Source organism: Lagenorhynchus albirostris, chromosome 1 (assembly GCF_949774975.1).
Source record: "Lagenorhynchus albirostris chromosome 1, mLagAlb1.1, whole genome shotgun sequence".
Classification (NCBI taxonomy): Eukaryota; Metazoa; Chordata; class Mammalia; order Artiodactyla; family Delphinidae; genus Lagenorhynchus; species Lagenorhynchus albirostris.
The window spans coordinates 47,463,971-47,608,149 of NC_083095.1; the positions used below are offsets into that span (position 1 = coordinate 47,463,971).

General features: G+C 38.3%; 1 protein-coding gene and 1 long non-coding RNA gene across 7 annotated transcripts; both read left to right on the top strand.

Annotated features, from left to right (window-relative positions):
* Positions 1-23,337: 23,337 nt before the first annotated feature.
* Positions 23,338-112,061, top strand: DDHD1 (DDHD domain containing 1). 6 transcript variants are annotated; one of them, XM_060142464.1, is made up of 15 exons: positions 23,338-24,352; positions 62,357-62,530; positions 63,169-63,189; positions 70,066-70,167; positions 72,037-72,165; positions 73,239-73,386; positions 81,830-81,936; positions 87,652-87,758; positions 94,702-94,964; positions 96,741-96,816; positions 100,016-100,165; positions 102,547-102,799; positions 103,814-104,005; positions 106,611-106,694; positions 111,811-112,061. In XM_060142464.1, exons 1-15 carry the CDS (start codon positions 23,500-23,502, stop codon positions 111,990-111,992), a joined length of 2,841 nt encoding a protein of 946 aa, XP_059998447.1. In that variant the 5' UTR covers positions 23,338-23,499; the 3' UTR covers positions 111,993-112,061. The 6 variants fall into 6 exon arrangements, with proteins under 6 accessions (XP_059998447.1, XP_059998456.1, XP_059998450.1 ...); XM_060142473.1 differs by lacking the exon at positions 106,611-106,694; XM_060142467.1 differs by lacking the exon at positions 63,169-63,189.
* A 16,645-nt stretch (positions 112,062-128,706) lies between these two features.
* Positions 128,707-134,168, top strand: LOC132516091 (uncharacterized). The gene is made up of 2 exons (XR_009539256.1): positions 128,707-129,878; positions 131,323-134,168. It is a non-coding gene; the product is annotated as an uncharacterized LOC132516091 (long non-coding RNA).
* The last annotated feature ends 10,011 nt before the right edge of the window (positions 134,169-144,179 follow it).

Consider the following 144,179-nt stretch of genomic DNA (forward strand, 5'->3'; position numbering starts at 1 on the left):
CCACTTAATATGTATTTAGTTCAGTTAGATACAAGTTTCTGATCATACTTAAATCTGAGAAGGAGGGAAAAGTATCTTAAACTTTTTAATTAAGATATAATTGATATATTTAAAGATTAAATATCTTTAATTAAGATATAATTATATGTTTAAGATAATTAAAATTGTATTAGTTTCAGGTGTTCAACATAATGATTCAAAATAGGTATATATTGCAAAATGATCACCGCTGTAAGTCTAGCTAATACACATTACCACACAGAGTTATAACCTTTTTTTGTGTTGAGAACGGTTAGAACTTACTGTCTTAGCAACTTTCAAATATACAACACAGGATTATTAACTGTAGTCACCGTGCTGTACATTGCATCCTCAGGACTTATTGATTTTATAACTGGAAGTTTGTACCTTTGACCCCTTTACCCATTTTGCCCCTCCAGAAACCGTCAGTCTGTCCTCTGTACCTATGAGTTTGTTTGTTGTTGTTTTTTCAGATTCTACGTATAAGTAAGATCATATGGAATTTGTCTTTCTTTTTCTGACTTATTCCACTAAAAGTATCTTAGATTTTATTAGCAGCAGGTGGGGGGAAAAGGTACTTATACCAAATTATTATATGAAAAGGAAAATTTTAAATGTGCTCTTAATACACAATGCTATGTTTTTTTTAAATTTTATTTAACTACTCTATGTATATTTCATTTCAAAAGTCAGAGTAGAGCAAAAGAGACTGTACTGTGATAAATAGTTCTGTTTTTTAAACCAAGTGAATGATCTTTCAGTTTCCTTTTAATTCCACATCCTGAGAGACTGCACCAGTGTACCCCAGTCTTTAATTTAAGTGATTTTTTGAGGCATTTATGATCTTACCTCCTAACTGCTGCTTCTGATTAGGCATACTGGTCCACTCAGCGCTAAGCTTCCCTCTTATACAACATCCAAGAAAAAATACTTTAAAATTATTTATAGAGCTGTGTCAATGGAATTGAGGCTATGGTAACCTTAGCTGAAATATGGAAATCTATGTGATATAATAGAAGGCACAATACTAAGTTCTGTCACTAACGAGCTATGAGACTTTGAACGGCTCACTTCAAATCTCTGGGTCTTAGTCTCTTCATCTATAAAATAGAGTGACTGGACTTCATATGTGTTCTGAACTAGAATCATCTGGAGAGTTTCTTAAAAGTATCCATGCCCAGTCTCCCATGCCTAGCTCCTGTACTCCAGATCACCCCATCCAAGACCAGGAGGTATGTTCTGAAAAAGCTCTCAAGGTCATTCTGCATGGTCTCCTGGATCCTCCCTCCTCCCTTTTCTAAGATTCTCCAAGGTTATGAAATATATCTTTATTTTTTCTAATTTTATCTCAAAGTGGAGCCAAGTGAGAGAAACACTTAAAGCACTTCAATAAAAACTTGGATATTTATTTTTAAAAGATGCCTTCCTGTCTTATTTGGATTGAAACCTTAGAATTTCAAGCTCCCAGAGGCCATTATAAATGTAGGCTACCCCCAGAGCTTTAGAAATGAGACATAATTCTATATTGTTTTAAACCTGTCCAAACTTTATTGGCCTCAACACTTGGCTTATTTTCATACTGGAATGTCCTCTCTTTTTTTTCTTAACTTTGTTAAGAAAAAGAAAGAGTATCCTTTCTAGCTTGGATTTAACCATAATCAAAACAACATTTGTTAAATACCCTTTTGTGTCTGACACAATGCTAGAGGATACATAAAGCAAGTGAAAAAGAAATCATTGCTGTTCTCTGAAAACACATTCCAAAATCCGTAGCATAAATAGCAAACCTTGAAGGTTTGTGATTTCATGATTCAGGTATAGAATTTTGTCTTGACCCATCATGGATTCCTTATTTTCCAAAACACTTGAATGTTTATAATCTTTTTTTCCACACAGATCAATAAATAAACTAAAATTTATTAGTTTATTTGATAAATAAACTAAAAAACAGGTCCTAGTTTTGTCTTGCAGGCTCTTCAGTTGTGGTATGTGAACTCTTAGTTGCAGCACACATGTGGCATCTAGTTCCCTGACAGGGATTGAACGCCGGCCCCCGCATTGGGAGCACAGAGTCTTATCCACTGTGCCACCAGGGAAGTCCCTGGATCCCTTGTCTTCTGTGAGCAACTTGAGTTCAGGAAATGTGGAGGATCATTGTAGCCTCGATGCCTAGCGCACTGCCAGGCACAAAGTAGGTGCTCGATAAATGTTTGAATACATGATGTGTTGCCTCCTTCCCCCGGCCAATTCTCCAAGGCAAAAGTAGGGGAAGCAATTGAAGCAACAGGTTGCCTTGACTGCTCTGAATCTTCACACAGGGCACCGGGAGAGTGATCAGCCTGAGTTCCTAATTTCTGGGGTTTCCTTCCAAGTGGTGATGCTTTGAAAAAAACAGGTGAGATACTATGGATAGGCAACCACATGATTGATTATTTTCATTGACTTCAAGGATTCTTTTCATTGCTGTCTGATCTCTGGGGCTGCTCAACCTTGCTTGCTTTTGTAGCAACTGCAGCAGTGACAGCTTTGCAATAGTTCACAGCTGCTAACTGTTGTTCATGCTTACTCAGCTTTGTACACCTGGCATCTCACAGAGCACCTGTATTTAGGATCAGTAGGGTTTAATAGATGTTTGCTAAATTCAGTTGCAGAGGCTGCTGTGTCTGAAAAATACAGATGCTTGGTTCCCAATTAAATCAGGTTCTGGTTTAATTGGGCTTGAGTGCCGCCTTGCATCAGAATGTTTAAAAGGTTTTCAGGTGATCAGAAGACCAAGGCTAAGAACTATTGAACAGACTTCTCACATGCTGCCCCTTATTAAGAGGGAGATGAGCTGTTCATCAAAAGCCACAGGGTGGGGACTTCCCTGGTGGTCCAGTGGTTAAGACTCCGAGCTTCCACTGCAGGGGACACGGGTTCAATCTCTGGTAGGGAACTAAGGTCCTGCATGCTGCGTGGCGTGGGAAAAAAAAAAAAAAAAAAAAGGTGTTGAAGAGAGATTAGCACCTAATAGGAATTTTCTCTTTGATGGAGTCAGAATTCAAAGCTTAGAAATAGGGGTTGGTACAGAGAGAAATGGTCGCCATTGTCACACCCTTTAAGTACACCTCTCAAGGGCATCATGTTGATCCTAAGACCCCAAATCCTTAGTGTGGCTTGCAGATCTCCTACCAGGACCCCAACCTGGCTTTCCCACCTCATCTGGTGCTCCCTCCTCCCTCACCTTCCCTGTAGCAGCCTTTCAGCTCTTGACTACCACACCTCTTCTCACTTCAGACCCTCCCAGCTCTTGTACCCTCTTCCTGGAATAGTGCCCTCCCCTCCTCCTGACTCCCAGCCCACCCAACCACTCACCCCTTTGCCTCACTAACTCCTACGCAGTGTCAAGGCTCACAATTGAACTCACTTTGTCAGGCAAGAATGTTTTCCTTGACCCTCAGACTAGAGGTTATGTGTTCTCAGCACTGGGCATGACACTCCTCACAGCTGTTATCAATTATTTATTTGGTTAATTGTTCCATATCTGTCTTCTCTCTGCAGAGCTGGGAAGGAATCTATCTGGCTCACCCTTCAATAGGGCTCTGTGACCAAATCATTCTGTAATTTTTGGCATATTATTTAACCTCTCCAAGCTTCAAGTTTCTAATTAGTAAAGTGACAGTGTCAATAGTACCCATCTCATACAATAGGAATTAAATGAGGTCATTAGTGCAGAGGCTTGTGATCTGGTGCCAGTCACATAGTAAGTGCTAAGAAAAATGCTAAGGATGATTATTTTGTAGAAGTCTTTAGCTTAGATGTGGTTCCAGATGACCTCTTAAGGTTCCTTCTAAGTTCCCTCTTACAATTGTATGATATCACGCAGTGTTGGAGTTTAGGGACTAAATAAATAAGAGCTCCCTTCTTCCTTTCCAAAATCTGCAACCAAATAAGAAATAAAACCCGAGACAGAAACATAAATATCTGTTAACTTTATAACAGATAAAGCTGACTGGATAAAGTGAGTTTAGATATGAAGCCAAAGGGGTTTATAAGACCCTCCCCAAAGTGAATTTACCCCAACTCTGAAACAGCAGACCTCAGGTGCAGAGATGCCTCAGTGAGTGAACCACAGAGAAGAGCAGAAGAGGTGGGCATCCCAGGGACAGAATGGCTCTGAAAGATAAACCCAAAAGGCACAGAGCCAAGCTAAGCCCCCAGTGGGGCAAGTTATCCCATCTCCCTGGGGGAGGAGTTGGTGGTGGGGAGCAAAAGATAAAAGGAGTCCTGACATGCCTATTCCTCCTGGCAAGGCAATGGATCATCCATCCCTGTGTGGAAATATGAGGAGTGGGAAATAAGTACTGTCTCCCTCACAATAGAGTTTCAATGTCAGAATGGTGCTTTTCACAAAATAATTTGCACACTTGACTTGGAAAAAAGTCAACTCCAAGTGCACTACAGGTGGTATGTAAAAAGAAGTTTGGTGAATGACTGCTTTCGTCTTTTAAACAAGTTAGTGTCTCTTTGTGTCTACAGGTATAGCAATATTTGAAGATAGCATCAAAAGTCTAAAGTTGAGGCCCCTCATAGAGCTCAGGCCAAAGCCTACACTGGCCCCCTACTCTCACCACCCACCTCTTGCCCCTTCCTTGAGAGATAACCTGATTTTCAGGCGAGAGCAGATCTGTGACCAGGTTTTCATCTGTTAATATCAAAATTAGAAAAATAAGTTATGTAACCTTTTTTTTTTAGTAAAATTAAATCTTTGTGAGGGCTTACCAAGACTTATCACATAGTTTTTAAAACCATGGACTCTGCAGAAATGAATCCAAAGTCTCCCCTTACTATCTTACTTTAGACACATTACCTCTTTGTACCTCAATGTCCTCATCTGTAAAATAGGAATAATAATAGTATCCATTTCACAAGGTTGTATGAATAAAATAGTACATTCAAATGGCTTAGAACAGTACCTTGCACGTAATAAGTGTTTAATAATTGTTGTTCACTGTTATTCACTTTGAAAGACCATTCCTTATTCTGAAATGATATCCACCCTTTTATTTTGGTATTCAGATGTCTTTCTTCATGAAATGATAACAATAGTTTATAGTCAATCTCATTTTTAATTTCCTCACTTGACAAATCTGCAAAAGAGTTCATATCCTTATATTAGTCCCTCCAATTCTTGTTTTTAAATTTAACTGATTCTTGAAAAAAAAAATCTAGAAATCACTAAACTATAGTACCCTATCTCCCACTTTCCATTTTTGAAGACCTTTAAGGTAAAAGGATAGAGAACTATATTTTTTAATTAAATAACTTAGAATATTACCAACTCTCCTGCCCCTTTATCTACATAATTTATCTTTGTTGCAAATTAACAAAGACCCATTTGGGTATTTACACTAGGGTCTGGAGGGCTCTGTGAAATTATCTGTCTGTTAAGCAGGCTTGACTCATGGGCAATTATTTTGCCTATCTGTCTTGCTTTGGCATCGTGCAGTGGTGAATTTATGATAAATACTACTCAGTGGTGATGATATCTGTGGTGACAGTGATTCTGATATTTTCTGTCACTCGACTTGAGGCAGTGGAGGCACTGAATGAACAAACTATTCATACATGACTGACTGAAAGACAGTGGACGACATCGAGTGAACACAAACCTCATTTCTGTCTCCAGGCCTGACTTTATGAAATCGCTGTCACCTTGATGGTCACTAGTAGGAGGTAAACTCTTATGTTGAAATAAGTTGGTAATTAAACAAGGAGATGAGAACCCATGTAGTACGGAAGTGAGAATTCGTGTCAGCAATAACACCCAGAAGTTCTACACATTCTCTTAAGATAAATTTGAAAAGTCCAGGACACTTTCCCAGGACCCCCTTTTTGCTTACACCGCAGCACTGCAGATTAGAATTGTGATTAATGGACTTCCCTGGTGGTGCGGTAGTTAAGAATCCGCCTGTCAATGCAGGGAACCCTGGTTCCAACCCTAGTCCGGGAAGATCCCACATGCTGCAGAGCAACTAGGCCCCTGTGCCGCAGCTACTGAGCCTGTACTCTACAGCACGTGAGCCACAACTACTGAGCCTGCGTGCCGCAACTACTGAAGCACGCATGCCTAGAGCCTGTGCTTTGCAACAAGAGAAGCCACCGCAATGCGAAGCCTGCACACCACAACGAAGAGTAGCCCCTGCTCACCGCAACTAGAGAAAGCCCGCATGCAGCAACGAGGACCCAACACAGACAGAAATAAATAAATAAGTAAATTTTAAAAAGAAAACAAAACTGTGATTAACTCTGGCCATAACCACACTTAAGGGGTAATATTTATCATACAAACATATCAGCCTTTCCTTAAAACTAATGTGTGGAAGTATCCACTACTGCGAAACTATCTGGGCTCCTCCAGCTAGCTCTGAACGCCTGGCCCGTCTCCACAAGTAAGCAAAGGAGTGATGCCAAAGCAGCAGGCACGTTCATTCAGTGTCTCCCTTGTTTGAACTCTTGATCTGCCTTCCCTGACAGCCTCCTTGGAGAGGAACAGAGAGATAAGGGAGATGCGTGGCTTCTGGGAATGTGACAAGTGACAGTTTCTATCAGCATTTATCGCTACTTGGCAAAAATAAGGGAAGTCTAAAAACAGGCTTCTGTGGAACATGCTGGCAATCACAAACCACTCTGAGCTGTGCCTTCGAATCCAGGAACGTATGCATTTCATCTGTCATAACCAGATAACAAGCTTTATGGGCTACTGCAATTTGACCTTCCTTCACTGAGATAAAAGCTGTCTTTTATCGACCAACAGATTTATATGCATTATCATTAATCACTCAGATGAGTATTACTATCCCTGTTTTCTGGCTGAAGAAAACCAAAGCTGAAGAAGATTTGCTCATCTCACACAAGAGCACACAGCTGGTAAACTGGAGGGCTCAAAACTTCAACTCAGGCCTGTCTGGCTCCCAAGCTCAGACTCTGTCTGCTGTGCTAATGGACCTCTTGCTGTCAGAGTAAGCCTCTGGGTAATGTAAGACTGCTCTCGGCAAGAATTGACTGTGTTTGTGAAACTTTCTAATTAACCTCTGTCCTGAAATGTTTCTCAGAAAGGACCACACCATCAGAGACTCTTGTTTGTTTGTTTGTTTTGTTTTTTTGGCCGTGTCGCATGGCATGTGGGATCTTAGTTCCCTGACCAGGGATCGAACCCACGTCCCCTGAAATGGAAGCATGGAGTCCTAACCACTGGACCGCCAGGGAAGTCCTGCCATCAGGGATTCTTTTTTTATTTTTTTTAATTTAATTTATTTATTTTGGGCTATGTTGGGTCTTTGTGGCTGCACGTGGGCTTTCTCTAATTGGGTGAGCGGGGGGCTACTCTTCGTTGTGGTGCGTGGACTTCTCATTGTGGTGGCTTCTCTTGCAGTGGAGCACAGACTCTAGGCACACAGGCTTCAGTAGTTGTGGCACGTGGGCTCAGTAGTTGTGGCTCGCGGGCTCTAGAGCACAAGCTCAGTAGTTGTGGCGCACGGGCTTAGTTGCTCTGTGGCATGTGGGATCTTCCCGGACCAGGGTTCGAACCTGTGTCCCTTGCATTGGCAGGGGGATTCTTAACTACTGTGGCACCAGGGAAGCCCCATCAGAGTTTCTTAAGTATTTGGCTTGCTTGTTAGCTCCTGTCATTTTGCAAAATCTACAGCTAGGAATAGTGTGTGTATTTAACTCAGTGTATCCATTTCCTCCTTGGTCTGAAGTTGATTCATCTTAATTCTCACCTCACCTCAGCAGAGTTTCCCAAGCAAGGTTCGTCAGCCTTCAGTCAATAATCCCTTTTGCTAATAATTCTTAAGAAGCACTTGACTCTAGGGACTTCCCTAGTGGCGCAGTTGTTAAGAATCTGCCTGCCAACGCAGGGGACATGGTTTTTTTTTTTTTTTTCCTGCGGTACGCGGGCCTCCCACTGTTGTGGCCTCTCCCATTGCGGAGCACAGGCTCCGGACGCGCAGGCCCAGCGGCCACGGCTCACGGGCCCAGCCGCTCCGCGGCACGTGGGATCCTCCCGGACCGGGGCACGAACCCGTGTCCCCTGCATCGGCAGGCGGACTCTCAACCACTGCGCCACCAGGGAAGCCCGGGGACATGGTTTTGAGCCCTGGTCGGGGAAGATCCCACATGCCGCGGAGCAACTAAGCCCATGGGCCACAACTACTGAGCCCACATGCCACAACTACTGAAGCCCGTGTGCCTAGAGCCCGTGCTCCACAACAAAAAGAAGCCACCGCAATGAAAAGTGCTCGCACTGCATCAAAGAGTAGCCCCCACTCGCCGCGACTAGAGAAAGCCCGTGCACAGCAACAAAGACCCCATGCAGCTTAAAATAAATAAATAAATATTTTTTTTAAAAAAAGAAGAACTGATTCTAAAGGTGTATTCTGCTGGCTTGTCACCCAGAAAAATGGAAGCAAAAAAAATTATTTGTTTTATTTTAGTTAACTAACTATCAGTGATGATAGGACTACAAATAAATTATTGAAAAGAAGTTTTGTAGGATTACAGTTAGCATCCCAAGTATAGTATCTTTTTCAATAACTGAAGACAAGTAGGGGAAATTCAATTATAGCTTAAATGTATTTATTTGGGTTCTACTCCCAATCCCACCCTCCGTCATACTAATAAATTTAATCAAGGTCCTCATGTCTGGACAACAATATACCAAAGGGTGGCCCTAGGCCTTGGCACATGCATCCAGATCTGGCCAAGAGTGAAGAGCTGCAGTCAGGAAAGCAGGAGATTGGTGCCAGAGTCCAGAATCATAAGCAGCCAATCAGCTGAGGGTTGACTAAACAGATACAGATGCATTGGGACAAGCTAAGTTTTGTAAGGAGACACTGAACCAGGTGTGGGCAGGTCAGGCCAGACTGTGGGAGCCTGACAATATTCTAGGTGATTCCTTGTGTACTGACCCTGGTCCACTTTGCTGGGCCAAAGTTGAAATGAAAGGATCCAGCTACACTGGAAGATCTTAGAAGTAAGACTCTGTTATGGACTGATTGTTTGTGTCCCCCTAAAATTCATATGTTGAGATCCCAACCCACAATGTGACATATTAGGAGATGAGGCCTTTTGTAGGTGATTAGATCATGAAGGTGGAGTCCTCACGAATGGGATTAGTGCCTTTATAAAAGAGGCCCAAGAGAGCTCTCTCACCCCTTCTACCATGTGAGGACACAGCTAGAAGATGGATGTTTACGAACCTGGAAGCAGACCCTCACCAGACACTGAATCTTCCAGGGCCTTGATCTTGGACTTCTTGGACTCCAGAACTGTTAGAAATAAATTTTCATCATTTAAAAGCTACCCAGTCTGGTTATTTTGTAATGGCAGCCCCAAAGACAATGACAGACATTTTTTTTACAACTTTTGCAGAGAATATAGGTAATAAGATACATCTGAAAGCCATTATATTAAGAACTTTGCTTGGTACTTATGGAATATGCCAAATACCAGCTCTTGAAAATAAGTCCTGACTGTATTACAAAACACAGGAAACAGAACATTTGCACGGTAGGGACTTTCCAAGAACACTAAAGAGAGTCTACTTCCCTCATCTTTTCGTCATGATCACTAACCAGTCTGGCTCTGTATCTTTAAGCCCACAGCAAACGCCAAGCACCACATAAAGCAAACGTCTTTTCTCATTCTGAGTTTCAGACCTCACCTGGGAAGCCCTCAGCCCCCACCGGTACTTCTCAACCCATCCTGATGTTCCAGTGTACCAGCCAGGTTCCATGCCTGCCTGTCTCTGATTGGCTCCTTCTGACAGCAGCCTTGCAATTCTGCCCCGTACAGCCTTGCAGATACTCCCTCACATCAGCTCATTCTGCCTCCGGGGCTGCTCTTTTATCTGAGTTTTCCTCCCTTACCTGATTTGCCCTGCCTTTCAGAGAGGGAGGAGAGAGTACCCATTCCTTTCCCCTGAACCATAGAATGGTCACTCCTGTAGTGAAAAAGAGGTAAAAATCTCTCCCCTATGATTATCTTAAATTCCACTTATGGTGATACATTCCTTTGTGTTAAACATTGACCTATCTCTACTACCCTTTTAAAAATTTTAAATACTCCTATGGACAGAGACTTTCAGCATGAATGAAATATCTCATTTTTCCCCTGGAACAGAAGAAATCAGATAGCAGAAGCAACTCAGAAGAGGAAGCACTGAAAGACAGAAAAAGAGAGAAGAAAAGGAAAACAGAAGCACCAGGCAGCATCAACCCTTTGTAAAATCACTGTTACTATGGACAGCATTGGACTTTTGAATACAATATCCTACCTTAGCTACATCTTTAGAATGAAAAAGTCAAAATAGTTTATAGGTTTATTATTGTTGTGCCCCAAATCAAGGATTAAATACAGACTCATTAATATTGATGTAGTGGGATAATATTTTGCGATATTAACCTAGAGTTCTCCCCCTTACTCTCACCCCTCTACCCCTCCCCCACCCCTCCACTCAGTAGTGCCTGGCATTCCTAGGCCCTTCCCTGGGCCCCGCAGTAGGTCCTTCTACATTCGCTGTCTCCGGAGGGACCTAGGAAGCCTGCTAGGTCCTTCACCTTTGCCCACTTGGCCTAGCGTGGGAGAGTAGAAATGGCTGCACAAGGTCTCCCCTTGCCCAGAGTGCCTGAGACAGCTTCACAGAGTTTTCCATGTAACATTGTGGCCTTCAGGTTGAACAATGCCCAACATACAACTGAGAGAGGACCAGCAGGCCTGAAGATGCCTTGAGATTGGGACAAGAGAGACACAAGAGTGACCCACTGGCCAACCATCAAAGATCAGAGAGGAAAGTTGACGATCTTGGCAGATGCCAGGATGGTTAAATGATGACAACATAAAACACATGTCCCGGCTCCCCACCTCCAGTCTGGTGCCTGGCAGAGGTGAGCACCCCAGAACTCAGACCCTGAGATGAATTTTGACCACCTGGCAGAATAGAGAAAAAAGAGGGAATGTCCCTTGCATAACTGCATATGTAGCCCGAAATGGGTACACTCTACGTTGGTTAATAGAAGTTGCAATTTAAACAGAGAGAAAAGTGTTTTTAAAAAACAAGGAGGGGCTTCCCTGGTGGCGCAGTGGTTGAGAGTCCGCCTGCCGATGCAGGGGACACGGGTTCGTGCCCCGGTCCGGGAAGATCCCACATGCCGCGGAGCGGCTGGGCCCGTGAGCCATGGCCGCTGAGCCTGCGCGTCCGGAGCCTGTGCTCCGCGACGGGAGAGGCCACAAGAGTGAGAGGCCCGCGTACCGCAAACAAACAAACAAACAAAAAAACAAGGAGATAGGGCACAAGGTTAACATGGACAGAAGCAAATCGAGAGCCTCTACCTCATGCCGTGGGAGTCACATGGCACTTGTACTTGGATGACAAGTATAAGGATCCTCTCCCAGGACCCCAGTGTAGGGGCAGCGCCACCCACACTCACACTCCAGAGGCTTTGCCCAGTGTGAACTGATGCATGAAGTTGGCCAGGATTATATTTCGTTTAGCAAGAGTTACAATATGACATTTTTTTCAGACCCTGAATTCTGAAAATTCCTTTGCAAGAGCACTGAAACCTGAATACTGTAAAGGAAAGAAAAGGGTCAGAGTTGGGAGAGGAATATAAAACACCGTAAAACACAAGAATAAGGTAAGAAAAGAATGAAAAAATGAGAGAAGCATAGAGAAGAGAGAGAATACATAAGATCATGTAAGCAGTTACTAAGCCACATCCAATGTCCCCCCAACCCGCGGGACATTCCCACGATTTCAATAGCTTTAGTTCCCTCTGGGTGAACATAACATATCAGTGTAATTGCTTACATCTTGGTAGGTGCTAATAATGGCATGCCTGATGCCCCCATTTGGCAAAAGAGCCAAAAATCTTATGTAGTCATAGACACCAAATTTGGGGGTAAGAAAAATAATCATAGAGGATCATAGCTAGAAACAACCTTAGCTCTATTTCCTCCTATTGCATATGAGAAAAGTCAGACCCTGTGAGACTAAAAGGGTTGCCAGAGGTCACATGTCTAGCTGGTGGCAGACCTAAGTCTAGAATCCTGGTTTCCTAATTTCCTGTCCCATGCTTGTTCCAATCCTTCATTCTCATATGCTGCTCTTCACTCTATATCTTGAAACACAGATGCTTTCCCTGATCTCTGTTAATAGTACCAAATTTTTTCTTTCCATTTCTATGAAGGACCCTGCTAAGGACTTCCAGGATCCACAAGGCCAACTGCACCCACCTACAGAAAGAAAGAGAAAGTTACTAGAGCCCAAATATTATTTTTCCAAACCCAGAGCTCTTCCTGGAAAAGTTCTGAAAAATACTTCCATGCAATAGTTATTAAAACAAAACAAAACAAAACAAAAACAGTTAACTGGTTCTCTAGTCACTTGAGTACAGCTGATGGACCAGATGACAGCAAGCCTCCATTGGGCAAAGGGTAAGCCATCATTGCATCATCATGTCCTTGGTGAGCTGTGGGGAACATAGTTAAAACATAGGAAGTAAACAGAAGAAATCTAGACAGGAAAATGGGGCTTTGCTTAATGTTATTGCCAATCGAACAGAATTGCTGTTCTGTTACTTCTTTGAAAGAAGGAAGCAATATTTATGTTCATTTGGGGAAGGGCATCTTCTAAGAAGGTTGCAGTATTTGTTAAAATATGTATCTGAAAACTCTTTGTTCTTGAAGTGAAGCCAAACTTAAGGAAGCCTAATTAAGGTAGGCTATCTTTGCAATGAAGTAGGAAGATTAAAAATGGATGGCATAGCCATTTTAAGGAGGCCTAGAGGGCTTCCCTGGTGGCGTAGTGGTTGGGGGGTCTGCCTGCCGATGCAGGGGACACGGGTTCGTGCCCCGGTCCGGGAAGATCCCACATGTGGAGCGGCTGGGCCCGTGAGCCATGGCCGTTGAGCCTGCGCGTCCGGAGCCTGTGCTCCGCAACGGGAGAGGCCACAACAGTAAGAGGCCCACATACCGCAAAAAAAAAAAAAAAAAAAAAAAAAAAAAGGAGGCCTAGAAAACTGTTCCTCGTGGGTCATGGACACTGAGAAGGAAAAAAAAAGAAAATGGCTTTCTGAAAATGGAAATCCCCTAATTCTTGATGCTGATGCCTCCTAATTTTTGTGGAAGGACAAAATTTCTTTAAAAGGACACCTCTGTTCAATTTGAAAAAAATGAGTTCTGGGCTGTTCTTGTGTGATATCCACTTATACAGAGCCTCATGATACATTAGCATCACTTATCAAGCAGCAAGTTCTACTGAGAGACAGTATAATGGATGGAAGAAGTCAGTGCATAATTCAGTCCTTTCTCATGGGTTTTGCCAAAGCTAGATTTCCAACAACATGCCTGTGCAGATCATTTCTAGAACTGTTCCCTCATCTTTACAATTATGATAGGCAATCTCATTTTCTTTAATCCATCTTATACCCCATTGACTAATTAATCTTCCTTTCAAAAAGAGGTAAGGGGCTGAGATGATGTTACTCTTCTACTAAAAAAACAGTCTGTGTGTTCCTAGTATTACAGAATAAATTCTAGCCTCACGAGCATGGTACTGGCTCAGGGGCCTCTGTGATCTAGCAAAAACAAACTTTGCTTGGCACAAAATAGAATGCAAGTATTGTTTCACTTTATATTTGGTTTTGTTAATGTGCCAAATAAACCTTTTATCCAATTCTTTTAACCATTTTTAAGTTTTCTTTCCCTCTTCAGCTAATTTTCTTTTCATAATTTCTGCCCAGTTTTTTGACAGGGGTTTATTAGTTTTTCCAATCTATGAATAGGAACTCTTTATCTATTAAGATTTATAATCTTATGTCAGTCATCTTTATGACAACTTTTTCAGTTTGTTGATGATACTAACTTATGGGTGAATTTAGAAAGTCAAAACATTTATCACTTAATTGATAGGACCAGAGTTTTTCTTCCACACAACTCATGTCTAGAATCTCTTTCTGGAAGTTTTTCCTCTTACCCTCTGTCTTTCCTGTTTTCTACCAGATTCATATGGAACTATCCAGTGTTTTCTGGCTCCAACTCTTTCATACACTGACATTGATTGGTCTTAAGAGTTTTAACACTTTGTGCCTTTACCAATCTGATAAACTATTGTGATTTTATTGGGTTAATGGAAAAAAGCTATCTTTTTCCTTCTGGATGGCAGAACTTCCATTGTACCCAGGATGCCCTAGCTGGGCCTGGGCCTTAAGATTTTTCAAACCTGGGTGAGTGGGAGACAATAGAAAATACATATTGGTCCCTGCTGCCAGCTCCTGGCACAGAGCTCCTGTAACCCTTGTAATTTCCTAGGTGATAGGAGTGTCTTTTGTTCTAATGAAGTGACTCTGATTCAGCTCCTGGATGGCTTCTGGATGAGGGCTGGGCTGCTTACCCTAAAGACCAAGCCTTGATTGGAAGCTTAGAATTTTCAGCCCTGCCCTCTCCCCCCACCCCATTCTCTTGAGAAGGGAGAAGGAATGAAAATGGAATTAGTGATTGACCACGTCTGCATGATGACGTCTCCATAAAATTTCAAAAGTATGCGGTTCGGAGAGCTTCCCAGTTGGTGAACACATGAAGGTGCCGGGAGAGTGTGGGCTCAGAGAGGGCATGGAAGCTCTAGACCCTTTCCCTCATCCCTTGCCCTATGTATCTCTTCATCTGGCTGTTCATCTGTAGCCTTTATCATATCCTTTAATAAACTGGTAAAAGTAAGTAAGTGTTTCCCTGAGTTCTGTGAGCCACTCTAGCAAATTAAAACTAGGAGAGATTGTGGAAATCTGCATTTGCAGCCAAGTTAGACAGAAGTGGTGGGTAACCTGGGAACCTACTACTTTCAGTTGGCATCTGAAGTGTGGTGGGAGGGGCAGCTTGTGGGACTGAGCCCCTAACCTGGAGGATCTGACACTATCTCCAGGTAGATAGTGTCAGAATTGAGTTAAATTGTAGGACACCCAGCTGGTGTCATGGAGAATTTCTTGGTGTGGGAAAAACCTCCACGTATTTGGTGACCAGAAGTGTCAGAAGTGAAGCATTCTGTTTGAAGGTAAAGGAGACACACAGGAGAAAAAGGCAGTAAGGAAGAACTGGGTTTTCCCCTAACAGGAGGAAGGGGGAAAGTTGAGGGTTTTCCTATACAGCGAGTATAAGTGAGAACGTTGTCATATAAGAGTTGTAGTTTCTTTTGTACCCAGAAGCAGAGACTTCTTTCTTTGCCTTTGGCGGAGACTATTCCTTTGCTCTTGGGAGAAGCTATTAAGGTGCTTGACCTTTTTCGTGTATTAACTTGACCACAGATGCTACATGTTCCAATCTGAGCACATACTGTTCTGTGCTAGTTGACCCCAGGCTTTATCTTCATCTTTTATGTTGGGAAGGGGAAAGACAGGAAGAAGAAGGGAACTGAGAGTTGGCCCTAGGGACTGGAAATTGAAGGGAGAGGTTGAAGGGGAAGCTTTGTGACTCTAGGCAGAGTCTCTAAGTTTCAGGTGAAAGGTGTTTCTCAGAGCCCAGAAGAGGGCTGATCTCTTCTCCTCCCAGCTCAGCCTGGCACTACTCTGGCCCTGGTGGGACCATATGAGAAAGATGATAATATCAGTACAGTAATTTTTTAATTATACAAGTAACATACAAATGTATGCTTATATAAAGTTCAATGAATATAGAACGTAAGGTCAACTTCATTTTCTTTCCGGAAGTAACTATGTGGGTAATTTGCAGCTTATCCTTTCAAACTTTTACCAATTATTTACACAGATGTAGGTGAATATATACAAACATGTGTCTATATACACATATAGAGTGTGGGTTTGTGCTTTTAATGTAAAAATGCAATCAAACCACAGATAATTCTTCTGTAACTTGTTGTTTTCACTTAGTAATACAACTTGGAGACCTTTCTGTGCCAATACATTCTTTTTAATTGCTCTTTGACTAATGTTCCATAGCTTCACAGATGTACAATAGATTATTTAACCATTCTGCTATTTTTATTCCGATGCCAAGATACTTCCTACTCTGGGTTACTTTTTTGTTTTGTTTGTTCTTATTGTGTTGTTTTCAAAACAGAGATAATACAGTTTGAATTGTATTTTCTAGTACTATGTCTCTGTAAGTGTTTAGGAAAGATACTCTCTCCCATTGCCCAACCCGCAAAACGTTCTGTAGAAAACCCATGACTTCTCTGAGAAATTTCGGAAAAGAATATCCATAGTAAAGTACTACAATAATATATTTATCATCTAAAATTCTAAAGATGAAAATAAGTAATTCCCTTTGCTAAATAATGTTTATTTCCTTGTTTGTATATAAAGAAAGATATCAATAACTGTTTCATTTTATCAAGACCATGGATCATATAACTAATGTACTGGAAAGCTCAGAGCCAAACTGTGGTCCATCTCTACTTCACAAATACATGAGAATTTATCCTGTATGTTTTATTTGCTGACTTCTTATTTTTCTAAACTCACTTTTCCCCTTTATCCAATTTTTTCACTTATATTCATTGCTTTGAATGCACTTCTAGAAATCACCTTAAATTCTTTTTGAGTAGGTGAGAAGATGAACAGATAATTGGATGGGCAGAGAATGGAAATGGCCGAATGAGTCAAAAGCCACTTCTTCTGGAGCAACCTCTGCAAATATCATTTTTGTTTTGTAATGAATAACTGCCCTTACTGTAGTAAACATTTTGCAAAATCTTCTTTGTACCATATGCTTTTCAGTATTTGGAATGTTGAAACTCCTGCGTCTGTATTTATGATTTTACACTTACTTTTTTTTTTTTTTTTTTTTTTGCGGTACGTGGGCCTCTCACTGTTGTGGCCTTTCCCGTTGCGGAGCACAGGCTCTGGATGCGCAGTCTCAGCGGCCATGGCTCACGGGCCCAGCCGCTCCGCATGTGGGATCTTCCCGGACCGGGGCACGAACCCGTGTCCCCTGCATCGACAGGCCGACTCTCAACCACTGCACCACCAGGGAAGCCCTACACCTACCATTTTAATTTACATATACAAGAGTTCTCCAAATAAAAATTAATCTAATCATTGTTTTTATATATGTTCAACAAAGTTGTTTAAACACTTGTGTTTGCATATTCTAAAATTCTTGTCCACCTGGAACATTAAAATGTGACCCTTTTTGGAGATAGAGTCTTTGCAGATGTAATTACTTAAGATGAGGTCATACTGGATTAGAGTGGGACCTAACTCCAAAGGCTAGTGTCCTTATAAGGATAGGACACACAGCGACACAAACACACAAGGAAGAAGTGTGTCTTTGTGATGACAAAGGGAGAGATTGGAGTGATGCAGCTATAAAACAAGGATTGCCAGCAACCATCAGAAGCTAGGAGAGAGGCATGGAACAGTTTCTCCCTCAGAGTCTCCAGAAGGAACCTACCCTGACTTTGGACTTCTAGCATTCAAAACTATGAGAGAATAAGTTTTTATTGTGTTAAGCCACTCGGTTTGTGGAAACTCGTTATGGCAGCCCTAGGGAACTGATACACTGTCCCTCTATGCCTTTATTAAAATTATCTCAAGAGCACCTGTGGATTATAGTTTCTAACCTGGAAGTACAGTTATATGAGTGATCAAGGTTTATCCTTTCTAACTTGAGAAGCATGGTAATATGAATACTTAGATGAGGGACTATTTGTATGCTCTCACTGATGACTAAGTATTAGTTTGAATCAAACTAATCAAACATAAGGAGTGAAGAAATAATGAGTGTAAAGGCAAGTCCGTTGTTACTCATTTCTTGTATTCAAAATGCAAGTTGTTAAATCTTGAAGAAGATTGTATTCCTGAAGAACTTTGCTTTCCTACCATCCCATTTTAATTCATCAATGACCTTACCCTAACAGCTGTTTAGTGTGGGTCAAAAAGCCAGTCGGAAAGTTGTGAAAGAGGTTTTATCTGTGGGCTTGTGAGTCTAGAATTATATATTATTCAAACCTAAACCTTATATTTGAAATGCTGACTTTATGGTGTAAGGATAAACACTCTTAAGCAGCAGTTGCAAAAACAGTGAATCGATTCTGCCACTCAGTCCTTGAAACACTCTGCAAATTACCCAGAGTTGCTCTAATGGAAATCCCTACTGAAACATGACTTCTTTCTTCTCTCCTTTTTCTCTTGTTATATGAAAACCAGAATAAACTATACACATACATGATGCTGCTTTTAAGCCTTTCTCAGCCTAATATTATGCTTATCAATTACTTTGTGTTGAAGGCCCATATGAGTTATATACTATATAACTGCTGTATTTCCAGTTTATATACTAAATTTTCAGTTTAGCCCCAGGGTGAGATAGGAAAGAACCCTGAAGCACAAACGTCATCAAATGCATCTATAATGCATGCATAATGCAGACCTCACAGCAGCCTATGGTTATGGTCCAATTCACTTTTCTATAATGAAAGTTCAGGGAAATAGCAAAATCTGCTCTTTCTGATACAAACAAGCTGAGGATTTTGCGGCTGCCTCCATTGAGCATCAATATCGTATTGATTTACATTTTCTTTCATTTGAATATAAACCTTCAATACCATTGACCTTTATTTCCAGAAGGAATATAAAAAAAAATTTTATGATGTTTTGATAAGTACAGTTTTGTGGGCAGACTTCTTGCAAATCTTTAAGTAAATGCACTTAATAATTCTACCTCTTAAGTGTGACTTCAGTTAAACATAAAAACAACAAACCATCAGCAAAATAGCACTAGACAATAAATATTTGTTGAAAGAATAAACAAAAGGATGAACGACTTTATTCATTATGTATTCCTACGTTATTTCTGCTTGCCTAGCTACCTTTTGATTGTAACTTGGCTTCCTCTTTTGATTTGCCTTTAGGGAAAGAATGACTCCTGTGGTCATTCTGGCGTTACAGTTATCAATATTTTCCTCACAGGAACTAAAAAGTTGGCATTCTGGGTTTATTTAAAGATACCTCTAGATAGTTGAATGCTTCACTGCAGGACCTAGGATAATGCCTGAAACTCTGTAGACATCTTATACAGGTTCAATGAATGTTTCCTGCTTCAGGCTAGGTTATCATTCCATTTAGTCTGTGACCAAAGACACTCTCTGCTATGGTCTGAATGTTTGTGTCTCTCCAAAATTCATATGTTGAAATCCTAATCCCCAAGGTGATGGCATTAGGTGGGTAGATCTTCATCTGTGAAGATCTTTGGAGGGTGATTATGTCATGAAGGCCCTTATAAAGAAGCCTCACAGAGCTCCTCAGCCCCTTCCAATAAGTGAAGACCCAATGAAAAGACAACATCTATGAACCAGGAAGCTCTCACCAGACACGGTATCTGCCAGCACCATGACCTTGAACTTACTAGCCTCCTGAACTATAAGAAAGAAATGTTGTTTATAAGCCACCCAGTTTGTTATATTTTGTTATAGCAGCCTGAGACTAAGACACTCACATTTTAAGAAACTAAATAAATAGTAATCCTAAAATAAAAAATTTAAATGTAGCAGATGGCTTATCAAATAGGATATACAGCAGACGGAGGGTATTGTTATATGACTTTCTTCACTCTAAATATTCTGCCATATACTTTGGACAAAGCCATTTCAGGTGCAGGTGTGGGTTATTGGCTCATAATAAATTACATGGCATAAGGCTAACCCTAATATTTTTACACAGGTGAAAATGGATTAAAATGGACAACAGGGACAACCTTTAAGAGAGAAGAAAAGGGGGCTTCCCTGGTGGCGCAGTGGTTGAGAGTCCGCCTGCCAATGCAGGGGACACGGGTTTGTGCCGGGTCCGGGAGGATCCCACATGCCGTGGAGCGGCTGGGCCCGTGAGCCATGGCCGCTGAGACTGCGCGTCCGGAGCCTGTGCTCCGCAACGGGAGAGGCCACAACAGTGAGAGGCCCACGTACCGCAAAAAAAAAAAAAAAAAGAGAGAGAGAAGAAAAGGGAAGGGTAGCACAAAATTGCACCATGTAACTTTTGAGAGGCGGCAAGGGGAAGATGGCTGCTAGTGCTAGATAGCCCCTGCCATGTGCCAAATAGTAAATGGAGCACGGCAAGATGTGCCGATGAGATGCTTCAGTCTCTTATACTACAAACCAGCTGGGTTTGCCTCTTTTTCTCTCCCAACCAATGAGAACTTTCCAGGCTTGGCTCCACATCCATCTGGTTATTGCAGCAGCATGGGTCCACAAATGCCAAAAGTCTGAATCGATCATACTTATTTGGCTTATGTGAAGAAGGCTTGGTCTTGGGTAATTATTTAAAAAAAATAGAATGCTTTGCATACAACCATGGAAGTTCAGATACTGCTGTGTGAATCGCATACACTAATAATGTAGAGTGGTGAGGACCCACCTGACACCTGTTCCAACAGGTTGGGACTGGAATAGAGGAACCCTTCCCCCTCTTGTCAGGATCATGTGATCTGAAAAGATGCTCTAGAAAGTAAAGGTAGGATAGTGGTAGCAGGAAGAATCAGATAAAAGATGACTTCTTAAAGCAGAAGACGTTGAATAGAGCAGCTTTGTGGCTTTTGCCTTGATATGGCTAAGGAATAACAATGAAATAAACACATACAGTTATGTGAAATTAGGTATTATACTTTCAAATATCTTTTATTCACTGTCAGCCTGAGGTTGGCTACATGGCTCTGTCCTTCTGGTCCCAGCTCATTTCCAAGAGACAGAGGCAATCTCAACTAACTCCCACAAATACTGATTGATATCTGCCCTCACCGAGGTCTAAATCAAGATAGTGAGGTCAGGAGAGAACCTGAGGTTCCCTGCTCCTGCCAAATGAATAGTGATTTTGTTCATCATCTCTGAGGATCAACATTTTCTTCAAGAAAGATCATGCTACCTAAAAAATTGTGGCCTTAGGCAATGGTCCCCAAGAGAATAATCTTCTCAGCATAACCTAATAAGCACAACATTTAAACAACAGGAACATTCATTCAGTACAGGGAAGGGAATAATTTTTTTCTTTCTTTTTTTTTTTTTACAGAGGAAAATACTCTGACCAGGTAGCTGTACAGGTAGTCCATCAAGAAACCTAAAGGGATAGAGATATTTTAAAAGTTGTGATATCCCGTATATTAAATAACCTTTATAGTACTTTGCACACTGTACTATAATGTATCTGTTTACTTGTATGTATCCCCCACTAGGCAATAATGTCCTTGAAGAAGGAACTGAGTCTCTCCCATTCTCTTTTGTATTGGAACCTAGCACAGAGATACCTGGCACATAGGTGACCATCAAAACACTGTAGAATGAATGCTGTTATGGGTAGCAAATAGATCAAAGCTCAGAGCTAATTTCAAATTCTGAAAGTTGTCCACAGAAAGACTGGAGAAGAAATTGACATGCAGGTACTCAGAAAGCAATATAAACAGAAACAAGGGCTCTGATCTTATGTGCTTTGAGTCAGGCCTGCAGTGTCCAGTTGGGCGGGTTGTTCACTGTGTAAGATTATCCAGCCAAGGGCACAAATTGGAGCAGAAATCCAGCCTACGCTCTACTTACCAAGCCATGACTGCCAACAGTGTTTTGTATCTGCCCATGGGAAGCAATGCCTTTTTTCAAACACATACAAGCTAGAGATTGTCCTTTTTTTGTTGTTTTGTTTTTTATTTTTGGCTGCGTTGGGTCTTCGTTGCTGCACGTGGGCTTACTCTAGTTGCGCCAAACGGGGACAACTCTTCGTTGCTGTGCGCAGGCTTCTCACTGCTGTGGCTTCTCTTTGTTGCGGAGCACCGGCTCTAGGCACATGGACTTCAGTAGTTGCAGCACACAGGCTCAGTAGTTGTGGCTCGGGGGTCCTAGAGTGCGAGGGCTTCAGTAGTTGTGGCATGTGGGCTTAGTTACTCTGCGGCATGTGGGATCTTCCCAGACCAGGGATCAAACCCGTGTCCCCTGCATTGACAGGCAGATTCTTAACCACTGCACCACCAGGGAAGTCCCAGACTGTCCTGTTTTAAATAATGGCAATCTCTGACAGGTTAGATCCCAGCAGCAAGAAAAAAATGCTCTATCAATCTGATTCCATCACAAATGGAGGAAAAAGAAACTGAATATTGTCTGATCTTGAATTGAGAATACTGACACTGGAGATTGTTTTTCTCTGGATTTTTAACATAGGGTGATTGGCTTATAAAACTTTTTTTGTAATATAAAAGAACCGCATAGGGGAGCCTCAGCATTCAACCTGATCCCAGGAAATAAGCTACAGAATCAGAGATGCATGGAGAACAGGTTCCAGTTCTGCAGGGGGCCAGGGTTCTATCCTTGGTTGGGGAACTAGATCCCGCATGCCGCAACTGAAAAGGTCCCATGTGCTGCAACTAAGACCTGGCACAGCCAAATAAATAACTAAATATTAATTTTTTACAAAAAGGTTACAGAATTCCATTGCTATGAGACTTTAAGAGAGCATCTAGTCCAATAATCATTTAATTTTACAGATGAGGAAACCAAACAGATGGAGATTAAGTGACCAGCCTGTGGTTAGTTATCAAAACTAAGTCTAGAACCTGGTTTTCTGGTTTTCAATCCAGTAATCTATCACAACTGGCTGTGCTTGACACCATTATAATCAACATTGACGGTGCATCCACTGTGTGGGAGAGATTGAGACATATAGACTTGGTCTCCAACAGGGGCATTACAATGAGGTTGAGAAAACAGGAAATAAGTATTGCAAGACTAGCAGTAATATGAGATGGCATATGAAGGGAGATTTAGACTTGCGTTTGAGTGGGAGTGGTGGCACAACGTAAGCAATCAGTTGGCAAGTGGTGGAGTGCCCTCGCGTAGGCCGACAATTCTGGAGGGACCAGAACCAGGTGATTGATAAGGTCCAGCTGGGGCTGCAGGCAGGCCTAAGGTCACAAATCCAGTGTCAGGAGAATCCAATTTCCCAGGGCCCTCTCGACGGGTAGCTTAAGCCTTTGGGCTCGAGACCCGCATTGCAAGGATGAGTCGGCTAAAGCTTCTCCACACCTGGACTCTGACCCTCAGAAGGGCGGGGTCCGAAGCAGCAGCACGGCAGGGAGAAGGGAGAGGAGGTGAAGGGAATTAAGGAATCATGAGCTGACCCCTCTCCCGCGGCGGGAAGGGCAAGAGGCGCGGATCCCGCACTGCTTGGGCTGAGTAGGGACTTCCGGGACTGCACACGCTGCCGGCGGGGCGGGGCTCCGGGCCAAGCGCCACCTACGTCGAGCTGCGTGACAATGGGGCGGGCGGCGGAACACGACTGCGGCGGCCGGGGGCCTCGGTGGGGGCGGAGCCGCCGCCGCTGCCGCCGCAGCCCCGGTCAGGATTTGAAAGATTAAAAACTCCTGGTGGAGAGGGCGGCGGCGTTGAATGTGTGGCGGAAGCGCTGTGGGCCACGGCTCGGCGCCGGGCCGGGCAGCCGGCTGCATCTCCACAGCATGAATTACCCGGGCCACGGGCCTCCCCGAAACCCCGAGCATAACGGCCGGGGCGGCGGCGGCGGTGCCACTGCTTGGGAGCTGGGCGCGGATGCGCAGCCGGCGTTCGGCGGCAGCGTCTGCTGCTTCGACCACCTGCCCGCCGGGGACCCGGGCGACGACGAGGTGCCCCTGGCCCTGCTGCGCGGGGAGCCCGGACTGCATTTGGCGTCGGGAGCGGAGGACCACAACCACCACCTGACGCTGGACCCCTGCCTCAGTGACGAGAACTATGACTTCAGCTCGGCCGAGTCGGGCTCCTCGCTGCGCTACTACAGCGAGGGCGAGAGTGGTGGCGGCGGCAGCTCCTCGTCGTTGCACCCGCCGCAGCAGTCGCCGCTGGTCCCGACGAACTCGGGGGGCGGCGGGACGGCCGGAGGGGGGCCCGGGGAGAGGAAGCGTACCCGGCTTGGCGGCGCGGCCGCCCGGCACCGCTACGAGGTCGTGACGGAGCTGGGCCCGGAGGAGGTGCGCTGGTTCTACAAGGAGGACAAGAAGACCTGGAAGCCCTTCATCGGCTACGACTCGTTCCGCATCGAGCTCGCCTTCCGAACCCTGCCGCAGGCCACCGGGGCCCGGGCCCGGGCGCAGGACCCGGACGGCGACCATGTGGGCGGCCCGGCCTCCCCCGCGGGGCCGGCGTCCAGCTCCGCGGAGGACGACGCCGAGGACCGCGTCTGCGGCTTCTGTCCGCGCATTGCCGGGCACGGGCGCGAGATGGAGGAGCTGGTGAACATCGAGCGGGTGTGTGTGCGGGGCGGCCTCTACGAGGTGGATGTGACCCAAGGAGAATGCTACCCGGTGTATTGGAACCGTGAGTAGCCGGCCGGGGGAGGGAGCGGGACGGGCTGCCTCTACGGGGGCCGACACGCACCCGGGTGGCTTTGGAACTTGACCGCGGGGAGAGCGAGGCGCGTGAGGCCTGGCGTTTGGTTCGAGTAGGGTGGAGACCGTGCAGGCAGCACCGGCAGGTGAAGGGTAAAGCGAGCAGATGGCAAAACCCCAGCCGCCTGGGGGATACTGCCGGGGTAGCGCCCCCTGGGTCAGCCGGGTGCTGCTGCCATCCCCTGGAGGTGATCCAGGAACGGATGGCCAGCGCCAAAGCTTTAATTTCGTGATCCTACCTGAGCTTCGTCCACCCCGGGATCTGATTCGGTCTCATTTACCCTGAACTGCCTATGATTTAAATACCAGTCTGCCCTCTGGGTTGGGAACGTTTGAGAGAATCTGAATCAGTTATGGACTTGGGAAAAGAAAATTAATCCCTGGCGGGAAGGGAAGGGAGATAGGTTGTTCCCAGTGGTGCGTTTGGGAGAGGTGGAAAGCACTGGTCGAAGCATTTGTGGCAGGTGGAGTCCGCTCACTCTCTCTATGTGGAATATTCGTTTTTCTCTCTCAGGTCCTTGTTTACATCTTTTCATTTTTGCCTCTTAACCTTGAAAAGGTACAAGGTTTATGCCTTGGTTTTCTCTTCTGTAAAATAGGGATTACTGTATCTACTTCGTAGGGTTGTTGTGGAGATTAAATGAGGCAATATACCTAAGGGCCTTGGAACTGTGCTTGGTACGCACGTGTGATGTAGGTGTTAACAGTAAGTCCTTATTCATTACACAACAACACAGTTAGGTTTGTAATTAGGTTAAGGAGGAAGGCCGTCAGAAATATCCACCATTGCATGTAGCAAATGCTTTATATATATACATGTATATAATATTCTATAATAGCAGAAGCTATTGGCCCCCAGTAATTTGTGATATATAGCTATAATTTTTATGGTCCCAGTGGCCTAGCTCATATGTCTTCCGTACATCTTACAACATTCTGCCTTGTATTAATTATATGTATTGATGACTTAGCTTCCTTTCTGTATGTTTAGCATCTTCTGGGCAAAGTCCATCACCTTTGTCTTCATATTCTCATAGGGCCTAGTGCAGAAAATATTTTTTAAAATAGGTATTGAATTGCATAAGCGATTCTATAATGTTAAAACATTCACGTTAAGCATGAGTCACTAAGATAGCAATTACAAGATGTATCAAATCACCAAACAAAATAAGCATAGCAGGAAATTCAGTTTCTTACTACACTTTAAGATGACATTGAAGGCATTTGTTACCACTTTCACAAGGCCAGATTCATATGGGACTTGTCACATCATTCACTCCTTTTGATTATAAGCTCACTAAGGACAGGATATGCTTGTATTCACTCACTCATTCATCTTTTTCCTTTTTAGCAGTATTTGTACATCACACAGTACTCTTGTGAAGGCAATAGGAAAGGTGAAAAAAAAAAGGACAATCCTTACCCTTGAGGAGCTTCCCACTAAGTCTTTTCTTCAGATGACCTAGACATCATGATAGATTTTTTTTTCCTTTGAAGATAGAAGCACAAGGACTTAATTGGAGTCATAAAGTTGGATAAAATGCAGGGCATCCTTGGAGAGGCCTGGAAACCAAGAGATGAATCTTACCTTTAGATCAACTGAAGTATATTCACCTAGAATACTGTGTGTTCTTTTGGTTTATGATAAGATTGTTAATGCTTACACCGTGCTTGACTGTCTACAAAGTGATTTTTTCACATTCATTATTTCATAGTGATAGCAGCAAATGAATGCTAATGTTCTTTATATGAAGAAGCGGACTCAGTGAAATTAATGAACTTGTCCAAGGTCACTCACCTAGAAAGTGGTAAAACAGTTCATAGTCTAGTGGGGGAATACAGCCCAGTGTCCAAAGAGCATCTGACCCACCTAGGGATGAGGATGTCAGAAAAGCTTCTCAGATTATGTGAGACTGAGTCTTCAGGGATGAATTTAATCAGACAGAAGAACCAGGGAGATGGAGAGAAAGGCATACCAGCCAGATGGAGTAACATATGCAAGGATACAGAAGCATTAAACCTCATAGCACTTTGAGGAAATTAGGGCTATACCTGCAGCGGTCAAACCACACAGCTTAGGTTTGAGATTTGACCACCACAGAGACAGACGTGTTTGATTAGGGACATGAGGTGATTGTGAAGGAAGCATCTGCCTGTGAATGGTGCATTTGGGAGAGTAGCTAGAAAAGGAAGAGGGTAGCATGCAGTGCTAAGGAGTTTGGACTTTACCCTGTATCAGGGAACCAAACACTTGAAGGTTCTCTATTACTTAGATGATTAGTGACAACACAAAGGTTGAATTGGACAGTTGGAGAATATCATTAGAATGCTAGTGTCATAAATCGAGGAACAGTTAGGGCCTACAAAAATTAACTGGAAAGGAAAAGCTTAGTCTTCTCAAATCTTCTTTCCTAAATCAGATCACCAATAGACCAACTATAGCTTATAAATTAATTTTTGTTTACTGGCATAACAGCAACACCTATTTTTGACTCCATTTTAGCATTTTCTAGATAGTTTTCTGCAAGATACAATCCTGTGGGTGTCCCAGGCCTCCATATGAGTTGAAAGGAAAATAGTGCTTTTTGTCCATAATTTACTACTTCTCAAAAAATCCCATGTAACTTTGTTCTAGTTGGCTCTTCAGGTCTTTGTGTATTATGTAAGTTTTCACACCGCCTCAGGAGGGTTCAGTCCCGGTATGGACTCTTCAGCCTTTCTTCAAATGGAAGGACTCTTATGAACTTTGCAGCTTTTCACCTTCCTCCTTTTTACTTTTCTTTTTAAACCTTTCTGGAAATTTTCCAAATAGTGGTAATGAAAGGTTAAAAAAGAGTCCAGTATGTTCCTACATATAATGGTGGTAGGATTCTAGTGACTTTTGTGACCTAAGTACACTTTATCTGGGTATTGAAGCCAATACGTTAGCTATCTATGCCTAGTCTAAAAGAAAGGTGTTAATTTAATTTATATTTACTTTTCCTTTTGAATTCTTACTGACAGATAAAATTTGAACCAATTTGGGGTACATTAATTGGAAGGGGAACAAAAGTTTTGTCTACCATAGCTAGGAAGCCAATATTATTACATGTGAAAACTTTAATTATAGGAAACTTATTTTTGTTTATTGACTGTTCAGATATTTTTCTCAATGCATGTGGACATTTTAGATAAAAACTGATCATTGCTGATAATGGCTATGTGAACTCCCTTGCTCCCTGTGTTTTAACGAAGCTGCTTGTAGCCACCTTATAGGCTTGTTTTGAGAATTATTATTATAACATGCTTAGAACAATAGTAGACACAAAGTACTAGGTGTTAACTATATCTGTGTGGATCTCAGAAAACTTTATACCTTACTTGTAGAAACTCACATGAAGTTTAATAAGACTGGGTATTCAAACTGTTGAGTACCCAGGGTTTGTTGTCACTGGCCTTTACCTCATCACAGGTGAAATGTTTGTCAAGAATAATAACAAGAAATGGCCGAAGCATTTAGTAGTAGGCTATGGGAAGGCATTTGGAACATTATAGAGATATTTGATGAGTTAAGAATAGTTTTAGGACTTCCCTGGTGGTGCAGTGGTTAAGAATCCGCCTGCCAATGCAGGGGACACGGGTTCGAACCCTGGTCCGGGAAGATCCCACATGCCATGGAGCACGAAGACCCAATGAAGCCAAAAATTAAAAAAAAAACAAAAACAAACAAAACAAAAAAAGAATCATTTTAAAGCAATTCTGATAGCAGTGATGTGTGCAGTGTGCACTAGGCAATATGTAATATCCATTCGTTGACTAAATTAGTTATTTTTTTAACTTTATTTTATTTTTATTTTGGCTGTGATGGGTCTTCATTGCTGCATGCAAGCTTTCCCTAGTTGCGGTGAGTGGGGACTGCTCTTCATTGCGGTGCGCAGGCTTCTCATTGCAGTGGCTTCTCTTGTTGCAGAGCACGGGCTGTAGTCACACGGGCTTCAGTAGCCATGGCACGTGGCATCAGTAGTTGTGGCGCACGGGCTTAGTTGCTTTGCGGCATGTGGGATCTTCCCAGACCAGGGATCGAAGCCATGTCCCCTGCCTTGGCAGGCAGATTCTTAACCACTGCGCCACCAGGGAAGTCCTAAATTAGTTATTTAATTGACCAAATATTTATATGAATGTGTAGTTTCCAGAAGCAGTCATTAACTATAATCCACAGCTTCCCTCACCCCTGCCCTTCCCCCATTTTGTGTACTATCAGGCCTATGTACATTATTATAATTCTAAGCCATTTGCAGTTTCAAACACTTCAGAAATTAATCAGTCTTCATGATATGTTGAAGAGAAAATATTATTATCCCAATAAAATATTGGAAAGTGTTATCCCAATAAAAAGGCAGAAAAATTAGGGCTTTTTCTGCAAGTACCCAAATTATATGATTTTTATTAACTTGGTGTAGCTGTAACCATCTCTTAGGTCTTTTTCATTCAAGGGTTAATAACCTTAATAAGTAATAATCCTTTATGAAGCACAAGGCATCAGGGGAAAGTAATAGAGTCCAAGCTGGTAGAAGGTACTCTTTCTTGATCAGTTTCTGCCTTCAGTAAAGCAGAGCTATAGGGACTAGAGATGCCTGACTCTAAAAAATTTGGGAGACTTTTATCTTTTACTCTTTTTAACTGCATTATCTCCCACTAGCTCAGCCTGGAAAGCAGCCTTGGGCTGCACTGGAATTCTGACTGTTCAGGTTTTAGAACCCTGGCGGAAATCTTCTGAGAGCTCCGTTCCAGATCAAGCCTGCTTTAGACTTTGTTTCAGAGACCTACTGAAATAGCACAAAGATATGAATGACTAGTGGGTGACTTGTATGGAGGGTAGGACTTGGCACTACCTGACCAAAGCATTCAGGACTTTTCTTTCCCTTTGCATTGTACCATTAGTTTAAAAACTGATTTAATATCAATTATTGATCCACCTTGTTTGTGTATGGCTCAAATGTGATAATGCATGTTGTGCAAGTTACTTTATATAAATGTTCAGACTAATTAGTATGCTTTTCTTTCCTCCATCTGTCATCACCCTCTTGTTTCCTCCTTTACTATTTTGCCGTAAAAAAAGACTTTTTCTACTCTTCCCTCTTCCAAATTTTATTTCCTGGGTCTTTTATCTTCACATTACACCCTGTAATTTCTGCTTTGCTAAGATCTTTGATGTCTGAAATCCTACGGCTGATTCTTTTCTGTAGAGAGCAAGGAAAAGCTGACTATGCTGTGCTGGTCATGGAATCCTCTGAGAATTATCCTCACTGGGTGAGGAGAGAAGGGGGATAAAAAGGAGAGAGGGAAGTATGGCATGTGTTCACAGGAAGCCTAAGATGAAGATTCCTGGCAGAAGAGATGGGGAGGTAGGCAGTCCTAGAATCCCTGATTGTTGGGCAGTCTGATTCAAGACCTTTATCTTTTCATGAGTGTGATGAAATTTAAACTGTGCACTTTATCAAGAAGAACTTCAACACTGATGAAGGTTATAGATATAGTCTCTTCTTTTTTTTTTGCCACAGTACATTCCTAGAAGCTCAGTTAAAAAGTAGAACAAGGAAAAACATTTTTATAGCCACTATATTTAACCTACAATTCTACTGTTTTTTTTTTTTTTTTTTTTTTAATTCTACTGTTTTGAGCTTGCCTTGGTGAAGGGAAATTGTGCCTATAAAAGATGTTGAGGGCTTCCCTGGTGGCGCAGTGGTTGAGAGCCCGCCTGCTCATGCAGGGGACACGGGTTCGTGCCCCGGTCCGGGAAGATCCCACATGCCGCAGAGTGGCTGGGCCCGTGAGCCATGGCCGCTGAGCCTGCGCGTCCGAAGTGCTTTGCAACGGGAGAGGCCACAATAGTGAGAGACTCGCGTACCGCCAAAAAAAAAAAAAAAAGAGAGAGATGTTGAACCACTGACACAAGAGTGGATTAATGGGATGAAAAGCGTAATACAGATACTTTTTTGATATCCCTGGATTAGGGGACACGTGGAATTCAAAGTGGTGAAAAATAGAAATCGCCTGTGCTAGAGAACTAAGGGAAAATGGTAGAAATATTGATATGATCATATAAAAGTAATTATATGTTATTCTAATTTTGCCAGACTACCATACAATAAGAATAAACTATACAATCATTAATATTTGTTCTAATATCTTGTTACATTTAACTATATCTACATAATCTTTATAATCATTACACTTGTGTGTTCAAATAAACTCTCTTCACTGACTGTTGGGGGCAAGGCCAGTCTTTGGAATTACAATGTTACTAATATTTCTGTACCCAAGGACCTCAGATATCTGGAATCTTTGAGAAATATAAATTCCATCTGAATGGATGGCTTTTCCAAATAGTTGAGAGTTAAGCTTTTATTTGCTATTGTAGAATTTTAACCATATGAATGGAAAACTCTCTAATATTACTATTCTCCCTTTGGCTACTTCTCAGTGAACCATCATTCTGAACATCGATGCAGATAGTTCTTGGGACACATGATATAGGACAAAGAACTGGATGAACTATGCTAAAACATAAGACTCTAAATCACATGCTGTGGAAGGAGCTGCAAAAATAACTTTAGGTGAAGCACAAGGAGCAGAGTTGGAATTACTTCTGAGCCTTGATATACGTAGTTAAATGCAATCCCACCTTGTATTTTACTACTTACTACAGATAATCAACTTTCAGTTAATATTTTATCGACTGAATACATTATTTGCTTCTCATTCTATAGAATCGCTTATAAGTAGGCCCAGGGTATCCCGTTTCTACCTGATTCACCCACGTAGATCTTCAGGAAAACTTGTATTTTAACAGCTGATATAAATGTTAATGTTAAGTACCCCCCACGTTTGTTTATGGTTTGGAAAATGAAATCTTTGCTGTGAATCCAAAGATATTGCAAGGAGAGTCTACTTCAAAGAGACTGTCGAGGACCACTCAGCCTGAGGAAAGCACAGTACACTGCTCAAGCACTTTCAATGGCATTCCCTCTTCCATGCTGGCTCTCCACTACTGAAATGAACCTGTATATATGTCTGGCACTAAATGAGACAGGTGTATGTGTCTGTAATGTTTATGAATAGATTCTTGCCTTTGCTCGACATTTTCATTGTGTAGCCACTGTGCTTACTCTTCTTGTTTAAGACTAGCACCACTACCCATGGTTCTGCTCTTTGCCTTTCACTAGAAAAAAATTGGGACCTTTATATTTTAGAATATCTTTGAATATAGTTGCAGTTTATTCTTTAACCTGCTTACTATTTAGCCTCATATTATTTTGTGTAAACTACATTATCTGTTACACTTTTTTGGTGGGGGAGAAGGGTGTAACTGTTTCTCATACATAGTGAATGTCCCTAATCCTAGAATACTGTATTGAATTTTTTAGAATTATGCTAGCCTGCCAGGATTCTGTCTTTTATGGACAGACCTAGAACCCATCAAAGTGTATGGTAGATCACAACATAAAGGGTGGACTTGATTCACAACATTTGTTTTCAGATCAACTCTTATCCTACCTCAGCTCATCAATTTCATCTCTGCCACCTCTGTTTCAGTTCATACCAGTTTTTCTAGAGAGGCAGTGTTGTATAGTGATTATGAATGTAAATAACCACTGGAGGCAAACTAGGTCCAAATCGCAGCTTTTCTATGTACTGTCTGTGTCACTTTGGGCAACTTAAATGCTCTATGTTTCTTCTTCTGTAAAATGTGGATAAGAGTACCTACCTTTTTTGGGCTTCCATGGTGGCGCAGTGGTTGAGAGTCCGCCTGCCGATGCAGGGGACATGGGTTTGTGCCCCGGTCCGGGAAGATCCCACATGCCGCGGAGCGGCTAGGCCCATGAGCCATGGCCGCTGAGCCTGCGCGTCCGGAGCCTGTGCTCCGCAACGGGAGAGGCCACAACAGTGAGAGGCCCGCGTACTGCAAAAAAAAAAGTACCTACCTTTCAGAATTGTTGTAATAAGTTAAAATATTTGAAGATCTTGAAACATCCGTGACAAATAGTAAGTTGTATATAACAGCTGTTTTTATTTCTTCATTTTCCTGCCTCTTCTGTCCTTTCAAATTTACAACTCACTTGACATTCTTGGCTTTCAACTCTCCTGTTCCAGTTTGTAGTCTCTTTCCTGACGTAGCAATTTCTTGACCTGCTATCTTGATAATCAACTCTGAGGTACAGCCCCAGAACTTCTATAACTGTTGCCTTCTCTTGTGAGAAACTGTGACTGATTTTTGCCTAGTCTTTCAAACCCCTGAAAGAGCTGTACTATCTTAAGTCTTCCTGGCTTGGACCCCAGAGAAGTGCACCAGTCATTATCTTAGAAAGCTACTGACTGTGGAAAAGGAAGAATTCTTTCCCATAAAAGCATTCTAAATTCTTAAGCATCTAGTAGTTTTTAGTATGCAGATCTTATCACCAGATGTAGGGAGTGCTGAGTCCACCCCAAAAGCTCATTTAAAGCATCTACCAGCTCCCAGGATTTTTGATACACTAGAGAACTTTACAGCTTTCTTAAAGACGGCTCAGTTTTCAGTCAAGGCAGAGCTAGTAGTGTTCTGGATTTTCTGCCACATTGACATAAAAGAAGTGGCCCATAATTCCTTACAGTGCAGACCTCAGCTTGAAAACTTTGAGGAATTTCTCTTAATTGACCTGCAGTTGAACCAGCAGTGGTAGGGATGGCAGCTAGATTCTGGCACCTAGTACGAGGTCTAGCTTCAAATATGAATCTGCCCTTACTCCAGGGGTCTGAAGTGGCCATTCCTTATCCAGCATTAACAGTAAAAGCCAAGTGGGCTCAGAGAAAAGATCTTGGTTGTCAAATTCCCTTAGTATGAATCTTTGATTTACCATAACTGTATGACTTTGGGCAAGTTATAATTGCTGTGTGGCCCAGCTTCTTTGTAAATGGGGATAATAATTCCTGCTTCACAGGGATATTTGAAGATTCTGTTGAAATACACATGTAGAGCGCCTAGCACAGAACCTGGTTCTAATACGTGTTAACTGTTGTATTTAAGTCAGGCTGGTATACTGGCTCTTGAACTAGAAGCCAAGCCTAGCTTCTGGAAATTAAAAAGTGTGTGGTTGACCTGTTGTATTTTTGAAAAACAAGAGTAGGAGGCTATGGTTCTACCAAAATTACTTTAGCCTAAATTCGATGACCGTATACGCACATGACACGTACATACACACATATTCCTCCCCCTCCCACTCCCCCCAGCCCCCCACCCCCCTCTATGTATACATCTATGTGCTCATCTTAAACCAGCTTTATCACCCCTGAGAGTTCAGGGAATCATAATGAAGTATCACACTGCAGAAACCTTAATTCCTTCTGTAGACTCTGAGGTTGAACAATATGAATACCTTTCCAGGTGATCTAAGGACAGAAGAATACTCTTCAGCCTCTGAATCACCTCTGCTGGATTCCCTTGCCGGTGGAATGGCATCCTGTCTTAGACTAGTAGTTTGCAGATTTCATTGAGCCTAACAGTCACTGGGAGAATTGTTAAAAATGTAGATTCTCAGATCTCATCCTTGGAAATTAGAGTTGTCTTCACATACACTCAGAAAATTACCAGTTCAGCCAATCCAAAGTTGCATTTGAAAGGGTTCTAGAGGAAGTAGCCTTCAACCCACATTTTATTTTTATTTCATCTCTGTTTTTCTTTTACCTACTTATTTTTGCTGTCCTTCCAATTTAAAACTTCTGTGTCCTCACTGATTTTTCTATCTACTCATTTTATAAATTATTGAGACAGAGGATGAAGTCCCTACCTGTAATTGTCGATTTATTTATTCATTTTAGTTATATTGGTTTTTGTTTCATGTCTTCTGTGGGTTTAAAAAAATTTATTTTTATTGAGATGTAGTTGATTTACAATATTATGTTAGTTTCAGGTGTACAACATAGTGATTCAACATTTCTCTAGATTATACTCCATTTAAAGGTACTATAAAATAATGGCTATATTCCTTGCACTGTACAATATATCCCTGTACCTTATTTATTTTATAAGTAGTAGTTTGTACATCTTAATCCCCTACCCCTATCTTGCCCCTTCCCACTGCCCTCTCCCCACTGGTAACCACTAGTTTGCTCTCTATATCTGGGAATCTGTTTCTGTTTCGTTATATATGTTTGATTTTTAGATTCCACATGTAAGTGATAACAGTATTTACCTTTCTCTGTCTGACTTCAATAAACATAATACTCTCAAGGTCCATCGATGTTGTTGCAAATGGCAGCACTTCATTGTTTTTTATGGCTGAGTAGTATTCCATCATGTATATGTGTGTGCATGTTATTACTACATCTTCTTTATCCATTCATCTGTTGATGGACATTTAGGTTGCTTCTGTGTATGTCTTGGCTACTGTAAATAATGCTGCTGTGAACATTGGGGTGCATGTACTTTTCAAATTAGTGTTTTTATTTCCTTTGGCTATATACCCAGGAGGGGAGTTGCTGGATCATATGGTAGTTCTCTTTTTAGTTTTTTAGGAACCTCCATACTGTTTTCCACAATGGCTGCAACAATTTACATTCCCACAAAATGGCTTCCTTTTCTCACATTTGCAGTAAAGTTTGTTATTTATGATCTTTTTGTTTTGTTTTGTTTTTTGCGGTACGCGGGCCTCTCACTGTTGTGGCCTCTCCCGTTGAGGAGCACAGGCTCCAGATGCGCAGGCTCAGCGGCCATGGCTCATGGCCCCAGCTGCTCCGCGGCATGTGGGATCTTCCTGGACCGGGGCATGAACCCGTGTCCCCTGCATCGGCAGGCGGACTCTCAACCACTGCGCCACCAGGGAAGCCCCTATTTATGATCTTTTTGATGATTGCCACTCTGACAGGCATGAGGTGCTATCTCATTGGTTTTGATTTGCATTTCCCTGTTGATTAGCAGTGTTGAGCATCTTTTCATGTGCCTGTTGGCCATCTCTGTGTCTTGTGCAGAAAAATGCCTGTTGAGGTCTTATGCCCATTTTTTAATTGGGTCTTTTTTTTTTTTGACATTGAGTTGTATGAGCTGTTTATATATTTTGGATATTAACCCTTTATTGAGCATATCGTTTACAAATATTTTCTCCTTTTCAGTAGGCCATTTTTCATTTGTTGATGGCTTTCTTTCCTGTGCAAAAGCGTTTAAATTTGATTAGCTCTCATTTGTTTATTTTTGTCTTAGGAGACAGAGCTAAAAAAATATTGCTACAGTTTATGTCAGAGTGTTCTCCCTATGTTCTCTTCTAGGAGTTTTATGGTTTCAGGTCTTACGCTTAGGTCTTTAATCCATTTTGAGTTTATTTGTACATGATGTGAGAAAACATCCTGATTTCATTCTTTTACACGTAGCTTTCCATTTTTCCCAGCACCACTTATTGGAGAGACTCTCTTTTCCCCATTGGATAGTCTTGCCTCCTTTGTTGTAGATTAATTGACCATGTGTGCATGGGCTTACATCTGGGCATTCTTTTCTGTTCCATTGATATATGTGTTGGTTTTTGTGCCAGTAACATACTGTTTTGATGACCATAGCTTTGTACTATAGCCTGAAGTCAGGGAGCATGATTCCTCCAGCTCTGTTCTTCTTTCAGCTATTTGGGGTCTGTTGTGTTTCCATACAAATTTTTTTTTTTTTTTTTGCAGTACGCGGGCCTCTCACTGTTGTGGCCTCTCCCGTTGCGGAGCATAGGCTCCAGATGTGCAGGCTCAATGGCCATGGCTCACGGGCCCAGCCACTCCACGACATGTGGGATCTTCCCGGACCAGGGCACGAACCTGTGTCCCCTGCATCGGCAGGTGGACTCTCAACCACTGCGCCACCAGGGAAGCCCGCATACACATTTTTAAATTATTTGTTCTAGTTCTGTGAAAAATGCCTTTGGTATTTGGATAGGTGATTGCATTGAATCTGTAGATTGCCTTGGATAGTATAGTCATTTTGACATTATTGACTCTTCCAATCTAAGAACATGGTATATCTTTCCATCTGTTTGTGTCATCATCTTTTTCTTTCATCACCGTCTTATGGTTTTTGGAGTACAGGTCTTTTACCTCCTTAGATAGGTTTATTCCTAGGTATTTTTTTCTTGTTGATACAATGGTAAATGGAATTGTCTCTTTAACTTCTCTTCTGATCTTTCATTGTTAGTATATAGAAATGCAGCAGATTTCTGTGTATTAATTTTGTATCTTGCAACTTTACCAAATTCATTGATGAGCTCTAGTAGTTTTCTGATGGCATCTCTAGGATTTTCTGTGTGTAGTATGTCATATGCAAACAGTGACAGTTTTACTTCTTCCTTTCCAATGTGGATTCCTTTTATTTCTTTTTCTTGTCTAATTGCTGTGGCTAGGATTTCCAATACTATGTTGAATAAAAGTGATGAGAGTGGACATTTTGTCTTCTTCCTGATCTTAGAGGAAATGCTTTCAGTTTTTCACCATTGAGTATGACATTAGCTAGGGACTTGTCATATATGGCCTTTACTATGTTTAGGTATGTTACCTCTGTACCCACTTTCTGGAGCATTTTTATCGTAAATAAGTGTTGAATTTTGTCAGAAACGTTTTCTGCATCTATTGAGATGATCATATGGTTTTTATTCTTCAGTTTGTTAATGTGGTGTATCATATTGATTGCCAGTGTTGAACCATCCTTGCATTCCTGGGGAAATTCCACTTAGTCATGTATTGTTCAATTCAGTTTGTTAATATTTTGTTAAGAATTTTTCTATGTTCATCAGTGATGCTGGCCTGTTATTTTCTTTTCTTGTGTGATATCTTTGTCTGGTTTTGGTATCAGAGTGATGGTGACCTAATGGAAGGCATTTGGAAGTGTCCGTTGCTCTGCAATTTTTTGTTTGTTTCTGTTTTATGGAGACCTTTATAAGTCTCAATTCACCTGATCTAATTTTCAAGGCTTTTTTTTGGTGATTATTTTTTAAATTTTTATTTTATATTAGAGTATAGTTTCTTGGTTTTCTTTCTTTCTTTTTTCTTTTTTTTTTTTTTGTCTATTTGTTTGGCTGCACTGTGTGGCATGTGGGATCTTAGTTCCCTGACCAGGGGTCGAACCCGTTCCCTCTGCAGTGAAAGTGTGGAGTCTTAACCACGGACCACCAGGGCAGTCCCTGTATTGGAGTATAGGTGATTTACAATGTTGTGTGTTAGTTTCAGGTGTACAGCAAAGTGATTTAGTTATACATATATCTATTTTTCAGATTCCTTTCCCATATAGGTTATTACAGAGCATTGAGTAGAGTTGCCTATGCTATACAGCAGGTCCTTGCTAATTATCTGTTTTATGTATAGTAGTGTGTATATGTTAATTCCAACTTCCTAATTTATCCCTCCCCCTCAACCTTTCCCCACTGGTAACCATAAGTTTGTTTTCTAAGTCTGTTTCTGTTTTGTAAATATGTTCATTTGTACCATTTTTTTAGATTCCACATATAAAGTGATACCATATGATATTTGTCTTTCTCCGTGACTTCACTCAGTATGACACTCTCTAGGTCCATCCATTTCAATGCAAATGGCATTATTTTGTTCTTTTTTATGGCTGAGTAATATTCTGTTGTATGTATGTACCACATCTTCTTTATCCATTCTTCCATTGATGGACATTTAGGTTACCTCCATGTCCTGGCTAGTGTAAATAGTGCTGCAATAAACATTGGGGTGCGTGTATCCTTTCAAATTATGGTTTTCCATAGGCAGAACACTCTATGACATAAATCACAGCAAGATCCTTTTTGACCCACCTCCTAGAGTAATGGAAATAAAAACAAAAATAAATGAATGGGACCTAATGAAATTTAAAAGTTTTTGCACAGCAAAGGAAACCAAAAACAAGATGAAAAGACAGCCCTCAGAATGGGAGAAAATATTTGCAAACAAAGCATCGGACAAAGGATTAATCTCCAAACTATACAAGCAGCTCATGCAACTCAATATCAAAAAAACAACCCAATCCAAAAATGGGCAGACGACCTAAACAGACATTTCTCCAAAGAAGATATACAGATTGCCAACAAACATGTGAAAAGATGTTCAACATCACTAATCATTTGAGAAATGCAAATCAAAACTACAATGAGGTATCACCTTACCCTGGTCAGAATGGCCATCATCAAAAAATCTACAAACAATAAATGCTGAAGAGGGTGTGGAGAAAAGGGAACCCTCTTGCACTGTTGGTAGGAATGTAAATTGATACAACCACTATGGAGAACAGTATGGAGGTTCCTTAAAAAACTAAAAATAGAACTAACAAATGACCCAGCAATCCCACTACTAGGCATATACACTAAGAAAACCATAATTCAAAAAGAGTCATATATCACAATGTTCATTACAGCACCACTTACAATAGCCAGGACATGGAAGCAACCTAAGTGTCCATCGACAGATGAATGGATAAAGAAGATGTGGCACATATATACAATGGAATATTACTCAGCCATAAAAAGAAACGAAATTGAGTTTTTTGTAGTGAGGTGGATAGACCTAGAGTCTGTCACACTGAGTGAAGTAAGTCAGAAAGAAAAAAACCAATACCGTATGCGAACACATATATATGGAATCTAAAAAAAAAAAAGAAAAATGGTTCTGGCGAACCTAGGGACAGGACAGAAATAAAGACACAGGTGTAGAGAATGGACTTGAGGACACAGGGAGGGGGAAGGGTAAGCTGGGACGAAGTGAGAGAGTAGCACTGACATACATACACTGCCAAATGTAAAATAGATAGCTAGTGGGAAACAGCTGCATAGCACAGGGAGATCAGCTGGGTGCTTTGTGACCACCTAGAGGGGTGGGATAGGGAGACGCAAGAGGGAGGGGATATGGGGTTATATGTATCCATATAGCTGATTCACTTTGTTATACATCAGAAACTAACACAACATTGTAAAGCAATTATACTGTAATAAAGATGTTAAAAAAATATTATGGTTCTCTCCAGATATATGCCCAGGAGTGGAATTGCTGGATCATATGGTAGCTCTTTTTTTTTTTTTTTTAGGTAATCTCCATAATGTTCTCCATAGTGGCTGTACCAATTTATATTCTCACCAACAGTGTAGGAGGGTTCCCTCTAATCCACACCGTCTCCAGCATTTATTGTTTGAAGATTGTTTTGATGATGGCCATTCTGACCAGTGTGAGGTGATACCTCATTGTAGTTTTGTTTGCATTTCTCTAATCATTAGTGATGTTGAGCATCTGTTCATGTGCCTCTTGGTTATCTGTATGTCTTCTTTTGAAAAATGTCTATTTGGATCTTCTGCCCATTTTTTGATTGGATTTTTTGTTTTTTTGATACAGAGCTGCATGAGCTGTTTGTATATTTTGGAGATTGTTTGTCAGTCGCTTCATTTGCAAACATTTTCTCCCATTCTGTGTGTTGTCTTTTTGTTTATTGTTTCCTTTGCTGTGCAGAAACTTTAATTAGGTTCCATTTGTTTATTTTTGTTTTTATTTTCATTACTCTAGCAGGTGGATCAAAGAAGATATTGCTGCCATTTATGTCAGAGAGTGTTCTGCCTATGTTTTCCTCTAAGCGCTTTAGAGGAATCCAGTCTTACATTTAGGTCTTTAATCCATTTTGAGTTTATTTTTGTGTATGGTGTTAGAGAATGTTCTAATTTAATCTTTTACATGTAGCTGTCCAGTTTTCCCAGCACCACTTATTGAAGAGACTATCTTTTCTGCATTGTATATTCTTGCCGCCTTTGTCATAGATTGGGAGACCGTGGGTGCGTGGGTTTATCTCTGGGCTTTCTATCCTGTTCCGTTGATCTGTATTTCTGTTTTTGTGCCAGTACCATACTGTTTTGATTGGATGCATATATATATTTACAATTGCTAAATCTTCTTGTTGACTTGATCCTTTGACCATTATGTAATGTCCTTTGTCTCTTGTAAAAGTCTTTGTTTTAAAGTCTATTTTTTCTGGTGTAAGTATTGCTGTCCCAGCTTTCTTTTGATTTCTATTTGCATAGAATACCTTTTTTCATCCCCTCACTTTCAGTCTGTGTGTGTCTTTAGATCTGAAGCAAGTCACTTATAGGTAACATATATATGGAATCCATTCAGCCACTTTATGTCTTTTGTTTGGAACATTTAGTTCATTTAGATTTAAAATAATTATTAAAGGTGTGTACTTACTGCTGTTTTGTTAATTGTTTTGGGGCTGTTTTTGTAGTTCTTTTTTTTTTGTTGTTCCTTCTTTTGTTCTCTTGTGATTCAATGACTATCTTTATCGTTATGTTTGTATTTCTTTCCCTTTTTTGTATGTGTATGTATTATAGATTTTTGGTTTGTGATTACCATGAGGTTTATATATAGCTATATATATATAGAGAGAGAGAGAGTGTGTGTGTGTGTGTGTGTGTGTGTGTGTGTGTGATTATTTTAAGTTGCTGATCTCTCGATTTCAAATGCATTTTAACAACCCTCCATTTTTACTCCCCTCCCCTCACAGTTACTGTTTTTGACATATTTTCATCTATTTGTTTTGTGTACCCCTTAACTGCTAATTGTGAGTATAGGTGTTTTACTACCTTTGTCTTGTAATCTTCCTGCTAACTTTGAATTTGATTGGTTTACTAACTTTATATTTGCCTTTATAGATGAGCTTTTTCCATTCATAATTTTCATGTTTCTATTTGTGGCCTTTCCTTTTTCAGCTAGAGAAGTCCCTTTAACATTTTTTGCAAAGCTGGTTTGGTCGTGTTGAACTCTTTTAGCTTTTGCTTGTATTTTTGATATCTCCAAATTTGAATGAAAGTCTTCCTGGGTAGAGTATTCTTTGTTGTAGGCTTTTGCTTTTCATAACTCTATGTACTCCCTTATAGCCTGCAGAATTTCTTCTGGGAAATCAGTTGATGGCCTTATGAGAGTTCCCTTGTACATAACTTATTGCTTTTCTCTTGCTGCTTTTAATATTCTCTCTTTATCTTTAATTTTTGGCATTTTAATTACAACGTATTTTGGTGTGGTCATCTTTGGCTTGATCCTGTTTGGGACTTTCTGTGTCTCCTAGTCTTGGATCTGTTTGCTTTCCAGGTTAGGAAGGTTTTCAACTATTACGTCTTCAAATATGTTCTCTGCCCCTTTCTCTGTCTCTTCTCCTTCTGGGACTTCTATAGTGCAAATGTCAGTACACTTGATGTTGTCCCACTGTCTCTTAAACTGTGTTTATTTCTTCTTATTTTTTCTGCTTAGCATCAGTGATTTCCACTACTCTGTCCTCCAGCTCGCTAATCCTTTCCCCTGTATCATTTAATCTACTGCTGATTCCGTCTGGTGTATTTTTCTTTTCAGTTATTGTATTTTTCATCTCTGTTTGGCTCTTCTTTGTATTTTCTAAATCTTTGTTAAAAATTTTTAACTTCTTCCTCTGTTCATCCATTCTTCTTCTGAGTTCTTTGATCATTTTTACAATCATTACATACATCCCAGTTACATACAATCCCATTACATACATCCCAGTTTTGGAAACTACTTTGTTTCATGTATTTTGAAGCTCTGTTATTAGGTGCATACACATTTAGGATTGTTACATCCTTTTGATGGAATAATGCCTTTATCATTTTGAAGCATGTCCTTTTATCTCTGGTTTATTTTTTGTAGTGTAGTCTACTTTGATACTTACTTTGTCTCTCCTAACTTTCTTTTGATTAGTATTTGCATGTTATATCTATTCCTGTTCTTTTACTTTTAAATTTGCAAGTGTCTTAATATACCTATTGGATGTTGCTTTTTAAAATCCATTCTGACAATCCCTGCCTTTTATTTGGTGTTTTAGGCCTTTTGTATTGAATGTGATTAATGCCACGTTTGAGTGTAAATTTACCATCTTCCTAGTTTTCTGTTTGTCCCATTTCTCTTTGTTCCTTTTTCTCCTCTTTTGCTGCCTTCTTTTGGATTGAGTTATGATTCTTTTTTATCTTCATTATTAACTTCTGGGGATACCTTTTTCATAGTTATCCTGGTTTGTGTTTTCTGAGCTATTTGTGTCCTAATTCCACATATATTAGATCTTATGATACTGCTCCCCAGCTCCTGGATGCTCTATCCTGTTTTTTAATTTTTCCACCACTCTGTGTGTGTGTGTGTGTGTGTGTGTGTGTGTGTGTGTGTGTGTGTGTGTGTGTGTGTGTTTCAGTTTGGGTAACTTCTTTTGATTTACTTTAAGTTAACTGATTCTTTCCTGTGCTGTGTTGAGTCTACTGATGAACCCATCAAAAGTATTCTTTATCTCTCACTGTGTTTTTTAATTTCTAACAGTTTTTATTTTTGTAGTTTCCATCTCTGCTGAAATTATCCATTTGATCAGGCATGTTGCCCACCTTTTCCACTAGAGCCTTTAGCATATTAATCATAGTTATTTTAAATTCTCTAATATTTCCAACATCTGGGACATCTCTGGTCTAGTTCTGTTGTTTGTTTTGTCTGTTGATGGTCTGCTTTTTTTCTTTTTTCTTCCTCTTCTTTGTATGTCTCAATTATTTGCTGAAAGCTGGACATTTCATGTTGGACAGTAGAGTATTTATGCCTAGAATTAGGCACACCTGGTCTTTTGTTAGGCCTTTAGCTGGGGAGGTTGATCAATCTAATTGGGGATTGAACTGGGTTTGGATTTTATTACTACAATAGTTAAAATCAATGCACTACAGGCATAAAATTGCCTTCTTTACCTTGTGTTTAGATTGGTGGCTGGTTTACCAAAGGGTTTTTTTCCATGCGCTTACCCTTCCCCAGGAGTAGATTGAATGTTTGCTGTATTGGTGATAATGGTGGGAGTGGAGAAAGGGCCATTCTCTGTTGTTCTGATGCATTTTCATTCTTAGGGGCAATATGTTTGAGTCTTCAGAGTGAGGTCTTCTCAGTGGTTTTACCCCTGCCCCAGCTGTAGGATCTAGACCCAGGACAGCATCCTGCTCCTACACCAGGGGTAGTTTGTTTTTTGTTTTGTTTTTGTTTTGTTTGTTCGTTTCTTTTGCCTTTTCCCAACTGATATGAGTCTTCATCTGTACCCTAAACACAACAGAATTTGCTGCCCTTCTAGCAGCAGCTTAACATTTTTGCTCTATAGGTGAGAGAGGAAGGCTCCAGGCAAGGCTTCATATCTTTCCCACAGCTACTGGTATCCCTCTCCCCTAGGCTTGCACCATGAAAGGATACTTTTTCAGGTTTCTCACCCCTCCCCCAGTCTTTCTTAATGAGCTCCTCATGAAATTTTTGGAGAAGGGGGTGGGTGCAAAGGGTGCAGTTTCCCTTTGTGTCCCTTCAGATACAGTTTCCTTTTGTGTCTTCCATGGGTTCTGTTTTCCTGATGTAACCCACACTTGAACTTTTGCAATTTGTTAACAATTTTAGCTGAAATTTTTTTACTGGCTTGTGTGGCATCTGGTGTAAGTAAGTAAGTGCTTACATTTTGTTTCTCCCTATTTTTCCTTGCATATTGTATTAGTTAGTTGCCCTGTGTCCTTAGGTCTCTGAAGGGTGTAAGAAGACATAATTTTACAAATTAAATGTGGTTTTTTTTTGTTTTCAGGGTAGGAGCAACAGTCTTTCAGCTTTCTACATCCTAAACAAAGGCTGAAATTCAGTTGTACTTCTTTGTATATGTGGTTGCTCTAGGATTTACACTGAACATCTTTAATTTGTCACAGTCTAACTTCAAAAGTTATATTTCATTTCATGTAGAGTACGAGAAAAACCATATTATTGTTCTTCCATTTATTCCCTCATAGCCTTTTTGCTATTGTTTTATACATTTTACTATTACATATGTTATAAAATATTTTTGCTTTAAGCAATTTTTAAAAGAGATTTCTTTAAACGAAAGGAAAAGTCTTATATTTACCAAAATTATCATTTCTATTATTTTTCATGCCTTTATGTAGCTTCAAATTTTCATCTAGTTCTTCTGCTTAAAGAACTTTTTTTTGGGTTTCTCATACTGTGAATCTGCTGGTGATAAATTCTTTTAGCTTTTATCTAAAAAGTCTTTATTTCTCCCTCATTTTTGAAAGATAATTTTGCTGGATATAGAATCCTAGGTTGACAATTTTCCTTCAGAACTTTAAACATGTCACTGCACTACCTTTCACTTGTGTGGTATTTGAGAAGTATGCTGCTACTTTTATCTTTCTTCTAGATGTCATTTTCTTTTTCTGACAGCTTCCCCCACTCCACCTTTTCCCACTTTATTGACGATTTTCTGCAGTTTGATTATGATGTGTCTTGGTGTGGTTTTTTTTTTTTTTTCCTGCATTGGGTCTTTGTTGCTGCGCATAGGCTTTCTCTAGGTGCGGCAAGCAGGGGCTACTCTTCATTGTGGTGCACGGGCTTCTCATTGTGGTGGCTTCTCTTGTGGAGCATGGGCTCTAGGCGCATGGGCTTCAGTAGTTGTGGCATGCAGCCTCAGTAGTTGTGGCTTGCAGGCTCTAGAGCGCAGGCTCAGTTATTGTGGTGCACAGGCTTAGTTGCTCTGCGGCATGTGGGATCTTCCTGGATCACGGCTCAAACCTGTGTCCCCTGCATTGGCAGGTGGATTCTTAACCACTGCACAGGAAGTCTGGTATATTTTTCATTTCTGATGTATTTTCCATGTCTAGAAGTTCAGTTTTAGGTATTTTTTTGTCTTCCACTTTATTCCTCATTAGGTTTGTTTTCCTCTGCCTCCTGGAATCTAGGGAGTGTGTGACTGTTTTAACATCTTCGTCTGATAACTTTACCATCTGTGCTGTTTCTGAATCTGTTGCTGTTGATTGACTTTTCTCCCTGCCTAAGGGTTGAATTTTCCTGCTGCTTTGAATACCTGTTCTTTCTTTCCTTCTCCTCCCCTCCCCTCCCCTCTCCTCCCCCCTCCTCTCCTCCCCTCCCCCCTCCTCTCCCCTTCGCTCCCCTTCTCTTCTCTTCTCTTCCCTTCCCACCTCTTCCCTTCCCTTCTCTTTTCTTTCTTCCTTCCTTTCTTTCTTTCTCTCTCTCTCTTTCTTTCTTTCATGCCAGATGTTATAAATTTTATATTGTGTGCTGGATTTTGTAGGATTCCTTTAACATTGTTGGACTTTGTTTTAGTACACATTTGTCACTTCAGATTAGTTTGATCCTATCGAGACTTTCTTTTGAGCTTTATTAGGGTGGTGAGAGCAGCCTTTAGTTTGGGAATAGTTTATTCCTGCTACTGAAGCAGTACCTTTCTGAGAACGTTACTCATTTCCCCATGGAATAGGTCTTTTTTGCTCTGATTGATTAGAACTTGAACTGTTCCTAGCTCTATCTGAGCTCTGGAGATTGTTCCACCTACCCTTTCCAGTGGTCCTTTTCCCTGACCTCAGGTAGTTTCCTCCCATGCGTGCATAGGGGAGTATTTGACCAAAGACTCAAGGGAACTCCTCTAGAGAATTCCAGCACTTTCTTTCTGGAAAGCCCTCCACTTTCCAATATTTTGCCTCACACATTCTAGCTATCTTGACCTCCCTGAACTGTGAGCCATTTCACTACTGAGCAAGACCACTGGACTCTGTGTGGGTTACCTCTTCCTGTGCTCTAGCCTGGAAACTCCAGGCACAAAGCTTGGGCAGTTGTAGGAGTTCTCTCATGATCACTGTCCTCCCCTGCCTATTGTGTAATATCTGAAAGCTCATTGTTCCGTGTGTTCTGTCTGATTTTCTAGTTAAGGTAGGATAGTAAATCCAGTATGTGTTGCTGGAAGTAGTAGTCTACTTTTGGCTAGAAGTAGAAGTCTGTCCTTCCAGTTTAGCAAACTGATTTAGTCTCTCACTTCTTGATCTTTCTTTATTTCTCCCTTTATTAGGCACAACCTACTACTCTCATATCCTGCATGCTTTCCTTCCCAGGAACGTTGGAATAGACAAAGATAATACCTTTAGTAAGCTAATATGGATCAAGTGGCTGTTTGCCACACAGACTAGAATTGAGACGACTTCTGCAGCTGTTTTTATATAGGGCTGTAGAATAGAAGTGATTTGTACATCAGAACTCTTTGCTGTTGCCTCTTTTTGCTGGCATACCACCTGTAGCCTAACAGACCAGTTGCTGCATTTAATTTCTCATGCTTCCTAGTCTCCACCTTTCTTTTACCATCTTATTTCTTCTAACTCAATGTAAAAACAGACTCTTGAGGATCTGTTTTCACATTCAAAGGACGCACCTTTTATTGATATCACCAGGAAGTAAATTGGAGCACTGGATTAAGCTGCCAGTCACGTGTGTCTGTGATCCCATCTGCAAGTCTTAGCTTATACTTAGTTTTTGGTTTTCTTTTTTATGTATATATATATATGTGTATATATATATATATATAAAAATTTATTTATTTTTTGGCTGTGTTGGGTCTTCATTGCTGCGGGCTTTCTCTAGTTGTGGCGAGCAGGGGCTACTCTTCGTTGCAGTATGCGGGTTTCTCACTGCGGTGGCTTCTCTTGTTGTGGAGCATGGCTCTAGGCGCACGGGCTTCAGTAGTTGTGGCACGCAGGCTCAGTAGTTGTGGCCCACGGGCTTAGTTGCTCTGCGGCATGTGAGATCTTCCCAGACCAGGGCTCGAACCCGTGTCCCCTGCATTGGCAGGCAGATTCTTAACCACTGTGCCACCAGGGAAGTCCCTAGTTTTTGGTTTTCTGAGCCTGCTTTTCTGGTTGTCATAGTGTGAGGTTTTTATTTTGGAAGAGATGATGGGGGAAAAGGAGGCTAGGTAAATCAAATGCCTGAGGATTCTAGAAAGCTAGTCTTGATATAGTCAGATTTAACTGCTGCATGTGGTTTTAGATATAGTGTGTAGACAATAATGTCATAAATTGGAATGGGATTTTATAGTTTACAGAATGCTTTCATATAAGTTATTTTATTAATCACTATTATAACTCTGCAGTGACATAGAATATCCTCATGTTACAGATAATAAACTGAGGCTCAGAGAAGTTAAGGATGGAACTGGAATTAGAGCCCAGGCCTTCTGAGTCCTTAACCAGTTCCTTTCTGCTGTATCACAGCATCCATGATGTCACAGCTTATGCCATGTGAAGTCAGATGTGAAGATTATATACCAATAATACCTAATATCCTGGAGTATTTTGTAACCTATGTAAGAGTAACTTGCCCATTTTTACTGCTACTTATTCCTTCTATTTGATGATTTTCTGAATATGTTCCTCATATAAGTTCCTTGTGACTTTAGTCTTAGGAACTTCTCAAATGTTTTCCTCAGCTTTAGTTTTTCTTTTGATTTTGACCCAACATAGAGCTTAAATTCTGATGATCACATTTCACTTATGGCTAGTTAACCTGCCTGAAGAGAAACTGTTTTGACAGTCTGACATTTGTTTGCCAGCTTCCTAAATTTTGTGCTATTCTTTTATAATATGAATTGTTTTCTTTCAGTACTTTTTTTTTTAAATCAGCAGGTCACATTTTATTTCATTCCACAATACTCATCTAATGTCTACTAGATAAAAGAAGGGAGTGATCACCTCTACCTCAAGTTTATAAAAAGCTTTCCAGAGAAATGTATGCTTGATTTGGATCTTAAAGAAGGGGGTTATTGGCAGAGGAAATAGCATGTTTAAAGGCCTGGAGTTATGAAGGAAGATAATGCATGCAGAGGACACAGGCTCTCTTTGGCAGGAGCATTGGAAATAAGGTAGAAAAGAGTGGAAGAGGGAAACTGGGTAGATAGATAGAGACTAGATCAGGACAGGCCATTTCATACTGAAACTTTTATCCTATGAAAATGAAACATTGGAAGGTATAAAATGGAGTAATTACTTGACCAGTTTTGCATTTTAAAATTCTGACAGCCATGTGGAAGATAAGTGGAGAGCCAGGTGGGGGGAAGGGATAAATTAGGAATTTGGGAGTAACATAGACACACTACTACATATAAAAGAGATAAACAAGGACCTACTGAGTATAGCACAGGGAACTATACTCAATATTATGTAATAACCTATATGGTAAAAGAATCTGAAAATGAATATATGTATGTGTAAATCACTTTGCTGTACGCCTGAAACTAACACATTTTAAGTCAACTATACTTCAATAAAAGATAATTAGTTTAAAAATGTAAAACAAAAAAAAAATAAGTGGAGAGCCAGAAAAGTGATATATCATAATCAGGGAGACTAGTTAAGGAGTTACTGCAGTACTGCAAGTGAGAAACCGTGAGGGTCTAGGGCAACCATCCCCAACCTTTTTGGCACCAGGGACCGATTTCGTGGAAGGGTGGGGAGGGAATGGTTCAGGTGGTAATGAGATCAGTGGTTCAGATGGTAATGTGAGCGATGCAGGGGGGATGGTTCCAGGCGGTAAGGTGAGTGATGGGGAGCGGCAGATGAAGCTGCGCTCACTTGCCTGCCACTCACCTCCTGCTGTGTGGCCTGGTTCCTAACAGACTGGTCCTCCTCCCAGGGGTTGGGGACCCCTGGTCTTAGGGCATCACTCTTTGAATGGTTATTGAAGGAGTAGAGGAAAATATTAAGAAAGTAGAATGTACGCTATCAGTGCAATATGAGTAAAAGGAAGGGTGGTCCAGGTTATCGCTGATGTTTTTAACTTGGGTGGGTTGTGGAAGAACAGGTTTCCCACCCAGGTCCATCTTGGGGTGGCAGAGGGAAGTTAAATAACAGTTTATTTTGACATTGCATTTAAGGTGCCTATTGTACACCCAGGTAGAAACATTCACTAGGCATTTGGATAAATAGGCCTGGAGCTCAGAAGAAAACAGTGCTGCAATTAAAAATGCAAAAATCCTCATAATTTAAACTGGTGGTTTCTAAAATGGGGTATGCAAACTCTATATTGTGTGTTAGAACAGAAATGTTTGAATACATATTTACTTTCTGTTTCATCTTTTCAAGTTTTCTCTTTTTGTATGTTTTGTAATGTATAAAACATTTTAGAACGGTAAGGCATATGCATGATTTATAAATAAGTACATATGTATGAGAATATGCTTAAAATATTTTGGGAGATACTAATTTAAACTGGTTGGAACTAGTGATCAGTCTGAACATTTTGCTTTACAATAATAACCTTGAGGACTTTTTAAAAAATACATATTTCTAGACCTTATCTCCAGAGACTGATTTATTAAGTGTGTAGCAGGAAATATGAAAACTTCATCTTTTAATTTAATTCCACAGGTAATTCTGATAATTGGCCAAGTTTAAGAATCACACATTAAAACTGGAAAATATGTAGAGTATAGAAAGAGAAGATAAGGAAAAGATAGGTTTAAATGACACTTTGCTGATTCTAAAAGCTCCAACTATGTTAATTCTTATTCTTTTGATTTTAATAATCTGATAGAATGACCATAGTCAGTATTGAATTGATTATCTCCAATAAGCTAAAATTAACATTAAAAATTCAAAAGTCTGTTTTAATGTTATATATTCCATTTTTGGCACAGGTTTCTCTCCCGTATCTATGCAAATTATATCAAACATTCAAGTACCTAGAGAGAATATGTACCTTAAGCATGTAAAATTCTGCATTACTTAAATCTTCGATCCTTCAGAATATTAACCTTGGAAGGCTAAGGGCAAAAAGGTATATGAGTTAAAGCCTATTCTCCGTTTTGAAATGGAGAGATTGCTAACAACATCTAAAAACTGCCTTCTGTGAATGAAAGTATGAGAAAAGGATGAAAATGTAATGTGAATTCCTGGAAGGATCATGTAGTAAAAACTTTTGAGGACTGTTATGGGCTGAATTGTGTCCCCCCACAAACTTACATGTTAAAGTCCTCACTGCCATCACCGCAGAATGTGATCGTATTTCTAGGTAGGACCTTTAAAGAGATGATTAAGTTAAATGCCATTAGGGTTGGCCCCAGTCTAATCTGACTGCTGTCCACATAAGAGGAGGAAATTTGGACACACAAAAAGACAACAGGGATACACATGCACAGAGTAAAGACCATGTGAGGCCATAGTAAGAAGGTGGCCATCTGCAAGCCAAGGAGAGAGGCCTCAGAAGAAACAAAACCTGCTGACATTTTGATCTTGGACTTCTACCCTCCAGAACTGCAAGAAAATAAGTTTCTTTTATTTTAACTACCAAGAATGTGGCATTTTGTGGGACTTCCCTGGTGGCGCAGTGGTTAAGAATCCACCTGCCAATGCAGGGGGCACAGGTTCTATCACTGGTCCGGGAAGATCCCACATGCTGTGGAGCAACTAAGCCCGTGCACCACAACTACTGAGCCTGCGCTCTAGGGAGATGCTGAGCCCACGTGCCACAACTACTGAAGCCTGCATGCCTAGAGCCCTGCTCTGCAGCAAGAGAAGCCACCACAATGAGAAGCCCGTGTACCACAATGAAGTGTAGCTCCCACTCACTGCAACTAGAGAAAGCCCACATGCAGCAATAAAGACCCAGTGTGGCCAAAAATAAATAAATAAACAAACAAATAAATAAAATAACATTTTTAAAAAGCCAATGTATTTCCCAAAGGCAGTAATAAGTACTATCTTTAAAAAAAATAATAATAATGTGATATTTTGTTATGGTAGCTCTAGCAGACTAATACAAGGACAGTAAACCACTTATTCAGCTTTACAGTTACACTAATGAAGAAATAAATATATGCAGGTTTTAAAACTCTTATGGTCTTGTTTCTTGAGTCAAAAGAAACAAAAAGTATTTAAGGTATAATTATATTACCCAGAGTTTCTTACCCCTATGAAATTGATTTAAATTGGTGAGTCATAAATATTAACAGTAGCTCTTGCCTAAACATAATTTAGTATTTTTAGTGTAATTGCTACTTTCAGATGGGATCCCTGGTATGTTTTGAGGTATAGGTATTTCTTTTGTAAGATAGAATTTTTTATGATTGCTAGGAACTAATGAAATTTTGCAATTATAACATTTGTAGCTAAGCTAAATGATGATTAGGATAATGACTGTTTAGTTACCTTTGTCCTACAGTATTCCTCCAGATTATAGTTCCTGTCTAGTGAATGAGCAAGTCGCCAGGTATTAGAATGGAAGGTAGCATTTTGTTATCTAGTTCCTAATTTACTACCTTTCATTCCATTTACCAATTAAACATTATTATTTTCATGCATAATGTTTTTCTTATCACCCACATTTTGAGAAAGTCAGTTTGTTACTTTTAATATTGATTTTTATTATGAATTATCTCAAGTATATACAAAAGTCTAGATTATATAACCACCAGGCAGTACTCCGCCTTGTTTAGCTTTTTAAGCATTACAGATATAATCAAAATCTCCTCTGCAACTTCTCCCGTTCCCTTTTCTTCAGTCCAAAAGTAATCACTCTCTTAGATTTGCTGTTTATTCCCATATATTTTTTAGATTATTAGATTAGTAGTCACATCGACGTTTTTTGGTCTGTTTTAATAACTTTATAGTGCCATTCTGTTGCCATTCTGTGCCTTCTGCAGTTTGCTTTCTGGTTCAGCTTAGGATTTTGAGCTTTATCCATGCTGACACATTAACTCCAGCTACTTGTTTTCTCTGTATATAATAATATTCCACTGCATGAATTTACCACAGTTTGTTTTCCTCTTTGGACACTTCGGATGTTTGCAGTTTTTTGCTATTATAAACAGTGCTGTAATAAAAGATTTTCTATACATCTCCTTGTACAAATGTGCCAGAATTTCTGTAGAGTATATACCTAGGAACGGAACTGTTTCTCTGATTACCAGTGAATCTGAGCATATTTCATATTATAGTTTTATTGACTGTTCGGATTTCCTGTTCTGAGAAAATCTTGTTATATCAGAGTCCCGTCGGGAGACAGAAACCACACAGTAATTTCAACAGAGAAAGTGTAACATGAAGAATTACTAACAGAGGAATGAAGTCACAGGACAAGGAGAACTCTATGAAACATATAGAAATAGCAGACAGATGCAGGTAGCAGCCACCATCCCTAGGACTGAGATAGAGCACTCAAGGAAGAGGCTATTTCCTCTCAGTGTTGAGATTCTGACCCAGAGAGTGTGACAGTAGTCACTGAGGTGCTGTCCCTCTGGGACTGCTGGAAATCTGCCCTCTGGAGTGCTGAGGGGAATACTTCCACAGGAACTCACCACAGGCTGCCTGAGCGGGTGTGGAAAAAGTATTTCAAGGGGAGGTGCCTAGCAGATGACATTCCACAGTGAAACTGCCTGCAGGGCTGTGGTCCTGGGCAAAGCTGCCCATGGGAGGGTGCCACTGCTGTTAGCACCTGGGCACTAAAAAATAAAATTCACTCCCTGTAAGAATTCAATAAGGTGAGCACACTGGAACCAGAGAGAGAAACCCCTTCCTCATCCATTATAAAGGACAATTTGGTAGAAGTAATTCAGCAAAATGTTAGCCACATAATGGTTTAAGTGGGCCTCTGTGGGGCTGCTCTAGAACCCTAGCCACCATTTATAGCGTTAATCCTATGAGAAGTATGTTCAGAGTACTAGACAGTAAATACTAGTTATTAAGTATTTTTCTTAATCTTCCACCTGTTTTCTATCCTCCTTGTCTCTCATATCTCCTTCCCCTTATGTCTTCTAATTTTCTTATATCTCATCCTTTCTTATTTCTTCTTCCTCTGAATAGCAATACTCCACCATTCCTATTTTCCGTTACTCTGTGACTTCCTTCATCTTTAAGTCCTCTGTGGTCAGATGTGCTCTGTAAGTTTCTAGAGCAGCGAATTATAGGCATGCTTTGTACCCGGGTGTGTAAAGCTGTAAGGGCATAGTGAAGCTGGAGGGAAAGTGTCAAGACTTTCTCTCTATACATATCATACATTGCAAAGTACAATATGGGTTAAAATAGTTCTTGGAAACAGTCCTTTAGAAATCTTATAATTATTCCCTCTGCCTTCTGGTATAAGTCTAGCTTTTTAATACCTAAAATTCTTTCTTTTTTTTTTTTTACAATGTATGTATGTATTTATTTATTTTTGGCTGTGCCAAGTCTTAGTTGCAGCATGCGGGATCTTTGTTGCGGCATGCGGGATCTGTTTTAGTTGTGGCATGCGAGATCTTTAGTGTGGCATGCGAACCCTTAGTTGCAGCATGTGGGATCTGGTTCCCCAACCAGGGATCGAACCTGGGCCCCCAGCATTGGGAGCGTGGAGTCTTAGCCACTGGACCACCAGGAAAGTCCCAATACATAAAATCCTTTTTCCTAGAATTCCCCTACCCACACATAAGAGATCCACTCAGGCTTTTGCTTAAATGAAGGAAGTGTTCATAGTGGAAAATGGACCTTGTAATTGTTTTCTAGTCAAGGAGAACCCACATTTTTCTTTTGATTCCAGTAAAGGCCCATCTTTTATTATGATTTGCCTAAGAGTTATAATTAGGATAATAACTTGGTTATTTTCTTCCAGGCAGGTGGTAATGATAAGTACTAGTCTTTATTAAGTTTAAATTGACTTTCAGTGAGTGTTTTATAAATGAAACGTAATTCTTTGTTAATCTAGTTCCAGCATATTAATTTAATCCATTAGCCCTTTGAAAAATTTGTCTCTGGTCCCTGTCTACATACTCTGTTGTATAACAGATGTATCCAGATCTTTCCATTCCATAACTACAAAGTGAGGTGACATTTTAAATATATATCTGTGTAAGCCCCTATCAGCATGAGATTCTGTTGCATATGATTTTTTAAAGCCAGAATAACAGTGGCTTTAAACACAAAAGGCTCTATTTCTCTGTATTTAGAGGAAATATGGATGTCTAGAGTTCAGGGCTATGTGACAGCTCCACTGTAATCAGGGACAGAGGCTCCTTCTGTTATTCAGCTTTCCATTCTTTGTAAGTGACTTGATCTAAGAGAGTTTCAGGAGCTCAAGACATAGGTAGCAGAAAAGAAAGAGGAGAAGGTCAAAGAGCTGTACCACCAGTAATTTCTGCTGTATCCTATTACCCAGATTCAATCACATGACCAAACCTAGCTGCCCAAGGAGACCAGAAATAGTCTTTTTACTGAACTTATTACTGCCCTGAATAAATTGGTATTCTTCTATAAGGAATAGGAGGAGGATAGATACAGGACGGGCATCTAGCAGTTTCTTCCAAAATATGTGATCTTTATTTTTGCTGAATGTATTAGGATTCTCCTGAGAATAACAGAGATTATAAGGAATTGGCTTGTGCAGGTTTGGAGGTTGGCGAGTCTGAAATTTACAGAGATGTCCCAGTTCAAATCCAGAGGCCAGCTGGCTACTGTTAGAGCCAGGAAGCGCCAGTGTTCCTGTTCAAATCACCAAGCAAGAAGAGCTTAATATTCCAGTTTGAAGGCTGTTGACAGAATTCCTTCTTATTTGAGGGAGGGTTAGCCTTTTCTTCTCTTCAGGCCTTCAACTGATTGGATGAGGCCCACCCACATTATGGAGGGCAGTCTCCTTTCCTCAGTCTATGGATTTAAATGTTAATCTCATCCAAAAACACCTACACATTGACATGTACACACTGCTATATTTAAAATAAATAACAAGGACCTACTGTATAGCACAGGGAACTGTGCTGAATATTCTATAATAACCTAAATGGGAAAAGAATTTGAAAGAATAGATACATGTATATGTATAACTGAATCACTTTGCTCTACACCTGAATCTAACACAACACTGCTAATCAAATGTACTCCAATATAAAATAAAAATAAACAAATAAAAACAGAAAAACAAAAACACCCTCACAGGAACACCCAGAATGTTTGACCAAATATCTTGGTACCCTGTGGCTCAGTCAAGTTGATACATAAGATTAACCACTCTGCATATAAAACTACAACATGTATATTACCGACATGCCAAACATTATAGATATTTATAATATGGAAACAGAAAGATCCTTATAGTCCCACGTCCCCAAGATGTCTGTTAATAATAGTGTATTTTTCTCCACTTATTTTCAGTACATATGTATACTTTTATAAAACAGGATTATACTATTTATACATATATATGCACATGCACAAATATATATACATGTAGTATTATGATTTAATTTTTTCCTTTCTATTTTAGACATTATTCCATATCTTCTGAGCATTATCTCACTATGGGTTATTATCCATTCATTCATATTTTGATTTATTTAATGAATATTTTTAACACCTGCTGTGTGCCAAGCATCGTTTACATAGTCAATCATCTATTGGTAGAAATATAGGTCATTTCATTTGTTTGTTTTTATTTGTTTTCTGTTGTAAAATGAGATAAACATCTTTGTACTGTATCTTTAGGCATTTTTGCAAGAGTTCTTATAAAGTGTATTTCTAGAATTGATCTGTAAAAGATAGAAGTGTTTTTAGGTTTTAAAAGGTACTGCTAGGCCAGAGTTTCTCAGCCTCCGCACAGTTGACATTTTGGGCCAGACAATTCATTGTTGCTGGGAGGGGTGATGTGGGGTGCGGGGAGCTGTCTTGTGCACTGTAGGATGTTTAGCAACATCCCTGGCCTAGATGCCAGCACCACCACCACCCCAAACCTTGATGAGTGAGGGATGAATCTGAGGGTGACTTAGGCGATAAAATGTATAGTCCTCAGTGTGTGTCCAGCTGTAGTTGTAAGACACATGTAAGGAGACATCTTGGATGACTTCCAGATTTCTGTCTTGGGTGACCAGCTAAATACTGTCAGCACACCACTTGCCATGATAGGGAATACAGGTGGAGTAACAGGTTTGTGTTCTGTTTTGTTTCTTCCAGGAAACTAATGTGTTCCATGGCTATTTGTGATTCTGGTAACTATTGATCTTTCTACTAGGAGATGTTCAGTTGGCAGTTGAATGTTTGGATGTAGAATTCAAGACAGAGGCCTAAACCAAAATGATGTAGTACTTGACCGCATACTGCTGGAATTCAAAGCTTAGGTGTAAAGCTCCCAAGACATCTATCCAGAGGATACATGCTTAGATTTATTTGGTTGGCCAAAAAGTGCCTTCGGTTTTTAAGTTAAAATAAAAGACACATTTTTAATTTTCACCAAGAAATTTATTGAAGAACATACTCACCCTTTTCTTCCACTGCCTTCTGCCATTTTTCAGGCAACTACATAAATCCATCTTCCCAAAATTATCTTTTTGAGAAAAAAACGATTCCAGGGTGCCTTTTATAGTCTTCCAGGGAATTGAAATTTTTCCATTAAGAGAATTTTTTCTTTTTGTTTTTTTGTTTGTTTGTTTGTTTTTTGCGATACGCGGGCCTCTCACTGTTGTGACCTCTCCCGTTGCGGAGCACAGGCTCTGGACGCGCAGGCTCAGCGGCCATGGCTCACGGGCCCAGCCACTCTGCGGCACGTGGGATCTTCCCGGACCGGGGCACGAACCCGTGTCCCCTGCATCGGCAGGCGGACTCTCAACCACTGCGCCACCAGGGAAGCCCGAGAATTTTTTCTTTTTAATTTATTTATTTTTGGTTGCATTGGGTCTTCCTTGCTGTGCCCGGGCTCCCTCTAGTTGCGGCAAGCAGGGGGCCACTCTTTGTTGCGGTGCACGGGGCTCTCACTGCGGTGGCCTCTCCCGTTGCAGAGCACGGGCTCCAGGCGCACAGGCTTCAGCAGTTGTGGCGCACGGGCTGAGCCGCTCCACAGCATGTGGGATCCTCCCAGACCAGGTCTCGAACCCGTTTCTCCCGCATTGGCAGGCGGATTCGTAACTACTGCACCACTAAGGAAGCCCAAGAGAATTTTGTAAAGACCTAAATAAATGGAAATCCGGAGGTGCAATATCTGGTGAATATAGCAGATGAATCGGAACTTCCCAATCAAGCTGTAACAGTTTTTGCCTGGTCATCAAAGAAACATGCGGTCTTGCATTATCTTGATGGAAGATTATGCATTTTCTTTTGACTAATTCTGGATGCTTTTCGTCAAGTGCTTTCAGTTGGTCTAATTGGGACAGTACTTGTTGGAATTAATCGTTTGGTTTTCCAGAAGGAGCTCATAATAGAGGACTCCCTTGCAATCCCACCATATACACAACATCACCTTCTTTGGATGCAGACTGGCCTTTGGTGTGGTGGGTGGTGGTTCATTTCGCTTGCCCCATGGTCTCTTCCATGCCACATTATTGTATAGTATCCACTTTTCATCGCCTGTCACAATTTGTTTATAAAATGGAACGTTTTCATTATGTTTACATAGAGAATTGCATGCAGAAATATAGTCAAGAAGGTTTTTTTTTTTTTTTTTGCTTAACTTACGTGGAGCCCAAACATCAAAGTGATGAACATAACCAAGCTGGTGCAAATGATTTTCAGCGCTTGATTTGGATATTTTGAGTATGTTGGCTGTCTCCCGCGTGCTATAATGTTGATTGTTCTCAATTAATGTCTCGATTTGATCACTATGAACTTAAACTGAGCTACCTGACCGTGAAGCATCGTCCTTAGAGAAATCTCCAGCACAAAACTTCTCAAACCACTTTTGACACGTTCGATCAGTCACAGCACCTTCTCCATAGGTTGCACAAATCTTTTTTGCATTTCAGTTGCGTTTTTACCTTTCTTGAAATAATAAAGCATAATATGCTGAAAATGTTGCTTTCTTCGGTCTTCAATATTAAAATAGCTACACAAAAATTCACCAGTTTTGATAAGTTTTTTTAAATGCACGCTGATATGACAGCTGTCACATACAATCTAACAAAATTGTTTTGAATGAAGTGAAAGACTAAGTGCTACTAGAGCCATCTTATGAAAAAAACCGAATGAACTTTTTGGCCAACCCAATATTAGGCTCAAGAGAGGAAAGGATTTGAGAGTGTAGATGTGTGCTAAAACTTGTTTTACTCTTTTTAACTCTACTTTTTACTTCCATGGTTTTTATGGGGAGGCATACTTGCCTCTGGTTTGTAAGTCTCATAATAGCCGGGCAATGTAAAATTTCCCAAATTATTTATTTAAAAATTACGAATACAACTAACTAGCCTGTATTTCTTGGGGAGAGAGATAAAAAGGGACCTTTTCCTGTTTGAGAATGTAGGTTGCATTGTGTGGTAGAAAGAGTTTGAGTGAACTTTGGAGTCAACATTGGTTAGAAACTTGGTTCTCATAATACTTGTTTGCCTCTAGGCAAATTATTTAGGTTCACTAAGAGTCATTTTACTCATTTGTAAAACTGGGGAAGTCATAGCTATCTTTAAGGTTACTGTTAAGATTAAATGAGATGAGCTTTTGGATGTGGAGGATAATGGCACCTGTCCAAATCTAAATCTCTCCACACATTCTCTCCAAAAGCCACATACACATAAACCATACATAGCTGACACCTTTAGCATTACTATGAGAGAGACAATACCACAAATTTTAAATTACTTGTAAGTAAAGAAACAGCAAATTACAGTAGTTCTTGTTACTGCTATAAACCTCTGAATCTGGAGACTGGGGCAGGGAGAGGCTTAAGAGACAGTGAAAATAGAGAGGAGATTAGAGGTTAAAATGAAGCACAAAGGCACCCTCAGAAAGAAAATGTCCTCCACACAACTGGCAAAATACGAACACAGGCTTGGGACTTGGTAATTCATAGCACTAACTGTAGGGAGGGTGTGTGAAAGTGAGAGGGACCAGAAGTAGTAACATCAGAGAAACATTGCTGGTGGGAGAGGAGAAAGAGAAAAGATACTGCCCCTTGGAGCCATGGCAATAAGAGGAAAGAAGAAGTAAGGAGTAAGTGAAGGGTCCTGGAGAAATGAAAGAAGAACAAGGCACACCAATCCAGTCTTCACTCACCACTACCACCACTGCCACCACCATAACATCCATCCATTAAAGGAGCTGCTCTTAATAATCTGCAGCAGCAGACACTCTGGAACTAAGAAGTCCATCCATAAAATGCTCATGAACAGAAATAAATCAAATGCCATACAAAGCTACTCTAAGAGGAATACAGAAAATGTGAGATCAGTACATTTCCACTGATTATAGTTCTTCCCCCAAAAGCAAACACAAAACAGAGAGAAACTGTATTGTAACACTCCAACCAAATATTCTCAAACAAACTTAGGGACATACTAATAGGGGCACTGATGAAAGGAATGTTGATGTAAGGGGCACTGATGAAAGGAAGGAAAACAACCAAAAGAATGAAAATGAGATGCAGAAAGAAGTAAAAAGCTTCAGAGAGGAAGTGGTTGAAATGCAATACAGGCAAAGGAAGACCCAACATACTTAAAATTGGAGTCTCTGAAGAAGAAATCAGTGGAACAGAACTAATCCAAGGAAACTTTTCAGAAATAAGAGGAAAACTGAAATCTACAAATTAAAAGGACCCACCTTGGCAAGTTGATTCAGAGCAATGACTCTGAGTCATAAACTGTTAGAATTTAAAGACTAGTAAAACTGTTAGTAATTTTAAAGGCAAATTTTTTTCTGGGCCTCCTGGTGGGGGGAAAAAATCACATTCTAATAAAAAAAATTAGGCTTACATCAGACTTCTCTAGAATGATATACAAAGGAAGGCTACAGTAGAGCATTTTTTAAAACTCAAGGAAACAAAGTTCAAGGTAGCCAACCTGTCCTTCAAGTATCAAGGCTATAGATAAGCAGCTTTGAACATGCAAGAATTTAGGAAATCTTTAGTGAGAATTTAATATATTGTAGATCCAAGACTAAAACAGTGGTGGGGACATGGGTGTAATTGTTATATGTAAGTGGGTAGAGAGAGAAAGGGAAAAATAGAATAAGATCATTCTCTATTATATAAGTAATAAGTGGGAATTTTGGATACCACTTAAAATGGACAGACCAGGTAATAAAAGAAATAAACAAAAAAGAGACTTAGGACACTGTAAAATACATTCATACTCACACATGCATGTGTGAAGGTAACCCCTAGAACCAAAAATGCAAATATTCCTAAATACCAAAAGAATTTTTTTGAAAAGCAAAATCATCAACTAGAGAGAGTAAGTAAAATCATCAACTAGAGAGAGTAAGAATAATAAAAAAATAGTAATTATAGAAAAAGAGAGTTCAAACATATCAGTTATATCAGTAAGCATAAATGAGCTTAACTCACCTATTAAAAGATTTTAAATGGCTTCATAAAGCAAAACCCAATTCTGTGCTGTATACAAGAGACACATCTAAAACAGAGAAAAGGGTTAAAAATAAAGGGATGTACAAAAACATCACAGGCAAATGGAAGCGATAAGAAAGCAGGGGTTGTAATCTTTTTTTTTTTTTTTTTTTTTGCGGTATGCGGGCCTCTCACTGTTGTGGCCTCTCCCGTTGCGGAGCACAGGCTCCGGATGCGCAGGCTCAGCGGCCATGGCTCACGGGCGCAGCCGCTCCGCGGCATGTGGGATCTTCCCGGACCGGGGCACGAACCCATGTCCCCTGCATTGGCAGGTGGACTCTCAACCACTGCGCCACCAGGGAAGCTCAGGGGGTTTGTAATCTTGATAGACAAAGTAGAATCTAGCACACACGCAAAAAATCATCAAACACAACAGAGTGTACTTTATAATGTTAAAACCCAAAATTCTCAATGAATTTATATTTTTGACTATGTATCCACCAAATAACACAGCAAACATCTGACTATAGCAGAATTGCTATAGCAGAATAAAGGATAACGCAAGAAGAATTAGAAACACATAATAGGAGGTTTTGAATACATCACAGTATAAGTCTGGTACAAGATGTTTCAGGATCATCTAGTAAATTTTGTTTCAAACCAGGAATTGGCCGTTTCTTTAAGGAAATGATATTTAGAGATCACGATCTTTATATCAGGAGTGCTCACTTATATGGGGTTGGTCTTTATTTCTAGGCCTTTTTGGCACACAGAGCTTAGGATAATTTTTTTAATAGAAAATATACATCTTTATTTCATGCTGACATTTCTAATTGAAATTTAAAATACAGATTTATTTCTTTGATTTTTATATTTGTATCTCTTTTTACCTGTGCTAAAAATCTTGGTTTCTTATGATATTGATTTATTCTAATGATGAATAAAATTAATATATTCATCTTAATCTACAGTTTCAAATTAACAATACCAATATTATTACAATTATAACAGCATAGCTACTGCAAAAGGTTTAAGATATTTGCAGTTCTTTTTGTACATGGGGTATATCCTAATATGTATATACAAATTACTGGGTTTTGAATCCTCTTGAAATAACTTCTCTATATGTGGTTAAACCACCAACTCTGTATAGTAAGGTTCATTTTTTTTTTAATTTTGCTTTCTAGTTTTAGGGTTTTGTTGTTTCAATTTTATTTTTGCTTTATGGGTTTTTTAAAAAGTTATTTTAAAGGATTCAAGATAACTTAGCTAACAGTTGTGGTTTATAAATAGCAACTAAAAGTCTTAGGTTTATGGGACACTGTTGAATCAAAGAAACGTTCAGTTTTTCAAAGAAATTTTTTCTCAGTTTTTTTCTGAAATGGATGAGGAATTTACTGTAATTAAAAGTTTCACTTATTCCCGTATACTCGCTGGGAGCCCTTGACCTCCAAGGCAGCCCTAAAAAATGTACCACACTATGACAATACACATTATTTCTAAACTACTTGTGGAAATTTATCTCAGTATTTTCTAAGACATTGGAACTATCACTGGAGTCTTGCATGAAGTTTGTCAACCCCTTAGCCTACTAATTTTGGTTACTTGGGGCCTCAGTTACATAGGTAACGCTCCTCTCCCTTTCTAATGCCAAAGTACCTTTTACGTGTACTATTTAATACAAGTAAAATTATATGTTGTAAGCAAAATTATATACTGTGGCTTGATGTCTGAAATTTAAAACTTTAAATGATTCTATTGGATCACGAAAGTCTGTTTTTGCCACAGCAGTAGTAAGATATAAAATTGTAGTTACTATTTCACTTCCTGAGAGGTTGGATCCTAAAACGTATAATTCTGTGATTTCCCTTTTCAGAGTCCGATAAAATACCAGTAATGCGTGGACAGTGGTTTATTGATGGTACTTGGCAGCCGCTAGAAGAAGAAGAAAGTAATTTAATTGAGCAAGAACATCTTAGCTGTTTTAGAGGTCAGCAGATGCAGGAAAGTTTTGATATTGAAGTGTCAAAACCCATAGATGGAAAAGATGGTAAGACCAGTTAATATATTTAATATGTTTTGTAAACCAAGTAAGTTGTTGATAAAGTTTAGAGTGGTTCCTAAGTTTAAAATAGTAATTCAGAAGTGTTAGAATTTATACAATTTGATTATTTCAAACATTTGATTATTATTTTAGAATTTAAAACTGCTATAAATTTCTGAACTATTTCCATTTTTATTTTACTTAATATGTGTTTTCACGGACATGACACATGATTTACTATAAATGTACAAATTGTTATAATGTGCTCTCTGAATTAGTTCTTTTGAGTAGCTTTTTAGTCATCAAAGAAAATTGAACTTATAAAAAATCCCTTGTCATTATATCAAAAGAGCAGTTTTGCTAATATTTTAATGTTGGTTCTTTTCCTGAAGTTTAAAAAACTTTAATTTCTTTTGTATAAGTTCCTTTTAGGTGTCTCCATATTGATAACTGTATCAACTTTTAGTTTGAAACAGTCTACTCCTTATATTTCCTTATTTGGCATTTGGATAGTTTTTCTTTCAATAGTTTAAAATACTTGTATACTAGCCAAGATTGCCATGTTTCATTATGTGTCTGATCTTGAGTAAAATTCAAAATGTGTGGTAAAGTTAAAAATACTTCTGTTGTTCCATTTACTGCAGGCAGTGGGATCAGCTATTCCGGTGAGTATAACAGTACAGGTAGATTAGAATTTGTGGATTTCTCTAATTTTTTTTTTTTTTCCTAAAAGTGTTTCTTCATCCATGCTTGCCTTTATTTGGGAAGTTTCTTGGCAAGCCCTACTTAATCTAGTGAATTAAACTATGAATTAAGTAATTTTTTTCCTTCTCCTTGTAAAACATCTATAAAGCAGAAAAACTCAATATTGATCAAGTAATTCACAGAATGCAGCTTGGAAAAAATGAATTATGTAGTTGGGAGCAATTGATTACATAACATAATTAATTACAAAACAATAAGCTTTAAATTGGCTTTTTCCCCCTTATTGTTAATAACATTCCAAGTCTTTTCTCTCTCCTATTCCTTACTCTTTTATCTCTCTCTGAAAACACACACACACACACACACACACACACACAACACACACATGCAGGGAAACTGTATACTTTAGCTTATACCAAGTAAAAATATCTTTGTACCTTTAAAAGTCTGCATAATTGAGGAAAATGGTGGCTTCTAAATAAATTGGTAATTAGATCTAAGAAATGTCTATTATGTGCCAGATACCATATTCTAGGAATTTTAAATATTTCATTTTGCTAATCCCTGGAGTCAACTATGTTCTTATTTCACTGTGAAATTCAAGCTCAAGGTTCTTACAAATCAATATATAAAGAACAGTTCAGTATCTATAAAGCAGAGCTGTATCTATATTCCTGCAGATTGCCATAAAGACAATACTCTGGTTAAAGCACAGATAGCAAATTTTGTATATCTCTGATCTTTTATTAGTGACTGAAATATTTTGGAACCTCTCATCACCACTATCAAAATAACCACAAAAGCCTACTTCATAGGATTTGAAAGACTGAACTCTTTTCAAAATTTCATTCCTATTGGGAAAGGCTGAGTTCTGGATTTTTTCCTTTCTATTAATTCTCCTTAAGTCTTGCCTCAAAAATGGCAGTTCACCTTGACAAACCCAGTTTATCCACCCAAATTCTTTACTATTAATGCATGGAAAAAACCCAGGAGCTTGGAGGAGGAAAAGGATGAGTATGAAAAATAAAAATATAAGTATATTGTCCCCTTTCTCATACTGTGTTCAAAGCATTTCTTTTCCACTTGCTAATTCTCCCTGTGGAAGTTAGTCATCAGCTCTGGTTCATCTCTAGATCCCATCTACTTGGAATCTGAAATGTTAAATGGAGCAGCATACTTGAGATTTCTTCAAAGTGCCCTAATTTTATGATCCAGTCACTTAAATAAGTCTGATAAAAGAACATAGTTTGTATGAGTATATCTTTGAGTCTGTGTCAATTCTTGAGTATCAGTCTAGGATATTATATATAGTAGTATTTTTTGCTAGCTTTAAAGAGTGGTAAAATTCTAATTAGTAATAACAGAAAATTGTTAAACTGTTAGAACACTTTTGTATTGTAATCTTCCAAAATGATGATCTTTTGAGGTTCATTGGAAGAAAAATTGATTTTTTAAATATACTGTGACATAAAACATCAGCATGTTTTGTTATCAACAAAGGTTATAAATTCAATTCAGTATATATACTGTTGTCATGAATTTCCAGCCATTTTATTTATTATTTAGTATTATGTAAAGCATACATTCATGTGTTAAAATGTGACTTTTGACTTTGAAGATTATGGGAAATTCTGTAGTACATTTGAAAATTATCACTGGTCTTAATGAAAGAACATCTGCTGCCCAAAAAGCTACTGTTGTTGGAAAAATAACTCAAATTTATAATACAAAGATAAAAAAGTATTACAATTTTTTGATTATTTCGCTTCTTACCTCCAAGCTTCTGAAATGTCATATTTTATCAATCTGAGGGGGGAAAATAGCTTTTCCACCTAAATCTTCTCATGTACATAGGATAAAGCCTTGACTCTTCATATTGTTAGAAGATTTTGAATATTCCTTGTGCAGATAGTACTGTGCCAGTTACTTTTGTGAAAGAAACAGACAGGGTTTTGGCTTTCAGGGAGTTTTAAACCTTTGGGGATGACAAAGCCTGCAGATGAGAAGTTACAAAGAGTAAGTACAAGGTAACAAAGTAGACAGTGCATGTTAAACATTCTGAAAAAGGATGTACAATAGAGTATTTATTGTACAATAAATTGTACAATATTTTTGTACAATTGTACAAAATTGTACAATACAATTATTGTATTGTAGAGTATACAATAGAGTACAATCCCGTATTTAATAATTTAAAATAATTTTAAAGTACTATATTCAAGAACTCTTTTTAAGTGCTCTGGGGAATTCCTAAGAAACTTAACAGAGTTCTTGCCTTGAAGGACATAAAATACTAATGAAATAAAATAAAATACTAATGAAATAAAATACTAATTCCTTTTTCTTCTGCCCTTATCTATGTCTTGGTTAGGGTAGTTATTGCCACAAATACACTGAATATATTTATTATTCTCTCCTTATTAATTATCGTACTAATCTCAAAGTAAGCATTGAATTAAAAAGATCTGTTGGGGCTTCCTTGGTGACACAGTGGTTGGGAATCCGCCTGCCAATGCAGGGGACATGGGTTCGAGCCCTGGTCCGGGATGATCTCACATGCCGCGGAGCAACTAAGCCCATGTGCCACAACTACTGAGCCTGCACTCTAGAGCCCGTGAGCCACAACTACTGAAGCCTGCACACCTAGAGCCCATGCTCCACAGCAAGAAAAGCCACTGCAATGAGAAGCCCGCACGCTGCAATGAAGAGTAGCCTCCGCTCACCGGGACTAGAGAAAGCCGCGCGCAGCAATGAAGACCCAACATAGCCATAAATGAATGAAGGAATGAATGATCGATTGAAGTTTAGCATAACTTTTTTATCATTCAAAGGAAGATAAACCCCCAAAGTATAATTATATTTTGTGATTTAGATTTCATTTTCTCTGAGAGTTAAAATTAAAAATGATTCTCTTCCCACCCCACCTCCTAGGCTAGGAAATGTTTATCCAGCAGCCTAACAAATGAAAGCTTAGAAGTTCACTGGGGATGAATCATACAAATAAAACCAGGCCTTCAAATAAGTAAATTTGTAAATACTTAAAAGTACTAGAGTAGTATTTCCCTCATTTTATAATTTATCTATGCAAGCAGTAATCAGTAAAAAAAAAAAAATGGTTGAACTAAATGGGTAGTTCTGCACCTGCTCTGGTCAAAAAATGCATAACTTCAATCCAGTTATGAGAAAACATCAGACAAACTCAAATTGAGGGACATTCTACAAAGTAACTTACCAGTATTCTTCAGAAGTGTCAAGGTCATATTTAACTAGATGGGGGGAATCCTTTCACAATGTATGTCAAATCAACACAGTATACACTTTCAATGTCTTATAATATTGTCAATTGTACCTCAGTAAAGCTGAAAAAAATTTTTTAAGTGTCAAGATCATGAAAGACAAGGAAAGACTGAGGAATTTGTCGTAGTTTAGGGGAAACTAAGGAAACATAACAAAATACAACATGGTACCCTGGATTGTATCCTAGAACAGAAAAGGACATTAATAGAAAAACTGGAGAAATCGGAATAAAGTCAATATTTTAGTTGATAGTATTATACCAATGTTAATTTCTTAGTTTTGATAATTGTACTATAGTTATGCTAACATTAGGAGAAGCTGGGTGAAAGATATTATGGTAACTCTGTACTATTTTTGCAACTTTTCTGTAGGTTGAAAATTATTCCACAATAAAAAGGTGTTTTGTTTTTTCTTAAGGCCAGTAGAGAAATTGAAATAGTAAAAAATATTTAGTTAATCCAAAAGAAACAACAAAAGGAGAAACAAGAAACACAGACAGAACAAAGAAAATATATGGGAAATGGTAGACCTAAATTCACCCATATCAAAACTATAGTAAATATAAGTGAACTAACACTTAAATTAAAAAACAGAGATTGACAGATTTGCTAGGAATGCAAGATCCAACTGTATGCTGTATAGTAGAGTCACATTCAATATAAAATCACAGGTAGGCTGAAAGTAAAAGAAAAAAAAATGGACTTTTTACTGTTCAAGCTAATTTGGGGTGCTATGACAGCACAAGTGTTGGTGGATCTCTAAGGATTTACAGCATTTAACAATTTGGCATGTAGTGTATATGCCTATCCTATTGCTGGATAAGGATATCCCAAACTGAATATATCATTTCAAAAGTCTAAAAGGGGGAGGGCCGGGGTGGGGAGAGGGAAGGAGTATTAACCCTTTCTAATCGGCTTTTCTTTCGTTTCTCTTTGGTGACTAAGAGGACTCCCACCTTCTAGCTTTTAGTTATCAATTTTTATAAATGTATTTAATTTAATTTCTCTGAGATCCAAGAAGATTGACAGAAGTTTTCTCATTATAGTTGGTAGGTTTGAGATGTGCAAACCTACTTCCCTTGCGGTTGAGATTATCTAGGTTGCCAGCTTTTATAGAGGGAAAAGTTATAGAGTTATTCTATTCTAGGAAGTAGTATATCATCAGCAACCCCCCCCTTTTTTTTTTTTCTTTTTTTTGCGGTACGCGGGCCTCTCACTGTTGTGGCCTCTTCCGTTGCGGAGCACAGGCTCCGGACGCGCAGGCTCAGCGGCCATGGCTCACGGGCCCAGCCGCTCCGAGGCATGTGGGATCCTCCCGGCCCAGGGCACGAACCCGTGTCCCCTGCATCGGCAGGCAGACTCTCAACCACTGCGCCACCAGGGAAGCCCAGCAACCCCCTTTTTTGATACTCTGCTTTCAGAATTATATAATGAAGAACATTTCTTTAAGAGATGAATTATAGTACAGAATTTTATTGAAAACACTGTATTTTAGTACTTAAAATCTTTTTCATTGCTTTGTAAGACTTTAATACATAAATGAAAAGTTTTATTAAATGTTAGCATTTAATTAGCATTTTAGTTGCATTTTGTGTTTATGCATACTTTTGCTAACACTGTATAAGAATTCTTAACTAAAACTTTATTTTAGTGATCCTTGTTGGAATGATAGTAAACCTTTTTGTCTTTAGTGTACTTATGGTGGTACTTATCCTTTGCTTTGGGTTGAAAAAATGTTAAGCTGTCTGTGCTAGAGGATGTTGTAACAAAGCAAATGATTTTCAAGTGAAAATAAGAAATATGAGAAGAAGGTAAAGAAGCATGTCTATCCAATTTTGTGAAAATTTTTAAAATATGTTTCTGTGATTTTAGTATATTGGGGTGTTCGGCTTTATGTTAATCCTTAAATTAGTATTCCTTTAGGGGAAAAAAAGCCTTTCATTTTTGTATCTTGACTAACTTTTAGAAAGTGTTTATGTAATTTTAAGTGTGATCAGGTGGTCCATGTGTTTCCCACTAGTTCTTTTTTAGTAAATGTGGAATTGTTTCGTGTTAGTTTTACTAGTAGAACTATAAAATCTAGGTTTTATTTGAGCAGTACAGTCTCAAGTTTATGCCAAATTTGATCTACTTTGTTATGTTAGCTTTTTCCTAAGGATTTTTTTTGTGTGAAAATGTTTCTTGCAAGTGATACATCTACTCCTCAGTAACTGACCAGAAGGCACATGAAAGAAGAAACATGTTCAGTGAAGAAAATTACTTTGGTTGTCATTTTCCACCCCTCTATGACAATGAGATGTTTTCATAATCCTGATTTTACAACCCAGTTTTTAATTCTTGTCTATACTTTTTTATAGTCATCTAATTACATACAGTTAAAGTTATTAAGTGCCTCATAAGCATTTCTCAATTACCTTTATCACATATATCTTTAAATATACCTTATCTGTATATAACAGCAGGTTTCTTTTTTAACTTCTAGTACTATACAACGGGAATTAAGTATTTTTGTATTTTAGCAGTGTTTAACCTTTGAATGTCACATTAATGTAGAAGGGAGTGAGGATGAAAATCAAATGTATTAGAACATAAATTTAAGCTAAATCATAAAGATTCTGTGATTAACTGAACGGTAAAGAAAATGATTTTAAGATTCAATTCTAAGTGGATTTTAAAATAAATGCTTATTTAAAATGTAAAGAAATTTATTGATATATAACTAGCAATATTTGACAGGGAAAGAGTTGACTTTAAGGTTATCTACTGATTTACCAAATACCAAGTCTATGTCTGGCTTTACTCTGTTGTCTGCTTTACTCTGTTGTCTGTTTTACACTTACAAGATGTCACAGCATACATTTTTACTAATGACTTTTGTCATTCTATTGCTAACAAATCTTTCATTATTTTGTCACTAATAAGTCAGTTCAAAGTAGAGCTTTCAACTTAATTTTTTGGGGGAAAAGTTTCATTTTTAAAAGTATTTTAACAACTTGAACAGAGTTGTGAAAAGAATATTTTGTTCTGTGGGAAGGCTCTATTTACACTTCAGTAAGGGAAAGCATCTAGTGGAACGTATACTGTGGTATCTTCTTAGGAAAGCTTCATTAGATGGTTATTTATTGCATTTTCAGTTTGCACATCAGATGTTGGCTGTGTCATAGTCACAAATTTGGTGAGAGTAAATAACCTTAGTATTGTAAAGGTGTGGTTTATAAATCTCTTATGCGTACAAAAATGCCGTGTTCTATTTTTTTATTCCATCTACACAAAGACATTAAAAATGGTGATCACATAGTTGTCTTTAATTGATAAATTTAGATATCATTTGCCTTTTTTACTTTCAGTAAAAGTAGAGCATATATTTGATAAACATTATTAAACTAACATTTTGCTGCACTGATTTTTAATTAGGAATTATATAAATAAAGCATTTAGAATAATGTTTGTCAAATACAACTCACTTTTTAAAGTTAATACAACAAAAAGGCAAACCTCATTTAAAATTTACTTTGAAGCTCAGTGTTTTTGCTTTCTTAGTTGTCTACCACCTCCCTCCCTTCTCCCTCCCTTCTCTGTTCAAATGGAGAGGATATAAGGAGAGTGCAGATGCGGCAGGTCTTAAACGAAAGCGTTCCCAAGGTACAGTAATTGTAGTTTTACTTCTCCATGTAGTTATATTCCTGGCTTGTAGCTTTCAGTTGTGTTTATAGCATTCGGTTGTATTTAGAGCATAGAAATTACTAGTATTTTAGAAATGTATCCATTGTATTATTTTGCTTAGTGTTAATTATAAGTGGTGTAAACATTTGCAAATAATGTGTATAGTTCAATAATGGGATATTCGCCAATATTAAGATGCTTTAAGACAACACAGAGGTTTAGAGAGAAACAAAATTTTGTTGGCTTAACTTGGTCTTATAGTTTTAATGTTTTAAGCATATGTTGCTCAAAACTATTTTAACAAAATGCAGTTTTGAAACATTGGATTAAAAGGCTTAAAGTACTGACTTGGATCAGACAGAAGTAGAAAAGGAAATAATTATTAAACTCTTGCAAAAGATTTTTTTTAATTTATGAAAAGTTCTTTTATTTAAAACCTGAGTTTGTACACTGGTTTTGTGTTTTATTTGCAACTGAAGATGTTATTCATGTTTGTTATGTTAATTGCATCTTGGTCTTGTGTTCAATATTAGTAATGTGTCCTGGCAGGTAAGTAAGATATAAATAGATTTTTCGTAAATTTTTGAAGCGGCATTTGTACCATAACTCAGAAGTACATTTTCCTGGCAATGATTTGCTTTTCTATGTATTCAAGTAAGGAATAGCTTTTCACAAAAATGTCTTACGATCTTAGACCTTGACCAGGACTCCATCCTTTCATAGTTAGCATCTTCAAATCAGGAGAGTTGGACTCTGTCACTAACTAGCTTTGTGGCAAGTCACTTAATCCCTTTGTACCTGTATGTCTTTATTATATAATGGGAGATAATATTTTTGCCTAAAGAGGATTTTAAGAAAATAAATTAGGCATAGTGATTTGAAGGTGGCTCGTTTTCTGAAGGTATGTGAATTTTTCTTACCTCTATACAAGGGATAAAGAGGAAAAGTTAAAGTCCTTCAGACAATAAGACATCAAACTGTGAATTGGTGGACAAGTTTTGACAATTTTCTTAACTGTTGCTTCCACAAACGTTACTAAATTTGTGACATGTGGCAAGTACTGTGCTATGACTGTGTTTGGTGCTAGTGATACAAAATGACCAAGGTATGTCCCTGCCTCACAGAGTTTGCGTATTCCTGAAGGATATAGGTTTGCTTTTTTTTTTTTTTTAAAGAGCTCATTTTCACCAAGCATACCTCGGTTACAGAAATGAAATAACCATACTAATTTGAACATCATAGTAGGAAAAAATTTATTTCTTGTTCAAAGATCTTTCAACCTTGGAGCTCTGTTATGGTGGGCAATATCCAGTGATAACTGGCTTTAGTATCCGTTCCAAAAATACCTTATATTCTAATAAATTAGATGATTCTCTTCCCAGTTTAAAGATAATTTTTTTTTCATCTGAGTCGTGTTTTACCTTGTGCTGAGTGAAATTTTCACAGATCAAAAAATAAAATCAACAGAAGAAATGAAACTTAAGTTTCTGTGTCAGCTGTACTGAGAACTTTCATGAAGGTGTATATCCCTTAGTCCTAAGGAATGGCCACATCACCTGGGAAAGCAGTCCTTTAATAATCAGAGGATATTTCCTATAGAGGTTAAAATTATGGTAGTTAAGCCAGTTTATTCCATGTTGTTCCAACAAGTTGCCTTTTCCTGTAGCATGCTTAATAACTTATAAAGTCCCTATCCATTACTTGTTTCACATCAATATATGTTTCAATGAAATAGTTTTTTATTGAACTGAGTTAAAATACTGATTCAAAAAAATCTGTGTATTATAATTTTCACACAAATGAAGTTTGTCTTGGAGACCTTCAAATTAGTTTTTCCTTTTGCAACAGCTATTCATAGTTTCAAGCTGAGTCGAAACCACGTGGACTGGCACAGTGTGGATGAAGTGTATCTTTATAGTGATGCAACAACATCTAAAATTGCAAGAACAGTTACTCAAAAACTGGGATTTTCTAAAGGTATTTGTTAAATATTACTAGAGTTTGTCAAAATGTTGGGACTCTAACTTTTTCTCTTATGTTCAAAATAGATGATCCAGGTTTTATTTTTAGTATTTTTTAAGTATGTATTAAATTTAGTGCCAGTTACTACCCTGTTAAACTCTTTTTAAGGTGACTGAGTTAACATGTGTTCATTAATGAATAATTACATATTTAGAATGGTCTGGCAAGATTAATAAATACACTTTTTACTTCTAAAAGCACAAAAGCAGTCAAACCTGAGGCAGTGCTGTGAAATAAAACATGGCAGTTGAAATATAGTGTCAGTAAAGATGAAGACTGGACATTTTTCAGTGGATCTAGTGAGATGTAGGTCATCGGTGACTTAGATGGATTGCTGGGACAGAACCAGATTGGCATGGGTTGAAGTTTAAGTAGAAGTTGAAGAAATGGAGGCAGTGAGAATAGATAGCTCTTTAAACAAGTTCGACTAAAAGAAAGAGAAGAGGGACTGGTACTTGGGGAAGAGGTGAATGCATTATGAAAAAATCTTTCAAAAATTTTTTCTAAGTCTGATAATTTTTTTACTGTCTTATTTTTAATTCTTTGATAATAGATGTGCTTGAATATTTACATGTTCATTAGTCAGTTGTATTTGTTTTGTGAGTTACTTTATCAACATCTTTAGCCCATTTTGCTATTTGGTTGATTCATTGCACTTTTTGATGAATAAGTTCTTTTTGTATGCTTACGTAATTAACTTATTACTGTGTGTCATATTTTGCAAAAACTTTCGCAGTTTGTCATTTATCTTTGCTTCATGATACATTCATTATAGAGAAGTTTTTAATTTTTATGTGTTCAGTTCATCCTTTTTTCTTTCCTTTTGCCTTATGGTTTCTGGCTTTGCTGTCATGTCCAGTTCAGCAGTTTATATTAGAACTGATCAATACTTATCTTACAAATTTTATCCCCCCCAACCCAGTGAAATTTTTTCATAGTATTCCTTTTATTTCTTTATTTTTTCAATATATTGTGAAAATGCTATTTCTGTAATAAACAATAAACTTAGAATCATAATTTTCCTACAGCATCAAGTAGTGGGACCAGACTTCATAGAGGTTATGTAGAAGAAGCCACATTAGAAGACAAGCCATCACAGACTGCCCATATTGTATTTGTTGTGCATGGCATTGGGCAGAAAATGGACCAAGGAAGAATTATCAAAAATACAGCCATGTGAGTTCTTTGATGAATACATTCTCCATCTAGTCAGAGTCCAAACTTTTGTCCAGGCTATAATAGAGTTTAATCGTTATGCCACATGCTTCTTCAGTACCAACTATTCTATCTGTTTAAGTTGTAGAGTAAGTTTCTGGACCAGATTTTGAGAGTGATTATATCTAGATGATGATGATGATATTTATTTGATTCTTTTTCCTCCATAACATGGAGAAGAGGTTTAAGAAAGCCTTTTTAACTTAATATATTGTTAGTTTACATTAAACTGAGGTTGAAAGCAAGAAAAAAGTCTGGTTTGAAGTTTGTATGTTACTCTCTGAATTGCAGAAACTGAGAATACTGTATAACTATGAAAAAGCTAAGAATTGTTTAAGTTGCCAGTCAGCAGCTTAACTTGTCCAAGTAATTACAACCAGAGGAAATTGAACTCTAAATTTTACATGGAGAAGAAACAGTGGGTGCTTTGCCAACACACCAGGCCGGTTATTTACCGCGTTTATTTATATTCAGCTTTATTCTAAAAAATTTTTAAGATGTTGTTGGGGGGAGGGATGTTTGTATTTGTGCTTCAAAAATGTTTAGGACTGTGTAAAAAGGAAATTTTAGAGTTAAGGGTACCACCACAAACTTGGCTCTGAGCTAGCAGCCAGTATAAAGAAAAATCTTATCAGATTTATAATACGATGAGAACAAATCAGTTGTTGAGAACACAGTTTATCAGGTTCTGAAGCTTCAAGTAAGTGTATTTCTTGAGTCCTTATAAAGCAAATACTGTGTGATACCAGGAACTGTGTCCTCAGCAGTATCTCTATAATAATACAGTGTTCTGTTTCACTTTTTATTGTAATACCTCTTAATGCCAGCTCATGGATTAAAATAAAAATACAGTTCAATTTGGAAAAAAAAATCTTTGTCAGATACTTCTAGGCCATCCTGATCCTTGTCAATCTCCATAGCTTGTATTACAGAGATCTCTTCCCTCTGATTCTGATTTTATTTTCTGATGATTTGCACATTACTTCCCACAACATTTATATTATGTTCTGTGTCAAGATGCTAATTTTTTGCTTGGTTATCTAAGGAACCTGAGAAGTAGTTTTAATAACATGTTCTCTCTGGAGCTATTGATAATTGGAAAGGTACCAGCTTCATTTCTTTGGGTGCAAGTGAGGGAAAACTTAACTCAAAAGGAGGATTCAGTAGCCCATAAAACTGACAAGTCTAAGATTTGCCAAACAAGTCATCAGAATCCAGTTGCTATCTGTTTGACTTGCCTTCATTTTTGAGCTATTTTCAGACGTCTCCTGTGGTTCCAGATGTGGTTTATATCATCTTGTGTTCGAGTTCAAGAAGAAAAGTCTTTTTTTCCAGAAGTCCCTGCTAGTCTATGCATTTCAGTGACTGATGGTGTCACCTCCAACTGCCTGAGTCTATGCATGGCCATGATCTGATCTGCAAAACTTGTCATCACCCTAGAATCAGATGGAAGTTGGCTTCATCATAACCATAGGGAGAGGTAGAGCCACAGATAAAAATCAAGAGCTACCATTGGAAGTAGGATGAGTAAATATAAGGTGACTCAAAAAAAAGTGTTCACTACAGAGAAGATGGCCATCATTTCTGCAGAGACAGGTTAATTTGATGGGAAACTTCTCACATAAATTAGTAATTGATGGAAAATATTCAAACAGAAAGGAATTCTGCTCAATAATAGATGGGAAAGTTCAAATGATTTCTTACCCTTCCCCGGCTTTCTACCATTCCTAAGTTAGTTGTTCAGGACTTTAAAGAAAGTAAAATTAACTTCATCCTTGTCATTGCTACTCTGAAGCTTGCTTGTACTTATGATTTGATTTGTGAGACTACTGTTGAAATGAGCAACATAGAATAAGGGGTTACCACACTCCACTTCTTTGGCAACCTGCTGTTCTCTGAGGATCTCTTGAAATCGTGTCCCAGAGGCCTGGAAATAGAGATTTTCGCCTCTTACCTTATTTTAGTGAATGTGCAAATGAATTCAAACTGGATTTAATCAATTTTGTTCCAGCAAAACATGTTTATTATTTAAATGAATTGAGAAGAAAGTTTATAGACAACTTCTAGGAATATCAGAATTGGTTTACTAAAAGAGATGAATGTATTTTAAATACAATTGGATTTACTTTTTGTGGCATTTTATTATAAGGGAAATCTTTACTGAACTTATATATCTAATAATAAATTAGTAATTTTATTTTTTAATATCTTTATTGGATTATAATTGCTTTACAAATTAGTAATTTTAAAGCTACAATTTTAGAAGAGTAAAAAGAGACTTTTAGTTAAGCCTGGCAGATTTAACACATAGCTTATCTTTTTTTTTTTTTTTATAGCTTATCTTATTACCTCCTAAAACCTCACTGAAAATGATAGCAAAATAATTTTTTAATAAATTGGTGTAGACCCATAGGTACAGAAAAAACTGGGAGGACACAGTAAACAAGAATGTCAACAAGATTTATTTTTTGAATAGGAAATACATTCACATGGTTCACAAATCAAAATAGGAAAATGTATAGAGTGAAAAACGTCTGACTCCTTTCCTGTCTCCATCTTCCCCCAGTGTCACTCATCCTTGTGTCTCAAAGCAATATTATTTATCTTATATTCTTCTGGAGTTTCTTTAGACAAAATACAGATTATTTTCACTCATAAGGCAGCATACTATATACACTCTAGACATTGCTTTCTTGTGTAAAAAAATGTATCTTGGATATTATTTGCATGATTTTCTATTGCCCTCCTTTCATATATATATAATATATATATATTATATATATTATATATATATTATATATATTCTTAAAACCAGTTAGTTTATCAATTGATTGTTTTCCTAATTGAGAAGAATTATAAAGACTTTTTTTTCAGAGCTATTTAATGATCCTTAATTAAACGGTAATTCTCAGGTGCTATTAATCTCTTCCTTCCTTTTTCAAAATATGAACTAAACATTCACTGCCTAGTGGGAAAACATGGAAGTTTAATAAGCTTAGAACTGAAATCATGAGTTTTGTGCATGGCATTACAGCTGCACAGTAATGGGTTAAGTCTGAGCTATAGGATAATATTTTTAAATCATTCCTTTTTCTTGTTTCCTCCATCCCTCCTTGGTCTCAGTGTTTCTCATGTAGTCAAGACCTATATATTTAGGAAACAGATTTTATTATTTTTAGTAAGGCAATATTAGGGACATATAGCGTGTGCGTTCTCTCTCTCCCTCTCTCTCTGCCTCTCTCGCTACCTATTTGTCTATCTCTATCACTGTCCCTCCCTTTTTTCCTCCGTCCCTGATTATCTTCTTTCATCTTTCTTTAATTTTCTTCCCCTTGCCCCTCTTTTGTGTGTGTGTGTGTGTGTGTGTGTCTGTGTGTGTGTGTGTGTGTGTGACTCCAGTTAATTACAACCAAGTGATTTAGTAGACATACCTGCTTGCCTAAAGTGTCTACATATGTGGCCATTTGAGAACTATGATAGTGATCCTATGGAGTAGAGGATTGTCTCAGTTTACTGTAGAAGAGGACAGTATTTTAAACAAATGTAGTGTTTGAGTTTATAAGTCAAAATCAGGGTTCTTCAGCCTCATCACTATTAACATTTTCGACCAGGTAATTCTTTGCTACGGGTGGCTAACCTATACATTGTAAGATATTTAGCAGCATCCCTGACCTCTACCCACTAGATGCAAATAGAACCCCTAGTTGTGACAACCAAAAATGTCTCCAAAAAAAAAAAAAGTCTCCAGACATTGTCATTGTCCCCTGGAGGGGGGAAAAAATAAGTATATGCATGTTTGAGAACCACTAGCCTAAATGAACTTCTTTATTATTTTGTACATTCAGACAGCAACATACATACCACTTCCTGATTATTATATCATAATGAAATATATATGAACTATATAGCCATCAAAAATGAATAAGTGCATACAATAATATTAGAAATCTTAAAATATATTCCTTCTTGTATATGTTCAAATTTGTTAAAGCTGAATACTTGAAAGATGGCAAAAAAAAAACTTTTTAGAATGTGGTAATAAAAGAGTCTGAAGTTTTGGCTATCATCTTTATTTTCAGTGACGTTAATGGAAGCAGATTTTCTTTTTCACAACCTAGAATCTTTATAGACTTTTTAAATGGCAACTTTGGTGGTAGATAATCAATAAAATATAATCATATTGTAAATAATGCTTTAAAAACATACGAGAAGGACTTCCCCGAAGGCGCAGTGGTTAGGAATCCACCTGCCAATGCAGGGGACACGGGTTCAATCCCTGGTCCGGGAGGATCCCACATGCCGCAGAGCAACTAAGCCTGTGCACTCCACACACCACAACGAAGAGTAACCCCCGCTCGCTGCAACTAGAGAAAGCCTGTGTAGCAATGAAGACCCAACACAGCCATAAATAAATAAATAAATAAACAAATAAATAATTTTAAAAATAAAAATGTACTAGAAATGGAGAAAGATAGACTTTTAACAAGTAGTGTGTTGGGATAGCTAGGCAGCCATATGGAAAAAAGTTAAATTGGGCCCATTTTTCACACTAAGATAAATTTCAGTGGGATCACATTTGAACCTAAGAAATGAAACCATACAAATACTATGGATTTAAAAGGTAGGATTGAGGGGAGTTTGAATTCTTATGTACCATAGTAATAGAGAAAACTGTCCTAACTATAACTTGATCCAGAGACCTTAAGGGAAAATATTGATAAATATATAATCCCAAAAAAACCATATGGCAAAAAAAAAGAAATAAAACAAACTGAGAAAATCCATTTGCATCTTGTATCACAGATGAACAGTTAATATCTCTAAATATAAAGAACTTCTAAAAATAGAGGAGGGCTTCCCTGCTGGCACAGTGGTTAAGAATCCGCCTGCCAATGCAGGGTACACAGGTTCGAGCCCTGGTCTGGGAAGATCCCACATGCCACAGAGGAACTAAGCCCATGTGCCACAACTACTGAGCCTGTGCTCTAGAACCCATGAGCCACAACTACTGAAGCCTGTGCACCTAGAGCCTGTGCTCCACAACAAGAGAAGCCACTGCAATGAGAAGCCCATGCACCACAACGAAGAGTAGCCCCCGCTTGCTGCAAATAGGGAAAGCCTGTGTGCAGCAACAAAGACCCAATGCAGCCAAAAATAAATAAAATTTAAAACAAAAAAGATCCCACAAGCCGTGCAGTGTGGCCAAAAAAATCAATTGTATTTCTACACTAGCAATGAAAATTAAAGCATTTCCACTTCCTATAGCATCAAAAAGGATAAAATACCTAGGAATAAGTTTAACAAAAGAAGTGTAAGATTTCTACACTGAAAACTATAATACACCATTGAAAGAAATTAAAGAAGACTTAAATAAATGGAAAAGGCAACCCACATTTGAGGATTAGAAGATTTAATGTTGTTAAGATGCCAGTACTTCCTAAATAGATCTACAAATTTCACCACAATCCCTATTAAAATTTCACCTATCATTTTTTCAGAAATTGACAGGCTGATCCTAAAATTCACATGTAAATGCAGGGGACCCAGAATAGCCAAAACAATCTTGAAAAAGAATAAAGATGGATGACTTACCCTTCCCAATTTCATAATTTGCTACAAAGCTATAGTAATCAAGACATTGCGGTACTGGCTGGCGTGTAGATAGACCTAGATCAATGGAATAGAATTGAGAGTTCAGTTGATTTTCAACACGAATACCAAAATAATGCAATCAGGAAAGAATAGCCTTTTAACAAATGGTGCTAGGACACCGGGATATCCCCATGCAAAAGAATGAAGTGAAACCCCTACCTTACACCACATACAAAAATTAATTCAGAGTGGATCAAAGACCTAAATATAAAAGCTAAAACTATAAAAACTCTTAGAAAATATAGGAGTAAATCTTTGTGATTTACAACCATTGCCTTGGGTTAGGCAATGGTTTCTGATATATAACACTAAAAGTAAAAGCCACTAAGAAAAAGAAAGATAAATTGGGCTTTGTCAAAATTTAAAACTTTAGTTCTTCAAAGAACACTATCAAGTAAGTAAAGACCGCCCACAAAATGGTAGAAAATATTTGCAAATCATAAATCTGATATGGGTCTAGCATCTAACATATATAAAGAACACCTACAAATTCAATAGTAAAATAAATAACCCAATTTTTTAAATGAGTGAAGGATTTGAATAAACAGTTATCCAAATAAAATATACAGATGGCCCATAAGCACATAAAAAGATGCTCAGTATTATTCGTCATTAAGGAAATGCAATTCAAAACCAGAGACATACCACTTCATGCTGACGACTAGGATGACTCATCAAAAAGATGGGAAATAGCAAGTGTTAGCAAGGATGTGGAAAAATTAGGACCCCTATGTTGCTGATGGGATTGTAAAATAGCACAGCTGCTTTAGAAAACAGTTTGGCACTTCCTCAGAAAAATTAAATGTGAAGTTAACATAGAGCCAACAATTCCACTTCCAGGTATATACCCAAGAGAATTGAAAATATACATCTATGCAAAAACTTGTTAATATTCATAGCAGCATTATTTATAATAGCCAAAAAAAAAAAAAAAGGAAACAGTTCAAATGTCCATCAGCTGGTGACTAGATAAGCAGAAACGGTGTATTCATACAGTAGAATATTATTCAACCATAAAAAGCAAAGAAGTAGTGACTCATGATACAACATGGACAAACTTTGAAACATTGTGCTAAGTGAAAGAAGCCAGACACAAAAGGCCATGTATTATAGTTCCATTTATCTGAAAAAATCCAGTATAGTCAAATTCATAGAGACAGACAGTAGATTTATGGTACCAGGGCCTGGAGGTAGGAATTATCAGAAGTGAGTACTCTGGGTATGGTGTTTCTTCTGGGAGTGATGAAAGTGTTCTGAACTTAGATAATGGTGATGGTTGTACAATTCAGTGATATACTAAAAGCCACTGAATTGTTGAAAAAAAAAAACTATTGAGGTCATGTCAAAGAGACACATGTCAACTTGAAGAGACTCACTGACCAAAAACGGAAACAATTTGAGCATCCGTAAGGGTAATAACTACAGTGGGTTGGAATACTTCAAATATGTTTAAATCTATGAGTTAGTAATGAATGATGTCAAAAAATATAAAACCTATAGCAACTCAGTATTTAATTGTTAATAAAAGAGAAGAATTAACCATTTATCCTGCCTTTTCTCAGTTCACACAGAAACTATTTGATTGTATCACAAGGCAGCCAATACTTGATGTGAGGAAATTTCTCTTTCCAGAAGTATAAGGAGTGATGGGATTTAAAAAACACTTTTTTGCAATCATAGTAAATTAACGGATATAAGCAGTGATCGTAACAACTGCTAGTGTCACCAAAAAGAGAGAAAACCAGGTATATATACCTATGGAGTAGTAGTCTTGCCAAAACAATAGAACTTGAATCTTATCAGGCCGCTATATCTCACTACCAAATAGGGAACAATGAACATGTTAAATAACACTTGGGGATGCAGTCATTAAAAAATCAGACTCCCAGAAACTCTACAGAACATAAACAGAATTACAAAGCCAAAGAAGAGAGAGAGCGATCTATAGATTAAAAGACACTTGAGAGACATATCTTCCAATTGCAATGCATAGGCTGTATTCGGAGCTCAATTCAGAAGTGTAAAAAAATATTTTTTACGTTATTATAAAATAACATCTATAGTCTAACTGGGAAAATGGGACCGCTAAACATAATTGTTGAAATGAAGGATTGGTATGATAATAGTTCTGAATAAGTTATGTTTTCCTTACATTTTAGAAATATATACTGAACTATTTATAGATGCACTGCTGTGATATCTGGGATTTCCTTTAAAATATTATGGGGGAAGGGTGCTAACATAAAGGGATAGCCTGAGGGAGTTTTTTTTGATAATAGAACTATTCTGTATCTTGACTGTAGTGGTGCTAATCACGAATCTATAAAGTTGACACCAAAAGGAAAAAAGTCAATTTTGCTGTACCTTAACTTTCAAAATAAAATTTAAAAATCTATGTTGTGGGGAGAGCAAGTGGAGGAATAGATGAAATAACAGGTCACGATGTGCTAATATTTGGAGCTGGGGTATTTTATTATACTATTCTCTCTTCTAAAGATTTATACATATAATTATTTAGAATATAATATTGAAGCTTGTAATATTTGAAATCATAGATGGAAAATTTAGGAAAATAGTTTTGAAATGAAGGTATCCTAGTATTACAAACTGTTGCACAGTGTAGCAGTAATTGAAACATAATTGGACAAAGTTATAAGCAAGTGGAAGTGTTATGATTAAAGACATTTTATACCATGTAAATACATATGGGAAGTTACTCTGATAAAGTTTTGTTTTGGTTTGGTTTTTTTAGGATGAGAGAGGCTGCAAGAAAAATAGAAGAAAGGCATTTTTCCAACCATGCAACACATGTTGAATTTCTGCCTGTTGAGTGGCGGTCAAAACTTACTCTGGATGGAGGTACATTTTGTTTAAAAATTAAATGATTTAGTCAGGCAACAAAGTGTTGCTCATTGGGAATGAAGTGTCTTTAATTTATTTGTCTTGAGTTATACTCACTCTTTGTTCTAGATTATTTAAGAAAATAAAATCCATTGATTTAAAAAAAATAATTACATCAACTTATGTCGTTTTGGACCACTGTATAGATTTCACAGATAACACAGTTTTTATGCATGCCCTCTGTGGATGGGGGGAAGGAGAGAGACAAGTGAAGGGAACAAAAGTTTTTGACAGAGAAGTGACCCGTCAATGCTTTTAAAACATTTGTTGTCCACAGTTTTATATAAGCTTACATTTTCTTCCTAATAATTTTCTTCCCTTATATTTGGAAGATAAAAATCTCAGGGCTTTTTTTTTTTTTTTTTTGCGGTATGCGGGCCTCTCACTGCTGTGGCCTCTTCCGTTGCGGAGCACAGGCTCCAGACGCGCAGGCTCAGCGGCCATGGCTCACGGGCCCAGCCACTCCATGGCATGTGGGATCCTCCGGGACCGGGGCACGAACCCGTGTCCCCTGCATTGGCAGGCGGACTCTCAACCACTGCGCCACCAGGGAAGCCTTCAGGCCTTTTGTCTTATTGTTGTTCCTGTATTCCTTGGGCTGGTGAATTATAATCTAACATAGAGAAATTATATATCTTTATAATTATAATAATTATAATTATCTTTCTTTACACAAAGTTTTGTCCTTTGAATATTAAGACCATTAAAATAGAATGTTTAGGTTGATTATTTACATAATCTGAAAGATGAGAGAGTTGTACTGAACATTGTAGCAACTGCTGTTTTTTGAGCTTTTACTGTGTGCCTGGCACTCTGTGGTTCATTTTACTTGGAGTATCTCATTTAATTTTCTCACAAATCTATGAAATACCTACTTTTATTTTCTCTTTTAAAAATAGGGAGGGCTTCCCTGGTGGCTCAGTGGTTGAGAGTCTGCCTGCCGATGCAGGGGACACGGGTTCGTGCCCCGGTCCGGGAAGATCCCACATGCCGTGGAGCGGCTGGGCCCATGAGCCATGGCTTCTGAGCCTGCGTGTCCGGAGCCTGTGCTCCGCAACAGGAGAGGCCACGACAGTGAGAGGCCCGCGTACCACACACACACAAAAAAAATAGGGAAACTGAAACTCAGTAAAATGTGAATTTAATGAAGAATGGCAGGCAAAAATCTAGGTCTGCATGATACCAGAGCCCTTGTTCATCTGAACTGCCTCCCTGGATGATTTCCAAAGTTTCTTCCTAGTCTGTGATTCTGCCTCATAGTCAGTTAGGAATGTCAGTTATAGCTTATAAACCAAAGTGACATCAAAGTTGTAATGCGTTTAACAACAACAGCAAAAAAAGATTGTGACCAAAGAAGACTTCTCAGCAGCAACAGCTCATATGTAAAGTTCTGGTGTAGTAACATTATCTTTTGAGCTTTTTCCATTCACCCAGATAAATATTTTAGGCTGCTCAGGAATGTATCAATAGATAACTTGGATGAATTAACATTTAATAAAACCCCTACGTCTGTAATTTTCTGTTAGGTTTAAACTACTGCAATGGAATCTTGAAGGCATTATGCTGAGTGAAAGAAGCTAAAGGAAGAACACCACTGTTTCTCTCTCTTCTCAACACTTCTGACACCAAATATGTTGGGGATTTTCCCACACCAGCCAATTCTTTAGTTCTTGGTGGACATCAGTGGGGTGTCCTACAATTTAATTCATTTCTGACACTAACTGCTCAGAGATAGTATAGACAGATTAAGGTCTCAGTCTCACGAGGCTTTTGCCCACTTCAGATGCCAATCACAAGTTCCAGATTGTCCCCTGTAGTTGTGACTGACTATAAATTGAGGGTGGGGGGGGGTCCCACGACCCCCTCCTGAGCTTCAGTAATTTACTAGAACAGCTCACAAAATTCAGGGAAACATTTACAGTTGACCTTTGAACAGACATTAAGGGCACCGACATCCCCCTCAGCCCCAGTCAAAAATCCAAGTATAAACTTATATTCCAACCCTGTATTCACAGTTCCCCATCTGCAGATGCAGCCAACCACAGATGGTCTAGTACTGTAGTATGTATTTATTGAAAAAAATCTGCATATAAGAGGATCCACAGAATTCAAACCCATGTTGTTCAAGGATCAACTGTACTTACATTTACTGGTTTAAATTATATTTATTCATTTAAAGACTATTACAGAGGATACAGACGAACAACCAGATGAAGAGCTACATAGGGCAATGTATGGGGAAGGGGTGCAGAGATTTCATGTCCTCTTCAAGTGCACAATGCTTCTAGTACTTCCATTTGTTCAACAACCTAGAAGCCCTTCAACCCCTGTTGTTTAGGGTTTTTATGGAGGTTCCATCATGTAGGCATAATTGATTAAATCATTGGCTATTGGCAATTGAACTTAACCTCCAGCCCCTCTCCCCTTCCCAGAGGTTGGTGAATGGGACAGAAAGTTCAAAATTGGTTCCTCTGGCAACCAGCCCCCATTCTCTAAGAGTCAGCTCATTAGCATATACTTAGTTAGGATTGGCAGAGGCTCATTATGAATTGTAAAAGACATTCCTTTCACCCTATCACTCAGGAACTTAAAAGGGTTTTTGGAACCCTGTGTCAGAACCAGGGACAAGGACGAAATATGTATTTCTTATATCACAACATCACAGAAGTGAAACCCAAAGGTTATATAATTTATGCTTCCATTTATATGACATACTGCAAAAGACAAAACTAAAGGGATAGAGAACAGATCAGTGGCTGCCAGGGTTTGGAGGTGGGGAGTTGAGTTCTAAAGGGCAGCATGTGGGAGTTTTTTTAGGGTGATGGAACAGTTTTGTGTCCTGATCATCGTGGTAGTTATGCAAAACTATACATGCATTAAAACTGAGAGTTCTAGGGCTTCCCTGGTGGCGCAGTGGTTGAGAGTCCACCTGCCGAGGCAGGGGACACGGGTTTGTGCCCCGGTCCGGGAAGATCCCACATGCCACGGAGCGGCTGCGCCCGTGAGCCATGGCCGCTGAGCCTGCACGTCCGGAGCCTGTGCTCTGCAACGGGAGAGGCCACAACAGTGAAAGGCCTGCGTACCAAAAAACAAAACAAAACAAAACAAAACTGAGAGTTCTAGTAATTTTTCTGTAGATTCTTTTGTATATTCTGTGTAGACAATCACATGACCTGCAAATGAAAACAGATCTTTTCCATTTCTTAAAACTATTATTTCTTTTTCTTATCGTATTGCACTGGCTAAGACTTCGGGTAGAACATTTGTTCAAATAGTAAACATCCTATGATAAAAACTCACCAGGAAATAGGCATAGAAGGAACATACTTCAACGTATATGGCCATATATGACAAGCCCACAGCTAACATCATGCTCAGTGGTGAAAAACTTAAAGCATTTCCTCTAAGATCAGGAACAAGACAGGAATGCTCACTTTCACCACTTTTATTCAGCAGAGTGTTGGAAGTCCTAGCCACAGCAATCAGATAAGAAAGAGAAATAAAAGGAATCCACATTGGAAAGGAAGAAGTAAAACTGTCAGTGTTTGCAGATGTTGTGATACTATACCTAGACAATCCTAAGGACACCACCATAAAACTGCTAGAGCTCATCAATGAATTCAGTAAAGTTGCAAGGTACAAAATAATATTCAGAAAACTGTTGCACTTCTATACACTAACAACAAACTGTCAAAAAAGATAAATTAAGGAAACAATCCCATTCACCATTACATCAAAAAGAGTAAAATACCTAGGAATAAACCTACCTAAGGAGGTAAAAGACCTGTTCTCAGAAAACTGTAAGACACCAATGAAAGAAATTGAAGACGACACCAACAGATGGAAAGATATACTATGTTCATGGATTGGAAGAATTAATATTGTTAAAATGACCATACTACCCAAGGCAATCTACAGATTCGGTGCAATCCCTATCAAAATACCAAGGGCATTTTTCACAGAACTAGAACAAATAATTTTAAAATGTGTATGGAAACACAGAAGACCCTGCATAGCCAAAACAATCTTGAGAAAGAAGAACAGAGCTAGAGGAATCACACTCCCTGACTTCAGACTATACTATGAAGCTACAGTCATCAAAACAGTAGGGTACTGGCACAAAAACCAACACATAGATCAATGGAACAGAAATAAACCCATGCACTATCGTCAGTCTACAACAAAGGAGACAAGAATGTACAATGGGGAAAAGACAGTTTCTTCAATGAGTGGTGCCGGGAAAACCGGAGAGTTACATGTAAAAGAGTGAAATTAGAATTTTCTCTAACACAAGATACAAAAATAAACTCAAAATGGATTAAAGACCTAAGTGTAAACCCACAAAACTAGAAGAAAACATAGGTGGAACACTCTGGAATGGGAGAAAATATTTGCAAATGATATGACCAATAAGGGGTTAATATCCAATACCTCATATAGCTCGACATCAAGAAAAATAAACAACCCAATTAAAATGGGCAGAAGACCTGAATAGACGTTTTTCCAAAGAAGATGCACAAATGGCCAACAGGCAAATAAGATGCTCAACATTATTAATCACTAAAGAAATGCAGATTAAAACTACAGTGAGCTATTACCTCACACCTGTCAGAATGGTTATCATCAAAAAGGACACAAATAACAAATGTTGGAGAGGATGTGGAGAAAAGGGAACCTTCATACGCTGATGGTGGGAATGTAAATTGGTGCAGCCCTAGAAAACAGTACAGGGGTTCCTCAAAAAACTAAAAATAGAGTTACCATATGACCCAGCAATTCCATTCCTGAGTATATATCCGAAAAAAACGAAAACAGTAATTTGAAAAGTTACACACACCCCAATGTTGATAGTAGCATTACGTATTTATAATAGTGAAGATGTGGAAGTAACCTAAGTGTCCATCAACAGATGAATGGATAAAGAAGATGTCATATATATACATACACAATGGAATACTACTCAGCCATAAAAGAATAATGAAATTTTGCCATTTGCAATGACATGGATGGACTTGGAGGGTATTATGCTAAGTGAAATAAGTCATACAAAGACAAACACTGTATGTTATCACTTATATGTGGAATCTAAAAAACAAAGCAAACTAGCGAATATAACAGAAAAGAAACAGACTCACAGAGAACAAACTAGTGGTTACCGGGGGGAGGGAGAAGATAGGGGAAGGGGGGGATTGAGAAGTACAAACTACTGCATATAAAATAAATAAGCTACAAGGATATATTGTTCAACACTAGGACTATAGCCAATATTTTATAACTGAAAATGGAATATAACCTTTAAAAATTGTGAATTACTGTTTGTACACCTGGAACTTATATAATATTGTATATCAACTGAACCTCAATAAAAATTTTTTTAATTATATAAAAAAAGTAGATATCCTTAGCTTGTTCCTGATTTAGAGGAAATGTTTTTTAACCTTTCAGCACTAATGAGTACAGTGATGTTTGCGGTAGGTAAATACCCTTCATCATTATTTTTAAATTTACATATAGTAAAATTTCAAGAAGGTAAGGTTCATTAGATTCAAAGCTAGTCTTGAATATATAAATGTTAATTTAAAGCAGTTATTTCAAGGAATGTAACTTTTTTCACAGTTTATTCTTTCCCTAAAATGAATCTTCTCTAAGTTTAATTTTTTTTTTAATTTGTAGACACTGTTGATTCCATAACTCCAGACAAAGTGCGAGGTTTAAGGGATATGTTAAATAGCAGTGCAATGGACATAATGTATTATACTAGCCCACTTTATAGAGATGAAGTAAGTATCATGATTATCTTATTGCTATTGGGTATTTTTTTGAGTGATAACATGTGTCCTGAATTTTAACATTTTATGTTCTTTTTTTTACAAGCAAGTGAGAAATTATAGGAATCCATTAATCTATAAATAGCCTGTATTTCATAGTGCATTTGAAGTCTTAAACTACACATTGGGACACTTAATAAAATGGGTAACCTTGGAAGTGAGAGGTTGGTTAGAAAATAGCTCTTTGAAAAGTAACAGTTTTCATAAGTCTGATTAGTAATATCTATGAGTATTATCCTCACAGAAGAGCTTTTTAAAAAATATTTATTCATTTGGCTGTGTCAGGTCTTAGTTGCGGCATGCAGGATCTTTCATTGTGTCACATGGGCTCTTCATTGTGGCGTGTGGGCTCTCTAGTTGTGGCACACAGGCTCTAGAGCATGCAGGCTTAGTTGCCCAGACCAGGGGTCGAACCCATGTCCCCTGCATTGGAAGGCAGATTCTTGACCACTGGACCACCAGGGAAGTCCCACAAAAGAGTTTTAAACATTTAGAAATGTCCTTCAAGTGTTTTTGTATATAAAAGACTTGCTTTTATTGTGTCATTTCTATAGTGGATTTTTGTAGTTTTCAAATGGTAATTTTGCTCATGCATCACAAAGATAACCCTAAAGGGGGGCAGATGGGGAGGGTAGGTGAAGGGAGATAGTTTATTCAGAGGGATGAGGGAATCTCTACCAATGCAATTTGTCACTTTATTGGTAACAGAAAAAGAATGTTGTTTCATGGGAATAACCACATTAATTACCTAACATGTATTAACTTGTTTAATCCTTACCCTATGAAGTAGATATGATTAGTATCTTCATTTGAAGGTAAAGAAACTAGTACAAGGAGTAATTACCAATAGAGCGGCTCTGCTGCTCTGTGCTACTCCAAGCCAATCCGTTGCTGATTTTGTTCATTCAGAGTCATTCCCTAACTTAATCCAGGATATCTTTTACATATCGACAGAAATATGTTTGGTTAGTTGCCACAGAAAATTCCTTCTCTTCCAACTACCATCCCCTTAGGATTTTTCTTCATTCCTCTTTCTATATCCCCTCATTGCCATATACCAGTATTGGGCAAGATCTGCCTTGATCTGATTGAGAACAAACAGTAAAAGAAGCTACAAGGAGAATTGCTATTCTGGGCTTAATTCTAACCAAAAAGGAAGGCCTAGTCGGTGAAGTAGAACACTTAATAATTTCCACGTTCATACTCCTTTATAGTGAACAATGGGCATCATTAGATATGCTCTAAAGGTTAGAACACTGAACTATAGTATTGCAAGTAAACCAGTGAGGCGGGGGAAAAGGAAAGAGAAGGGCTGAGAGCATATTACTATACACACATACACACACACACACACGCACACGCACACGCACACGCACACGTGGTTGGTAGTACTCCTAAAACGGTATCCTGAATCTTCAAGGCTAAAAGGTGCTGAGTCATGTCCCCTAAAAGTAATAAGTGCTTTTTAAAAACTTTAAGTTGGCGTTAATATCCAGAAAAACTAAAAAGAGAAAAGCGCCAGACTCAGACCTCTGGCCATTGGTGAATGATGACTGAGAAAGTGATCACTTTTTAGTTTGCTCTTATAGTCAAAGATAATTTTCCTCAGAATGGAATTGAATAAACCAGATATTCAGTAGGAAAAGGGAACTGATCATTAAGATAAATGAAATGGAAGAACACCCAATGTTTTAAATTAGTTGGTTTTTTGATCCAGTTGAATTTCATGGAAAAGCACTGAGAATTGTGTCTGAGATTCACCAGCAATCTTCAGCAATGTATCCCAAACATCCCTAATTAGAACAGTCACTTGTGGTGCTCATTAAAAATGCGGGCAAAAAAAGAACCCCATGAGGGGCATTGGAATTGAGGGTATTAGTGTGAATTTATGATTTTGAAAATAAGCCAGTGTATGTAGATAACATCTATATATTTAAGCGTATATGCTTAAGCACAGAAGTATATATATATGCATGTATTTCCTACCTCTGTCCACTGAAAGGGCCAAGAAGCAGACACCCCAGTCCAATGAGCATACCTAGCACCCAGATCTTTGCCTCTAGCATTGTTATTCTCCACTAAGAAAAAGTAGAGTTCCTTGGAAAAATGGCTGATTCCAGGGCTGGGGCAGGATAGGTCCAAGTCAAAGCTGGAAGAATTTGTTTTGACACAAGGTAGAAAAATGCTCCAAAGAATGATGAAGCAAGACACAAGGACATAATAGTCAAATTAAAGAAGCATATCCCACTGACCAAATCTGGAACAATTTGAGCACCAAAATAATTAAGTAATTATTACTTATTGTAAGGAATTACTAATAGTACTTTTGTAGAATTATAATAAGGTTAATGTACTAAGGAATTCTAAATCATTGAAAAATGTGTAAGTCCTTATCAATGATAAATAAATAAACAAATTGGGAAGAAGGGAGGTCCTTTGCTTCAGTAGGATGCCAAGGGCCTACTAATAAATGTGGAAGGAATGTTGGAGTTGGAAAGTCTCATTTTGCAGCCGTCATGGTAGGATCAGGTAGGGGAGAGGATTGGGCAGGAATCATCAGTGGATGCTAAAATGAGGGCAGATTTTTTGATGGGGAACAGAATATTTGCATGGTCTTAAAGTGTATCCTCTCAGACTGCTTTTAGTTTAGAAAATAAAGGTATACAGTGGAGAAATCAAGCAACAACTTTATGGGGTGTTCCTGCGGGACACCCAGAGAAGGACACAGCATTATTTATGCAGTATTCCAATTATGAGGAAGCATCAGACAAACATAAAATGAGGAAGTTGTAATTAAAAAGTAGGAATGAGACTGTATTCTTTTAAAATGTTGGTATAATAAAAGAGAAAGAATGGCTGTGGAAAATGTTCCAGATAGAGAAGATTAAAGAGATGTGATAGCTAATTGTAATATCTCATCCTAGACTGTATCCTGTACTGGATTGGGGGAAATGCTACAAAGGATAATATTAGATCAGCTGGCAAAATTAAAATGTGAATGGCAGACTAGATTAGATGAAATATATCAAAGTGAATTATGAAGTTGATAACAGCACTATGATTGTGGAAGAGAATATTCCTAGTCTTAGGAAATATACACTGGAGTATTTGGGGGTAAAGGACCATGACATATGTAGTATATCCTTAAATGGTTCACAAAAAAGTTGTGTGTGTGTTACAGAAACAGAACAAATGATAAGGCAAATAGGAGGAAATGCTAACATTAGGTGAATTTTGGATAAAGCCTATGTGAGGATCTTTGTACTATTTTTATTTTGCAACATTTTATAAATTTGAAATCACTCCCAATAAAAAGTTAAGAAAAAGAAACTAAAAAATACTTTCCCAGGTCCCTCCTCTGGAGATCCTGATTCAGTGGGTCTGAGATAGAACCTGTGAATTTGTGTTTTTAACAGTTCCCCAGGTGATAACATCAGAGAAGTTTGGGAACATTGCTTAAGGCATTGTGAAGAACAAAAGAAAATAAAAGAAAAACTTAGTGAGAAGTGGGCAAAAATTGTTCTTACTCTTTAAAAAGGAAAGCTGATTTTGCGAATCAAAGTCCATTTAACACAAGGTTGGTGTTAGGCAATATTTAGACTAAATAAATTATTTTTCAACAATATATGTTTCCTAAGGGAAGTAGTGATAAGTAACAGCCAGCAGGGCTTCTGTAGGATTGTCATGCCTGGTGAATTAACCTTGTTAGGTTTATTTGATAGGCATAAATAAGAGTCTTTTTTCTCTTCCTCTCACCCTTTGGAGTCAAATAGATGCAGATTCAAAACCTGCCACTTAACTAGCTTAGATCAAATTTCTCACTTTCTCAACTTCCTCACTTATATAATGGATATAAAATACCTAGTTGATAAAGATTGTCATGAGGATCAAAGATATTATGATATATAAATTCCTTGTGCTTAGATTTTCAAGTTGTAATTAAGTATATATCTGTCTTTATATATTTCAAGGGCTACAATTTAAAAAAAAAAAAGGGATAGACTTACTCTGTTAATTCTAGAAAGTAAAATAAGGATCCGTGAATTGAAAATACAGAAAGGAACATGTTTGGTTACTAATGAAGAACTGTGTTATAAGCAAAACTGCCTTAAAAATACAGAAGTGTTACAATGAAAAAATTTGTAAATAATGTAAGGTGATGGGTTTTAACTAAACTTACTGTGATAATCATTTCACAATATATACCTATATCACATCATTACATTGTACACCTTAAAATTAAACAGTCTATCTCAATTATATCTCAGTAAAACTGGGGGGAAATTTTTTTTTAAATAGGAGTGACCACTTCTGGATGAAGACACTCACTGGGGTAGATGCTGAGCTCCTTATCCCTTAAGAGGCGTGTTACTGAAGGGACTTTTATCTTCACAGCAGTTTAAGTTAGATCATCTCTAAGGCCCCTTTTCACTCAAGTTTCTGAGATGCACATGGGAGGACCCTAATTAGTGATTGTGCACTAAAAAGGTGTGCTTAGGGAAAAAGTTTTGTGTATCGATCAGTACTTCTCAGGCCATACTTTCTGAGGACCAGTTTTTAAAAAAGAAACTAACTCCATTCTATCAAGACATCATCAGAGAGCCTTTGGCTCTTTCTTCAACCCTAAATAAAATAACATGAAAAATCCAGAGAGAACTGTATATCTTTTGTACATCTGAACTCTCTTTTCAATGGCTTTTAAAAATGAAGAACTATAAAGAGAATTGTCATGGCCCTATCTTGCCATTGTTATTTGAAAATTGTTTAATTGATGTATATGACTAAAACTCTCTAAATTACTTTTTCTCATTAAAATTTCCTGTAACAACAACAACAAAAAATTTCCTGTAACAGGGAGAAGGACAAATGACTAATTATATTCTTCAGCCCTATTTTGGGTGTTTGGATTCTCTCTTGAAGCTGCTGGGGTTTTTTCCTCTTCGGTTGACTTTCTTCATAAATTTTAATTTGGGGGCAGTGGTTATGAGAATTAGAAACTTTTAAACTTTTGAAGAGCCATCCAATGCCTGCGTATGTAAGAGGTTAGCTGAACTGATTAGATAATATTGTAGAATTAATAAAATCAAGATCACAGGGTATATCATTAATCTTGGTTCAGATATCCCAAATGAATGTAGTTGGTCACAAAGGGATCTAGTGTTTCTATTCTTACATGGTAGGAGTCTTAAAATCAAGGCCTTCAAAAGTAAAAACTATCAACAAATGTTGCTTTTAAAGGAATTTATTTTATTGAAACATTAGCTTTTTCTACACCTCCCTTCATGTAGATTATAAATTAGGAAAATAACAAAATTTTAAGGGTTGGTTCACATTCTTATCAAAGCCAAGTCCAAAGCATTACATTATAGCTCCCTTTGAAAAGAGCATGTAATTTGATATCACTGCCTATTTCTTAAATTCTGTTGACTAGAATTACCTACAACCCATGTCTTGGGAGATTTTTATATGCATTTGCCACTAGTGTGGTCCCCAGAACTGCTGAGTCTGAAACTCTGGGATGGAGCCCAGCAATCTGTATTTAACAAGCCCTCCAGACCCAATACATGGTTTCAATAGCTTTAACCAGACCTCAGTATTGCAGTATAGAGCTCTGTGATGTCAGCAATCAGAAAGAACATTGCACCTTCATTCATGTCACTGCTAACCCAACCAAGCATGAATGCTCAAATAATTTCCAGTTTGTATCTGCTAAAGAATGTTCAGTGAAACCTAGTAGAGGCTAAAGATTGAAAATGGAAGCAGTATATAATGTTTGTTTGTCTGAATAACAGCTGACATATTAAGAAGGACTGAAGTGAGAAATTGAATATCAGGCAGGAATTTTATAACTAAATAGTAGTAAGCAATGATAGGAAGAGGAGAGGACTGCCTTAAAAGTCAGGTCAGGGCCCCGTATGAATGAATTTGAGTAACAAAAGAACCTTGTTCTTCTCACTTCATAGAATATTTCAGTAATATTTGTTAAAGCTAAATTTCAAGAAAGCAGTTTTACAAAGAAAAATGGCTATGATACTCTCCACATTATTAACCTCTAAACCTTAAAAAAGTCCTGCTTTTTAAAAACAACTTTTTGCTGTTATCTATATTACCAACTTAGTGGGAATTTTGGAATATCAAGTAGACCAACATAAGCTTTTTCTTTTGTCACACAATGGGCTTTCGTTACATTACTCTTATCTAAATGCATAAAGTGGGACTTCCTGGCAGTGCAGTGGTTAAGACTTCACCTTCCAATGCGTGGGGTGCGGGTTCCATCCCTGGTCGGGGAGCTAAGATCCCACATGCCTCACAGCCAAAACACCAAAACATTAAAAAAAAAAAAAAAAGCAATATTGTAACAAATTCAATAAAGACTTTAAAAATGGTCTACATCAAAAAAAAATCTTTAAAAGAATGCATAAAGTAATAGTATATATATGTTGCATATACAATATGTTAGTAACCCTGTTACCATAAACTCAGATATTCTTTTCCTAAAACTTACTGTGGCTTAAAAACTACAAGGTACAAGACTTTAGAATTGCATATGAGTCCATTGCAATGAAGAAGAAATATCCAGGACTCTTTGGAAATCTACTAGAATCTGCATGGAACTTTTTTTTAAATCTCTGGAACTGCTGGCTTTAGTAATTGGTTTAAGGACTATGAAAGGATCTGTGTGGGTAACATCTGCCTTTATTCTTTAGTGTTGATATGGATTAAAATATTACATATACCTTTACTTCATTTCCTGTAGGGTTCTGAGTTAATTTTAATAACCTAGATACATTTGGCCAGTAATATGTGTTTTTCTTCCTTAGTGTATTTGAGTTTAGAAATAAAGTTTATAGTAGTCAGTGATTACTCTAATTTGATGTTTTCTTATTTCAAACAGCTAGTTAAAGGCCTTCAGCAAGAGCTGAATCGATTATATTCCCTTTTCTGTTCTCGGAATCCAGACTTTGAAGAAAAAGGGGGTAAAGTCTCAATAGTGTCACATTCCTTGGGATGTGTAATCACTTATGACATAATGACTGGCTGGAATCCAGTTCGACTCTATGAACAGTTGTTGCAGAAGGAAGAAGAGTTGCCTGATGAACAATGGATGAGCTATGAAGAACGTCATCTTCTTGATGAGCTCTATATAACTAAACAACGGTAAAATACCCTAATCTCTTAAAAGAATTTAAAATGTCTTCATGGAATCACTGGACTTCTTAGGTGAAAACTTAAGATTTTCATAATAAAGAAAAAAATACATTGTTTCAGGTACAAAGATTATTGAATAACATGCCTAATCAAGCTAGAGACTTAATTTTCATACTAATTAGGTGTTTTCCTATAGCATGGAATGAATTATTCTTCCATCTTCCTCTTTTTCCTTCTGTCTTTTCTTCACGGTTTATTAGGAGTGAAATCTAAAACTTATTCCAAACTGAGTCACTTTGTAGAATCCTTACTGAAAATGTTTACTAGCTTGTAATCCTTCATAGTTTTACTAATCTTAGAGATAGGCCTTTACCTTTCTTATTATTCTGAAAATAATTTTAAAGCCCTTTTTTTGTTGACATATATATTTTTGACAGATTTTATAATTATCATTTGCAGCCTTCCTGATACTATCTTTTTTTTTTTAAAGAAGATGTTGGGGGTAGGAGTTTATTAATTAATCAATTTATTTTTTGCTGTGTTGGGTCTTCGTTTCTGTGCGAGGGCTTTCTCTAGTTGCGGCAAGGGGGGGCCGCTCTTCATCGCGGTGCGCGGGCCTCTCACTATCGCGGCCTCTCTTGTTGCGGAGCACAGGCTCCAGATGCGCAGGCTCAGTAGCTGTGGCTCACGGGCCCAGTTGCTCTGCGGCATGTGGGATCCTCCCGGACCAGGGCTCGAACCCATGTCCCCAGCACTGGCAGGCGGACTCTCAACCACTGCGCCACCAGGGAAGCCCCTCTTTTGTTCTCTTAATGATCATCTGATTGATTCTAATAGAACAGTGAAAAGTCACTCATTTTGATAGTTAGAATTATATAAAAACAACAATTTAGCTGACTTAAATTTTCACTCAGAAAGCGTTGAATTTATTTTTGTCTTATAGAAGTTGTCTAAGGATTTCATTTAGAATTTTATTAAGTACCATAGGAAAAATACATAAATTTTTTAGTGTCAGAAATAATTGATAGTTTTGAAAGAAAATGTCATGTTGGCAAGCCTCAGAGCCATATTTTAGACATAAAATCCAGTAAAACAAATTTAACAAGACTTAGATACAGAACATTGTAATAGGAAAAAGTTGATATAACCCAAATGTTCATCAGCAGAGGAAGGTTAAACTGTGGTTTATCTGTATGATGGACAATTACAGTTGTTGTAAAGACTGAAAGTAGGTCAGGAGACAAGTGAAAAGATTGCTAAGATTCATTATTAACTGTAGAAGAAGGAAAGATATAGAATAGTGTATGTGGTATGAACACTTGCTGTGTTTTTTTTAAAAGATGTATATATGCTTGTATGTGCCTCACATTTTACTAAAGGTTTCCCCAAAAAAGCTATTAACAGCATGTATTGGACGAATAGGGGTACTTTTACTAATTATCTCATAAGCTTTTTGTTTTAGCCCTTTTTTTTTTTTTTTTTTTTTTTTCTGGCCTTTCCACACGGCTTATGGGATCTTAATTTCCCAACCAGAGATCAAACCCGCGCCCCCTGCTTTGGAAGTGTGGAGTCTTAACCACTGGACTCCCAGGGAAGTCCCTTCATAAACTTTTAGACTTTCTGTACTACAGCAGGTACATTTATTAAATTCTGTCAATAAGGATTAATTTGAGGGATTGGATGATGGGTCATTATTTTCTTCTTTATGCTTAGTGAACTGGTAAACATCTGATACTTATGAAATTATAAATATGAATGTGTACATAATCTGATACTCCTTTCTAGGCTGAGAGACATAGAAGAACGGCTACATGGATTGAAAGCATCATCTATGACACAAACACCTGCCTTAAAATTTAAGGTAAGGAAAGACAGGTGATATTTTCATTGTTGATCTCAGGGTTTTTTCAAACATCATTTGAAGCATGATGTTAGGGTTCAAATGAAATCCTAATTATTCTTTCAAATGATTTTTTTTATTTAACAGTTACAGTGTGTTGGACACTGCTGGTTTCTGGGTTTCACTAAGAATGGACAAGATGGTTTCCTAGCCCTCAAAATATGTAACACGGTGTTACCGGGTCTATTAGCAGTATAAAGAATGATGTATGCATAAGAAGGAGGTTTAATTTTGCCTGTAAATGTTTACAAATGAATGACATTTTTACTTAATCTCAGTAAATTGGATATTGCCAAGTAGAGGAAAGGAGAAATGCTGCTCTGTTCTTGAAAGAAACAGCATAAACAAAGGCGTGGAGGGATATACCTTCATAGTACGTCCAAGAAACACCAAATAATCTTAAATAGTGAGAAAAGAAAAACAGATCTGGTAAATATCTAATATTTAGAATTTAACAAATCTCTGTGACCAACTAGTGGTATGTGGTAAGAAAAATAACTGGAATTATATCAGTGATGATTCCAGGGATGGAAAGCTGACATTTTAATTAATAAGAACTGTATGATAAAAGCACAAGATGAGGTGCACGCAGTTAGTTTGGAGCAAAGTGAGCAAACCAGTTTGGCTAGACTATACAGGGTAAAGGGCATGGAGGCTGTAGGAAAGCAGGAAGAGCTAGAAAAAGAGACCTTATGTGAGCATTGGAATAGAGCTGTCAAAAGCAATGGTTTAGAAAAATAAAAAGTTGCAGAGAGACATTGACATTGACCTGACCATTGGAGAAGACACAGCCTATACCTGAATAACAATTTGTTTGCAGTGTTAAATGCAACATGACGTAAGTTTCCTAATACTCATTTCCAGTTGAATATATGCCCATGTCTAGTGTACTATATTGTTTCTTCTTGATATCTTTTATCAAGGGAACTTAACATACAGGTTAAGTGATGGAATGATGCAAAGATTCTTATTGAATCTATCTCTATGACTTATAAAGGTTTTTTTTAACTTATACATTTAAAAGCCATATGGTAAAGTTATAAGATACATTTAAAAGCCATAAGGTGGGAGGGAGACGCAAGAGGGAGGAGATATGCGGATATATGTATATGTATAGCTGATTCACTTTGTTATAAAGCAGAAACTAACACACCATTGTAAAGCAATTATACTCCAATAAAGATGTTAAAATATAATAATAAAAATAAAATAAAAGCCATAAGAGCATGGTCTTTGGAGTCACCCCCCACCTGGAATTTGAGTTCCATCTCTACCACCATTATTATGTATAATCAATGTTAAATATGTAGCATTGGTCTGATAGTAAAAGTAAACTCTTCTATTTCATGTCCTGGGTTTTGTACTAGAGAGTTGAGTACAATCCACTAAGTATATTATTATCTCAAAATTCAGTTATCACATTACCAGAATTGATGCCCTATAATTGTGTATCCTTCTAACACATAGTCATGTAGTCTAATAATATGAATTTTTAATTTAATTACTTATAGAGAAAAAAATATAGAAATCTGAAATTTAAAAAGGAATCTATGATGAATTAGCAAATTAATATTTAGTACTCCTGAGTTCTAAAAGAAACAGAGGTCTTTCTATGCCTGTTAACTGGCAGATGGATTTACTTTCATAAATAAAAGTGTTAGATTTGTCACACATTACCATTGAACTTTCAAAAGAGGAAAAAAATGTCAACAAACATTGGTCTAGAGAGTGGGAAGCTTTGGTTGTGAACATGAGGCTTTGCCACTAACTAGTTGTGTAACATTAGCCAAATCAAAATCAGTTAACATCTCTGAATTCATCTGTTTATTCATCTCTAGATGAGGCGGTTAGACTAAATGTCTAAAGCTCTTCTTCACCTTTAAAATTATTTGATGGATATAGATAACACTAAAGCAATCGTTACTCTTATCTGAGAGAGAATAATTCCTTTGTGTGTTTGTCTACCAAACTGCAAACCAATCATAAACAAAGAAAGAAAAGTTGGCATATCCAATTCTTTATTTCTTGTCTTAAATTCTCAATTACCTGTTAGGTGTGTTACAGATACCTCAAACTAATTATGAACAAAAACATGATTTACTTAGAGTATCTGTTACAATTAATGGATTAATTAATATCTTCCCAGTCAGCCAGACCCAAATCTTGTGAACTGCCTCTGGCACCTTCCTTATCCCCATCTCCATTCATTCATGTTGATTCCATTCCATCCTAATCTCTCAAATTTCCATTTCTGAATGGAACAGCTTGTCCTCCTGGGTGCAGATTATCTTTTGCCTAAACTCTTTCAATAGTTTTCTAACTTGTCTCCAAGTCACTAGCCTCTTAATTTTCCAGTTCATTCACAAGCTGCTACCAGATTTACTAACCTACTAAAAACATGGGTCAAATCCTATTGTCTTTCACTACCTGTAAAATAAATTAAGCCCAACTCTTTTAGTCAAACAGTCAATGTTCTGTACATTCTCATTCCAAGCTACATTTTCCTCACACTCAATTTTCAACCATATCAGGTTATTTTTATTCTCTAAATTAAGCCAGTTTCTTTCCTTCCTCTGCTTTAGTTCATGTGGTTCTATCAGTATGGAATATCCTTCCAGCCCCAGTATATCCCAACCCCAACTTTGGAACTTTGGAAATCCTTTTCATCTTTTATGGCCAGTGCAAATGCTTCCTCCTTCGTAAAGCCCTCAAAGTTGGGATTAATTATTCCTTTGTCTACTCTCCTGTAGCACGCTTTCCCTCTATTATGCACTATTTTATTCTGCCTCTCCCGCAGGATTGTAAACTCTGAGTGCAGAAGCTCTGCCTTATTGGTCTTTATATGTTTTACAATACCTAATATACTATTACTTTACACAAAATAGTAGCTTAATAAATCTTCCTTCTCCTTATTCTCATTCTTCATTTTCTGTTAGATTTAAAGATAAGGAAGTTGCTCCTGGATAGACTGTTTAGAATAATTAATGGTTGTTATATAGTTAATAAGTAATGCAGATACCATCTAGACAAAACTCATTTAAAAAGATATATATTTGGAGATAAATTTATTATTTGTATTTTACCATATATTATGTTGTGCCCAAATTCTTTGAAAAACACTTCACTACTTTTAAAATTTAGGATGACTTTATCATTGTAGGTTGAAAATTTCTTCTGTATGGGATCCCCGCTGGCAGTTTTTTTGGCATTGCGTGGCATCCGCCCAGGAAACACTGGATGTCAAGACCATATTTTGCCCAGAGAGATTTGTAACCGATTACTAAACATTTTTCATCCAACAGATCCAGTGGTGAGTTGCAAATATGGACATTTATCTCTCAGTATTAAATTTTTCCTAAGAGACTCTGTAAGAAATCTTTCAAGGTACTGCTGAATTTATGAGAAAGCGTTCATTTACAGACATCTCTTGTAGATACTGCGTTTTTTTACAAACAAGGTTTGTGGCTACCCTGCGTTGAGTAAGTCTATTGGTGCCATTTTTCCAACAGCATTAGTTTTTAATTAAGGTATGTATGTTGTTATTTTAGACGTAATGCTGTGGCACATTTAACAGATATAGTGTAAACTTAACTTTCATATGTACTGGGAAACTAAAAACTTTGTGTGATTTACTTTATTGCAGTGATCTGGAACCAAACCTGCGGTATCTCCAAGATATGCCTTTATCTATTACATTTGCATGAGTTCATATTTTTAAAATATTTGTTCTTTGATTAGTTTAGGGATCAGGAAATAAAATACCTTAAAGATGTTCTGTTTATGTTGTATATATAGGATGAAAGCATAATGTAAAAATATTATCTTTAGACAATCCAAAAGACAGGAGTCATCTGGACTTTCAAACCTTAACCAGTTGTAATACCAATAATGTAGCAACCATAAATTTTAAAAATCTCACTTTAAATACTTTTTTCTCTAAAGTATGCTGCAACATTGAAATGTGATTGGTAGATCCTCTTAGAAATGAAAATATTTAAATATTATGTATTAAACATAGAAAAGTGGAAGAATTTATTTTAGCTTGGTGGAATTATGACATTTTGGATTTTTACATTCTCTGTATGTTTGTACTGTAAATAAATTTTTTAATGTAAATACTCCTAGGATCTGTCTGCATCCAGGTAACCAGTTTAACACCAAGTATGATTTTTGGATGAGAAAAATTCTTCCTTAAATCCTCTTGGGGACAAGGCTAGATATAACTAGATTTAAGACAAACTATTTTAAATAGCATTTATTCTCTGAAAAATAGCTTTATATAATTCTATAAAGTCTTTTAAAAGATCTTTAGCTAGTACCAAATAAATATAACATTGACTAAACACCAGAATTTTAGAAAATTTCTCATATGTTAAAGAATCAAAACGGTTATATCTAAGAAATTTCACTGAAATGGAATCTAGTATTAGATTCAAATACTGACTGCACGATCTTGGCCAACTCACTTCTGAGACTATTTCTTATCTATATGATGCAGATGATAATATTTTACCTCATAGGGTTATTAGGATTAAGTAAAATGTGTGCAAAACACCCAGTTAGACCTTGAGTATTTTGTTAATATGCATTCATTTAACTCACTCTTCTATAACTTGAAGGTGAACTTGAGATCATAGGTGAACTCTAAACTTTCAGTATATACCCTATACTTTGTACAGTCTTAAACTTTGTTATTCAGTTGGCCCTTGAACAACTCAGGGGTTGGGGTACACCCTGTGCTCAGTCAAGAATTGGGGTGTAATTTTACAGGAAGCCCTCTGTATCCACGGTTCCGCATCCACAGATTCAACCAACTGCAGATCATGTAGTGCTGTAACATGTAATTATGGGGGAAAAAAATCCACGAATAAGTGGGCCCACGCAGTTCAAACCTGTGTTGTTCAAGGGTCAGCTGTATTATAAAGGAGGGTTCCAAACTTATTATTACAAATTATTTTTATTATTCATTTTATAGTTCTTCTGTGAAAATTTATTTTAAATAGCTTATGTCAGAATTGTGCTAGGCAGTTTTTCCAAAGTTATCTATTCTTCCCAACATCCTTGTGAGGTAGTAGGAAGTGTTATCTCCTTTCTATAGCTCAGGAAACTGAGGCTCTGAGACCTTGTGACTTGGTGAGTGTCATATAGTTAATTAGTGACAGAGGCCAGAATATGAACTCAGGGAGTTCTGATGCCAAGTCCATTGGCTTTTCTGCTGTATCATTCCTACTTCACATTAGACAAATGGTCTTATACCATCATCTCGTGTTTGTTACTATATGAATCTACTTGAAAGTAGGGCTTACTGGGAGCTTAGATATTAAACATTGACCTTATTTGCTGTGTTCCAGGTTACTGCTTACTGCTTCAGTTTTGTTTGTGAGACTAATATAAATCTAATTGCTAGATGATATCAGAACACAATAAAAATGAATATTTCTCTGAAAAACAAATGAGTGGGCACTATTAGCCTAGACTAATTGTTTTTTTATAATCTCATCAAGGATCTATAATTAGACAAACTACATATTATTAACAGTGAAGAAGTAAGAACGCATGTTAAGAATATCAGGTTTTTAAACATTTGCTAAGGTCTACTGAGCATGCAATAAAATGAGAATGAACAGTTTACTAAAATCCAAGCATTGTACCTTAATGTTTTGTTTCTTTGAATTTTTTTTTTAAATCAAGGCTTATAGATTAGAACCGTTAATACTGAAACACTACAGCAACATTTCACCAGTCCAGATCCACTGGTATAATACTTCCAATCCTCTACCTTATGAGTATATGAAGCCAAGCTTTCTTCACCCAGCAAAAGAACCTACCTCAATTTCAGACAGTGAAGGCATTTCAACAATACCAAGCCCTGTGACTTCACCAGTCTTGTCCCGCCGACACTATGGGGAATCTATAACAAATATAGGCAAAGCAAGCATATTAGGTAATTTCTTTTCAGTATTCCTTATCAATGAATTTAAGCACTTTTATATAGACATTAAATTTTAAGTACTTGGAAATACCCTATGTATTACAAAACATCCAACAGTTAATCCTTATGGTTAGTGTTGACCACCTTCTCACTGTTCATATTTGAGGGCAAAAGCCCTAGAGTTCTCTTAATTAGATCAGATCCTGTAGTTAAAGAATATGAGATAGCTGGATGCACAAAAGAAGATCGGGGAATCAAGTCCCTCATTTTAATCTTGGCCTCATCACTTACTGTGAGATCTTGGGAAGTCACGTAGTTTTTAATGCTCTGCTTCCTCATCCATGAAATGAGGGAGTGCTTGAGCACTAAGGGTGCCCCTGCCGACCAGTTCTCTGATCCCTGTCCTAAAAGTCTCTCGAAATATGTGTCCTTCCTGAGGGCAACAAGGGTATTTAATTTCTCTTTGAATGATCTCCAGTACCAGCCACAATGGTGTAGCGCCAGAGTTCAATTCTGTGCCACTTTAGTTTGTCCATTGCTTTTGGTTACAAGTTGCTTTAGTATAAAATGCCACAAGATGGCACTATAAAAAGGCTTTATCTGCTGGACTCATTGATATTTGACTTCGTCATAAAGATTGTTTATTCATAGCTTTTTATAACATATCCACTTAACCTCAGGAGTAAGCATATCAATAGTGAATATATGCCCATGTGAATGGCATGGTTCTTTTTATTAACATTTGTAATCTTACGAAATACTTTAAAAAACAATGATCACGAATAAAATAGAATCTTTACTCCTTTGTAAGCTATATTCCTGGAGTTTGTACAACTCTTATTCTATTCAACACCATTTTTATTTAGAAACCTACAATATAAATTGTAATTTTCTTATGTACCCACCCTGGAAAAACGTGACTAGGGCTTAGTCCCTCTGCCAACTGGCTGTAAATATGGGTGGTGCTCTTTAGCCTGGTGTGTGGTGTAATTCAGCAGAATGACTGCCCTGTTTTGTGAAATGTAGGGGCTGCGAGCATTGGAAAGGGACTTGGAGGAATGTTGTTCTCAAGGTTCGGACGTTCATCTGCATCACAGCCATCTGAGGCATCAAGGGACTCTGTGGAAGACGAGAAGAAGCCGGTTGCCTCACCTCCCACGTCCACTGTGGCAACGCAGACCCTTGCACATAGCAGTTCTGGCTTTCTTGACTCTGCATGTTAGTTCATACTGTTCTTTACAGGTTTACACCGTTCCTTTTTAAAACGTGTGGAGCACAAAGGGTTAAGATATTAACACTAGCAGTCAACTCTTAATCTAATCTAACGCCTGCCTTAGCTTTTAAAGAAGCAATGCTTTTTCTTCTACTTACATTTTTAGGAATAATGCCTAGGTAAATGCATTTTTACTCTCTGCGTTGGTGAATTAAGTAAAGAGCATTAATAATCAGGGCCTTGTGGCACAGAGGTGTTACACATCAAGCATAAAACAAATCTCTTTGTGGTAAGCACTCCCTGATTTTTCTAAAGTGGTTTTTTGTTTTTAATATGGTCTTCTCAGCCTTAAAAATTCATGTAATTGCTTCAAACCTATGCTGTATTTTCTCTTGATACTTTTTAAAACTGCTATGCCAAAGCTGTCCTGGTGCTAATCCCTCAGTTCCCTTCATCCAACCGAATTATAAAACCTTCAGAGCTTTAATTGTATTGGAACCACTGTATCGCTTCCAATCCTATCCCAGCTACCTTGTGTAAAATAGATACTCAAGAAATGAGTGAATGAAAGGATAATTATACTGGACTTATAGTAGAATGGAGCTTTATTTAATTTTTTCCAGTGGATTTATAAGGTCTAAACTCTTGAATAGTTGTGAAACACTAATACACTTACTATATATTTACTTCCAAGGATGTAAACTTGAACCTTATTTTTAAATGTCCAGTAAAATAAGACTAATAAGTCAAGTCCTAGTTTTCCATTGACTTACATTAGGAAATGTTGACTCTGAAACTAGCTACTTCCTTTCTGTAACTATAGCAAGAAAATTTTATTTTCTTCCTCTAAAAATCTTTGAACATTTCATTTCAGATACTTAGAGCCTTGTTTTCTTACTGTGTCTGCTACTCTGAATTTTAAAACAACCAGCATTCATTGCCGTGCGACAGTCCTAGGGGCTGGATCTTTCTCCAGAGCCACCTCCACTCCATTATGAATTATCCTAGCCATTTCTGAGTTGGACATTCCTATTTGGGCCAATTCCATTTTTTTAACTTAATCCTATCTATGTCAGACTCTGAGTACTAAAAATTTTATAGTTGCAAGCCTTTTGAACACTGCCTAGAAAATTCATTTCAGATTTTGATATTTGTACAAAATTCATAGTTTTCTTATAAGAGTTCCTATACTATTGCTGACTTAAACTCTCACTTCTGCTTACTATCAGAAATGAGATTGTGAAAATACAAAATTCTGTTATAACATGCAGATGTCAAAAGAAAACTAAACTTCTGAGGAAAAATAACTTCAAAGAATTTTGTAAAATGGCAGGTAAAAAGTCACAATTCCTTGTAAAGTTAATGCACAGCAATGATGCTAGTAACCATTAGGGTGAACGAGGGAACAAGAAGAGCAGGGTATTTTGAGCCCAAGAGACGGGGTAATGAAGACATACAGAGAGAAGTCTATAGGGTCTGAGAGAAGAAACCTATCTTTTAGTTTTTGTACTATTTAATATAGAAATTTCAAAGTGATAATAAAGAAGAAACCTATTTCTTCTTCCAGTACAAGTGAGTAGAGATGCTTAGATGTATTGCATTATTACATTTTAATATCTTAACAGAATATGTTTTCTGTCATTCTAGCATATAAATTCTTTGTTGGTCCTAACGGTAAATTACTTGCCAACTATAGACTCAACTAACTGTGAGCTAATCATGATTTCTTAGTTTCATGTATTCATCTTTATTTACAGATTTAAAAAGCCCAACTTTTAAAATTGGACCACTACTACAGGAGAATTATGCCTTTTAAATCAAATCCCCAAGATTCACCTTACTAATTCTTGGACTTGCTTCAGTAATACACTCTTCTATGTAATCCTGATTTAGACAAATTTCTTGTCATAATTGCTCTTTTGGCTATATGTTGCAAATCATAAAACCTTTCTTCCTTAAATCTTCTTTCTGGAATTTGGTCACTGTGATTAGGTGATTCTGGCTTCCTTTCTTCCTTCCTTCCTTCCTTTCTGCTCACATTTGATTGACTCAGTTCTTCTCGATAACCTTCATTCTGAAGCTACCGGCTTTGATTCTCTTGCTTTTTGAGGGTAAGATGGACACAGACTGTGAATTCATGATCAATCAGGTTTCTCTCTTTGAAGATTTAGTGTTGTCAGTTGAAACTATCTTATTGACATCAATTTGAAGCATCTTATATAGCTACTCTTCATTTCTTTTGAAAAGTATAGGCTTATTTCCAGTGGTTTTACTGTTTCATTTCTTGTACTCCCCTGTGTTTGTAACATATTATGAAAAGAATCTGTTTCTTTTAGCATTGTTTTGCCTCTAGGTTAGAACTTAAATGAACTATACATTTGGGAGATATTTGGGTGTTAACAGATTATGACATTATATTTCAGAGTTAATTATCCTTACATTTTCCATGAAAGAGCTCTTCACAAAAACCAACGTGTGTACTTCTTTATGTATGCTAGGTTTAATCAGCTCATTTGGGAGTATTGTTCTAACTTTTGGCCACTGCATCACTGAAGGCCATTTGTAACCATCAGCCAACACTTTACAGCATCTTGTGTTTTTTTTTCACAGATTTCAGACTTCAAGAATCGTTCTTTAATCTCCCACAACTTCTTTTTCCGGAAAATGTAATGCAGAATAAAGATAATACCCTCGGTATGGTATATGTCAGGAATAGCATTCAGAGCACTATGAAAATGATCTAATTAGATTTCTCCTGCTCATTGAAAAATTGGATCAGTTCTATGAAATCAGCTTGAATGTTACCATTAATAGACTATTTTATATGTATTCTCTTCCTGTATTTTCTAATCTTAAATATAGTGGTCCAGAAACCCCGAGTATTGATTAGACCCTTAATGTGCTAAAATATATGATACTCCTATATGCTTCTACAAAGAAGGAACCTTTTAGAGAGGGGAGAAAAGCATGAGGCCATTCTCTTTCTCCTCTATTGCCCTACAGCCTTCAAAGAGATTCAGTATTCTTTTCATATAATATACTTAAAAGGATTTCATAGTAAAAAGGATTTTATCATTTCTAATTATTTCAGATATTAATAACACTTCCCCTAGGGCTGTTGGTATGCCATAACTGATACTGATTTCAACACAAATATTTAATGTTCTTTAGAGGTGTAGGTTTGCTTTGAAAAAATTATTATTGGATGTAAGATATTTTTAGTCTCTTAATTTTCAGCAGATTCAAAATGTATCAGTAAAGATTAATCTTAGCAGTTTAAAATTATTTTCATCATTAACTTCTCATTCCTTTTTTTATAGCTTCTTTCTCTTTCCTTTTTTTTAAATATCGAATTTTACCTTTAACAAAAAAATAAGTTACAGGTGTTTCCTTGGATTTTTTAACCATATCTAATTTTATAATTTCTGTATTTATAATTGCTAATTTTCATGCATTTTTTCTATTTAAAAAAAAAATCTTACTTGATATAGATTACAAAACAGTGTTTCAGCATAACAAGCTGATTTGGGTTTGGGGCTCTATAATAGCAGTTTGTGTTGATCTAACTCAGTGAAATCCCCTCAAGAAATGATCTTATATAAGTGCTCTCTCTCTGGTCCCTGTTCATGTAATGGTCACTTCCATAGAGAAATAATTGATGTGTGCTTTCTGCATATTTAGTTGGAGAAAGGAAAATTAATCCACTTATACATTTGTCCTACATTCCAGTAGTCCTTTTTATTCACTACCTTAAAACCATCCCAGCTACCCAAGCAATTAGACCACTAATCATAATTGCACCACCCTGATCTGATTCAGATGGTATTATGTATATGGCTTCTGTTTTCTCTTTTCCTGTTTTTATTCATTCAACAATTTTACCATGAGCCAAGTAGGTAGTCACTAGAAAAGATACCAAGATGAAACAGATTTCAGTGCTGCCCATAAAGATTTTAAATGCTGGTAGGGAAGTTAAGTATTTTTTAGAGGGCATATATTCTAGTAGGGAAGGTAGATAACTACAGGAATAATTATAATATATGATAGAACGTGATGAGCCACATAACAGAGAAACAGGTAAAGGCCTCTGACAGTTCTAAGGAATGAGAAAATGATTTAACCTGGAGAAATCAAAAGAAGCTTCGTGGAAGTAGGATTTGGACAAGCAGAGATGAAGAGACAGTGCAGAGAGAATAAACAGCATAAGCAGAAACACAGAAGTGGGAAGCACAGAGTATGTAGAGAACCAGAAGTTAGTTTTGAGGAGAACTAAGGATGAGTGGAAGGGAGTAGTTCTGAATATGATCAGGAACATTTCTCCAACCAGATGGTAGAGGATCCAATAAATCTGGGCATCTCCAGGAGTTTCTTTATATTCAACCCATGAGCCTGTATTTACCCAAATAGCCCATCTGTTGTCAAATGTTAGGTATATGAATGTCTTTCAGGGCATATTAGTGTCGGGAAATTTGGGGGTTAGGAATGACAACTGATTATAAAACTCATTATGGAGTTTTTGTTATTTTTTTCAAATAAAGGATGGTTAGAGAATATTCTTAAATATATTTGAAGCTATGATAAGTCACAAAATTTAAATATTCCTTGGATGTCAAACACCTAACCACATGAAATATATAGTCGCTCTGAGGCAGCACAAAAATAAGAAGACATAATTTATCAAGAACTCTGAGCACAATCTTTCTTATTGCAAATGAATTCTTTCACCAGTCATTTGGAAATCCAGTTTCCTTTACCTAGTACTTTAAGTGGTTTTCTTGGTATCTACCTAAAGCAAAAAATCATGCAATTATGACCATAATTGTTATTTACAAATAAGATAACTTTTAAGATTCATTACGTTTTTGAAAATTTCTCTCCAGGGAAGTTAAGACACTCCCATTAAATAGAAGAAGCCTGTCTAGTTAGTACACATTATAATACTAAGATGGTGACTTTCTATTCATATATTTTACTTTTTTTTTTTTTTTTTTTTTTGCGTTACGCGGGCTTCTCACCGCTGTGGCCTCTCCCGTTGCGGAGCACAGGCTCCGGACGCGCAGGCTCAGCGGCCATGGCTCACGGGCCCAGCCGCTCCGCGGCATGTGGGATCTTCCCGGACCGGGGCACGAACCCGTGTCCCCTGCATCGGCAGGCGGACTCTCAACCACTGCGCCACCAGGGAAGCCCCCATATAGTTTACTTTTCAACACCATATCCATGTTGACAGGCCCTGTGCACAAAAGAATTCTCTGCTGAAAGCACAGTGCTAATTGTTGATGATTGTTAAAAGCCAACAACCTTTTTTTCATTTTTACCTCTCTTCAATTGTTCAGGAATCTCATTCTTTTATCTTTTTCTTTTTTTTTTTGTAGATAGAGGAATTTTAGCACTTAGGCACTCAAGAGAGAGAAAGAAGGACAAAGTGATGATTTTATGTTCTCCTTTCTTTTTGACCTAACTCAGTGAGAGAAACTCGGAAAAAACTACTAACCTGTATGGTGCCACCCCTTCTTGATATGCTAACAATGAGAAAGTGGGTCCAAGGCAACTCCATGTAGATTTGGGCCAACTTTGGCCAAGAGCACATCTCATAGTACATATATTGATGGAATAGTGCTGCCATGTCGTAACCCCACTCCCTTGGGAATTCTGTGATCTACAGAAAGGCGGAAGATGAGACATAGGCCCTCTTACATCCATCCATCCACCTGTAAAACCAACACAAACGTGAGGTCAGCTGCAATGGCAGCCAGACTGCCTGGGGTAAACCTTTTAAGGAAGATGAGAGGCTAAAATAGGTTCATCAGGTACAAGCTGGCTACCTAATTCCCATTTTGATGGGGACAACCTACAGATAAATAGAAAGGGATAGGGAGGGCAATCTAGTTAGTGACACTTATTGAAGATCCTCTGGGTGATGAGAAGTACAAGGGCATATAATATAATGGAACAATAAATTTATCATTTGAGTGTATAGTATATGAAAGGCAGTGTTGCACAGTAATAGCATATTAAGAATAAATTTCAGGGACATAAAGTGGAGCCAAATAACACTAGTTGAAAATCTCCCTTTCTTTGATTTTAGAACAACAGTTCAACCTAAGACTTGAACTAGGAAGACATTCTACAGTGGCATTTAAAAGTGAATTCTTAGAAATAACGTGGTGTGGGCTTCACCAATTTTACTGTGTATGTTTCCCGTCTCTTCTGTTTTTCCTCTTATTTCTCCTTTTTTTTCTTTATAACTAACTTCACCTTGACTCCTCTTCATGGTGCTCGAGAGTTCATTTCCTCTTTTCATCTTCCTGTCTGTTGTGCCAGAATGTACCTACCAATTTAACACAAATGTCCCGTGGAATACAAAAGGTAAAAAATCAAGACATTACTATCCCACAGTCCCACATGTGGATTTCAACTATTTCTTATTATGGATTAGCTTATCATAATTTAAATGAAAAAAATACTTTGTATTTTGTTTTAAAAAAACTTTGTAAAAAGCCTATGTTGATATATTTCATGGGGTTTTATAACCTAACTGGGTAGATATTTTCTGACATTCTTTGTCAGAAAAGCACAATTGAATAGAAAATAACAACTGTAAATGCATTTTTAAATCACCAAATGGTATTGTCACAAAATACCTGTTTAAAATAAGCATTAGCTAAACATTTATGTGAAGTCATTCTCTAAAATGATGTGATTTCCTGTATGCAATTACCGACTTTCCAGGGTAAAGCAAAACCCAACTTTTTCTCCCACCCCCTTAGTTTTTGCCAGTTTTTACTTTTCACATCTGCTGGTACTCTGAACAAAGAGCATACTTTGAGTGTCTGAATAGTAGTGATTTCGGTGCTTTTTCTTTTTAAGACAGACCCTTCAAAATATTGTATGTCTCATTGACAGTTTTAAAGGAGTTCCTGAAGATCAAATTATCGTTTTCTAAGTGTTTTATCTCTAAGGATTTGTTAGATGAACCGATCACAATCTTAGCGCCTTGATTTGGTAAGGTGGTTTTTCTCTAACACGTATTGCAGGGACTTTCTGTGTGTTTAGAAAAGACTTGAGTGAATTCACTGAATTGTTTGAAGACAGCACTGTTATAAAATGAAATCCTGCCTCTCAAGAATTACCATTGTTCCTCCCAGTTTAACTTTCCTGGCCACCTAGTGGATTCTTTTATTGAACAAACATTTAATGAGCGTGTATGTCCCAGGTGCATGTTAGGCCCTGCTGACAGGATAGAGACTAGGGTGTGTCGTGGCTGCCTTTGGGGAATTCAGCCAAGTGGAGAGGAAAACGTGGTAGGACTGTAATAGATGTTATCTTCCAGCACGTCTCGCTGAGCCAGTTGATGTAGAGGGCCTCCCCAATGAAGGACCCTTTGAGTGCCCTGTTGCACTCCTGTAGGCATTGTTACATGTAAGCCTGGCCCATCATTCTGCAAGAAGGCTGCTTGCCTTATTTTACAGATTAGGCACAAAGATTAAATGGGAAAGCCAGCATTTGAGCCCAGTTTCTTTATTCCAAATATACTATGTGATACCAAGCGAGACTTTTGTTTTCTTGCTTTATTATTCCATATTGACCTGAGCACACAAAGGAAAGGGTTCACCAAATAGAATCCTGAGCTGCTGAGGCTCTTGAGTATTTTTTCCTGTAAGATTAGAGTGGAAAGTCACTTTTTAAAAAATAGTATTAATAATTAGGAGAGTCACTTCTATTTGGTAAATTTTTATTCTCAACTCTAGTAAGTCTGTATAGAGCCAATCTTGTAATACTTATTCATTTGTTTGACTTCTTTTCTTTTTAGTGGAATTGGATCACAGAATTGATTTTGAACTCAGAGAAGGCCTTGTGGAGAGCCGCTATTGGTCAGCTGTCACATCGCACACTGCCTATTGGTCGTCCTTGGATGTTGCCCTCTTTCTTTTAACCTTCATGTACAAACATGAGCACGATAATAGTGCAAAACCCAACTTTGATCCAGTCTGAACTGTTGAAGGACATTAATGGCCCCAAACTGATTTTTTTCTGTTAAAATATATGTGTCAACATACGGAAGTTTCAGGTTTAAGTATGTTTCACTTTTGTTTAGGGTAAGAAATATTTGAATTTAGAAGCACTTTATTTTACTTTAAAAAACAAAGCAAATGTTCCGTCTGAAAGAAGTTATTTATAGTTTTCATCATTTTAAGTATGAGTCTGACAGAACCCCCTGCAGAGAATCAAGCAAGACCTGGAAGTAAGGAGGACTTGGGTGGACTGCAAGGTCATAGATCACAATCTAATTTCTCCCAAATATAAAGGCATATTAATGGGTTGAATCTAATGTATTAACCAAAATATGTTATAAATCTAAAATGATCAAGGTCCAGGGTATTCTACGTAAAGATCACAAGGTGGTATCATTGTTTTCGATTTCCATGAAAGCTTCCATTTCCACAATTTCTTTGAAACATGAGTGTAACAGATTTTAAATGTTTTGAATTTAACTTGTTTAGAAAAACTAATGCTAAAATAGAAACAACATTTTAACTATTTATAGTTTATTACCTCTGACTAATTGTTTTATGTCAATGTATGAAACATTACATTTTTTTAAATGTTTCCTTTGAACAATTTAAGAACCACATTTATTTTCTATAGTGTTAAGACCCTTTTTTCTCAGAACTCCATCTTTTTACTCTTCAGATGAATATATAGACACTGTGGCATACTTTCAGCATTTTTTTCATTAAAAAGTTGTAGTTTTACACAAATAACACTAGTTCAATTATTTTGGAAAAAAATGAACTTTTTATTATGTCCCGTGTACCTCAGAGAAAGCTAAAGTTTTCTAAACTTGACATGGAATACTCCATAATGGGTACATTTAATAAACTTTACTGGAAAATTAGTAAACTTCTTTGGAGTAGGGAGTATGACAACTAAATTTTAAGTATATAAACGTCTGTGTGCCAACAATTAACATATAAAAAGGGGATGGAGTGCCACTAACAAATTTTATTTTTAAAGTGTTTAAGGAATCGTAATTGAGACATAGACACAATAGTTCAGGATTCTGAGGCATTGAAAGAGTTTCCTCAGCTGTAATTTTTTCCACAGTGCTTTTCATCTGAGGGGCTCAAAGTGCTTTGCGATTTAATAACCTATGTAGTAGCTTCTTGAGGTAAGTAAATGAGAGTTATTCTCATGTTACATGTTAGTACACTAAGGCACCAAAACATTTAAAGTGCCTTGATTACAGAGCAAGTCAGAGCTCAGACTGAAGGCAGACCATATTCTTTTATGTGCTGTTCATTGATAATTCACATGTGACCTCTTGTTTTGCAAACAGTAATAATAACAGAAGTTGCAATTCATAATTTGGAGAAATGACTGTGAAGCCAGTACTTTACCCTACTCGTCATATACATTCTTGGGTTCTCACACTCAAAGGAGGAGTTACTTAGAGGGGATCAGTAGCCATCTCTGCCACAACCAACCCATACTTCTGAGAGGCTTCCACTGGGTTCCACTTAAGGTGCTGTCTTTGCTTATCTTAAGCTCCCCAGGAATCGTCAAACTGGGAGCAAAGTTGGTCGGTCGTACCTCTCACCTTCTCCTTTCTTTTTAAGATGATAGAATCTTTGGATTACTTGTAGGTTTTACTCGGCACTGTCAGTCCTCTATCTGTTTTGGCCTTTCATTGAATTTGCACAACATAAAGCACTTCTTTTTAGTGCTTACAAAGATCCCAAGGCTCCATGCCCAGATACGTGACTCACTAAGAAACTCTTGCTATAAAAGGCTTTTGATGCAATCTTAGCAAAGCTGAAGCAATGTCTTTCGAATTGAGAGATTCCTGTGAACTCAGGTCATTCTCATACCCTGTGTATTTCGTAGGTCTATTTAGTTCTCAGGAGAACTTAAACTCATATCCCATATGACTTTATCATTAAAGGTATGTGAGCATTTGGGTGGTATGACACTCAAATGCCTAAGAGCTTTAAGGGATTCATTCTCTTTTTTTTTTTTTTGGCTGCTCTGGGTCTTCGTGCGGCTTGCAGCTTCTCTAGTTGCGGGCTTAGTTGCGGTATGTGGGATTTTAGTTCCCCAACCATGGATTGGACCTGGACGCCCTGCATTGGAAGCGTGGAGTCTCAACCACTGGACCACTAGGGAAGTCCCAAGGGATTCATTCTTAACCATTAGAATGTGAAGAGCCCCTTTTACCTGAGGAGTGAAAACCTAGCAAACCTTTTCATTTGATATAGAGTAAAAAGAAAAGTATATTCCCATAGCTATAGGAATATATCTGCTTCCCTTTTTTCATATTGAGGAAAAAAAGCCAATTTAACCACATGGAAGTTATTTGAGTTCTTGAAAACAACATTCAAAACCCCCTTTTCAACATGAGATATTCTGGATTATTGGATAGGGGTTTTGTTTTCAATTCATTATTTCATCAATAGAGATGGTGATTTTGGTTTCACAGTACTCTTGTTTCCATGTCTCTGCATGTTATCATGGAATGTACTTGTATATACTCAAGTAATATACAGAGTATGTGTAATTCTAGCTTGACTTAGAAGCTGAGTCAGTTACTGAGTAATATTTTGCAACTTTATTCCAGCAAGTACTAAATTTTTGATACCATTAAAATTTTATTCTCTATTTTGTGTACCTGCTATGATGATTCTTCTGAGTACTGGTCAGATTATTCACACAATTTTAATCCAGTTAGGTCCCCAAGAATTATTTAAACTTAGAATAAGGAGAATGTTTTGTTAGTTCATAACTTTATTTTCAACAGTAATTATGCTTGTGTTATAATCCAGTGTTACAGTATATTAGAACATATTATAAAATGTACTCAGTTTCTCATAGCAAGCCTTAGGAATCTTATGTTTGACTGCTATTAAATAGCATCTGTCAGCCTTTGGAAATTCTCACATTGAACGTTCTGTAGAAGCCCTCAGACAGTGACATGTAAACATTCATCTCATTCTCATTTTCTCTCTATTGTTTCCTCTTTGGGGGCTGAAGCATTCGGGTCATATCCTTCCCCCAAAGAGTAAACAGAGGAAAGGAAACCATCAGTGGAGTGTCACGGCCAACTCCACAACTCCTTCCAGTGATGACACTTGAGCCCTTTAAGGTGGACTCGGACCAAACCTAGAAAGTTCACTGTAAGGCCTACAGTAGAGGGAAAAAAACTGAATTGCTTTCTCATTAGGTTAGTTAATATTTCTGTCTTCTCAGCTGTAGTGAGTAAGGCATTTGGACAATTGAGAAAACTAATTTGAGTGTTATGTCTTAACAATTGTTTGAATAATCTTTTGTTAGCCTGGAAATGGGGCTAAAAAAGTTACGCGATATTAAAGAAGAGTCAAGGCAGAGCTAAAAAGAGGATGTAGCAGTCATTGACTGGAGAAAGAACTAGAACTTGACCAGACAGTCTTGAGTGTTCGGTAGGTAACTTCTGTGGTTACTCTCAATTGTCTTTTACCCAGATTCTGCTGTCATCCCTGCACCTCAGGCCTCTGCCAGGAGTCAGATGGTCCTCTGACTGAATTTGAAATACACACATTAAATCCTTTTATGGTTAGGTATGGGCAATGCATATAGTTTCCTGACATTTTATAATAACTTACCTACATAGAAAAACTTTTGCTGTATCTACAGCAGATTTGGCAGGAAGCGCCTCGACTGAACTCTGGACTCTGTTACTTCTAGGATAGTCTAGGAAGCCTGCAGACCACACTCTCCTTTTGCAGTAGTCAGAGGGAAAGGAAGTTGCCAAGGAAATATGTGTAGTATTGAGCTTGGAGCAGTGTACAGAATGGCAGGATATAAAATTTCATCTCAAAGGTCTCATTTAGTAAATGTTACTGCTGGCATGATAACAGCCTGGGTCATATGCGTCCTATTTTAGTCTTCATTGGATGTTTGCAATGATTCAAAGGATCCTAAAATTTCAGGGTTTGTTCAGATTTTAGACGTCATCTAGTCCAACCCTCTTTTAGTTTCATGTAAGCATTTAAATAGCATAAAGGTCATGAAAAGTGAAGTGAGGGGTGGCATGTTAGGTTCAGCCCAAAGACATTGAGAGACTAAATACTCAGCAGTAGAGGAGGCAATATGATGGTGTCTCTAAGGAAAAATGTCGTTGACCACAGTAGAATTCTAAAGCTGGAAGGGCTGTAGATATCCTCATTTTCCAAAGCATGTTCTGGGAACTTCAGTAGATGTCGGTTCAGAAAATAAGTTTGAGAAATAACCAAATTTAGAAGATTCCTTTACAGCAGGACTTTCAGGAGCCTCTGATGCATTAAATGCAGTGTGAATCTATCTGGTGCTGTGGGGTGGAGGAGGGGGAGTTTTTCCAAACGTATTTAACCATAACTTTATATGAATATACTTAGAGAAATGCCATCACATTTAATTCCTGTATTTTACAGAGATGTATCGTTTCGTTTGACAAGTGACCACTCCCACCCTATAAGGTCACATGGCCAGCCAATGACAGAGTCAGAATTAGAACCTAGTACCCTGATTCCCAGCTTCGTCTTACACCACAGTGCCTGTTTCCTTCCCATAATACATATCGAGCTCCTAAATGGCAGAAACTACCTCGGGGCAGGGCGGGGGGTGGGGGGAGGGGTGTGTGTGTGTGTGTCTCTCTCTCTTCCCCATCCCCTCCCCCAGCCCTCTAGCTGTAACCGGATGCTTTAGGAGCTGTGAGCTCTCAAAGAATGGCTCTAGGCTTGAGTTCCCCAGTTGGTCTCCTTTGTTCCCAGGCTCTCCTGAAAGAGTGCCCTACCGGGTCTGGATAGGGCTTCCTTTCGTGTCTTAGATTAAAAATACCCCAAAAAAAGAAAAGCAAAAGAGGAAATTTCCTGGCAGTCCAGTGGTTAGGACTACATGCTTTCACTGCCGAGGGCTGGGTGGCACAATCAAAGAAAACAATAATAAGCAAAAGAATGAAAAAAATAAGAGAAAGCCAAAATGCCCAGGATACATTGTATTAGTTTTCCATTCTAGTGACAAATACAAACTTGGTAGGGAAACAAGTTGCACAGTGTTAAATAATGTTTAATATTCCTTTTGTTTCCTTTCTATACTGTTTATATGTTGACCTTTTATCAATTCATGACAAGTAGAGCCCTTCTAAAACTGTTCCAACATAGGTTAACTAATAGAAATTTTAAAATTCAAGTACTATGTGGAGAATATGAGACGAGTTTCTGGTGTGTGTGCGTGTTTTCCCAAAAAACAGTCTCTTGGCAGGTAGTTACCATGAACTTTTCCTCGGCCTTTGTGTTTGAATAGGGGTGGGAGTGCACTTAGTATTGTCTGTTACCTTCTGGCTTTTCATTTATGTGTCACAGAGTGCATCTCGCTTCCTTCCCACTGTACAGTTGCCAGGCTGTGTTGGGAAGCTGTTCTTTAGGGAGGTTACATCTGGTCTTCTGTTGGAGAGTAAGATGAAAAACAAGTATGTTAATACTTGACCTTTAGTACTTTCTCCTGGAAGACATCGAATATCTATGAGCTCCTTCATACCTTCCCTTGACGACACCCACACTCACTACCATCTCTGCTTGATCTCTGAAAATATTTGATTCCCCATGAGCTTTGTGATGGAAAAGTACAACCATTTTGTGGGTCTAAGGCTGTCATAATAAATCCAAACTCCGCCAGTAAGAGTCTGGGAAGTTTTTTGTTTTTTGCTCTTGGGTACAATTCTCAGAGGCAGCTAACGCTATGACTCTCTTGCGACCCTTACGTTGTTGCCTTTCTTTCAGCTTCTATGACCTCTTCTTGCGTTTACCCTCCCTAAGTGCTGTCAGTGACTGCAGTAACAATTCACAGAAGGTGGACTTTTTCCTTCCCTGTCCTTTGTTGCCTTTCATTTCCAGTTAGCAGAGCAGGTTAGTTTTCTCAGAATGTTCAGTTTTACTGAAGCGTTATTCCCGTTTGATCTGTGTAGTGATCAGTTCAGAGGGCAAAAAATATATAACTTTCATTTTAGAATTGTCCAGTTTTGATTTTTCTCACTTGGAACTAGTTCATGCACCTTTAATAATTTCAAGGAAGTGAGAGAGAAATGTAGTTCTCTCCTGGATTACACTGTTTCTCTAGCTGAATGATCCATTCATTATCTCATTCACCAAGTGCAAGCAACTGTGCCCTCTAGTAAACAGCCTCAAAGAGTAGGCTGTTCTAAGCATTCCTGGGAACATAGTCCTCCTGATCTTTGATTAGATAATCCAGAAAGTTCATGAAGAGTGAAAATATTAAAATCTACCTCTTCGCGAGCAATGGCCACCACACTGCCTCCTACTAGGAGGGTCGGTGGCCACTGTGGCACACTGGCTCCCTCAAACGTGAGAGGAAAAGGTTGGCACATTCTGATCTTGAAGAATAAAACCCATTCACAGCTTCTCAATTGTGAATGGGTCAGAAGATGACCGTAGTCCTCAGGCTTTCAGGCTAATCTGAATATGTGATCACTGATAGAAAATTAAGTCCAAGAACCCATGCAGATTGGGACCAATCACTAAGACAGTTCCACTTAACTTCCCATTTCTCTCACCCTTTGGTTGGTGCCAGACTGACTGAAAAGTAGGGTTTTGGGTGTATTTTGTAAGAATCCAGGCATTTCAGTGCTAGACAAAGCAATTCCCTCAAGTGGTATTGACTTTAGATTGGGAAATAAATGGCCAGGATGTAGGGACTACATACAGAATTGAGACGGGACAGTGTATGAACTGGAGAAAGAAAAGGCAAACATGGGGAAGGAAGGAAGCTTGGCACCTGGTCATGATAGTCTGACAGCTTAGACATTTCGTTTTCAGAGAAGGGGGGGTAATAGGGCGGCATGGGTCTGATCACAACATCTCTTGAACTGAAGCCCTTGGATGGTTCCATTTATCATTGGAGGCCCTGCACCCTAGCCCAACCTGCATCTCCTGCCTGAGTTCTCACTGCCTATCTTCAGCAGCGTTTCTGTCACAGGCTGCACACCACTCGCCTAAGAATGCATGCATTTTAGTTATTGTAGTGGTTACCTGTTGTGTTTGTCTACCCAACATCCTGTTTCTCCTCCTTTAGGGTCCTCTCCTCCCATCTCCTTATGAAGCACTGCCCTTGCCCTGCCCACTCTGTGTGGTTCTAAGTTGCTAATCCCATAAAAGTCTTCTTGCAACCTTTCCCACCCTTGGTTAAAATTATTTTGTTTCGCGTGAGTCCCTATTATTAAAACAGCATGATCAAAGCACAGTCTGTACGGTGGCCAGGTGATGGGTACATGTCTCAGATCAGACCATATTTCCCATCTCGTAAGCCACAGTGATTATCCCAGAGATGGGCAAGAAGAGGACTCCATAGGACTGAGTTGCTGGCCCGTATGTGCAGATAGCCTTCCATGGCTATTCAATACACTCTGGTGGCACATGGTGTGATGTGAGCATGGAGCCACCTGTAGTCAAACTCCACCCCTTCCTCCTGCAACATGGGTTATGTCCCTCTGCTCTGGGAGAGAGGGAAGCACACACATATGAACAGGGCCAAGAGTTCCTGGAGAACTGAAGCAAATGCCACCCCCAGCGTTCCCAATTCCACTTTCCTGTTATATTTGCTTAAGCTATTTTGAGATGGGTTTCTGTCCCTTGAGTCCAGAAGAATTCAAGTTAATAATCATTTGACCAAAACTAACCTCCACATCCCTAATGGAAATTCTGTGTTTAAGGACAATGTCTTTTGAAGACTGTCCTCAATCCTCTGGTTGAAATTAATAACAGCTCGTGAGCTCTCATCATAGTCCATTTGGGCTGCTGGAGCAAAAATACCATCAACTGGGTGGCTTATAAACAGCAAACATTTCTCTCAGCTCTGGAGACTGGGAAGTCCAAGATTCATGGCAGTGGCAGATTCAGTGTCTGGTGAGAGAGCACTTCCTCAGTGACTGCATCTTCTACGGCAACCTCTTTATAAGAACACTAATCCCATTCATGAGGGCTCTACCCTCATGACCTAATCACCTCCCAAAGGCCCCACATCTAAACACTATCACATTGGGGACTAGGTCTCAACATACGACTTTAGGGGGGACATTCAGTCCTTAGCACCCCCCATTAACAATGTGTTTTATGCACTGGTTTCATTTTGCCTTGATTTGGTGTTTGATTACCTGTCGCTTTTTCACTTACTGACAGGCTCTTTAAAGGTAGGGAGCATCGGGCTTCCCTGGTGGCGCAGTGGTTGAGAGTCCGCCTGCCGATGCAGGGGACACGGGTTCGTGCCCCGGTCCGGGAAGGTCCCACATGCCGCAGAGCGGCTAGGCCCGTGAGCCGTGGCCGCTGAGCCTGCGCGTCCAGAGCCTGTGCTCTGCAACGGGAGAGGCCACAGCAGTGAGAGGCCCGCGTACCGCCAAAAAAAAAAAAAAAAAAAAAGGTAGGGAGCATCATCAGACTCTCCATAGGTCACTACATCGTAGGGGCTCAAATTTATTGAATTATATCTAGACTGGTACTGTGTAAGTGCTAGGAATAACCATGAAAATTACGTGACCGAAATTCATGGGAATTGCTGAATTGGGAGAAGCCTTGAGAATAGGCAAACCCTACATGGAACCAAGAGGCTCAGACAGAAGGGATCTTGCTTTTTCCACAACCAAAGAAAGCAAAATTAATAGCTCCTAGGATGTGGCAGAAAAGAAGTAGGAAGTATTATATGCCAGGGTGAACTTGAAAATAGATCTTGGGTGTACTATTTAAAATACTGACTGTTGTATTTACCTGTGCAGAACAAAAATGCCTAATTAGGTATTCATAATTACTCCCCAACTTGTGCCCCATAGTAACTCAGTGGTGTTTCCTACAGTGACCAAGAAGTATTTCCTTCTTGCCATATGCTGTTCTCGAAACGTAGCAGTGCATGCTCACGTAGCTCTGCCTTTGCGCTTGCTGTCCCCTCACCCTAGAATGTGTTCTGCTTATTTCCCAGTTACGGAGCTTTTACTTATTTTGAAGTCAGTAATCACTGCATTCATGATTAGGAAAAGAAAATTCTCAGTGCTTTCCCAATTCCTTCCAGCTGCAGACTATTTTCTCTCTATACCAGACAGTAATTTATGATTTACCCTCTCTGCAACTGAAACATAAAGGAAGAGAAAACAAGCAAAGGAGGAGAAGATGGAGTTCATGGGAAATGGTAGTTGGTCAATTACTTTGCTTCTGTGAGAGACGTTATAATGTTCTGTTGTGTTTTGTTTATAAAGAAGGGAATGTTTTCCAGGTTTCATGTGAATAGCTGTCAACTTTGGGAGCATAACTTTTGTGGAGGGTGAGGATCACCAGTTTGTACCTGTACATAAATGTACAAAGTTTTGTGTCAGTACTTACACAAAACTTTTGCCTCTGATGGTTGACTGATATCAGATGCCTCTGATAGTGCTGTACTGAAGAGGACCTGTGTGGGGAAAGGATACCGCAGCACTGCAGAGGGGAAGGACTGCTTCCGCAGGCGGTGACAGTGGAAAGTGACCTAGCAAGTGGGAACAACTGGGGCATCTTATTCGGGGCTGACTGGCTCCTCATAGTAACCAACTTGACACATTGAAGCCTGGGAATTTTTCTCAACTAGATCTATGGTTGTAAAGATTTGCTGACATCACCTGTCTCAAGGATTCCCTGCTCATTTTTCCCTCTCTCTACTGTAAGAAGATTTAAGGATATGTCTAGATGCATCGGGGGAGGGGGGAGAGCTTACTAGCTTGCCAAATTTATTAAACCCTCAATCATGTGGCTTTTGTTAAAATTATTGTTAACATTTACCTGTTTGCTCTCTACCTGGCACTGTTCTAGATGCTTTAGATGAATTCCTTCATTTAATGTTTACAGTGCCCTCCTGAGGTAAACACTGTTGTCAGGCCTTATTTTTCAACAAGGAAACCAAGACATAGAAAGATTGAGGTAACCAGACCCTGGTCACACAGCTACAAGAAGACGGAGCTGCGGTGTATGATGCTCAAGCCTGTACTGTGCTGCCTCTCCCAGTGCAATGTGTGGGAAAACAGTCCAGATGGGCCTCAGGACCAGACTCTACCCTACCGCACTATCTATAGGTAAAAGCCCGAGAATTGTAACTCAGTCAAAATTCTAGCTTACTCCCCTGCTTGTGGTCTCAGATGCTGGTAAAAATAACCACAGTGCTTGCAAGTAGGATAGAAATGAGCATATTTCACGAGAGGAATAAACCAAGGTGATCACATCCTGCTTTTCCCCCTTCAGGGCTAGGAGCAGAAATGGCCGATGTCTTGACAAGTGAGTTGCCCAATGAGTATAATCTTACCTGTACTCCTTTAAGTACATACAGCACCTAAATATTATCACCCAGGAATAAAACAGTCCTGGGAATGGTTAACTCGCATTCCCTAGGTTTTGGAAGGCTGAAAAATATCCTGTGTTGTAATCTGTCATAATATCCTGGAACCACATTTTTAATGGTGTGAAGTCTATTGCAGAATTCAGACTCTGAAATCTTTCAGACAGTTCTCTACAATGACATATATATATATATATATATATATATATATATATGAAGACACTCAGGTTCTGAGCTATATAGAGCTCCCTAAGGAGTCCATAAATGAAAAATTGTCATCAAAAGGACCTAGAATTCCCTCCAGTTTTTTTTTGTTTTTTCTTTTTCTTTTTATCTTTGGGCCACGCCATGCAGCATGTGGGATCTTAGCTCCCCGACCAGGGATCCAACCTGCATCCCCTGCATTAGAACCACGGAGTCTTAACCTCTGGACTGCCAGGGAAGTCCCCTCTCTAGTTTAAATCACGTTTTACATTTCTCTAAGAGGTTCGTCAGATTCTCATGTGACTTTTTTGACACAAATTCTATTAGTATGAGGAGAATCATGAAATTTGTGTTTAGTAGAATCATGAAATTTGTGTTTAGCAGAATCATGAAATTTGTGTTTAGTAGAATCATGAAATTTGTGTTTATGTCATTTTCTTAGACTTGAAAATGCTGTCCTAACTTTATGCACCCTTTACCTAATTTACTGTAACACTTTACTTTTGCTCCCCATTTTGCCTCACCTTTCGTTAATTTCTCATGTATAAATGGTTAATATTTATAATCTAAGGAGTTGCCGTGATAGTGGAAATAAAAGGCAAGTGATATAAAACACCATCTCACCATCACCATTCTTTGTTCACAGTGGTCTAATTTCAGAATTTTGGCAACACTCTTAATGCTCAACAAACAAGTGAGATCATTGAATCAAACAACTATCCCATTCACAGCTCATCTTTATACTTTTATTAGCTAGATTTTACAACCTGGTCTCTGCCTTGATAATTAAACATTTCAGCATCCATATGCCTTTAACTTCACTGCTTAAAACTTGCCCCACATTTTTGCTTTTAGCCTTTGTCCTACTTTTTGGTATGTCACTAAACAGGCTGAGCATTCAGTAAACTGTACACTATTCAGATTCTTGCATAACATTCTAGTTTAGAACACAGTAGTCTTTTTGTTGCAGAGGGACGAGCTAAAGAAAGTTCTCATTTATGCGGTGCCAAAAAGCCTCAGATGTTACCTAAGTATGTGTGTCACACTGCTGTACATTTTTAAAATATTTTACCTAAGTCAGGTCTTAATTACACATGACATTGAGGAGAAAAGTGTTGACTAAAAATAAATGATGCACACAGTACTTGTTTTGGAAATGTAATCCAAAAATATACTCAGATATATGTCAACACATATTTGTGTCCTAAGTAATTCAGTAACTAATGTAGGCGCTTTCTCGGCTCTCTCCATGTTAATTGAACTAGGGTGATGGTAGGCAGTGGCCAGGTTACTGCAGATTAGCAACAGTTTATCAAGTCTTGGCTGACCTTTAATGAGTGTCAAGGGTGGCATTAAAGATAGCTTATAAATACATTAGATATTTACTTAAAAACTTGACGATCCTCCAGCTGGAACACCAGTGTGCCCAGGTATGCAACTCAGTACTATTCACAGTAGAACATACTCTCACAAGATCTTTGCCTTCCATTAACAATTCACAAACTGCCCTTCCTGTCTGCACCCTCGTGCCAGGGCTTCCTGAGAACTTATTTACAACAGAGGTTTATCTAAAAATTATAGTCCAAAACCCCTTGGGCAGACAAATGCCATTGATCCCAGCGTAACATTCAGGAAGTCACTGATCCAAGTACCATATTCAGCAAATTCCCAGGCATGACCAAACTTGCTAGAAAACCAAAAAGGGAAAATCTGGGAAGTAAGCCAAGATCCTGGGTGTCATTGTACAGCATTCAAGCCAACTCTGGTTTCAAAATTCTCTTGAGATTGTTACTCCATGATTGGAATGCATTCCACACTGCTTGGCCACAGATCACCACACAAAAAATACACTGCAGAATTGTGCTTCTATATTGCTCGCTTTTGCAATAGGAAAATTTAATTGTGGGTGGAAAGGTTTGTTTTGTTTTTGAATTTTCTTAAAATCTACTTACTGGTGAGGCATTACCAAATAGTAGATATAAAAGTGGGTTAAGATCTTCTATCAAATATAATCTGGGACTAATCCTGTATCTCCTATCTTCCCTGCCTGTTTCCAAAGATGCTGTGAAGAATGAATAAGAAAACATTTTATTTAAGACAGTGTTATAAGCACAAGGAAGACATTATTCAAAAGATATGGACAAGAAATGGTAAGCCTTAAATAACAAGTGAGTGGTGATATCCCTAAGTAATCTATTGATATGATGCAATCTCAATAAAAATACAGCAGGATTTTATTTGAAGACAAATTATTTCTCAAATTTATATTGGAAAAATAAACAAGAATAGCAAGGAAATTTCTTAGGGGAAAGGAGAGTAATAAGGGTAATTAGACCTACTATCAAGTAAAACATAGTGTAAAGCTACTGTGATGAAAACACTGCAGTGTATGAAGAGACAAGAGAGACCAATGGAATAAACTAGAAAGCCAAGAAAGGCATCACATAGATAAATTTAGTCTATGATAAAGTTGATATTTTAAATCACTCAGTGAGAAGAATCTAAATTAAAAGTATGAGGTACCACTTTTCCCCTGTAAGGCTGACAAAGTTCAAAAATCTTGATAATGTACTCTGTTGGTCAGGGTCTAGGAAACAGATACTCTCAATTGTTTGCCAGCGGAAACACGAATAGGTGTTTGCCCTTTGGTAGGCAATTTTGTGATAGCTATCAAAATTGTAAATGCCCATACCCTTCAATTCAGCAATTCTGTTTCTACAAATGTATCCTTCAAATGTTCTCACGTGTGCAAAATGACCTACATATAAAAGTAATTCATTGCAGAACTGTTAGTGACAGCAAAAGATTAGAACTAATGTAAATGTCCATTGATTGGGATTGGTTAAATAAATGATGGTACCTCCATAAAGTGGAATGATGTGCACTTTAAAGATTTAAGAAATTAAAGATAAGGCAGTTCTGGATGTACAGATATAAAACAATCCCCAAGCTATATGGTTAAGTGAAAACCAAAACGCAGAACAGCGTGTATAGAATGTAGAATGTATAGAATGTAATCTATTGTGAAGAGGGTTGGGGGGTATAAAATACCTTGGAAAGGTAAGAAACTAGTCCCAGTGGTTTCCTCTGCAAAAGAGGATTAGATAGATGAGGGATAGGAGTGGGAGGGAAACTCACTTTTAGGTATATAGTCTTTTATGCCTTTTGAATTTTTAACTGTATGTGTGAGTTACCTATTGGAAAGTATGTGTTTAAAAAACAACAACAACAACAATACAACCACTGATAGAAGAAATAAAATAATATGAAGAATAATCTAGGATACATTTACATACCACAGTCTAAATACTATGGAATGCAAATGTCTCTTCTTCTTTGAGAGTACTGAGCAATAGAAATATTATTATTATCCCAGAGGAAGATACTGGGAAATTGTAGAAAGTTGGAAGCAGGAAAGAAATGTCTTACCCAAACATTTAAAGGAATAGAGGATCAGAATCTTTAAAAGTAGAGTGATCTGTCCCAGTATTCTGAAAGAACTAACTGAAGTGTTGGCAGGGACATGACTTCAAGTCAAACCTAATAACCTAAGTAACTTTTAAAATCATAACACTTGCCCATGAATACTAGCCTCTGTGTGGTCCAAACATTTTAGGAATAGTATTCAAATATGCATAACAGGATTTAGATCTAACACTTTCTCACAGGACCTAGGAGTTCCATAATGAGTTTATTGTTTTGTTTTACCTTTATATTGTTTCATGTTTCTTTTATGTAGTGAATAATGTTAGGCAAAGAGGAAAATTCTTTCACAGAGGCTATGAAATCTGGTCCTTTTTATGATGGAGAAGAAGCAAATTATGTAAGACCAAAACTGACTGTAGCCACTTCTGCCTTCTAAGGACAGTGGAATAGTGATTCCTACCTGTGGCAAAATATCTGCTCCCCACTTCACATAGAGGCCAAAAAGAAAAGTCTTTGCCAGTATTTCTCCTTGTGGCTCAAGGTTCACCTTCCCTTAGATGAGCCATTGTTTTTGCAAAACACACTGATGAGTTTGGAGATATGCAAAGGCAGGCCTGGAAAAGATCAAAATAGTTCTGCACATAAAGAGAATTGAGCTGATGAGTAGAGAACCCGAGAGCCCAGGTAAGTTTAAGGTAAGAAAGTGTGAAAAGGGTCTCAAAGGAAAAGGGAAACCAAGCAACCTTCTATAAAGTTCACTCCATACATAAATGCCTTGTGTCAATGATAATTTAAGGGGAGATGAGGGGGAAAGGGCTGATGCTCCTCATTGGGACAAAGCAATGCAGAACAATTGATAAATGAAATTAATTCTTCAAATACTGAGGTGATTGGAAAATGCACAGACTACCCAGATTTCCCTGAGGAGGCACTTGAGAGCTCAAACTAATTCCCTTCGAATTTCAAAGCAGAAGGTAATTCACCTGACTTCTGTGTTATACCTCCCTCCACTAAAGACCTGCACAATGAGATTGTGAAAGAGGCAATACATTTATTTATCAACAGTTTAAACAGGCACAAAGGAAGTGCTTGGAATTCCCCACTCCTATCTCTAAGAGGAAACTTTCAGAAGTTTAAACCAACACATTCTTCAACTGATGGTCAGAAAATCAGACTTCTTAAAACTTCTAATTTCTCCTGAGATTTTTAAAATACTTGCTCCTCCAAAGAGCTTCCAAAATTCTTTCTCCAAAGAACTTCCTAAGAATTTAGAATCTCACAAAAATCTTTCCATGTTTTTTTCTATTAGTTTGTTTACTTTTAAATCTGTTGATCTATCTCAAATTTATCTTGGTCTTTAGGTGAAGTATTGCTTTTCACATCATCCCTCAGTTAACTAACTGTCCAACAGTTTTTAACTTAATAATCAATCCTTTCCCTATTTAATTAAAATACCACTTTTATCATGCTAAAATTCTTTATATATAAGTGTAGTTCTGTATTCTGGAATCTATTCCGTTGACTTCATTCACAAAGCACACACACTAGACTACTGCAGTTTTATAATGCTATGTTATCTTGTAAGGCTGGTCTTCCTTCACTGTTCTGTTTTTACATAAAGTTCTTGGCCATTACTTTTTTTTTTTTCCAGTAAGAACTTTAAAATCAGTTTTTCTACTTAAAAAAATTTTCTTTTGGTGTTTTCATTGAGATTGTGTTATATTTCTAGATTAATTGGGATGAAGCAGGCATCTTCTTGACGTTGAAACGTCCTATCTCAGAAAAGGATGTGTTTTTCCACTCAAGTTTTATTTTGTGTCTCTTAGAGCTTTTCTCTTAGTTTTCTTTGTATGGATTGTGAACATTTCTTAGTTTTATCCTGTACTGAAGTATTGAATATTTTGTCTTTTTTGTGACTATTATAAATGGCCTCTTTTACCTGTTATGTTTTCTCAGTGGTTGTTATTTGTATACATTAGGTTAAGCTATATGGAACTGCCATTTCTGTGAGTCTAAAAAAGTTAAATATTGGCAATTTCATATAGCTTTCCTAAAAGAAAGGCTAATGATTTTTTACATTTACTTTGTTCCTAATTACCTTAGTGAATACTCATGTTGTTTATCATATTTTTTCATATGATTTTCTTTCTTGAGTTTTTCAAGTGTGTAATCATATTATCTATTAATAATGGTTAATCTTAATTCTATCTTTACAGTCCAATATTTGTACCTCTTATTTATTTCTGTTGTCTAATTAGGTACGCTATTATCTCCAGAAGGATGATGTTGGGTTATAATTGTGAGGGTAGACATCCTTCTGTTTCCCTATGGAGCATAAGAGCATAGGCTTTCCGGTTGGGATATATATATATGAATGATATAACGTGATTATATCATGTTTTAAGCATTTTAATCAAGAATTGTTGAAATTTTTTAAATGCTTTCTAAAAGGACATATGAAGATGATCATATGATTTCTCTCTTTTTTTTTTTTTTTTTTTTTTTGCGGTACACGGGCCTCTCACTGCTGTGGCCTCTCCCACTGCAGAGCACAGGCTCCGGACGCGCAGGCTCAGCGGCCATGGCTCACGGGCCCAGCCGCTCCGCGGCATGTGGGATCTTCCCGGACCGGGGCACGAACCCGTGTCCCCTGCATCGGCAGGCGGACTCTCAACCACTGCGCCACCAGGGAAGCCCCCATATAGTTTACTTTTCAACACCATATCCATGTTGACAGGCCCTGTGCACAAAAGAATTCTCTGCTGAAAGCACAGTGCTAATTGTTGATGATTGTTAAAAGCCAACAACCTTTTTTTCATTTTTACCTCTCTTCAATTGTTCAGGAATCTCATTCTTTTATCTTTTTCTTTTTTTTTTTGTAGATAGAGGAATTTTAGCACTTAGGCACTCAAGAGAGAGAAAGAAGGACAAAGTGATGATTTTATGTTCTCCTTTCTTTTTGACCTAACTCAGTGAGAGAAACTCGGAAAAAACTACTAACCTGTATGGTGCCACCCCTTCTTGATATGCTAACAATGAGAAAGTGGGTCCAAGGCAACTCCATGTAGATTTGGGCCAACTTTGGCCAAGAGCACATCTCATAGTACATATATTGATGGAATAGTGCTGCCATGTCGTAACCCCACTCCCTTGGGAATTCTGTGATCTACAGAAAGGCGGAAGATGAGACATAGGCCCTCTTACATCCATCCATCCACCTGTAAAACCAACACAAACGTGAGGTCAGCTGCAATGGCAGCCAGACTGCCTGGGGTAAACCTTTTAAGGAAGATGAGAGGCTAAAATAGGTTCATCAGGTACAAGCTGGCTACCTAATTCCCATTTTGATGGGGACAACCTACAGATAAATAGAAAGGGATAGGGAGGGCAATCTAGTTAGTGACACTTATTGAAGATCCTCTGGGTGATGAGAAGTACAAGGGCATATAATATAATGGAACAATAAATTTATCATTTGAGTGTATAGTATATGAAAGGCAGTGTTGCACAGTAATAGCATATTAAGAATAAATTTCAGGGACATAAAGTGGAGCCAAATAACACTAGTTGAAAATCTCCCTTTCTTTGATTTTAGAACAACAGTTCAACCTAAGACTTGAACTAGGAAGACATTCTACAGTGGCATTTAAAAGTGAATTCTTAGAAATAACGTGGTGTGGGCTTCACCAATTTTACTGTGTATGTTTCCCGTCTCTTCTGTTTTTCCTCTTATTTCTCCTTTTTTTTCTTTATAACTAACTTCACCTTGACTCCTCTTCATGGTGCTCGAGAGTTCATTTCCTCTTTTCATCTTCCTGTCTGTTGTGCCAGAATGTACCTACCAATTTAACACAAATGTCCCGTGGAATACAAAAGGTAAAAAATCAAGACATTACTATCCCACAGTCCCACATGTGGATTTCAACTATTTCTTATTATGGATTAGCTTATCATAATTTAAATGAAAAAAATACTTTGTATTTTGTTTTAAAAAAACTTTGTAAAAAGCCTATGTTGATATATTTCATGGGGTTTTATAACCTAACTGGGTAGATATTTTCTGACATTCTTTGTCAGAAAAGCACAATTGAATAGAAAATAACAACTGTAAATGCATTTTTAAATCACCAAATGGTATTGTCACAAAATACCTGTTTAAAATAAGCATTAGCTAAACATTTATGTGAAGTCATTCTCTAAAATGATGTGATTTCCTGTATGCAATTACCGACTTTCCAGGGTAAAGCAAAACCCAACTTTTTCTCCCACCCCCTTAGTTTTTGCCAGTTTTTACTTTTCACATCTGCTGGTACTCTGAACAAAGAGCATACTTTGAGTGTCTGAATAGTAGTGATTTCGGTGCTTTTTCTTTTTAAGACAGACCCTTCAAAATATTGTATGTCTCATTGACAGTTTTAAAGGAGTTCCTGAAGATCAAATTATCGTTTTCTAAGTGTTTTATCTCTAAGGATTTGTTAGATGAACCGATCACAATCTTAGCGCCTTGATTTGGTAAGGTGGTTTTTCTCTAACACGTATTGCAGGGACTTTCTGTGTGTTTAGAAAAGACTTGAGTGAATTCACTGAATTGTTTGAAGACAGCACTGTTATAAAATGAAATCCTGCCTCTCAAGAATTACCATTGTTCCTCCCAGTTTAACTTTCCTGGCCACCTAGTGGATTCTTTTATTGAACAAACATTTAATGAGCGTGTATGTCCCAGGTGCATGTTAGGCCCTGCTGACAGGATAGAGACTAGGGTGTGTCGTGGCTGCCTTTGGGGAATTCAGCCAAGTGGAGAGGAAAACGTGGTAGGACTGTAATAGATGTTATCTTCCAGCACGTCTCGCTGAGCCAGTTGATGTAGAGGGCCTCCCCAATGAAGGACCCTTTGAGTGCCCTGTTGCACTCCTGTAGGCATTGTTACATGTAAGCCTGGCCCATCATTCTGCAAGAAGGCTGCTTGCCTTATTTTACAGATTAGGCACAAAGATTAAATGGGAAAGCCAGCATTTGAGCCCAGTTTCTTTATTCCAAATATACTATGTGATACCAAGCGAGACTTTTGTTTTCTTGCTTTATTATTCCATATTGACCTGAGCACACAAAGGAAAGGGTTCACCAAATAGAATCCTGAGCTGCTGAGGCTCTTGAGTATTTTTTCCTGTAAGATTAGAGTGGAAAGTCACTTTTTAAAAAATAGTATTAATAATTAGGAGAGTCACTTCTATTTGGTAAATTTTTATTCTCAACTCTAGTAAGTCTGTATAGAGCCAATCTTGTAATACTTATTCATTTGTTTGACTTCTTTTCTTTTTAGTGGAATTGGATCACAGAATTGATTTTGAACTCAGAGAAGGCCTTGTGGAGAGCCGCTATTGGTCAGCTGTCACATCGCACACTGCCTATTGGTCGTCCTTGGATGTTGCCCTCTTTCTTTTAACCTTCATGTACAAACATGAGCACGATAATAGTGCAAAACCCAACTTTGATCCAGTCTGAACTGTTGAAGGACATTAATGGCCCCAAACTGATTTTTTTCTGTTAAAATATATGTGTCAACATACGGAAGTTTCAGGTTTAAGTATGTTTCACTTTTGTTTAGGGTAAGAAATATTTGAATTTAGAAGCACTTTATTTTACTTTAAAAAACAAAGCAAATGTTCCGTCTGAAAGAAGTTATTTATAGTTTTCATCATTTTAAGTATGAGTCTGACAGAACCCCCTGCAGAGAATCAAGCAAGACCTGGAAGTAAGGAGGACTTGGGTGGACTGCAAGGTCATAGATCACAATCTAATTTCTCCCAAATATAAAGGCATATTAATGGGTTGAATCTAATGTATTAACCAAAATATGTTATAAATCTAAAATGATCAAGGTCCAGGGTATTCTACGTAAAGATCACAAGGTGGTATCATTGTTTTCGATTTCCATGAAAGCTTCCATTTCCACAATTTCTTTGAAACATGAGTGTAACAGATTTTAAATGTTTTGAATTTAACTTGTTTAGAAAAACTAATGCTAAAATAGAAACAACATTTTAACTATTTATAGTTTATTACCTCTGACTAATTGTTTTATGTCAATGTATGAAACATTACATTTTTTTAAATGTTTCCTTTGAACAATTTAAGAACCACATTTATTTTCTATAGTGTTAAGACCCTTTTTTCTCAGAACTCCATCTTTTTACTCTTCAGATGAATATATAGACACTGTGGCATACTTTCAGCATTTTTTTCATTAAAAAGTTGTAGTTTTACACAAATAACACTAGTTCAATTATTTTGGAAAAAAATGAACTTTTTATTATGTCCCGTGTACCTCAGAGAAAGCTAAAGTTTTCTAAACTTGACATGGAATACTCCATAATGGGTACATTTAATAAACTTTACTGGAAAATTAGTAAACTTCTTTGGAGTAGGGAGTATGACAACTAAATTTTAAGTATATAAACGTCTGTGTGCCAACAATTAACATATAAAAAGGGGATGGAGTGCCACTAACAAATTTTATTTTTAAAGTGTTTAAGGAATCGTAATTGAGACATAGACACAATAGTTCAGGATTCTGAGGCATTGAAAGAGTTTCCTCAGCTGTAATTTTTTCCACAGTGCTTTTCATCTGAGGGGCTCAAAGTGCTTTGCGATTTAATAACCTATGTAGTAGCTTCTTGAGGTAAGTAAATGAGAGTTATTCTCATGTTACATGTTAGTACACTAAGGCACCAAAACATTTAAAGTGCCTTGATTACAGAGCAAGTCAGAGCTCAGACTGAAGGCAGACCATATTCTTTTATGTGCTGTTCATTGATAATTCACATGTGACCTCTTGTTTTGCAAACAGTAATAATAACAGAAGTTGCAATTCATAATTTGGAGAAATGACTGTGAAGCCAGTACTTTACCCTACTCGTCATATACATTCTTGGGTTCTCACACTCAAAGGAGGAGTTACTTAGAGGGGATCAGTAGCCATCTCTGCCACAACCAACCCATACTTCTGAGAGGCTTCCACTGGGTTCCACTTAAGGTGCTGTCTTTGCTTATCTTAAGCTCCCCAGGAATCGTCAAACTGGGAGCAAAGTTGGTCGGTCGTACCTCTCACCTTCTCCTTTCTTTTTAAGATGATAGAATCTTTGGATTACTTGTAGGTTTTACTCGGCACTGTCAGTCCTCTATCTGTTTTGGCCTTTCATTGAATTTGCACAACATAAAGCACTTCTTTTTAGTGCTTACAAAGATCCCAAGGCTCCATGCCCAGATACGTGACTCACTAAGAAACTCTTGCTATAAAAGGCTTTTGATGCAATCTTAGCAAAGCTGAAGCAATGTCTTTCGAATTGAGAGATTCCTGTGAACTCAGGTCATTCTCATACCCTGTGTATTTCGTAGGTCTATTTAGTTCTCAGGAGAACTTAAACTCATATCCCATATGACTTTATCATTAAAGGTATGTGAGCATTTGGGTGGTATGACACTCAAATGCCTAAGAGCTTTAAGGGATTCATTCTCTTTTTTTTTTTTTTGGCTGCTCTGGGTCTTCGTGCGGCTTGCAGCTTCTCTAGTTGCGGGCTTAGTTGCGGTATGTGGGATTTTAGTTCCCCAACCATGGATTGGACCTGGACGCCCTGCATTGGAAGCGTGGAGTCTCAACCACTGGACCACTAGGGAAGTCCCAAGGGATTCATTCTTAACCATTAGAATGTGAAGAGCCCCTTTTACCTGAGGAGTGAAAACCTAGCAAACCTTTTCATTTGATATAGAGTAAAAAGAAAAGTATATTCCCATAGCTATAGGAATATATCTGCTTCCCTTTTTTCATATTGAGGAAAAAAAGCCAATTTAACCACATGGAAGTTATTTGAGTTCTTGAAAACAACATTCAAAACCCCCTTTTCAACATGAGATATTCTGGATTATTGGATAGGGGTTTTGTTTTCAATTCATTATTTCATCAATAGAGATGGTGATTTTGGTTTCACAGTACTCTTGTTTCCATGTCTCTGCATGTTATCATGGAATGTACTTGTATATACTCAAGTAATATACAGAGTATGTGTAATTCTAGCTTGACTTAGAAGCTGAGTCAGTTACTGAGTAATATTTTGCAACTTTATTCCAGCAAGTACTAAATTTTTGATACCATTAAAATTTTATTCTCTATTTTGTGTACCTGCTATGATGATTCTTCTGAGTACTGGTCAGATTATTCACACAATTTTAATCCAGTTAGGTCCCCAAGAATTATTTAAACTTAGAATAAGGAGAATGTTTTGTTAGTTCATAACTTTATTTTCAACAGTAATTATGCTTGTGTTATAATCCAGTGTTACAGTATATTAGAACATATTATAAAATGTACTCAGTTTCTCATAGCAAGCCTTAGGAATCTTATGTTTGACTGCTATTAAATAGCATCTGTCAGCCTTTGGAAATTCTCACATTGAACGTTCTGTAGAAGCCCTCAGACAGTGACATGTAAACATTCATCTCATTCTCATTTTCTCTCTATTGTTTCCTCTTTGGGGGCTGAAGCATTCGGGTCATATCCTTCCCCCAAAGAGTAAACAGAGGAAAGGAAACCATCAGTGGAGTGTCACGGCCAACTCCACAACTCCTTCCAGTGATGACACTTGAGCCCTTTAAGGTGGACTCGGACCAAACCTAGAAAGTTCACTGTAAGGCCTACAGTAGAGGGAAAAAAACTGAATTGCTTTCTCATTAGGTTAGTTAATATTTCTGTCTTCTCAGCTGTAGTGAGTAAGGCATTTGGACAATTGAGAAAACTAATTTGAGTGTTATGTCTTAACAATTGTTTGAATAATCTTTTGTTAGCCTGGAAATGGGGCTAAAAAAGTTACGCGATATTAAAGAAGAGTCAAGGCAGAGCTAAAAAGAGGATGTAGCAGTCATTGACTGGAGAAAGAACTAGAACTTGACCAGACAGTCTTGAGTGTTCGGTAGGTAACTTCTGTGGTTACTCTCAATTGTCTTTTACCCAGATTCTGCTGTCATCCCTGCACCTCAGGCCTCTGCCAGGAGTCAGATGGTCCTCTGACTGAATTTGAAATACACACATTAAATCCTTTTATGGTTAGGTATGGGCAATGCATATAGTTTCCTGACATTTTATAATAACTTACCTACATAGAAAAACTTTTGCTGTATCTACAGCAGATTTGGCAGGAAGCGCCTCGACTGAACTCTGGACTCTGTTACTTCTAGGATAGTCTAGGAAGCCTGCAGACCACACTCTCCTTTTGCAGTAGTCAGAGGGAAAGGAAGTTGCCAAGGAAATATGTGTAGTATTGAGCTTGGAGCAGTGTACAGAATGGCAGGATATAAAATTTCATCTCAAAGGTCTCATTTAGTAAATGTTACTGCTGGCATGATAACAGCCTGGGTCATATGCGTCCTATTTTAGTCTTCATTGGATGTTTGCAATGATTCAAAGGATCCTAAAATTTCAGGGTTTGTTCAGATTTTAGACGTCATCTAGTCCAACCCTCTTTTAGTTTCATGTAAGCATTTAAATAGCATAAAGGTCATGAAAAGTGAAGTGAGGGGTGGCATGTTAGGTTCAGCCCAAAGACATTGAGAGACTAAATACTCAGCAGTAGAGGAGGCAATATGATGGTGTCTCTAAGGAAAAATGTCGTTGACCACAGTAGAATTCTAAAGCTGGAAGGGCTGTAGATATCCTCATTTTCCAAAGCATGTTCTGGGAACTTCAGTAGATGTCGGTTCAGAAAATAAGTTTGAGAAATAACCAAATTTAGAAGATTCCTTTACAGCAGGACTTTCAGGAGCCTCTGATGCATTAAATGCAGTGTGAATCTATCTGGTGCTGTGGGGTGGAGGAGGGGGAGTTTTTCCAAACGTATTTAACCATAACTTTATATGAATATACTTAGAGAAATGCCATCACATTTAATTCCTGTATTTTACAGAGATGTATCGTTTCGTTTGACAAGTGACCACTCCCACCCTATAAGGTCACATGGCCAGCCAATGACAGAGTCAGAATTAGAACCTAGTACCCTGATTCCCAGCTTCGTCTTACACCACAGTGCCTGTTTCCTTCCCATAATACATATCGAGCTCCTAAATGGCAGAAACTACCTCGGGGCAGGGCGGGGGGTGGGGGGAGGGGTGTGTGTGTGTGTGTCTCTCTCTCTTCCCCATCCCCTCCCCCAGCCCTCTAGCTGTAACCGGATGCTTTAGGAGCTGTGAGCTCTCAAAGAATGGCTCTAGGCTTGAGTTCCCCAGTTGGTCTCCTTTGTTCCCAGGCTCTCCTGAAAGAGTGCCCTACCGGGTCTGGATAGGGCTTCCTTTCGTGTCTTAGATTAAAAATACCCCAAAAAAAGAAAAGCAAAAGAGGAAATTTCCTGGCAGTCCAGTGGTTAGGACTACATGCTTTCACTGCCGAGGGCTGGGTGGCACAATCAAAGAAAACAATAATAAGCAAAAGAATGAAAAAAATAAGAGAAAGCCAAAATGCCCAGGATACATTGTATTAGTTTTCCATTCTAGTGACAAATACAAACTTGGTAGGGAAACAAGTTGCACAGTGTTAAATAATGTTTAATATTCCTTTTGTTTCCTTTCTATACTGTTTATATGTTGACCTTTTATCAATTCATGACAAGTAGAGCCCTTCTAAAACTGTTCCAACATAGGTTAACTAATAGAAATTTTAAAATTCAAGTACTATGTGGAGAATATGAGACGAGTTTCTGGTGTGTGTGCGTGTTTTCCCAAAAAACAGTCTCTTGGCAGGTAGTTACCATGAACTTTTCCTCGGCCTTTGTGTTTGAATAGGGGTGGGAGTGCACTTAGTATTGTCTGTTACCTTCTGGCTTTTCATTTATGTGTCACAGAGTGCATCTCGCTTCCTTCCCACTGTACAGTTGCCAGGCTGTGTTGGGAAGCTGTTCTTTAGGGAGGTTACATCTGGTCTTCTGTTGGAGAGTAAGATGAAAAACAAGTATGTTAATACTTGACCTTTAGTACTTTCTCCTGGAAGACATCGAATATCTATGAGCTCCTTCATACCTTCCCTTGACGACACCCACACTCACTACCATCTCTGCTTGATCTCTGAAAATATTTGATTCCCCATGAGCTTTGTGATGGAAAAGTACAACCATTTTGTGGGTCTAAGGCTGTCATAATAAATCCAAACTCCGCCAGTAAGAGTCTGGGAAGTTTTTTGTTTTTTGCTCTTGGGTACAATTCTCAGAGGCAGCTAACGCTATGACTCTCTTGCGACCCTTACGTTGTTGCCTTTCTTTCAGCTTCTATGACCTCTTCTTGCGTTTACCCTCCCTAAGTGCTGTCAGTGACTGCAGTAACAATTCACAGAAGGTGGACTTTTTCCTTCCCTGTCCTTTGTTGCCTTTCATTTCCAGTTAGCAGAGCAGGTTAGTTTTCTCAGAATGTTCAGTTTTACTGAAGCGTTATTCCCGTTTGATCTGTGTAGTGATCAGTTCAGAGGGCAAAAAATATATAACTTTCATTTTAGAATTGTCCAGTTTTGATTTTTCTCACTTGGAACTAGTTCATGCACCTTTAATAATTTCAAGGAAGTGAGAGAGAAATGTAGTTCTCTCCTGGATTACACTGTTTCTCTAGCTGAATGATCCATTCATTATCTCATTCACCAAGTGCAAGCAACTGTGCCCTCTAGTAAACAGCCTCAAAGAGTAGGCTGTTCTAAGCATTCCTGGGAACATAGTCCTCCTGATCTTTGATTAGATAATCCAGAAAGTTCATGAAGAGTGAAAATATTAAAATCTACCTCTTCGCGAGCAATGGCCACCACACTGCCTCCTACTAGGAGGGTCGGTGGCCACTGTGGCACACTGGCTCCCTCAAACGTGAGAGGAAAAGGTTGGCACATTCTGATCTTGAAGAATAAAACCCATTCACAGCTTCTCAATTGTGAATGGGTCAGAAGATGACCGTAGTCCTCAGGCTTTCAGGCTAATCTGAATATGTGATCACTGATAGAAAATTAAGTCCAAGAACCCATGCAGATTGGGACCAATCACTAAGACAGTTCCACTTAACTTCCCATTTCTCTCACCCTTTGGTTGGTGCCAGACTGACTGAAAAGTAGGGTTTTGGGTGTATTTTGTAAGAATCCAGGCATTTCAGTGCTAGACAAAGCAATTCCCTCAAGTGGTATTGACTTTAGATTGGGAAATAAATGGCCAGGATGTAGGGACTACATACAGAATTGAGACGGGACAGTGTATGAACTGGAGAAAGAAAAGGCAAACATGGGGAAGGAAGGAAGCTTGGCACCTGGTCATGATAGTCTGACAGCTTAGACATTTCGTTTTCAGAGAAGGGGGGGTAATAGGGCGGCATGGGTCTGATCACAACATCTCTTGAACTGAAGCCCTTGGATGGTTCCATTTATCATTGGAGGCCCTGCACCCTAGCCCAACCTGCATCTCCTGCCTGAGTTCTCACTGCCTATCTTCAGCAGCGTTTCTGTCACAGGCTGCACACCACTCGCCTAAGAATGCATGCATTTTAGTTATTGTAGTGGTTACCTGTTGTGTTTGTCTACCCAACATCCTGTTTCTCCTCCTTTAGGGTCCTCTCCTCCCATCTCCTTATGAAGCACTGCCCTTGCCCTGCCCACTCTGTGTGGTTCTAAGTTGCTAATCCCATAAAAGTCTTCTTGCAACCTTTCCCACCCTTGGTTAAAATTATTTTGTTTCGCGTGAGTCCCTATTATTAAAACAGCATGATCAAAGCACAGTCTGTACGGTGGCCAGGTGATGGGTACATGTCTCAGATCAGACCATATTTCCCATCTCGTAAGCCACAGTGATTATCCCAGAGATGGGCAAGAAGAGGACTCCATAGGACTGAGTTGCTGGCCCGTATGTGCAGATAGCCTTCCATGGCTATTCAATACACTCTGGTGGCACATGGTGTGATGTGAGCATGGAGCCACCTGTAGTCAAACTCCACCCCTTCCTCCTGCAACATGGGTTATGTCCCTCTGCTCTGGGAGAGAGGGAAGCACACACATATGAACAGGGCCAAGAGTTCCTGGAGAACTGAAGCAAATGCCACCCCCAGCGTTCCCAATTCCACTTTCCTGTTATATTTGCTTAAGCTATTTTGAGATGGGTTTCTGTCCCTTGAGTCCAGAAGAATTCAAGTTAATAATCATTTGACCAAAACTAACCTCCACATCCCTAATGGAAATTCTGTGTTTAAGGACAATGTCTTTTGAAGACTGTCCTCAATCCTCTGGTTGAAATTAATAACAGCTCGTGAGCTCTCATCATAGTCCATTTGGGCTGCTGGAGCAAAAATACCATCAACTGGGTGGCTTATAAACAGCAAACATTTCTCTCAGCTCTGGAGACTGGGAAGTCCAAGATTCATGGCAGTGGCAGATTCAGTGTCTGGTGAGAGAGCACTTCCTCAGTGACTGCATCTTCTACGGCAACCTCTTTATAAGAACACTAATCCCATTCATGAGGGCTCTACCCTCATGACCTAATCACCTCCCAAAGGCCCCACATCTAAACACTATCACATTGGGGACTAGGTCTCAACATACGACTTTAGGGGGGACATTCAGTCCTTAGCACCCCCCATTAACAATGTGTTTTATGCACTGGTTTCATTTTGCCTTGATTTGGTGTTTGATTACCTGTCGCTTTTTCACTTACTGACAGGCTCTTTAAAGGTAGGGAGCATCGGGCTTCCCTGGTGGCGCAGTGGTTGAGAGTCCGCCTGCCGATGCAGGGGACACGGGTTCGTGCCCCGGTCCGGGAAGGTCCCACATGCCGCAGAGCGGCTAGGCCCGTGAGCCGTGGCCGCTGAGCCTGCGCGTCCAGAGCCTGTGCTCTGCAACGGGAGAGGCCACAGCAGTGAGAGGCCCGCGTACCGCCAAAAAAAAAAAAAAAAAAAAAGGTAGGGAGCATCATCAGACTCTCCATAGGTCACTACATCGTAGGGGCTCAAATTTATTGAATTATATCTAGACTGGTACTGTGTAAGTGCTAGGAATAACCATGAAAATTACGTGACCGAAATTCATGGGAATTGCTGAATTGGGAGAAGCCTTGAGAATAGGCAAACCCTACATGGAACCAAGAGGCTCAGACAGAAGGGATCTTGCTTTTTCCACAACCAAAGAAAGCAAAATTAATAGCTCCTAGGATGTGGCAGAAAAGAAGTAGGAAGTATTATATGCCAGGGTGAACTTGAAAATAGATCTTGGGTGTACTATTTAAAATACTGACTGTTGTATTTACCTGTGCAGAACAAAAATGCCTAATTAGGTATTCATAATTACTCCCCAACTTGTGCCCCATAGTAACTCAGTGGTGTTTCCTACAGTGACCAAGAAGTATTTCCTTCTTGCCATATGCTGTTCTCGAAACGTAGCAGTGCATGCTCACGTAGCTCTGCCTTTGCGCTTGCTGTCCCCTCACCCTAGAATGTGTTCTGCTTATTTCCCAGTTACGGAGCTTTTACTTATTTTGAAGTCAGTAATCACTGCATTCATGATTAGGAAAAGAAAATTCTCAGTGCTTTCCCAATTCCTTCCAGCTGCAGACTATTTTCTCTCTATACCAGACAGTAATTTATGATTTACCCTCTCTGCAACTGAAACATAAAGGAAGAGAAAACAAGCAAAGGAGGAGAAGATGGAGTTCATGGGAAATGGTAGTTGGTCAATTACTTTGCTTCTGTGAGAGACGTTATAATGTTCTGTTGTGTTTTGTTTATAAAGAAGGGAATGTTTTCCAGGTTTCATGTGAATAGCTGTCAACTTTGGGAGCATAACTTTTGTGGAGGGTGAGGATCACCAGTTTGTACCTGTACATAAATGTACAAAGTTTTGTGTCAGTACTTACACAAAACTTTTGCCTCTGATGGTTGACTGATATCAGATGCCTCTGATAGTGCTGTACTGAAGAGGACCTGTGTGGGGAAAGGATACCGCAGCACTGCAGAGGGGAAGGACTGCTTCCGCAGGCGGTGACAGTGGAAAGTGACCTAGCAAGTGGGAACAACTGGGGCATCTTATTCGGGGCTGACTGGCTCCTCATAGTAACCAACTTGACACATTGAAGCCTGGGAATTTTTCTCAACTAGATCTATGGTTGTAAAGATTTGCTGACATCACCTGTCTCAAGGATTCCCTGCTCATTTTTCCCTCTCTCTACTGTAAGAAGATTTAAGGATATGTCTAGATGCATCGGGGGAGGGGGGAGAGCTTACTAGCTTGCCAAATTTATTAAACCCTCAATCATGTGGCTTTTGTTAAAATTATTGTTAACATTTACCTGTTTGCTCTCTACCTGGCACTGTTCTAGATGCTTTAGATGAATTCCTTCATTTAATGTTTACAGTGCCCTCCTGAGGTAAACACTGTTGTCAGGCCTTATTTTTCAACAAGGAAACCAAGACATAGAAAGATTGAGGTAACCAGACCCTGGTCACACAGCTACAAGAAGACGGAGCTGCGGTGTATGATGCTCAAGCCTGTACTGTGCTGCCTCTCCCAGTGCAATGTGTGGGAAAACAGTCCAGATGGGCCTCAGGACCAGACTCTACCCTACCGCACTATCTATAGGTAAAAGCCCGAGAATTGTAACTCAGTCAAAATTCTAGCTTACTCCCCTGCTTGTGGTCTCAGATGCTGGTAAAAATAACCACAGTGCTTGCAAGTAGGATAGAAATGAGCATATTTCACGAGAGGAATAAACCAAGGTGATCACATCCTGCTTTTCCCCCTTCAGGGCTAGGAGCAGAAATGGCCGATGTCTTGACAAGTGAGTTGCCCAATGAGTATAATCTTACCTGTACTCCTTTAAGTACATACAGCACCTAAATATTATCACCCAGGAATAAAACAGTCCTGGGAATGGTTAACTCGCATTCCCTAGGTTTTGGAAGGCTGAAAAATATCCTGTGTTGTAATCTGTCATAATATCCTGGAACCACATTTTTAATGGTGTGAAGTCTATTGCAGAATTCAGACTCTGAAATCTTTCAGACAGTTCTCTACAATGACATATATATATATATATATATATATATATATATATGAAGACACTCAGGTTCTGAGCTATATAGAGCTCCCTAAGGAGTCCATAAATGAAAAATTGTCATCAAAAGGACCTAGAATTCCCTCCAGTTTTTTTTTGTTTTTTCTTTTTCTTTTTATCTTTGGGCCACGCCATGCAGCATGTGGGATCTTAGCTCCCCGACCAGGGATCCAACCTGCATCCCCTGCATTAGAACCACGGAGTCTTAACCTCTGGACTGCCAGGGAAGTCCCCTCTCTAGTTTAAATCACGTTTTACATTTCTCTAAGAGGTTCGTCAGATTCTCATGTGACTTTTTTGACACAAATTCTATTAGTATGAGGAGAATCATGAAATTTGTGTTTAGTAGAATCATGAAATTTGTGTTTAGCAGAATCATGAAATTTGTGTTTAGTAGAATCATGAAATTTGTGTTTATGTCATTTTCTTAGACTTGAAAATGCTGTCCTAACTTTATGCACCCTTTACCTAATTTACTGTAACACTTTACTTTTGCTCCCCATTTTGCCTCACCTTTCGTTAATTTCTCATGTATAAATGGTTAATATTTATAATCTAAGGAGTTGCCGTGATAGTGGAAATAAAAGGCAAGTGATATAAAACACCATCTCACCATCACCATTCTTTGTTCACAGTGGTCTAATTTCAGAATTTTGGCAACACTCTTAATGCTCAACAAACAAGTGAGATCATTGAATCAAACAACTATCCCATTCACAGCTCATCTTTATACTTTTATTAGCTAGATTTTACAACCTGGTCTCTGCCTTGATAATTAAACATTTCAGCATCCATATGCCTTTAACTTCACTGCTTAAAACTTGCCCCACATTTTTGCTTTTAGCCTTTGTCCTACTTTTTGGTATGTCACTAAACAGGCTGAGCATTCAGTAAACTGTACACTATTCAGATTCTTGCATAACATTCTAGTTTAGAACACAGTAGTCTTTTTGTTGCAGAGGGACGAGCTAAAGAAAGTTCTCATTTATGCGGTGCCAAAAAGCCTCAGATGTTACCTAAGTATGTGTGTCACACTGCTGTACATTTTTAAAATATTTTACCTAAGTCAGGTCTTAATTACACATGACATTGAGGAGAAAAGTGTTGACTAAAAATAAATGATGCACACAGTACTTGTTTTGGAAATGTAATCCAAAAATATACTCAGATATATGTCAACACATATTTGTGTCCTAAGTAATTCAGTAACTAATGTAGGCGCTTTCTCGGCTCTCTCCATGTTAATTGAACTAGGGTGATGGTAGGCAGTGGCCAGGTTACTGCAGATTAGCAACAGTTTATCAAGTCTTGGCTGACCTTTAATGAGTGTCAAGGGTGGCATTAAAGATAGCTTATAAATACATTAGATATTTACTTAAAAACTTGACGATCCTCCAGCTGGAACACCAGTGTGCCCAGGTATGCAACTCAGTACTATTCACAGTAGAACATACTCTCACAAGATCTTTGCCTTCCATTAACAATTCACAAACTGCCCTTCCTGTCTGCACCCTCGTGCCAGGGCTTCCTGAGAACTTATTTACAACAGAGGTTTATCTAAAAATTATAGTCCAAAACCCCTTGGGCAGACAAATGCCATTGATCCCAGCGTAACATTCAGGAAGTCACTGATCCAAGTACCATATTCAGCAAATTCCCAGGCATGACCAAACTTGCTAGAAAACCAAAAAGGGAAAATCTGGGAAGTAAGCCAAGATCCTGGGTGTCATTGTACAGCATTCAAGCCAACTCTGGTTTCAAAATTCTCTTGAGATTGTTACTCCATGATTGGAATGCATTCCACACTGCTTGGCCACAGATCACCACACAAAAAATACACTGCAGAATTGTGCTTCTATATTGCTCGCTTTTGCAATAGGAAAATTTAATTGTGGGTGGAAAGGTTTGTTTTGTTTTTGAATTTTCTTAAAATCTACTTACTGGTGAGGCATTACCAAATAGTAGATATAAAAGTGGGTTAAGATCTTCTATCAAATATAATCTGGGACTAATCCTGTATCTCCTATCTTCCCTGCCTGTTTCCAAAGATGCTGTGAAGAATGAATAAGAAAACATTTTA

Bases quoted from the DNA above. Each gene is read 5' to 3' on its own strand.
- DDHD1 (XM_060142464.1), top strand. From the start codon at position 23,500: ATGAATTACCCGGGCCACGGGCCTCCCCGAAACCCCGAGCATAACGGC. The intron at 102,800-103,813 runs GTAATTTCTTTT...TGTGAAATGTAG, and splicing joins AGGCAAAGCAAGCATATTAG to GGGCTGCGAGCATTGGAAAG. The intron at 104,006-106,610 runs GTTAGTTCATAC...TTTTTTTCACAG, and splicing joins TGGCTTTCTTGACTCTGCAT to ATTTCAGACTTCAAGAATCG.